Below are 140938 nucleotides of genomic sequence, written 5' to 3'. Positions count from 1 at the left end.
TGATGGGACTGCCACCTGTCCCGATCACAGGAGAAATATTGTTTGTCAAGCTTCAAGTTTAAAAGCCAAGGTTAGGAGCCAGGTTCTCTGTACATCTAGAGTGGGGTGATTGTTTTCTTCTGACTTTGGTCTGCCAGCTGTGCAATTGTTTCTGCAAACTTTTATTATATTTAATCGCTTAGGAAGTTTTAAATAGTTTGCACTTAATTTTTGTTACAATCAATATACTTTAATTAATTTGTATTAGTGTCTGTTACAGGCACACTGCAATCTGTAACAAAATGAAATTAGCTTGTTGCAATGATAATGCAGTTTCATTGCTGTGAATAGAAACAGAATTGACAGAATATGGTATTGTCATTTATCCTCTATAATAATTTACTGTCTTAAATAATAATTTAGCCCTGTGTCATCTAATGGTCAAATGCAAAATATAATATGGAAACTAAAGGTGGGATCTATTTGGCATACGTGGTATATGCAAATGCAGATGTAAATCTACTGCTCGGGTATATTGTTTAAACTCATTTGGTCACGCTCCAATGTCAATACATATTTTTATAGCTCCATTTTCCACTCATTATGACTGATGGTTCAAGAGCTAACTCTAGAATATGTAGTTCCCTGATTTTATGGCATTGTCATGTACAGTAGCTGCAGACAGCTTCAGAGAAGTAACTGTTAATTGATCCTGTGAACCTGTATGTATATGACTATATTAGCATATGCACAAATCAGGTTAAAATAAACTGTTTGGTACAGCAATTTTCATCACAGAATCTCAAGATAATTTACAAACAACCTTTACTAAAGTCTGTTGACCACACAGCCAGACAAACTAGTTGCTATTATTGTCTAGGTGAACAAACCACGGTACAGAATGAAGCAGAAGCAAAACTAGGAATCTGGTCCTTGTCTCTGGTATGCCAGGATCCCCAGCTTGATGCTCTGCAAGAAACCTGCCTGAGTCCTCTCCTGACCCTTCATGTTCAGAAGCCCTAACCCTCATCCTAGCCTGATGCTTAGCAGTGCAGTTGTCAGCGTCCCAGCTCTGAGTATCCTCGTCTGACCTCTGCCACTCCCTAAAAAGTAACTCAGAAGTAAAACATTTGTACATTTGCAATGTATTAATTTATTGAAATATGTAAAGGAAAGGTCATAACAGGTACTGATAAACAGATATGATACGAATGTGAAGCCATTTTTCTGAAATTTTAAATTAAATTCTAACAGGGAGTTTCAAACTATAAAAAGCATCGCAGCTACCTTCACTGAGCTCATGGAGGCAACAAGACCAAATGTGAGATTTTCTGTTATCCTGACAGCTTTTGACAATCACGAAGAGAGAAATACCAGGAGAAGCAGTCCTAAGTAGAAACACGGTGTGCACACGCATACATACATGCAAACAAAGATTAGGTTATCTTAGTTATAAAGCAGTGGACAGCATTTTAGGGCAACTCATTTGTGTGCCTGTCCTGTATAAATTTTTAGCCTTTTACAAGTGCCTACGTTGTGCTGTAACTGGAACATTAATTATACAACTAGAGAAATAACAAGAAACTTTTTCTTAAACACCCAGAGGAAATCAAGCTATTTTTCACTATTCAGTGTTGCTTTCAAAAATGTAAAGAGGCGTGACTGAAAGCACATGGGAAAACCTATCAGGCTTAGAGCGTGGTGAGGGATGAGAAAGTGTGTGCTTCTGGTTCAGTGCCCTGGCCACTTGTCGTCAAAGCTGTTTCTTCTGCTTGCTTGGTGTAACCTCAGTGTTCCAGCTGCTGGAATTGGTTGGAATTGGCTGCAATGAGACCCTCTCAAATATGCAGGAAGCAGATTTATCACTGGAGCACTAATTTTTGTTTTTATATGTGAGAACAAATCCAGGGTCACCTCAGTTAATGAATAACCCAGTCAGTGGTGATAGGCCCTATTTATTCTGATAAATTTGGCTTTAAACAAAAATTGAACTTTTGGTGATACAAGCGTATATACCACAGGGGAATAAAAAAACATTTCCCCTACGAAAAATACTCAGAGTCAACAACACAAAAGACTTACATATTAATATTGTATGTTGAAGAAAATCTGGAACATCATGGCTTTCACTAAAAAACAACACAAAACAAACAAAAACAAACAAACAAACAAAACACCTTTTTAATGCAAAGTTAAAACTTTCCAAAGAAAAATTATACTTTCTGAAGGAAAAAAAAAAAAAGTTTCCTCAGCAAAACAAAACAAAACAGAACAAACAAAACAAAACAACACTATTAGCTTTAATGGAAATCTTCTCCTTACTTACTAGATATTCAGCCTGTAATTCCATTAGAATCAGATGAACTGTTCACAGCAGGCTCAGTGATGCTTACAGCATTGTATTCTCCCTGGAAAGGCATGGATACTGGGGTTTAATAATAAGGGAATTTTTCTTTGCTACAGCAGCTGCATCAGAGCCAACTTCACCTGCAAATACACAGTGCTAATGCAATTTATCTTTGAAACAATCCCTATGGGTACATCGAGGTTTTATAAAAGGCATTCAACAAATAGAGCGGGTTGCAGTGTTATTGCTTCACTGATGCATAAATATTGAATATCCAAACACAACGCTGGTTAATTAAGTTGGGGGTGACTATTGGTCAGAGATAAGGCACACGGTAAGTAAGCATGGATTAAGCCTGCCCTCTTACTGCACATACTGTGGTTGCTCCCTGCATACAATGAGAATGTAGGTTTCCAGGAAATTAAATCCAGCAATAATTTACACCTGGAAGCTAAAAGAAGGTCAACAAATATTAGATGGAGCTTCTTAAATTGCAGTGTGTTGTACAGACCGCATGGAACTGCAAAAACAAGTAAAATAACAGTGAGAACCTTGCATTTAACTGAAAGCATTACTTGGCATATACTAACACCTTCATGGAAAATTGTCTTTGCAAGGCAGGCAGTAAACTAAAATTCACAAAATGATGCTTCAAAACCTGACATACATGCAAACTATGCAGGCACGCACCCCCTGCCGCTAGACCAGAGCCAGCAGCAGGCCCAGCCAGCCAATCTGCCAAAAGCAGAGACATCACAAAACATGTTCTGTTTACACAATTTTATTTTCCAACATGACTTGGTTCACAGCCATTACTGCACTGATGGTAAAACACTCAATCCTCATACCTATGTGCGTGCAGTTGTACCCACCTTGCACAAACTGCTTGCACAGCTGACTCCATGTAAAGAGTTTTGGAGAACTGACCCATCTGAAACCCCTTTTTCCAAAGGTTTTCACAGCCACCCATAGTGGACACACAGGTCCACAGACTTAGCTACAAGAGTCTGTATGCAGGCTCATGCAGCTTGCACTTTTTTTTTTAAAGATAAATTACTACATAAAGCGCTGTTGATGAACTAGAAGGGTCTACACCAAGAAGAGTGGGCAAGTTAAAGAACATGAAAGAAGCTAGGTGATGGGCAGAGCACGCTCCTGCTCCCACTTATCCTGCCTGTGGAACAAAACTGCTGTAAAGAAAACCCAGACTGCCCAAACAGAAAGTTATGCAAGACAGTTGCTTCACATTCAAAAGAATTCTGTCCCAGATGACTTAAAAAAAGCCTATGTTGGTATGTTCATTGACAGGTTAGACTAGCAAAGCAATGCACGTTACTGAACAGTTAGGAAAAACCACCTGGTAGCCCGAAAGAGGTGGGACTGCCCTTCTCTGCGGTACCATTGTTTAAAACAGCCTGCAATTATTGTGAAAACATTTCTTCCGCTGTGCTGGCACAAATCTTTGTGGGGCTGCACAGCCAGCCTGTTATTAACTCAGTTACTCAGCCTATAGCCACAACTGAAGGGGAGAGCAGGAAGCAAGGAGCTGGGAACAAGTGGGCATGGATGAAGAAAGGGGGTCTGGAGCTTCCAAGACTGCCTTCACTGTCAGAGAAAATGCAGAACTGCACCAAAGTCTGCCTTTTCTGTTGTCCTTGATGTGCTTCGGTGATTAGCCAAAGACATTCTGAAGACAAATTAGAAAAATAACAACTGTTTTATTAAAAAGCTCATGAGCGAAGGTGAAATATCCCCTTCATCAGAACCTACGTCCCTAATGGGATGTTAAGTGATCGCAGAGTGAAATAAATAATAATTAAAAAATAGACAGAAACGCTGCATCATTTAACAAATGCTTACCAGGCGACCAGTAGTGGAGGGCAGGAAATTAATACTCATAACTTCTGATTAGGTTTGCCAGAGGAGTCACATGCTGCTGTCCTTTGTGTGATTCTCAGAAAATGAAAGATGCAGAATGAGATTAACACATCCAAACTTCCCAAGCTCACACAAGCCTTTGATTTTCCAGGGAATGTTCTTCCCTCCATCGTCCTCCCCTCACAGGACGTATGTATTTGTTAACTAGACCAAGAAGTGGGGGAATCTGTTTTCCTAACAATTTACCTGATGGCATAAATCAGCCTACATCACTTTCCTGATACAGAATCTTGGGCAGATCCCTTCCCACTTCCTGACCAGGATTTTGGAACAACCAAAGAGAAAACAGTCTGCCCTAATTAGTGTACTCCATCATTAACACTGAGCCCTGCTTGTTAGAAGGTAGGACTTCACCACTTCTACTGAGTGTCACCTTAATGTCCAGGCACGTTGGATCTGTTCTGTAAGGCTGACAGTTAATGTGAGATAAAATACAGCAATAGGAGGATCATAAAAATGCTTATGCAAAAAACAGTGGAAAGTTCCAAAATACTGGAATGCAGTTATGGGTCATTCTGTAATTCAATTAGACAGTATTTTTCAATCTCTTTAGCTATGTGAATTTAAAATATGCAAAAAAAAACCTACTTTATCATGTGTCATGTATATGGTCAGCTTAAGGTATGAACACATGAATGACAGGCACCACAACGGGCTGTTTTTCATACGTTCCTTTGCAAAAACAATACTGCTTTGTTACAAAAGAAGCACTCTTTAACGGTATTTTTCTAAGTAAATGCTTTCCTCCTGAGCTTCATTCAAAATATACATAACTAATACAAATGTAATAATAACATAACTAACTGCCAGCAAATCATGTCATAGCATTATGATATGCTTAACCATTTACAAAAAATGTCGTATAAAGTCAGAATATTTGCTTATGGGAAATATACTATTTTTCTAAGGATTAATAGGATGGCAATTATTAGGGGAATGATTCACTTGTGCTGTATCTTCTCCAAACTGAATGAACTAACCTCTTTTAAGTCAACCAAGTCACACCTAGCTAGGAGAAAAGAGTCCGACCCAAATAATCCATAATTAGATCATCAGCTGCTAACACTATTGATCTCCTGAGATTTGGGGTGGCCTCAGCTGCCCTCATTCTCCAGCTGCAACTCAGACTTCATTCTTGAAAGAAAGGAGAAATTTTAAAAAGACGTGTGGAATAGTAAAATAATGATGTTGACTATCTGCCTTAGAATTGTCTTAATTTGTTAATGTATGATCAGAAATCAGATTATGACCATGTCAAACAGAACAGCAATTATATTATTGCTTACATAACTGGGGGTCTGGTTGCTGCCTTTTATTACAGCTTGCAGGAAAATTCAGGGGCTGTTCAAAGAGATTTAAGTCGATAATATCAGGCTTATACTGTCAAAATCACTGCATAAGGTTAAGCAGCAAAGACAGCCTTTCCACAGTTCCACTTTTACAAAGCCAAACAACTGGATCAACACTGAAGATATAAAACAAAAAATTTCTGTATTCTCACGTATTGAGTATTTTATGCTTAATGCCTTTAAGAACATGATATTCTTGGAATAATTCAAATTGGTATACTGCGTTTCTAGTATTTCTTTTCCAGTGGTCAGTATATGAATGTAGTAGGTTACACTGAACTTTCTTAATGATATATACTAAAGTAAAAATAAACATTTCAAATTTAGTAGCTTATGATGTAATTAAACAAAAAATGTTAAGTGCAACAATTTTACTTTGATTTAGAATATCTGACTCACAGTACAGCTCTGATGACTATTAAATCTGCTTGAAAAAGCAAATCTTATTGGTACCAGGTACAAATAAAACTCACAATCCTTTCCAAAAATATCTGTATTAAATCCTGTCAAGCACAAACATACTGAGACACACAGGATCCTTCAGAAGGATCAGAAGGCCCTCACACTAACTGCAGGGTTTTTTCCTCATTTCTATGGCATATGTTGTATCAAAAATCACAGCAAAAAGAAATTTCATGCTCAAAACTGAAATTTTTTCTCACATTTAACTCAGCCAAAAATCCTGTGATGGCAGAATTAAATTTGGGTTTGTTCTTAAATGGTAAGGAAGCTACAATATGGAACAATTACTGTTTTTTTACTCCCGACTACAAAGACTGTTACTTTCTCTGAACATTTATAATCATTTTAAAGTCATCTGTAGCTGTCAAATAAATCCATTGCCTCTGCCCAGAATTTCTTATGAACTTTGTTAAAGGAACTTGCGTATGTACTGATCTAGAAGAAATAATTAATCTTTTTTATGTAAAATGCAATGAGTAGAGCAGATGGGAAGTGACATTCACTTATAAACACTTAAGCAACATCTTAACCTAAGCTGAGGCTCTCTTCTTCAGATGAAAGATAAAAAGTGGACTGCTACCTTAGGGCCAGATCAGGCAGCACATCTAAAAATTAAATTCTAGACTGGTCAGACTCGGGCTGGGGAGAAAACGGTTTTGGTGATTTCAGTGTCTTTGTCTTCCGCCAATATTTTTATTCTCTTGCGGTATAAATATCCTTAGAGGGAAAGATCTCACTGCATGTAACTCTTTTTTTCTGTTGAGTCATTTGGCTTGTTTATGTATCCTATGTAGAGGTGTAGTTTTACAAAATGCCTGCTGCATGCATGAAGAACTCCTCTCTGAACAGATCCTCTACCTGAGCATCAGGGAAAGAAATAAATGTGTAACCGATGACATTTCAAGGGCAAGGAAAACAACTGTTCAGAGGAGAATTAGCTGATTTGGTTGGTGTTTATTTTTACTTCTATCTAGCAATCTGCTCTCCAACAGAAGATGCTTATTTGCAGCAGAGAAGGCTGTCTCCTGTTTGGACTGGCGCCCGATCTGGAGAAAAGGTGCGACTAAGGACAAGAGGTATGTCTTAAGCATGTATTGGCTAATGGAACAGGGTCCTGGTGTGGGAAGGGATATTGTGTGTGTCATGTATGATAGCTAATGAAGGATAAATTCTGCATTTCTTCCCATCATGCTTCTCATCCACTACCATATATTAAATCTGCCTTACGCTCAGGAGTACTTATTCCAAACTAAGATATTCCACATCTGGAATTTTAGAATTAATTATTCATCAATAACTTATGTAGGGAAGCTCTAAGGTATAGCTTAGTTAATTTATTTTACACATGCTTACTGCCAAGTTGGAGGGCATAACAATTTCACAAGTCTTTTCCTTTCAAGAACTGTTTGGAGAAACTTTTACAGTCCTGGTATCCTGTAATGAAGGTCTGAATAGCTGCAGATTGCAAACTGAAGTAAAACAGATTGCAGCAGAATGGCGAATAGGTTAAGAAGCAGAAAAGAGCTGTTACTTTTTGCTGCAATCCCTAAGAAAAATGTAAAAGGATAAAATCCAATTCCATCTGCCTAAGGCTCAGCCCTTATTTTTAGGTTATTTCTACTGTAATGATTTTGTCTTGCATGCTCTGTCACGTAAGACATTAAACAATGCCGAGTTACTGATGTGCCAGCTATGGTATCCAGTAGTTACCGAATATAAACCCGAGTGTTTGCTTTCTCCAAGTCTTTGCCTCGGTAATATCTTTAAACATAATAGCCTCTGCCTGTTGGCTTGTTTTCTCATGGGGAGGATGACAGAACATTTTGTGTTCTCTTATCTTCAATAGCAATGAAACAGGAGGAGCTCCACAATGCGAAACCAAATCTACTGCTATTAATACAACATCCCAACCACAGAGAAGAGATTTGTTTATTTATCAAAGCTAGAGATGCCTCTCTCTGACCTTTCCAGAGCTTGTGTGCTTTAGCTGGGAATAGATTCCATAGAACTGGATGCTCTTTTTAAAAATATACAGTAAAAAACTTACCCGTCCCTGAAACAGAGCCAAGGCTCTATCCCCAATTACATGAAATGCCCCGTAACTTGGAATATTTGGAGTCTAACCAGGGCAACAGTCCGTATTCAGTTTTGATTGCTTTGCAGCTGCACAGAGACCGGCCAGCTTTCCAAAGCCCACTCGCCCTTCTTGCTGCCACTCAGCGGCATGCTCAGCTGGCTGTAACCATACATGGGCCCACTTCTCTCGGAGGCCTAACATCTGCCTGCAGCCTAAGAAACCTGCCAGCAGAGCTTGTTTTTTCTTTGCAGAATTAAAAAGTGTTTCAGACCGTACAGTTTTGTTCGTTTTTCTTCTTTTTTTTTTTCCTCCTCGGCCATCGAGTTCCCCAGCTCAGCACATCGATTCAAACACCACTCACTTGGTGCCTGCTCCATGACTGCTCGGTATTTCAGCCTACACAGACTGTTAATGAGTTACAGAAGCAAACCTGGGAGTAGGAACTAGAAGCCCTACGTGTCCTGATTCCAAGGCAATAATCATATTATATAAACGAAGAACAATATTTATGCCATCTCCTCCTCCCCCAACAGTTACAAGAAGGCAGCACACAGCCCTAGGAAGCCTCAGTCTTACCTGATAGCTGTGCTTGGAGCGTACCTGCTTAACAGGGCCCTTCCAAAGACCAGGGCCTATGGCTGCCTTTGTGAAATCCCACAGACTGGGTTGGTTCCCCTCTCTTGCCCGCTGTCCCTGTCCCTGGGCAGCTGCAGCATCCCTCAGCTGTGTTGGTCCAGTGCCCATGCAGAATTGCCAGCCCCGTCACCGAGCTGTTCACCTGAAAGGTAACACAGAGAAAAAATCATAAGCAGTCAGTTCAGCGACTAATCTGTCTGTCAGTTGTAGTGATAAAACCGCTTGTGGGGCTGAACAGGGAACCTTTTTTTTTGCTAAGTGACTTTGCAGTGCCTGTACCCGTGGAATGAGGGAAAGTAAAGGGACTGAAGTCAGCACCAAGGTGTAAGATGGGAGCACTGCTGCTTCTTTGGGCAGAAGTACCAGATTTGGGGTAGGGTAAGTTGTTTGTTGACCTGTCTTATGTCAAAGTCTTGTTTTAATTATCACTTACAGTTTTCTAGGCATTACATGCAGGGTCCTGTGGTTTGACAGACCAATTATTAAAGTAGCCTTAGAAATAAAAGGCAAGAATCCAAGATAACTGTCTTCTCTCTCTAACCATTGGGCAATATTATCTATAAATAAAATCTCCCAAATATTATTCTGAACCATATAGCAGCTTGGAAGGCCAAAAATCTGTCTTTCATTACTCTAGAAACTACTTCACACTTTTGAGGGAACTGGTTTAGCAGTGATGCATCCCCTCATGCTCTGACCAACTTCACACTTCATTTTTTATCCAAATCCAAGTAACAGGCTTTGGGGACCTTGTCTGTATTCCTTCCTACTCAAGTCTGTTCCCATCTGCCTGATCCCCTCAGTGACTTTATAATACTTCTTTTGTGTCACCAGAACTACTGCTGCCTCCCAGTCAAACTTCCCACACTGGTCTCTAAATCTGCACTCCCTGCTTTGCCATGTTCAGATTTTGGATCTGCGAGTGCATGAATAAGGGCTTGTTTGGAGGCACAAAATTTACTACGGCCATTTTACATTTTGGGTTCAGACTGAGCTCTGTCTCCGTGGAAAATCGCCAACAGGCATCTGATCCTAGTAATTAGGGGACGGTTATGCGAGGAACCTGTGGAAAGAGGGCCCTCAGCCTGCCCGCTCTGCAGCTGGGGTTTCTCCCTGGCAGTTGAGCCCGGTGATGTGAGAGGTTAGTCAAGAGTGGGAGCAGATTCCTGTGGGGCTTCACCAGCCAAATTCCTATCTAGCAAAAGGTTGCTACAGCAACTCTGAGCCTCCCGAGATACAGAAATTATTGTAATGGCTGCTGAAACGCCTCCCTTCTGCTCTGAGACTGGATAAGGAAAATCCTTTCCTGTGATACAGCCTGGTTGCCCACTACCATGCTGCCACACCAGCTCTGTACAAGCTCCAGGCTTCCCAAACTTGCTCAGGAGCTGTGGCCACCTTTCACCTGAAAGCAAGATGCAGTTACCCATTTGCATGTAATGCAAACATAGGAATAATAAACCCAAACGCTACACAACTAGCACTACGCTCCCAGCACATTTTTCCCATGGAGAGGATATGAGAGAAAAAAAAAAAATCATAGGATAGGAGTGAATATTCTAATGAGTGAGCTGAACAGAATATAGAAACCTGTACGTAGCCAAAATGTGTATAACCAGGGTTTCTCATTTACAAAAAACACATAGATACGAGAAAACATAAACAAAGCAAAAAAAAGGGACAAAACCCCTCATAGCTTCCCAATGACTGTCCAGAAGTTTTTTGGCTGCCTCCAGCCTGAGCATGTTTTCCTCTGGCATTTGGCCCGCTCACAGGTCATTCAGTCCACTGGCGTATGTAATAAATACCAGACAGAGATGATGCTTTGGACAGAATGGGAACACTTGTGACCTAAACAGGACCTGGATCTAGTACGGGGTGGACTAAGGATAACAGGGGCATAGAACCAGCAAGTGTCAGCATACTCCTAAGTGCAAAAACTTTCTCAGAATTGTTCCTGTTTACCTCCCTTTTGCTTTTGAGCTACTTGGTTTGCTCTGGAAGCCAAAGATGAAAACAGCCCAATATCCGTTATCTGAAATTGTAAGAATATCTGTTATCTGAAACAGCACCTGTGCTTACCTGAAATAACTGAATGACTTTTAAAATTATTTCTTTAAAAGAGAGGCCGTAGCTTTTTCACAGTTGCTCAGTTTAAACCTGACCATTGCATTTTGGTCACAACAAAAAAGGATCAAATTGCTCTGGGTACAGATCCAGTAAAATTGATACAGTTACCTCCTGGCAGAATTTGGCCCAACACCCTTGGAACATCCTTTGGGATTATTCAATTCAAAATATTGCACTAATCCAATCTTCTAAAGTTGCCAAATGTTGTAATGTCTGGTATCAGCATGTGGCTGATATTTTTTGATGCAAGCTTGGTCTCTAGTTAATAGGGTATTTCTCTGGTTTCTTACTTCCACCAGGTCTGTGAGTTTTTGGGCTAACCCTGAGAAGCCTGAGAACGAACTTTGCTTTCAGTACATCAGAACACCGTGCTCAAGTCAGAGGAAAGTTTTTTTTTTTGCTTCCTTCAGTGTAGTGTCTCCTGTGAAACTGATTCTCACAGATCAAGAAAAGCATAGCATTTTTAAAACAAAACATTTGTTAACTAAGGATTTCCTGGATTTTTCTGCTTTCTTATTTATACTGTGATCTGGATACTGTGAAACCACTGTTTAACTTCCAGTATTATTTATGGAAGCCAGGCTGTTGCTGTTTCCAGCCCTTGCAGAGAACTTTCAGTTTGCAGTTTCAGTACCAGGTGCACAACCCTGGCTTAAATTAATCAGCTGAGAAGTAACACACTGTAAGTACGCAACCCTCTGGCGCCCTGTCTGAAGCTCCACAGGTAGGACCTTTTCTGCAGGCTGTAAGCTACCTCAGTAGTTGGGGTCCCGAATCCTGAAAGCTCCACATCAGTGACATCAGAACTTGGGATTCTCCAACCTTTTCAGTAGGTACAAGTTTGGGAGCATTCCTGTTGTGCACAGAGAGAAATTTGAAGTTTTATCAGCAGACTTCATGCCTAAGCACAGAAACAGATTTTAGGAAACAAACAATTTTTATGAGGCTTTGCATGTTACAACTACTGATCAAAACTCTTCAGTTCACAATAGAAGGAAACGAGCAAGGAAAAATGATTTAAGCAAACTGGATCCAGTTTCTGTGCAGTCAGTGTGACTATTCTGACTTACAACCATGGTGAAAACATCAGTTTGAAGTGTGACTCCCCCAGCACATGGGCCCTGGGTTTGCATGCTGTGGCATTATGTGCTACCATTCACAGCTGCATAAACTAAGTGCAAAGTAGTTTGAAATTGTTAGAAAAACAGAAATCTTGATTTTTAATTATTTTGCATGACTAAAAATGACCATGTATGAGACAGTACAGAACCAGGTCAATGAAGCTCACGTGACTGCTATCTAAGCAAGGTTGTTAATGATTGCACAATAGGGAGCTGTAACGAATACAAGAGGATGAGAGAGAGCAACAATAAGTAACTTATTGCAAACTCTGCTCAGGTGCTCCTTTACCTTACAGTTCTCCTGTCCGACACCTGCAGCTTTCTGTCACCTGGCAGAAGACCTGGCATCATCACACAAACTTCACCATCACACCAACATCAGTTACAGCCGCCAGAAGTCTTCTAGGACAACAGATAAAGGTTACAGCCTGCTGAGGACCCAAGTAGATGTCAGTAGGATGGAATACCATTGTTTTCAAAGGCTTTTTTGAAAACCCGGGGAAACACATCCTCAAAGTCTTTGTTTAAAAGTATTAAGACTACAAAATCAAACGCTTGCTGAAATTAGAAAATGCTGGGTTAGAAAAAGAAGCCCGGAATCACGTAATTAAAGATTACTTTAGGGTACATGCTTGGAAAGGCAACCTTTCTTCTGGCATTTTCTAGCTTCAGTGTGCAGCGAATTATTCATATTTTGGCAAAGATGTTGGATATGTAAAATGTATATATTATATATAGAACCGTATTTATCTCTGGTATATTTTTGTCTCATAAATGCAGTTTCCTGTTTCCATGTTAGAAATTACAACATTAACATATTCAGATGCCAGTTGCTGGATTTATTTGCTTCTCGATAATCCAAATGCTGAGCCTGGATGTGCTCAGCCTCTCCATACTTCAGCCTTATCTAGCACTTTTTCTAAGCCACCCAGATAAATTATCTCAATGTCCTGAGGTAAAGTGATTCTCTTGTCCAGGGTGTCTGGATTGCTCCACTTTTTTTTTTTGCCACACAAGCACAAGGTCTAGTGTTAAGACCGATGAACAGAAGTTTTCTATATTTCACTAATTTAATTTTGTAAAAAATGTGCAATTCTGTACCAAGAATTTTGAAATAAAAGAATTGGCTTTAAAAATACTGCTTTAGCAGGAATGTGGCCAAGTTATTTCAGTGTGCAACAATCCACATAAATAAAAAGCAACATATGAATCTGAAAATAATCTTCATGTAGAATGAGAAAAGCGGAAAAAAGAATAGAGAAGGAGACCCGCTAATTCATCTTCTTTCAAATCATGTAAGAATGAAACATTCATTTGCACTTGAACAGATTTAGTTCTCCAGAAGGAAGCAAAAACAGTTTCCCATGATTTTTTCCCTGTAAATTTTGTAAAAATCCTTTGAGTTACTAAGTTAATATAGAAGCAAAAGGAACATATTTAACTTTTATGGCATTCAAATTCTGAATCACACACCTCACTAGAAGATTTATTTTCATTCACGTCCTCTTTCTGTAATATGGATGTTCTGCAAAAGCAGCAAAACGCTGCTCTTTGTTGCTCTGTTACTGTTCAGTATTTCAAAGTACTTTAAGTGGAAGTAAGTTTCGCAACGTATTGTGCAGACACTTCAGTTTCATTTAGCTCAATGCAAACTGAGGCACTGCTAAATCTGAGAGCAGAGTGCAGTGCCTTCAGTAACCCATCTGCATGCCCATTCCTTAGCCTTCCTCCTTCTTTCCAGCATATGCACACTTCCAGAAAATAAAAGGCAGGCAATGCACTTTGCATCCTCTGGCCTGGTTAGGGAACTAACATGACACAGACCCCAGAAAACATACATGCAAGATGCAGGACACTGAACTTGTTAGTTTCAGGAAACCCTGATTGCCTCCATTCAGAGGTTAATGAAAGATAATTGTGTACATTTGCTGTTTGTTACTCAAATATCACTTCCTTATGACAATACGTGTTACCTAATCTGCAAAGGTCAATGAATTACTCTTTAGTTCCTTCCAAATGCCTGTGCAATGAACTTTGCCATTTCTAATACAGACCTCTCAGTAAAGAACTGGTGGTGCAGGTTTGAGGCTTAGAGCACCTCTCAACCTGAAAGCACCTTTCATGCCAATGTACTTCTAGCACTAACCATAGACCTTTGTAACTCTCAGACCCAAGCAGAGACTTCCCTGTAGAGCTGATTCAGAATTTGCACAGAATCCAGCGCACACTAAGCACATAAGGAGTGTAGTTACGGGTTTTTTTTTTGAATACTCATGTGATATAAATATGATTACCCAACGTATTGGTCCTCAAACACACGTGGAAGGAGATTTAGGAACACTGAGATGCACTATCATCTGAGGTATGATAATAGGTAATAGCTTGGGTGAACAACTTACTCCACATTGTCAATTGGATCACTTGAAAAAAAAAAAAAAAAGAGGAGCAAACATGGAAAAATTGCAGATCCACAGCTGGTTAAAACTGCATAAATACACAGAGGCTGGTACCATTGAAATCAGTCCTAATGCTGCACAGAGCTGCTGACTTTTCACCCCCTGTGGGGCTCCACTGAAATCAGACATGTTTGTAGGGATCCTCAGCACAGCTTACGGGCTTGGGGGCTGTGTTCTGAACCGGTGTGGATAGTTTGAATAGCACCAGAAATCTCCATGTAAAACCAGGACAGCAGGGTTTAACTTAGCAGGTAGTGGAATGCACAAGCATAGCACAGAGACAAGGCTGGGGAATTAGGCTGCTGGCAAGGAGCAGCTGAAAGCTGATTGAACACAACAGATTGGGCTTTCATACTGGACAGATAGGCAGCAGCTATTTAAATGGAGCATTAACAGTTTTGCTCTTAATTATTTCCAAACCTTCCAGCTAATGCAAACTCAGTATGACATGTATCCTGGCCTCATTTACTTGCTGTTTCTGTAGGAATCCAGTTAAAGGAGAGTTGAATGGCTTGTTGAGAATTTCTGTTTAAAATCATTCTCCTGTAACTACTGGGCTTCTTTCTTCAAGCAGCTCTCATGTAAGTAATCAAATATATACCTCACAAAAACGCTTACTTTCTCCGTTTGAATTAGGATTTTTTTCTGAAATGACGCTGCCCTGCAAGGCAAGGAATGGTCGTCATTCTGAGCTGGCAGCAGGTGGAAGGCCAGGAAACTCCAGAGCAAAAGAGAAACTTTATACCTTCACAAAAGGGAGATTCCTGTCCTCACACTTGTGGATCATTTGCTTTTTGGTCTGGGATGACCTGAGATCGTGGCATTTCTATGTATAGCACAGCTTCTTCTAGAAGTTTTAAAAAGTGTATTAGTCACAAGTTTTATCTCAGATAATTGTTCAATTAGACTTGTGAAAGCCACAAGGGCTGGTTTATACCTCAAAGCACAAAACTAAATAACCTCATAAACCTTTACTAATAAAAACGTCAAATTCAACTCAAACATCCCTGAAATAAGAGAATGACCTTCCAGAATCATGTTCCAGCAAACTGTTCTAATGCAATTACTTCCAAAAATGAGCACTTGGAGCCTTGTTTTCAGACTTGTATTTTCTATACATCCTCTGATATACTATCTGCCAAAAAAGATTGGAAACCCTCATCAGTACTAATGTAGTATGGATCCAGGGTAGGTATACAACAGCACTTGTGACAACAAAATGGAACGGAACAGAACAGAAGAGAACAGAATAGAAGTAGAATAGCTCAGTTGGAAGGGACCTTCATAGCTCTTGTAGTCCAACTGCCTTCAGGGCTAACCGAAAGTTAAACCATATCAAAGAGGGCATTATCCAAAGGTCTCTTTAACACTGACAGGCATGGGGCATCAACCACCTCTCTAGGAGGCCTCTTCCTGGCCTTGCCCACCCTCCTGGCATAGAAATTTTTCCTAATATGCAGTCTGAACCTCCCCTGGCACAGCTCTGTGCCATTCCCATGTGTCCTGTCCTCAGTTAGCAGGGAGAAGAGATCGGTGCTTCCCTCGCCATTTCCCCTCCTGAGGAAGTTGTAGAGCAATGAGGTCACCTCTCAGCCTCCTCTCCTCCAGACCAGGCAACCCAGGCATCCTCAGCCTCTCCTCACAGGACATTTCCAGCTTTGTTGCCCTCCTCTGGTCACGTTCAAGGACCTTAACGTCCTTGCTGTATTGTGGAGAGCAGAACTGCATGCAGTACTCAAGGTGAGGCCACACCAACACTAAATATAGTGGGAGGATCACCTCTTTTGACCAGCAGGCTATGCTGTGTTTAATGGATCCTAAAGTGCAGCTTGCCTTTTTGATAATCTGTCATAATGATCTATCATAAAGACTGCTGACTGGCACAAATCCAGCCCATCAGAAATCTGTCACGGTGAATTTACAGCCTGAGATTTGTATATTCCTTTCATTGAAAAAATATGCAACGTCTGCTTTTTATTTCATCGTACTCAGGAAAGGAAGAACGTCCTCTCACCAAAATGAAGTGAGAATGAATTTAACTGAGCCTCTTTCCTAATCAGAGTAATTGAATTCATTCTTCTTTGAGCCAAAATGGCAAAAAAATAAACTACTGGTACTGCCTCAGTTTACCGTGGTCACGAGGTATCTGTTCTGAATGACTGAGAAATTCAGAATGAATGAAAATGCTCAGAAAAAGAAACAGAGCACAATCTCACACGTGTCAGCCAGGATCAAACAGAAGGATTATCTGGAATGTCACAGTTTCAGGTGGCAACCACAGCTTTACATAAAAAGTGCAAATGTAAAGGGGATAAGTATTTCCATCAGAAAGCTGGACATGGCACTTAGCAGCAGTTGTGATCAGTATCCTATATTCTTAGCCACATGGAAAGATAGAGGTTTTTCTCATCAGCCAAGATGTCTGTAGAAAGAAGAAACACAAACAATAGGAGCTAATGGCTCTAGCACTTCTTATTCAGCACAAAAATGATTGCGAAATGCCCACTTCTAGTATTTTGAGGCCTTAACAGGTGTCACGATGTAGCACAACCCCGAATTTGTCTCAACATACAAGAATGCTGACCACGACTCTGTGTTTCCTTAGGGATGGTGAGCATCCACTGGCTTTGACAGAATGCCTGAGGAATTACCACAACTCAGTGAGTGTGGACATTTTGAAAAAAGTCCTTAAAGGTGTTGCCTTTAAAGGTCAGTCTAAAGCAGTAGAGACCTTCCAGCTTTGCAGAGCAGCATAAAGATCTGCACAGCAAATAGGAATTAGCAGATCTGCTCATCCCTTCCTACAGCTGTCATAAACAGGCGCTATAGGCACACAAGCCAGAAAAAATTCATGTCTTTACCACTCTCAATGAGATTTTCATTTGTCTTTCTGCTTGGTCTTTTCTGACACATTTGAACTGTGAAAACTCTTAAATGTGAAAGGTAATCAAGTTCACACTCGGGAATGGTACATGAACTCAACATGCTGCCCCAAGGCTTAGGCCTGAAGGAATTTCAGCTGTGCGGAGATCCGATGGAATAAATGAAGACAGAAATACAAGGCACATGCTGACATCGCTAACTATGAGAACAGACAGGCATTATGGGACTGATAAAAATAGGATGGGGGTAGAGGTGCATGCAAACCAACATGGCTTGCAACGACAGTGACTCACATTCCTTCTGCACATTGTTCTAGCTGCCATGTCCTCCCCAGATGAAGGCAACACCACCCAGCACAGCTGAGCCCATGTGGGACAGCAACAAGGCTTGCTCTGTTCTCAGAGGCTGCTGCAGAAGTTCTGCCACACCTAAATTATTCCTGGAGTACTTGGTCCTCCTCCTCCACTTTCTGCATGGCTGATTGAAGCTGCAACCTGGCCCTAATTTTGCAGCTAGTCTCAACAAGTACAGTTAACAGCCCAAAGCATTCCTGGCACCCTGGAGCAGACATGAGCAAGTCTTTTAGTAGCTGATACCCAAAAGAGACAGAATATATTTTCCAATTACGGATTTTGGATAAAAGTTAGGAGTTACGAACTCCAGCTAGACAGTTTGTACTGTACCTTCCAATTCAGCTACGGATGTGAAAGATTCTTGAATTTGCAGTCAGAACAAGGTAGGACAACGTCTGCTAATGCTTTTACTTTCTGTTTGCAGAGACTGGAAGAAAAAAATCTAGTTTCTCCACAATGAAGCAAGTTTTTGTTCCAAGCTTTATTTCGCTACTTCATTGAAGACAACATAGAGTGCTGTATGTTTTTCACATTCCTTGTGCTATAAACAGGAAAAATAGATTGTTTTTTCATATTTAACCATCCTCATACCTCATATTTATCGTTTTTTATATCACTGTATCATCTGTGCTAAATGTCGTTATTTTTCTTGTACAAATAGGGCACTGAGACAAAATGCTTACCTACATAAGCCAGAGGCAGAGTTGGAAATAGAATTGTGGTGTTGTGATTTTTTTTTTTTAAATTCCAATTCAATATTCATCAACAGAAAATTCAGAATCTTCATTGACAATGCACTTGGATTTAAAACATTATTCTGCCCAGTTTTAAGATACTGTATTATGTCTCCAGATGGCTTTTTCTTAGAGCTATACAGCTGGAGTACAAGTGTTCTGAAATGTCCCAACTGAATTTCAAATGAATATCAAAAATAGGCAAGGATATACATGATACATGCAGAATATGTATCTAGGGAAATCACAGAAGATCTAGTTTCCACTAGTTGGTTATACATAAATTATTTAGGCAATCTTAGTAAGCCTGTTGATTAGCTGGAGGCAAAGATTTCTATTTTAGTTGTACCTAGGGTCAGGATTAACTCACAAAACGTGGATGGCATTGCCAATAAAACAGCTAGAATCATTTCAGCAACCTCATTAAAAAATGAAGTAGTCTCCTTTTATCCCTTAAAAAAAATCTTTTAAGCTTTCCTTAACAAAGATGAGATTTTTGAAAATCATGTGATAAATGTCTTCTAAAGCTATACTAGAAACTATTTAGGGTGACTGGAGAAGGAACAGGACTGAGAGCCAGGAGACTATTTCTATTTCTAGTTCTGCCATCGACTGTGTGACTTTGAACCTCAGCGCCTGTTTTTGTGAAATGGGGATGATAATATTTACTGTTCTCTCAGGGATACTGTATAATATAATTTTCATCAAGGCTTATGGAATGCCTAACATCTTAGATTAGAAGAAGTTTCAAATTATTAATAAAATAATAGAAACTGCAATATCAGCACTACTATTGAAAATAATGTTTGTTAATGCTATTCATAATAAATTATAAGCTTGATAGCACAGTTCTCAAGAAAAACCCAACCTGGTCATAGCAGGAATATCATTCTAACACACTTCTAGGAACAAGAAAGCTGCCAGCATAGCTTCAACATGGGAGTGGAAAAGAATTGATGAAGTTCTCTGAGCAATTGTAGGTGGTAGAAATGAATATCTTTTCAATAATGCTTTGTGACACAGGAGCAGAAGCAGCTTTAAGAGCTGAGCAGTATTTTTAAAATATGACTCAGGAGAGGTTTTCTTTTGCTAACAGAATTGGGAAAAAAAATGCAAAAAACCACCCAGGAGTCAAACAATCTTTTAGAAACCAGGAACCTTGAAATAGAACAAGTATTGTAGGTCAGGATAATTTGAGTTCACATGTAACATCATTGGCACAGAAGAAATCTATGCATAATAAACAGAGAAAAGCAGACCTGATCTACTGGAGGCCTTGAGCTCTGAGAGATTAATCATAAGATTTTTTATTTTCTGAGTGACCAAAAACTACCACAAGTAATTTGGGAGGTTAAAACCCCCTTCAACAACCTATCATTTTCATGAAATACCTAGATAGATTGTATTGAACAGCAGAAATGAGATAAGGAAGCAGAAACACGAAAGATCAATACAGCAGTTATTCCACTAAAGCAAAATGCATTCAGATTTGGTTAGAGTCACATTAAGAGAAAATGAAGGCAGTCCTGCAGCTTCTCTTTTCTTCCTGGACAGCCCACATTAGGAAGCTGATGTGAAGACCTTAAGAAAGGTAGGGGAAGGTGACAGACACAGTTTAATTGCATCCATTAATTGCACACTGAAATATTGCCTTTTTAAAATAAAACCCACACAGACTGTGGGTTACACAGACTTCTGATGGTTCAGACTGGAAGAATGTAACTGGTAAACCAAAGAGAGCATTTGGGTTTCATCTCCATTTTTTTCCTACATCGTGGGAAAGGAAAAATATCCAACATAAAAGAATTTTAAGTATTTTGGAAATTCTATATAATATATCACATGACTCACAAAAGGGCTTTGTTTGATGGTATAGCAGAATTTTATCAATGTCTGCAAACTGAAGTGTGCTCCTTCAGTACGTTGATAGTAACTGAAAATGAAGTAATCTCCATGACTAAGGTGCTACTCACCTACATGGAGCACATAAGGATGTCGTGCTTTCAGTCTTGAAAAGTCATAGAGAGTGTGACTTCACTGTGATTCAGCGAATATATTAAATGATAGATATGCGTTGCACAGGGGAACTGATCATGGCACAGTACTGTAACACCGGAAAACACCCAAAATATACTGTTTACATACCACCCTGATTACAGCCTCTGATAGTGTCAAGAGATGCAAACCAGAAAGTTTTAAAAATAAGTAGTTCAGATAGTTCACTTCAACCTAAGGCTCTTACTATACAAAGCTTAATTAAATAGAAGGTGAAAAGACAAAAAAAAATGGCACCTATGAGCTACATTCTGGCTGTCATTGCTGCTCACAGACTTATATGAACATATGAAAAGCATGTACTTTTCTCAGCCATCCTTCTTTCTTTCTTCCATCCTATCACAGGCAGGACCATGCAAAGCACTGTGTCTGAGTAATTTCCATTCTCTTTTCCTTTCAGTGTACAAGACTGGTTCTGTCCCCATAAATATCTACAAAGCAGGAAAGGAATTTGAATTTATAGTGCCCCTAGAGACGGATACAATGGTACTATTAATCTACAGTAATTATTGCCCTACCTTGTAGCTGGTAGTTTCTAGGACTTGTCATTAGCCTGCTAAGCACCAGACTAACTCACTTATACCTGATTAGTATAGAAACAATGTGCGTTACACGTTCAAGAGAGCACACAATAAAATCTGAATGCCATGGTAGCATTTCTAATACACTTAATAATCACACAAAGAAAACCATCCAAAATAATTATCTTAAGTTTTAATACTGTGAGAAACCAGGCTGTGTTGTGTGTTTGTGTGTCCAACTTGGAGCTGGCACCGTTCTGAATGCTGGAGGCTGACTGATGGCTTCAAACCTGAAGCAATTTCCTTGCTCTGAAAGTGGTGGCCTGCTAAATTCTACAGGTAAGTAATATGTAGTGTGACCATCCCAGTTAGCCATCAGCTTGTTCCAGACATAAAATATAGGGCAATTTTATAACGCCTCCCAAACAGCAAACTCTACCATTCAATCAATATTGTGGCTGACCCCACATCCTTACAAGCTTGGCAGTATCCCTAGCCACTTCTACAGATAGCAAAATTGAGCTCCAGAAGCACACAAGGGATATTTACAAAGGAGAAAAATGGCAGCTAGCTGCCAAATTAATCAGAATTAGACCTTAATTAGATGGAAAATTCAGGTCAGGATGAGAACATAATTCAAATCTCATGGGCACCAACCAGTGCTTTATTTCTAAAGTTGTTGTGCATTTTTAAGACAGCAGTCAAGCTGGTTTCCCTTTAAGAGAAATGACTCGGCCAACAAATAAAGATAAAATTATTTTTTCAGATATGATGGATCTTGGTTCTGATGCTCTCTCCCATACTCCTAGATCTCCTATTGACGTCAGTATTAGGATAGGCAGATTTTTCCAAACAGGGAAATGGAGATGATCGTGGTAAATACTCTAATGGATACTTCAGTGAGAAACTAAGTGACTATCAATAGGACGCAGAAATCAGAGAGGAAATCTACCAACACAAACTGTGATCTCTTATTGATATTGGCACCAAGATCAGAATCTGTCTCGCTGTCTCTTTTACACTACTGAGGCAGCAAGCAGCTGCTCTGTGCAGGAGCAGTGATCCAGCTCTAGAAATCTCCCAGCAGCAACCCTACCCTTTGTGTTCACGCTCTCTCAGGTCTCTATGGTAGTCACATTCTACCTGCTGCTGATACAGGAATGCACGTTGCCTAAGCAGAAAACAGATAAAGAGTAAACTCAGATTATTTTAATTGTCAAATTTCAAACTCATATTTAATCCCTTATTTTTCTACTGTTTCTGTGTAACTGTTTCATCGCAATATTTTTTGCATTTTGCTGTTTAAGCCATAAGCTTCTTAAAGGGAGAGAGGGGAAAAAAAACCCTTGACATAATACCATGAAATCAAAGAGCAAGCTGACTGGAAAAAAAAGAGTTACTATATTTAAACTGCATTATCCTATCACAGATTTGCAGTTTTTAAACCTTTCCACTTTGATCCAGCATTTTTGCAGTATTTTAATACGTTTTGGTAGATTTCAAGTGGCTGAAACATTTTAATAACTGTAATTTAAGAGGAATAAAATAGTACCGTGGGAGGAAGAAACAATGCCCCCGTTTGTCACTCATGGAGATGTGTGTTTGAAATCATCTGGGGTAATAAGAGCGAGTCTGGTGGTCTCAACCTAAGTCTCATTAGGCAATTAGCCGATCTGCAAAAATTATTACACATTTTGGCACAGTTAAGCAGTATAACTTTATCTGTGTCCGCTGAAAGAGATCCAGGCCTGGAATAAAAGGCTATTGCTGGTCAGCACAACAAACTGCCATTTTGTGTGGGGCGCGCCTCTCTCTGCTGCTGGTAGATCCAGTTAAAACTATTAATCTTTGAAACTTGAGCTTGAACTTGATGTTTTTGTGTACAACAAGAGACAACTCACGTTACAACCAGTAACTCTGCTGTGAAGCTGCTTTGCAGCAATATGGATGAGTTAATGTTACTGCAATTTGAAGGAAGGCATCCTGCAGTCCTCTCTCGGGCCAAATTCCCATTTACTTCAATTAGTAAGCATTACAGGAACAGTTTTAATACTGCTGCCTGAAGTGTTGGCTTCTTCTTCTAATATATTACACTGAAAAAAAAAAAAGATAGCAGGCCAAATGCATGAATGGTGTACTTCCATTATGTGAATGGAATTTCATCAAGGCTAAAGCTTGTTGTGCTCCTTTCCAAGGTAACACTAAAAACAAACTGCAACTTTATTTTGTAACAGCAAAATAAATCGGTTTCCTTCTTCCTTACAGATGGAGAACGTAAAGCTATCTCCACATGCTGGAAATACTTGTCTCTTGGAAGCTTTCATCGGGCTTGGACAGCTTAGGCACGCTGAGGTGCCTTCCTTCTGATTGGGGTGAAGATAACCATATTCTTTAAGAGACAAGACAAATTTCTTAGGAAACTTTGTGAATCCCTTGATAACAAAAGATGGGACATAAGACTGTCTTCAATTCACACTTTTAAGTTTATACGATATCAATTGATGCCAAAATTATCAGGTGCTGATTCTGCTGCAGCATCTGCATGGGTATTTGTAGTTCATTCTGCACTATGTTGTGTAGGCCAAGCACTGTGTCTGCAAATATTTTTCAAATTTGCAGCTGACAAATGATCTTTAAGGATTTGAAAGGTATCACTTGTGTAGAAATCCTCAGTGATCAGCTAGCATCAATCTTGCACATCTATGGAAAGGCAGGGAAACAATTCTAAAGGAAATGTAGATCTTTATCGTGCTCTGGAAGAGAAAGTCCTAGAGCAGTCTTTGATTCAGCCATTCTTCTCCTGATGTTCACTGAGCTGTAACAGCACCCAGAGTCAGAAAAAACACAGGCAGAGAACTGTACTTTCAGGTTCTTTCCACATTTTATGTAGGGTCTGTGTTCAAAAGATGCAAAAGAATGGGAAGGATCAAGTCCTCTGTTCTCAATGGAAGAGACAGAAACAAAGGAAGTGGAGTTGTCAAGCTGTAGCTGGACTACTGAATCCTAGAGAATGCCAAGAGTTCACCAGGATTTGGTAGAATGCAAACTCTACTCTCCTAGCCACATTTCTGCCTGCGAACAAGTTGAAAGGACACCATATCTACTTTTTTTTACACACTCTGCCAAGTTCTAATTGCACATGCCATTGTTTTGGTATGCTTAAATAATTTTCCGTAAGCCTTTTTGGAGGCAGGCACAAAAAGGAAAACAATAATGACATACAAAATATATAACAAAGGGAAATGATTATGAAATAAGACCTTTTTTTTTTTTCCTAATACCAGTTTGTTTTGAAAATTGTTACTGATACTTAATTATATTGCTTTTTCTATAACATTTAAAAATAATACTTCAAAGTAGTAAGAAAACGAAGCGCATGACTTTCAAGTGCTTTACAGAGGTTCTTGTATACAAAGTCTAGTAAAATATGTTTGTGGGGAAAAATGTTGGTGTGGTAAATGTATTTTTACATAATGTTACATATAATGTAAACTGTGTTAATATGGTAGACGATTGGAAGCTACCCAGGCATACCATACTGCCAGTCAGTGAAATATATTAATTGAAGTAGCTGGGCTTACTGTGTATATATCCATTTGGGAAATTACATGTCCCTTAACGTTGCACATACACATGCTATGGGGACTGACACTGAGTCTATCATTTGGAGGTGCTTGATGACAGAGGTACATATGCACTTGTGTGTTGGAAAACTGAAAACTTAGGTGTGGCTTAATTGGGCCTGTGACAGGCATTCGTTGGTTGTTCTGTTGGCACTGGGTGTTTTTTTTTCTAGGACATTGTTTTGTAAGAATATGAATTTCAGATGCATGTGTGCCCTCTGATTTCAGTTATGTTTTTGGGATGATGGAATCATGTATTCATAGAGCACCATGAAAAATATCAAAACAGCAACAAAAATATACAGTAAACTGTATATAAACTATATAGACTCTCATGTTAACATTCTTGCCTCTGTCACAGGGTATGTGTACGTATAGGCAGGGTGACGCAGTGATACACGAAGCAACATAACTGTATTCAAGCAACATTTGGCCATGCAGATTAATCCTGTTGATAAGCAAGATAAAATTAATACGAGCATGGAATAACTAATTCTCATACTTGAACTAGGTCATCTGATTGTAACTCATGAATTTTGTACAGAACTGCCCTGTGAAGTATAGACATGCAGACACTAAATCCTTATCTGGACATTGGCTGGTTACACAGGAATCTCTTCTAGGACAGCTGTACTTTTGCTAGAAAGGATAGAGGGCAACACACAGCTTATAATGTCATCATTTAATATTGGCTGTCCCCTCTCCTCACTTCTCGTGCCAATACAGAGGTAAGATTAAGAGATTTTCCTTCCAGATCAGCCAGTTCCTCATAGCACGATATTGTGGGTGGTTTTTAATACTGGTGGATATGCAGATTGTATGTAGGATCTGCATTTATGTAAGCCAGGACACATGTACAGATCAGCTTTTGTGGTTGCACACGCATACACAGGAGCATTGGTTGGAACTGAGTGCTTTTAAGGGAAGGTATTTATATTGTGTCCTGTATTGTTTGCGGCATGTTATGTATAGCTGGTGTCACTAGTGGCGGTCAGTGCTGATCCCTCTAACAGCTTGTGTTGTGTTCCCTGAAGTTTCTGTGAATTGTTGGGGAGGATGGCTAAATCAGTCAGTTTTCTGTATTCTATATTAGTTTTTCAGTCTGTGTCACTTACCGAGATACTGCGCTGCGGAAGACTGGTATCTCACACCACACACGCTGCTGAAATCACACCGTGCAGTTTCTACCTCCTCATGTTATCTCGGTGCAAGCCGGGGCTGAGTGTGCGTGTTACGGTTATGCTGGCGGGGCAGGGTGCGACGGCTGGAATGGGAACTGGGGAAGGCTGGAATGGGAACTGGGGAAGACTCGTGGGAGGCACTGCTCTGTCAGCACAGGCCCCGTCACAGCCGGGGCACGATCTTTGGGGCACAAACCCCTCAGTGCATGCACGTTGGCACACAACTCGTGATTTTTTCCCTCCTCGGGTGGATTCAAGGCTGGACGAGGCTCCTGTCACCACAGAAGCGGAGACAATCCCACTCCCCCCTTTGGGTACTTGACGATCCTGTCACGACACAAACAGAGGCAACCCCACACGCGGCTCCAGTCACGACAGGCCGCTGCGCTGAGACACCCATCACCTCATCCCTCCTGACGGGGCTGCACCCCCGCGTCCCCTCAACCACCATATCGAGACCGCACCATGAGGCTGCTGCCACCGGGAGCCGGACCAGCTCGCCCCCCACCCTCGGGCCTCATCCCCCGGCAGGGCGGAAGCTCTCCCGCCGCCGCATGAAGCCTGCAGCGCCCGCCTCCTCCTCCTCCTCCTCCTCCTCCTTCTCCTCCTCCTCCTCCCCCGGGCGGAGGGCGGCCGCCCCGCGTTGCGCAGGACCGCGCCAGGCACCGCCACCGCCACCGCCATCGCCTCAGCGGCCCCCGGGCGGGGCCGCTCCATCCCCCGCCCCGCTCCGCTCGCCCCGCCAATGAGCGGCGTCCACATGCCGCGGCGGCGAGTGGGGCCCCGGGCGGCCCAGCTCCCGTAAGTTACATTAGAGCAGCCGCCGCCGCCGCCGCCGGTGCGCCACCGGAGCCACGGAACCTCGCGGGGGGGAGGGAAGGAGGGGGTTGAACGAGCCCGCAGCCCTGACGGCGGCCTTGGGAGTGTGTGTGTGAGGGGGGCGTAGCGACCCTCACCCGGCTGAGAGGGAGGCAGCGGGGCGGCTGCGCCTTTTTTTTTTTTTTTTTATTTTTTTTTATTTTTTGTGTGTGTGTCTCCCCTCCCCTCTCCTTCCCCGCCTCTCCGAGCCGTTATCGCCGGCCGCGGGGGCGGCTCGGAGCTCGGCGAGGCGAAAGGCGAGGCCAACCGGCCGCGCTCTGCCCCGCGCCCCTCAGGCCGCAGCGGCTCTCCTCAGCCAGGCTTCGGGGGTGCCCGAAGCCCCGCTCGGCTCCCTCAGAGGGCGTGTGGGGTGGGAGGGGGGGCGGGGGCTTTTTTTTTTTTTCATCGGGTTTTTCCCCCCCCTCTCCTTTTTTAATTTTTTTTTTTTTTTAACGTCCCCTCCTGCCTCCTTCGGGAAGAGAGAGGCGGTGAGGTGGGCTCGGGGGCTCTCCTGTGGTGCGGGAGGGGGTCTATGGTGATAGCACGGGGGCGGTGGGGGACAGAGCCAGGCGCTGAGGGGGCTGAAGAGGGGGCTCGCCGCTGCGCCCGCCGCTGACGAGGAGGAGGAGGGAGAAGAAGAAGAAGAAGAAGCAGAAAAAGCCAGGCACCATTTGCTGCTCCTTGCCCCAGCCATGGAGAACGCGCACACAAAGACTGTGGAGGAAGTTTTGGCTTATTTCGGGGTCAACGAAAGCACCGGGCTCAGCCTGGAGCAAGTCAAGAAGCTGAAGGAGAAATGGGGCTCCAACGGTAGGTGAACCGGCCCCCTCAGCCGCGGGGATGCTGTCGCTGGCATTCGTCTTCTTTTCTCCCTCCGCTCCCTTTTTTTTTTTTTTTCTCTCCACTCTTCTCTTCCGCTCATCGTTCTCGGGGCCCGGCTTCAAGGCCTGACGTGTATGTATTTGCAAAGCCGGCATCTCTTACAGGACCCGGAATAGGAGCGAGGGAGAGAAGATGGCTGACTTGAACTCCACCTCGTGGGTTTCTTTCATACCCCGAGCTCGCAGGGCTGCTTTGGGAAGGAGGATGTCACCTCCGTTTCCTTTCACCTTAACGGTGGGAAATCTTCTTCCATTCTGAAATGAAACACCGTGGGGTTTTTTGTCCGTCTTGACCTTCATTTTTCTATGCTTTCCGATACCTTTCTGTCCCTCATTTTACATTCTTCTCCGGAGTCGGGACACAAAATTCGTCAGATAGGGCGATTTAAAAAAAAATCTTCATTATTTGTCCTTACTAGTCCCTTTTGAACTATGATGGCATTGTGTAAAAATGAAAAGCTGTGAGAAAATTATGTGTATTTCTTTTTATTAGCTTTAACTCCCCTTTTATGCCTCTCATATTGCTAAATGTAGTTGTGGGGAAATAAAGAGAGAGCAGAAATGAGAAAATCCTGAAATGAAGAAAAGCACTTGAAATATTTTGAACCAAGTTCCTTCTTTTATTTTTTTAAGTGGTTGTGGAGGAAAATCCTTGTCAGAAAGCATTTGGAAAGCATTTTAAGCCTTTGACCCTTTGTATGCAGCAACAGCAGAAGTCACACAGCTGGCTGGAGTGATGACTTGGCTGAATTTACAACCCTTAGCAGCTTCCAGCTAACCTGTATGTGTCTTAAAATGCAAGACTAGCAGGCCTATTCAGTTCTTACAATGAAAAGAGCTGCTTTAATGGCTCTTAAGGTATGGCTCTCAAACCCAACTGAGTTGAGTGTACAATGCAGAAGCAGTATGTGGTGGATGCCTTATAATGCTCTAATGTTTCTTCAATGATTTCTTCTCTTTGACATGCTTCCTGAAAAAATCTGACCGACAGAATTACCAGCTGAGGAAGGTAAGCATTTTTTCTTGAAATTTTCTAGTTCTTGTCAATAGTTCATCCTTTTTTTATATTCATGACTAAATGTCATCTTTACACATTGCAGGAAAAACCTTACTCGAGCTTGTGATTGAACAATTTGAAGACTTACTAGTTAGAATTTTGTTGCTGGCAGCTTGCATATCTTTCGTAAGTATGAATTGTTCTTATTTCATTGGCTTGTATATTGCAGACTCAGAAATGACGTATGTTCCAACATATAGGAGCTGTACACCCTTCTCTTTCTTCAAGAGGTAGAAGTATAAGATGCTTAGTCAATCGCTCTCTCTTAAATTGGTTGCCTTGTGAATGGATTTTTTTCCTATGCTAAAGAAGAAAGTTTTGGGGAGTCTTTCACTGCATGAGTCAGAAGTACGTAACTATGCTAGGCAGGTATTTTAAAAGTACTTCTTATTCAACCCCGCTTGCTTATTTGAAGTGGGATTTCCCAATGCTTTTGTTGGCTTTGAAAACTAACCTTGAGTAAGTGTTTAACTGGTCATCCTTCTTGCCTTTGAGTTAATTGTTATCAAGCTCAATGTATAATCACCGCAAGACATTTTTGGACGCAGTGCAGACTGTAAATAGAATTTACATGGCGAATATTCCAGTTGCCTTCCCTTCCTGATAATAGCAAGGTGACAGTTGTTGCTTTTGACAGTGACAAGAATGATGACGGCTGTGATGGCACCATTGTTGACCAAATTTGGTAACTGACCTTTGGATAGTCTAGTCATAAAATGAACATCTTGCTTTGCGTACAGGATTAAAAGAACAAGAATGAAATTTAATTTTTTTTAAAAAGCACATTTAGTTGGTCATCTTATGCAATATGTAAAGTGTATGCGTTTACAGAAAAAATAGAAATCTGAACAAAGTTTTAAGTCTAGAAGGAAGATGAGAGCTATGCATCTTAGGGAGCTGGATGACAGGGAAAAAAAGTGCAGAATATTAAATTGTTTCAGTAGAGGTAAAAGTTTATAGTAGACTTTGCCCTCCAGTTGTAATTAACTACTTGGGAAAAAAAAAGCTGCAGCTGTTAGGGGGTGTGGAAATTGTGACTCTAGCTAAGGGCAAGGTAATTAGATGGGCAGAGGAGAAACTGTTCTGTAATGGGGGAGGATGTGGAGTTGGGGGAAGGGTTGACCTGTTGTGGCTGCTGCCGCATGCTGTGGTGCTGATCCTTGACCAAGGGAAGTTTTATCTATCCCCACACCAACACCTTTCAAAATGCGCTGGGTTTTGGTATGTATATACTGTTACCAGCTGAGCAGTGGTTGGTGGCATTGATCTTGGCTGTGGACACAGAGGTGCTTTACTCACTCCTCTGTTTCCTGGGGAGGAAATTGGGCTGCCCATAGCAATTTGAATAAACAGGTCATTCAGAAGCCTTTTTTCCTCTTCTCTTTCTCATTTTCTTTCCCCAGAGGATGGAAAGGGGATGAAATAAATGACAGTACAGAATATTGTTAGCCTTTCCTTCCAACATATATTTTGTTTTTATTGTAACCAAGTGACAAAACCAACTTTACCAAACTTAAAAGATTTAATTGCCGAATGAGTATTCAGTACATTACTAGACTGACAGCAGTCATATAATATGCACTGCCAAGCACGCTTTGCAAACTTTATTAGTAACTGGGTTCAATTTCTCTTTTTCAGTATGCTTAATTTTCCTGCCTAATTAAGGGGAGACTGTAGTCGAAAGGAGCATAGGGTAGATCTGGGTTCTCTGCTTTTGTGCAACTGGCATGGTGTATGACCTTGGGCTGCTGCTTTGCCTTTTCTCTGTCTCCTATTTAAGAGTTATGGCTACCTGCTGTAGGATTATTTTGGGAATAGCAGGGATTTTCCGTTTAATGAAATGTAAAGGAAAAAACTTGATACATTTTATTTCTGCACTTTAAAAGCACTCCTCCTTTGTGTTAGTTTCTGGCTTTTTCCCTGTTCAGAATGTGATCGTGCATTGTCTGATTTTATTTTGTTTTGACACTTCTTCTTGATGAAAGCATATTAGAGACTTTGGTAGTAGCTGCAAGGAACTGTTGAATGTGTTCATAGATTGTATTGCTGTAAAATTGGGTGGAATTAACATCAACTAAATTCTAGTGCTCCTGAAAACGTTTGAAGAGTGTGTGTAGCTGTGTTAAGCATGTGGACAGTAGTTTTTCCATGAGAGAACTTGAAAATACTACATTAAATACTGGAGTCGTACGTGAAGTTGAGACTAATAAATTATGCTAAGTCATTCTTATGGTAGAACAACTTAATAATGGAAGTTAACTTAAATGCATGTATTATGCTGTCTTTTGCAAGCCTTAAGAATTCAGTCTTGCCATTTGTACTGTTGGAAAGCATGCAAAACTTCCTGTACCTTAGTGATCTTGAAATGGATAATTAAACTTAAAATGGAGTCAACTAAATTTGTGTTGCTTTAGGATATTGAGTAATACCACTGAGAACTGCTCTTCCATCTAATAAGACTTTGCCTTTCTTGGAGGCAGTGTCAGACCCCTCAGACATATGTGTGGGACGGATGTGCGCATTCACACTTCAGTTCAGTGACTACTTCTTCCTATATTTTATTGTTTGATAGACACTACAGTACTCAGGTAGGGTGTTAGATAGTGTACCAGCAGAAGGAAGACTGGATAATGGCTCTGGGTTGAAATAACTTCCAGCTGAAGACTTACAGACCTGGTGTACTTATAGACCTGGTGTATATCCAAAAGGGAGTTTCTGTGGAAACTCAGACAGACCCAACACAGATGCTTAAATGAATTGTTTACTTTGCATGACAATGGGGGAAAATGGCTTAACGAGCTTGGGTTTAAGAATGAATGACCCCCAGATCTTGCTAAGTCTTTGAATTACTAGTGAGAGGGCCAACAATTGAAATTAGGCATGAGTATAGGATTGACTTTATTTTTAAGCTTTGCGTGTGTCACTAAAACTTGCTAGAATTTGAGCTGTTGAGTTTACTGAAGATCAGATGGAGAATGTACTTCACCATGCTAGTGGCAGCCAGTTGGCACTGTGTGCTTGCAGGAAAGGCATGGGTGCTGTTAGGGCAGTGAAAGTAGTGGAGGTCTTCATTGTCAGTTTGAAGAAACCATTGAACTTGAAGGTTCAGGTCTAAGAGATGGAACCTCAAGGTATGTTAGGGTACTAGTTTGTATCACGGAAGCTTCTCTGGTAATTGTGTTGTGATCTTAAATCGTATTAGATTTTTACTATTATGATTGATGGCACAGAAAAAAGTCTTTAACATTGAGATCTGCATTCAGCTACATTTTTGTGTAGCAACATCACCTATTACATACCATAATATTCTGTGTTCAGAGTGCCTTTTGTGTCCTCTACTCCCACAAGCCCTGTCAGGTATGTGTCAGTAAAATAAATCAGACTAACAGCTGAATCCTTGTCACCCTAGCTGATCGCGGGGGTCATATGCTGCCTGTTGCCTTGGCTGTAGATACCGTGTGCTACATTCCAAGTCGGAACTGCTGTTACAGATGTGCCAAGTTAGTAACAGCTTCAATTCTTACACTGTTGTTTCTCCAATATTTTTACTGGCCTTAAGTATGGTTTTTGAAGAGAAACAATGTCATTTCTGATTTGAAGTAAATGGATCTACATGCGCACTCGGATCTTGTCTCAGTATTTTGTCGGACACGGTGAAGCTTTTACAGAGGTAACTAGTGAAATGCATCTCAGTGGTTCAGGGGCTTTGGTAGCTTGATTTTCTAGGTGTAAGTAAGAGGATGGTCAATTTACCATGAAATCCAGCTTTTAATCCTTGCTACGTCGATAACACGCACTAAAATCTACAGTATTTACGTTAAAAATAAGCTTGCTTTGCTGTATAAATCACTTCAACAAGTTGTAAAATGTTACTTGTGCCCCAGATTGGGAATAATGCTTTGAAGAATGTGATGTGTGCTTAACTGTACAGTCCTATCTTTGCATCACATTTCTACTGAGTTTTCTTCTACAAGATGAAGTATGTGCTTGTAAAAGCTTGTATTTTAAAGTTAAAACTTCAGCATCCTGAGAGCACTCCTCTTTGGTTCAATTACTTCTGTAATGCGTGGACTAACTTAAAAGTGAATGTTCTGGGTCTCTTTCTGCTAGTGGATGTGTGTGTTTAGAGGAAAACAATATATTGTGATTTAGGCTGGAGATGTTGGTTATATCCTGGAAATTAGCATTAAAATATAGGCTCATCTGTGTTAAAAGGTGAACAAAGCCGCTGGTGAAGGGAGTTAGATGTGCCAGTAAAATGTTGCAGGCTTTGCCCTGGTATCACCCCAGAGCTACCTGGTAAGGTCAGGAGCTGTATGTGACATGAGATAAGGGCTGCTGAAGTACATTACATTGGCATGCTTTTAGCCAAACTCAGATTACTCAATAGGACCCGAGACACCAAATGATAGGTGGGGTGACAAAGGAGTAGGAAGCAATTGTGATTCCATTTTAATTTGTATAAATTAAACTATAAGTACTATGTATCTTTATTGTCCCTGGTTTTGCTACAGTAATCACAGGAATGTTCTTGATTTAGAAGTATGGAGTAGCAAAACTATTGGATATTTATGATCTGCTAACCCAATAAAATTCTTGATTCCTTACCAATAATTCTGGCCAAGATTTTTTTTTTTCTTGTGTAGCAATTAAAAATAAAATCTGTTAGCAAATTGGGGATTATTTCCTGGTCTTCAGGGTAACTGTCAAGTAACTAGAACAAGTATCAGGACTGCTAAAAAAGCTTGTATCTGCTTAAAATTAAGCAAATTTGTATTGAGAAGAAAAATAATTTAAAAGATTTGTGAGCAATAGTAGCTAGTACTCTGTCCAAAACATTCTGAATCCTAACTTAGTGTCCTGTGAGAAGAGGGCTCTCTTAAAGGCTTGCTGTAGTTCTACATGACTAGCTTTAATTAGTCTAAAACTTTTTTCGTCAGGATGAGGTCTTAATCTGCCTGCTTGCTTCAAAGTTTCCATTGTCAAAATGAAAAACAAACAAAAAAAAGCCTTGTTAGGTTGCTGACAACAAACTGTTTGCTTTTCCTCTGGTAGTAGGTACAGCCTGCCGGGCAACAGAATTTTATCTTGAAACTTTCATTCTTCATTTTATTCTTTCTGTTACTTAATGACAAATGGACACCTGAGGCAGTTTGCCACCATAACTTAACTTCACAATCCACAGATATTAATTTGTAGAAATGCAAAAGGCTGTAAGGACGCTTCTGTTCTTGCAGCTGTATTGATCAGTAGTCTGCCTCATTGTTGGCTGACTTCTACATTGTACTTCTGACCCCCTTTCTTTAAATAACCACAAAAACTAAGTGCAGTTTGCCTGTTGTTGCATGTTTTTGGACTTAGTATCCTGCAGGTCCACCCCATTATGCTCTGGATAAAGTAGGCTTCTGTAAGCCATGTATAGCAACGCTAAATCAGATGTGCTGAATGAAAGTTGTCCTCAAAGCTGCTTGTGTGGGCTGTTGGTATGGGACTGGTAGGTCTTGCTAGTGATTTCCCTTATGCTGTCAGGCTTCTGTTTCCCCTGAGCAATTATTTTATCTTTTTCTTGCTTTTTAAAACTTAAATGATAGTTTTTCCTACTGACCTGAACAGTACATTGGGGACCAATGATGTGGTAATTAAGCTTCTCTATGTGTGAGTTGAAGTGGTTAAAATATAGTGGGGCCCTTCTGAGTAGTAGCCAAAGATCTTTCATGGAAAACCGCTTTAGGGTTTTAAAGTGTGCAAATGGAAGCTTTTTTGACATAGACTCAATGCCTTGGGCAAGAATTAGTCTCTACTAGGCTTTGATTTACAATCTGTTATCAAAAATGCATAATGAAATGGTCCTAAACTTACATGTATTCCTTGCTCTACCTTTTGAGCTTGCTGTGTTTGTTAACTTTAGGCTACTACCAAAGAATAACCCTCGTTTGTTAGTACAGCATGTCTTGTCGGTCACAAATGTCCTCAGTGGAGTGCTAATGTAGCCGTAGTTTGCTATAGCAAAACCAAGGACTCACATTCAGGTGTTCTGTTATTTACATGCCTATGTTTGCCCTCTAGGACTACACAGCGTAGGTTCTGTTACACAGTTCATGATTGTGTGGAAATTTTGCGGGTGAGATGTGTGCTGCTTGCCTCCAGGATTAACTGTGTTTCATTTCAATCTAGTCACAGATCGGTAACTTTACCAAACAAGCAACAGTGAAGATCTAAAGCAACTTGATAGATTTGTACTGTTAGGATTTGAGTTCATCTGCTCTTTTTGAAATAATGGTATATTGAAAGAAAGATCTCAAACTTAATTTTTGCTCTCCTTGATGCGTGTGGATCATGCTGTTCTTGTAGCTACTTTCCTTCCCTCTTGAAGTTGCAGGCTTTCTCGATGTTGCTTTACAACCCACATGGTCTTCAATCTGCAAAGATTATGGTTTAGTATTATGTAAAGCAGATGTTTTACTTCGGTTAACCTTGCAGTTGTCTGCTCTGTTAAGAATGCTACAAAATGATTGGATTTCCTTACTTTTTTGGAAGCAGCATTGGCTTTGTGGAATCCCAATAAAGAAAGGGAAGGAAGAAACAGATACTAAGCAGCTTTTCTGATGGTGTGTGGCTTTGTATATGCCAAGGAAACTGGGACATGCTGTTAGCCATTTCTATAACTCTGCTAGAGGCAACAGTGCTGGTGAAGAATAAAAGCTGCCCATGATGTAAGGAGTAATGTGTTGAGTGAAAACTACCGTGTAGGCTGCGCTTCAGCAGGTCAAATGGCAGAAGCTGTTACTGGGAATTGAAGATGTGTGGTGTGGGAGGAGGGAAGAGGCATTGAGATGTGAAGAGCAGAAGAATTCCTAAGTAAATCTCTCTCCAGAGGGATTACACAGACCCTCCAAATTACGCATTGCCAGTTGGGGTGGTTCAGTCTTTCTAATCATAACCTGGGTCTTACAAGTTTATTCTTTTGTAATAAAATTTGTTGTTGCATTGGGTTTGCTTGACAGTCTGCTTTCTGCTTGAGGCTTTCATGCTGCTGCTCCTTCTTCCTTTTAACGTCCTGGAGTGTTTCACAATTGAGCAATAGCTCTGAGCAGCATGTCAGTGGAATTATGGTGCTTGCTTTAGTAACGGTTTGCTCACTGCAGTCAGTGATTCAGACTGCTGCTGTTGCCTGACTACCAGTCCTAATTATCTCAACACGTTGTTCCTATTTACTGTCACTTTCCAGGCTTCCTGTTGCTCAATATGTTGACGAAAAAGCTCTTCCTCTCTGGTCACGTTAGCTTGACTTTTCTTTGGTAGCTACAGAAGTCTGCAGAGGCCCTGATGCTTACCCATTCTCCTGAAGCCAAATGAATGGCAGAAGCCTAAAACTAGAACATGATTTGAAAGCAAATGGATTAAAATCTTCTTGGAGTCCTTTATGCAAGTTTTTCTGTTGATTTACTTTAAAAAAAAAAAAAGTTTAATTTTTATCAGATCCTTGGCTCTGAATTCAACTTCAGATGTAATTGTGTCGTTCACTTAAATGCTTCAATAGGACATTAATTGTATTTTAATTAGCAGATATTTATTTTCATATGCACTCAGTGAAAATTTGTAAAGCTATTTTCATTTGTGTAAGTTACTGATAAAGACCAATTTAGTTAAAATTCAGAATCTAGCTATGCATAAACGTTAATCCTGTGAAGCTTTAGTGCTCTGAGTAGTCAAGCTAATCAGTCTGCATCTTGTTTTAGACAGTAATGAAAAATTTTTGCAACTTTTCAGTGCTGGAGCCGTTGTCACAACTTCTGCTTTCGTTTTTGAAGCAAGAGTAGCCGTATGGTTCCCAAAAAAATAGCTTTCTCCTTTAAAAGAAGAGCAGGTTTCAGAATGAACTTCGTACTACTTCAGTAAAGATTCTTTTTCTCCTTTTCCATTGCATATTGCCAACTCCTTCAGGAGCTACAGCTTGGAAGATTTGAGGGTTCTTCAAAATTGCTAAAGTCTGAGGAGTTGAACCTCAAGCTGAAATTCACTGTGTCTTAGGTTTGCAAGGTGTCAATGTAAATCACTTGATTTAAATCAGTGTTTCTCTCTTTCAGGTCCTGGCCTGGTTTGAAGAAGGTGAAGAAACAATCACAGCATTTGTAGAGCCTTTTGTAATCTTACTTATATTAGTAGCCAACGCGATTGTGGGAGTGTGGCAGGTATGCAGATATTTTACAATACCAAATCACAAATGTTTTGGAGTTTCTTGGTTTAAGAGGAACTGCACACTGTAGTGTCAGGTGCTTCATACAATGCAAGCAATATGTATGGCTACATTTAGATTCCTAAGAGCCTATGTATCATAAATTCCAGACAAAGTATTGACTAAAGGTGAAATGAAAGCTTCAGAAGTATTGCCAACAAGGCAAAGTGCCTGTCAGTTTGTTTAGCCATACACTGATCAACACATCAACTCAACTGTCCAGAATGAAGTCCTGAATTCAGGAAATAAACATTGCAAAGCTAAGAAGCAGTCATTTGTATAGGCTTACAAAATGTGGCTTTGTTCCAGCTGAGGAACAAAGGATGGGACATCTTGTAATTTTGTTTCTTGTCTGTTTCCTTTTGAGAACAAATACTAGTTTTAGTGCATTTGTTGAGGGAATTAACACAGTATTCTTCCTCTTCAATTACTACGGTTCTTAGTTATAAAATGGTATTGGCAATAACGCATACTGACACTTCTTAAAATAGTCAGAATGATATGAACAATTTTGACTTGCCAAATTTGATCACTTTCAATAGAACATTTTATTAGAATTTTTTTCTGCAGATAGAAAGTATTACGGGGTTTTAGGGTAACTGAAGTCCCTTGCAGATTTTTTTTAAAGGGGTAGTGTTAATGTAACATAAGTACTTGCTATCCTAGCAAGTCAGGCTTCAGTCTTTTTTAGAAAAAAACAAGCAAAGCAAAACACAACAAACAACACAACAAACCAAACAAATAATGCTCTCCGAAATAACAATGAAAACTAAGGGAGAGACCTCTTAGCATGTTAAAACACGTAGGAGTCGAGCCTAAACACTGTTAACCACCAGAAGTGTCTTTCCGTGGCATTGCTATGTGTTTCTACTCTTTGCTTTGTTCAAACACAAGTAGCAGATTGATTTTTCTAGCAGAATCCTGCTTGCTGCACAACAGCTAGAGCTGGTAATGGGTGCAGAGGTTACGTAGAGTGAAGAACGAAAGCAGTGCATGCTTAAGTGTCACTTGTATAAAGCAGTTGTGGAAGAACTAATTTTTAATAACTTGAAACTGTGTGTTACAATTCTGCACACAATCTGAAGCCTGAAATCTAAGGTAAAGTTATAGTTTGGGAACTTGCTTGTGTAGTCAGATAAACTCTTGTAGGGAATAACCAATTTTTTCAGATGTGCTAAGTGTGCAGAGAGTATCTGTACATCTACATGCAGCGAACTTAATTGTGAAACAGAATTGCTGCACAGATTAAATGACTCATTCCCTTGTTTTAATGGGCATGGAAAAAAGTCACAGTACGTAGTCTCCACCCATAACTGTATCTGTTTCTACAGGTACCGTGAGCAACTGAGTCATTGCCTTAGCTCTGTCCTTTTCAACCTTTCTTTCCATGTGCACATTTCCCAAAGCGCCATCTGCTAGTACTTAAGTGGTTGACAGGACAGCGTACCTCTACCCTTCAAATCAAGCAAACTGGGAGCAAAAAGATATGGTCAAAGATGCTGAGATGTTAACTCTTAGTTAATGCTGACATTACTTTTCCGTGCATTATGTTGTTGAGGAGCAGAATCAATTTTCCTAGTGGAATATGAGGCTAGTATTACAGCTTTTGGGACCTGCACTGGTACCTCTTCACGGCCTGGCACAGAGCTGTACCATGTAAACAGAAGTCCTTCGAGGTAGCTTTGGTGAGCTGCTTTGTTGTATGGAAACACTTCATACCTCAACCTTGGACTTTCTGAGGATTAAGTGTCTGTTTTGATACATGCTGGGTCAAGTTTTTATCGTCTAGAAAGGCCGGTATGTATTTGAAGTGAAGACTTTCTAAAAACTAGGTGTACTAGCTGTACCCTTTGCATTTTCAGGACTGTATGATGTTTGTACTTGAAAATTGAGTGGGAAAATGAGAAATAAGTTATTCCTCCTTGAGACAGAGCAGCAGTAATGATAGGCTGCTGGTTTTTATGTTGCCCTATCTCTGGGTAGCATCACTGCATTGACAGCAATCTCTGGTAGTGTTAAGCTGAGGAAACTGCGATTGAGATAGAAAAGTTATTGTGCTAGTGTTTGTGGAAATAAAAACTTGTGTTTGGGGATTCATCTAAGTTTGTAAGCTGCTAGAGAATCTGGGGAAGCTTCTTGTCAGTGTGCCTAAATTTCACTGTAGCATGACTTAATTTGCTGAAATGAAACTGATGATAATGCTGTTGGGGAAACTTTGAGCATCTTAACTTGACTCTTGACTTCTATTAGTAAATCAAACTCAGTATTGCTAGCCCACTCCAGTTTGAATGTAAGCTGGTACAGCTGAGACAAGACTAGGATTACAACTCGTGGATATACTTACAGATGCTTTTTGACATGAAAAAAAAATCACTGCTACATAGAACAGTTTGTGCAGCCTCCCTGTAACAAGACATAAAGGATTTTCTTGATAGGAAATACTGCTGAGTTTGAATAAACAGCATCAAGCTTCTAAAAGTCAGCTAATATCTGAATTACATTGTAATGATTTCCAGTCAGCAACCTCATAAGGGGATGGGTCACACAATTTTCGTTGTGAATAAATGTAGCTGAGCTGAGTCAGTAGTATTCGTGTGATACTGCATTCGAAAAGTTGGGTCTGACATACTTATCTTTCCTTACCTTGAAGGCTCTTTAAACTGCATGTTTTTTTTTTTCTGTCTTTTAGGAAAGAAATGCTGAAAATGCTATTGAAGCTCTTAAAGAATATGAACCAGAAATGGGTAAAGTATATCGACAAGACCGAAAGAGTGTTCAAAGGATTAAAGCAAGGGACATCGTCCCGGGTGATATTGTAGAAGTGGCAGGTAAGGCTCATTTATGTGATACATACATGTATTAGTTTGTATTGTAAAACTGTTGTGGGGGCCTTGTCTTAATGATTTGAGGCCCTGGGGGGAGTTCTTAGAGAAATCTTAAGTATATGCTTCACATAAAGAACATCCTTGCTCCTGTTCATCTGTAATTACTTTAAATGTGCATTTGCACTGAGGGGATTGTTTTTCAAATTGGCACTTAGTTTAATTAGCAGGTCTAAAAGCAAAGCATCTTAATTGGAGTACAGGTTTTAAAACCCTTGTCACTACTCTAAAACTGCATTTTCGGCAGTCTGGGTTCAGACTATCATGTAACTTGTCTGTTTTCTATCACAATTTTTTTTCCTTGCTCTTAAATGTGATGACTGAAATTTTGGAATGCAGAGATTTTTTTGTTTAGTCACACTCTGTCCTTTAGATAAAGAAAGCTGTAATTTAATTTGAATTTTTTTCCAACTCTTACACTTGCAGCGGCAGTCCTTTTTCAATTTCTTGTTACAAATGTCTTCCTCTGTCCTCAGCTAATATGTGCCTGGCATGTGACATCATTGGTTTCTCATCTTTGATAATGCCTTAGCACGTCTTTCTTTTATGTATTGCTGTACAGGAGGCTGCAAATAGAATAATTATTAAATAAAGTAGAGCATCCTGTTCTCTACTGTGAGCATTTGAACCCCATGCCTTCATTGCTGCTTTTTAAAATAGATAAATAAAGTCCTAGATCAAAAGATTTGATTCTTGCATCAATATTTTCAATAGACTTGTCCTAAAAGATGTATCTTTGTCTGGAAAGAGTACAAAAATGAAAGTATGAACTGAATATGTAAAACCCTTTCACTTTGGTGATAATGCCACAGCAATATCTCTTTCACTAAATTGGAGTGGTCAGTGACTTTGTTTCTGATTTCTTCCCGGATAAAAGTGGGTGGTTCTTGTTAAATGTCAGGAGTAATTGCATACTCATATTTCGTAGGTCATTATCAACTGTTAGCTGAGTGATTGCTCCTTTGGGAGCAATTTAGGGTGTACATCAAACTACTTCTTTTCCCCTAGCCTTCCTTTGCTTTTAGAAGTGGTAGCTGTCGAAGGTGGAGATAAATATATACCCTTAAAATTGACTATCCTGCTGTTTTAATTAGTAGGCAGAGAGAGTATGCACTCAAAATGAAGTTGGTGTTGGCTGGCTTCCCAGCTTTCATTCCTTGAGAAACTTTAATGTTTGCTAAGCCCTGTCCAGAGTCTCAGTCCTGTGCACAGGATGATTCAGCTACGACAGCTCTGGCTGAGGTGACTGCGAGTGAGTGAGAATCGCATCAAGACTGAAGCTAGTTTGCTCTTAGTGTCTGTGGGTGAAGAACAAGTACAAATACAAAGTGCTGATAGCTGAAATAAAGGGTGAATTATGATACCTTGTCACTTACTCTGCTGTTTTACCTCACCATTACCGTATTCTACAGTTTAAATCCATGAGTTCTGCAGTGAGATGTTGTTTAAGCAGCTGAAGTTTTCTTTCTCCCAATTTTAAGTGCTTGCAATAGACTGGTAGTTCTGGAAGCAGTTTATCATGGGAGTATATTGATTTTTGTGGGGTACTTAAATGAGTATTGGTAGAACAGCAAACTGATGACTGTATTTTATACAGGTTTGGGGTATCCAGCTAAGGAAAAATGCTAGATTTTGTTGCTCTGACAGGTGTCTAGAGCACAGAAATTTCCCAACTGATTCTTTGTTATTTCAGAAGCGGCAGAGAAATCCCATTTTCATCTTGCAGGAAAAGACAAAGCTCAGGTTGTATGTAAAACAGCTGGGGGATGTGCAGGCTTTACTTACATTGCTGTGTGTTGTCAGTATCAATAAAATCAATTGCTTGTGACTTTAGACATCTCTTTGGAAAATCTTTGTCTGAAGGAGAAAAACGAATTGAAAATAAATTGCTGACTAGAATGTCTATATTGCTAGGCCGTCTTTATCAAGCATGGTACCCTATTTTTCACAGGGGAACTATTGCATTATTTTAAAATCTGATTGTAGATCAGTGTCTGATAGTTTGCGTGTGGAACGGATTTAAAAAAAAAAAAACACAAAACACTAGTATGCTTAGTAGGAAAACAAAATTGCCCAACTTTTGTGATTGTCCTTTAACATAAATAGTCTAGCCTGTTGACTGACTGTAGAAGTACTTACTAATTAAAACACTTGCTTAATCTGGTGGGTCAAATAGTCCTGAGCATGTTTTAAGCACTCATTTTTCTTACATTGGTAAGTAGTCAGTTGCATCTTCAATGAAAGTGACTATATGTGTTATATTAAGTATGTCATGTGGTTGTTTTATACAGAAAATTAGTGCTTCAGTGTAATATGAACAATGATACTGAAACAGTATAAATTCTAACTTGTAGTCAGACAATGATGAAATTTTAATCATATCAAACTCAGAAAAGCTCCCAAGCAAGTTGAGAAGAGCAATACACTATGTACCAGCTTTAGTGTCAAGACCTGGAGGTGAGGGAGAGTGTGTGCATGCCTGTCTCTCAAGCGCAAGAGTATTGTGATGGCCTTTGACATGGTGTTTGCAAAAAGATGACCATGTAGGGAAGTGACGGAGCACTTCATACTAGGATACATATCTGGGTATGGAATTCTAGGCAAAGTGCCAATGACATTTGTGTGTCCAGGCGAATATCTCTCAACCGAGTGGTGTAAATAACCAGGTGATAGGTTTCTCCCCTGTGTTGATACCTAATTTTAAAGAACTTTCTAAAGGTCTTCTAATACAGAACAGTTAATGCTATAACAACTTTCTTAATTTGATGTGGTTACATTGGGGTCTGATGCAGAGAGAACTTGCTGTAGGAATTGGTGGATTGGTATTGCAATTCATGCAGAAGTATACATTTTTATATTTGCTTCTTTACACCGCAAGAGTTCTCTGAGAATAAGTAGCATTGAACCATTTCCAAAATCATTTGGTCTGTCTTGTAGTTTTGAAGCCATTAAAGGTAACCTGTGCAGTTAAACATAACCAAAAGACAATACAATAATGGCTAATAGATTACTCTTTATTTTGGCTCCTTAGGCTGTTCCATGGAGCTTGACTGTGTTCATTACATAGACAACTATGCCTCTTGGCCTTCTAAAATAAAGCTATGTGAAGATACTTCCTTTAATTGTTCTGTCAGCTGGGGAGATGAATGCTGGGGTATTTGACTTGAAGTAGTAGGGAGAAACTGCAGGTCTGCATTGTCACTGTGCAGTAAATGTGGAGTACCTTGAAATAGATTAGGCCATCTATCTCTTGAGGGGCACTGTCTTATGCTTATCTTGGGAATCAGTGTGCACGCAGGCACTGTGGAGCACTTGATGAGCAATTACTGGTTATTATGCCTGGCAGCTAACATTCGACATAAGTGCCACGCTATAATTTTGCAGGTGTACCAGCAGACAGTTGATGGTTTGAATGCTTGGAGACTATGCAGACATGAATTGCTTAACTGTATATGTTCAGAAACTTTTCTTCCATGTCTGCCTCAGCAGAGCCAGTGGAAAAGATACTGTATAATCATCAGGAAATCTGTGGGATGGAGTTGGAGTTTAGGGGTTTGGGATATATGCCTTAAATTGGCTTGCAGAGCTCTAGGGGGCATAGTTCTCAGAACTGTAGTGTTTGAGGGTTACTAAGCTACGCTGTTTGTTTCTTAGAATTGATGAACTGAAAAAAAAAGTCCAGATGCTGTCCTCAAATGGCTTCTCTGTGTGCCTGTCTTAAATGGATTACCACTCTGCTCTAAAACCTTAAGTTTATTGGAGGATGCACTCTAAATTGGTAACTAGCAGCTGCCTTAATAGATTAAAGATGCCCTTTGATGTTTTGAGTGTTTGCCTTGGTTAAAGTAATATTTTAAAGAGAAAACAGCAGGGCTTTAGTTCTTAAAATTTTATATGAAGCCCAGTCTGACAAGTTGGGATAAACTGGTTGCAAATTGCTTAATTATAAAAGAAGCACAGTAATGAATTTTGTTCTCTTTTTTGCATTATCCTGTCTAAAGTGTTCTGGCTTAGATGGTGTATCTAATTAGATTTCTGTGATTTAATAAATGGATGTTCACTAGTCGTAATTTGTAAGTGACCAAGCTGGAGTCATAGTAGTCCCTTTTTCCCTGAAATGCTGAATAGTGGTTTCTGTCATCTACTGTTACATCTGTAAGTACTCAACAGCTTAAAAATACACAGACTTCCCAGAAATTGATGCTTATTTAATTGGTGGATATGCTTGAATACTCACTTTTAAGTTTATACCTGGCATAAAGTATGCAAGTGTTGCTTTCCAAGGCTTTTAATTCCAACTGCAGAATATTTCAAGATACTTTCTAAAGCATAAATACTTTATAATTAAGGGAAGATGAATTTTGGCATTAAAGTTGGGAAGGAATATTCTTGAACTGAATTACGTCAGACTCCAATGTGGTTATGAAGGAGCTACAGGTTATCCGTGTAGTATGAACAGCAGACATTGATTTTTGCAGAATTTATTCTAAAGCAACTTGCTCTCTGCATTTAACTTTTTTAATGACTAGAATTGATCTTCAGTGCTAAAGATACAGGTTTATTTTCTGTGGAGAAGTAGTTGGAACGGGTGAGGGTGGCATACCAAACAGCTACAACACAATGGAGTGAGAGTTCAGTCCAAAGTGTTGACCTTCTGGTGACTGTCCTAAAAGCATACTGCTGAAAGCAGCTCTTGATATGGGGGGAAAAATCAACTGTAGGTATTTCTTCTTGCCTAGTGCAAGTTGTTGGGTTTGCTTTGTAAAAATGAAGCACCAGCTGTTTTGCTTTTTCCATAAAGTACTGCTTTTGCACCAGAAAAAAAAACACACATGGAAATAAAAACAGAGGTTAATTAATACATGTATGCACAGTACATAAATCTGTGGGCTGCGGTGAACATTTTGGCTGTCGGACTCTTCTAACACATCAGAGGCAGTTCTGAGATAAGAGTGCAGTCCAAACTTCACTCGGTACTCCACTGACATCATTACCACGTTGGTGGTTATGCATGAGGTTCAACTCAGGGCACAGCCTAAACCCGTGTCACTCACTGCATGCATTTGTAAGTTTAACAGACTACTCTCTTGTTTTTTCCTGTTTCTTACAGCAGTTTCCTCTGGAGTTGCTGAACTGTTAGTGAAAAACAGTGACCGTAATTCTATTTTAATTGTTGGTATTCGTAGTATATCTGGTGTTCTATATTCTGAATAGAACTGATACTGCAGTGGGGTTTTAATACAAGTAGTACTGAACAAAATACTTGATCATCAAGATAATGTTCTGCTAATACCGTAATCACCCTTGCAAAGCAAGCCTTTCCTTTTTTAAGACTAAGGAAAACTTGCCCTTTGGTGCTGTGCTGCACTTCCAGAATGCTTACTGGTTGTTCTTGGATTGCCCAAATGCAGTCAGATTTGGAAATGGGATTTCAGCTTTGGTGGGGAAATGTCACCTGCTGCTCTACCTGATCTGGCAAAAGTGGAAGCTTAATGTAACGGTTTCTTCTTTCTGCTATTAGATATTTTAATAGGCTGATCACAAGAGTTTCCATCTAGAAGGTGGTGTTATAAATAAATCCACTGATTAAAAGCTGAAGCTAGACCAAGTCAGATTAGAAAAAAGTGCAGACTTACAGGCTGGGTATCACGTTGGCACAACTTACTAAATGTTCTGGTGCCCTCTTCAGAAAGACTGACATTCAAATATGATTTTCCAAAATGGAAGCATTAGAATAGGAATGATTTGTCTTATGTATTGCTCAATACACTATATACTTCTAAATAAAAACCTTAGTTCTGGCTTTGAAATATTTTGCTCCCAGAAAGCTGAGTTTTTTCCTGTTTTTTCCTGTCTCCTTGGTTGTCATTGATGAGAATGCAACATGAATAACTTATGTATGATGTTTTTCTTCTACCTCTAACAGTTCTTAGGTTTGGATGTTTAGACCTCTGCATGTGCTGTGCAGTAAGCTCCAAGGATAATTTCTGTCTGTCCAGAATGGAGAACAGCATGTGGTAGAGAGGGCTGTTTTGTGAATGCTCTCTAATCTGTAGCATGTGTCATCAATGCAAAAAATTGACTCAGAATATGTTGTTTTGCTGTCTTGGCAGTAAAACCAAATGCTGTTTTACTAGTATGGTTAAAACTGAAGGGACCACTATTTTAGTCTACATCTTCTTGAAAAGAAATCCATCTTAACTGTCCTTGGGTGTAAATTCAGGTTTACAGTGTATTTTACGGTCACTCCTCGTTTTGATAACTTGGCACTTCTGACCTTGTATGAAAGAGTAGGTGGACTTCTTGTTTTGAAGAGCTTCTGATTTTTCATAGCATTTTTTATTATGCCCTATATAGGAAATGTTAAATTTTATTCCTGTAACAACAGGTTAAATTTGTGGTCAAACACAATAGGAAGACTGGGCTGTATGTGAGAGGAAGACTAGTATGTGAAGAGGGAAGAAGATGAGCTAAGCTGAGTTCGTTAAAGAAGTTTAGTATCAAAATCACGCTGCAACAAATAAACTTCCAGATAGAAGCAGTTCATTATGTTCAGATGTAATTGCAATTGTTACTGTCTGTCCAGCAGAAACAATACTCAGCTCTGTCTAGGGTCCCATATTGTGTTACTTAAGCCTGCTCATTTCAGTTCTTAAATCTTGTGGTGGTATCTCTACTGTAGGGATTTTTTGATTGCTTGTTTCAATTACCTCAGTTTCATAGGCAGTTTATTAGTAAATACTCCCCACTGGTATGTATTCTAATTTAGAAGATAAACTCTATTTTTGGGCAAGAGTGGACTTTGAAATAACAGATTCTTTAAGAGGCTAAAGATCTCATTAGGAAAAGTGGCCTAAGTAACTGTACCCATAATAGCATGTAATGTTGGAACAGATAAAGAAAACGGTTGTTAACCCTTAATGTTTTGGCAAAAAAAATAATACTCATCTTTTTTTGATGGCTTTAGTTTTTTTTCCTCTAACTTCATGATTTATAGAACATGTCTCATCACTTCATAGCTTCCTGGGCTGTTGGAACCATAGGCTTCAGCATGCTAAGTGCATTTCTGCTGTAGGAGTCTTCCAGTAACTGTCTCTGTGTTCTGACAGTTCTGAAAATAAATGTTTAGTGTTACTGCTATCTTGGAAAGTGGTAAAGGGGTATTGGTTCTCAAGTTAAACATTTTGATAATGAATTGATCGTTCCAGGACATGGTCACAGCGAGGTGTTAGATTAGGACTCAATGCATTCTACGCTTGAAGTCAGTCTGAAGACTTGAATCATTCAGGGTCACTTCCCAAGTCCAGCTGGGCAGCCTGCATGCTGGTTTTTCATTTAGGTTTTTGTTCATGAGGAAGCCCTCCTTAGGGAACTGCAGTCACATCTGCAAATGGCACCTGTTTTACTTGAAGTGTGCTCCTTTGCCAAGTAGGCTTTAAATTGAACACATGTAAATGATTGCACACACAAAGAGTGGAAATTGACCCATAATGCTGCCATGGCACTGGGAGGAGTCAGATAAGTGGGGAGCTTTGAACTCCAGAAGAAAGGCTAGGGGTTGAGGTGTAATCAAGATAACATTGCCAGGTAGTTGTAAGTAGCTGAAAAACTCAGGTATTAATTGTCCATATTTTCAGTGAGGCAATGTGGCTTGTTTAAAATACCTTTAACTTGTATCGCAACTAAATGTGAGTCCGGTTTCTATCAAGGAGAAGAAACTGTAAATCATATGCTACAGTATATACTCACATGCAGTTAAATAAGTGGCTTTCTTTGGCCTCTTCACGTGGACTAGGCTTTTTTTTTAAGATTTCTTTGTGGGATAAAGCTCAGTATTATAATGCTAAAATGCTATTTTGTGCATGAACAAAAGGATTGTGAGGAAAGCTGTAATGATTTGAACCAAGCCCTGCTAAAACCGTTCCAAGTTTAATTTGTTAAAAATAATTGATGAAAATACTTCTGTAACTGACTTGTGCTTTTAGGCTTAAAGCTATGAGATTATCTAAAGTTAGACTATCTAGACTGTAGCAGCTCTGTATTAAGCAACGCAAATACACATTCTCCTAATTTCTTGTTGTCTTCTAAGTAATGGCTTTGGGTAATACTTGTAGTTGTTCTGTGGTCTAAAATAGTTTATTATCACAAAACAACATGAGATTGATTTGAGTTAAAGTATATGGAAAAAAAGCCTTCTACTTATAGATGAGATCTGCATTAGTCTGCTCACCAAAGAATTTCCTGTCTATCATAGGATAAATTCCTATCTATAGTAAGTTTCACTTATGCTCATTAAAGTGTATTTGAGACCATAAATGCCTTAGTGTCGTAGCTGTTTTTGCAGAGAGCTGCTCAAAATAGTTCTGTAATAGATCCTGATATAAAGTTGTTTTTTTACATATTGGAAATACTTTGAATGTTTTACTCCAGCCTTCTCAAATGGAGATGGTGAGGGAATATAACGCATCTTACCTTAAATTGTTGAGATAAACTTAAAAGCAGCAGTATTGTAACATTAAATGCTTCAGTTCTGATGATAGAGGCAATAATAATAGTGAGTAGCTCTTGTGGCAATATTGTTGCTTGAATATCAATCTACAAGAGCAGGAGTCTCTCCTGGCACATCAAATTTTTAGGAATATTGTGTTTGAGTTTGAACAATTTAGAGCTATTCAGAAGTAGTGCACTGGGAGATAACTCGTGCACTCTTCTGTCCAGTTACTTGAAGGTACTTGTTTACAGCTGCTTTTTGTATTAAGAAGCAATGAAGACTTGAGCATAGTCTTGGCAAATGTGGTAGTGTGTTGGAGTGGGCCGTAGCTCTCCAGCTGCTGTAAGAACTACAAAAATGTGTACGTGGATTGACAGGCATTATGCCCCATCGCACTGAGGCATTAGCCTGTTGTTCAGTGATATCTGAAAACCAGCTGCAATTACATGTCTGCATATGAACTTCCCCACGATGTCAGGAGAGCATATTGAATACTTTTGCCATTTTTGGCTGAGGTCACTGTTCGTCTAATGCTATTTTCTCTTGCTGCTCAAGGGCACGGTGGCTTAAATTAGTTTTCACATGCTATAAAGATACAAAAAGACAATTTGTGGCTATTTATGGGATCCCTTCTTATACACATGCTTCTAAAAAGATGGGCAAATCCTCAAGCTAAACTGCTCGATCTCTGCTGGTTTTAATGGTGGTTGGGGCTTTTTTGATGTTATAAAAAGTCACGTGGTGCAAATTTACTCAATGTTCAAAGTAGCGCTTAATTCTCTTCAGCATTTTGTTCCTTAGCTTTCCTGTCTGAGTGATTGTATGTTCGAAGGCTGTAACACCATTGCTGACTTTCTCATGGCATTATTTGTTAACGTGCATTATTGCTGTTAGTTGCATAAGCAGTTCCTGCAGGAATTGCAGCTTGTTTTAATTTTACTGCAGGGACACAGTCCATTTACTGAGAAAATCATCTCTTATTAGCTAGTTATTGAAGTATTCTCCCTTGTCTCTATGCATTCTTTTATAATAAAAATGAACGTAACACTTGAATAACTGCATTGCTAAAATCACGTTAGGAATAAACGTGATTATATGCATTTGTTAGAAATGCTGATGTGTGAATGTAGACCCCTCAAACATCAGTCAGAAATGTGGCAAGTTAAGTTGCTTGCATGCAACAATTTATTTGAAGTAGTAACAAAATAGTGAGGCTTAGTTCTTTTACTTTCCTTACAAAAATAGGAAAAGCTCTAGATAAGAGAAAGTAGAAAGATGGAAGAATTAATTGTGGGATGATAAAGATGCAGGAGCAAAACTGGCCATGCAGCTCTGGCAGCTGACTTCATCACTCTGCCATCTTTAGGAGTGTGCTGTTAACTGTTCTACCATCTGCTGCCTTGGTATCTCAAACACTTGATAGAGGAGGTGGTTCTTTATTATTATTATTATTTTCATCCAGTGTTGTGCTCTAGAAAATAGAAATGTATGACAAACACAGCATAGAGTTCTGCCAAAATTTTATGGGGATTTGGACTGTGGTATATTTCATACAGTAGCATTAATGAGAAGTAAAGCTAGTTCATGATCTGAATTTAGCTTTCAATTCTTAAATATCTGGCAGTATTCAAAGGAAAACATTTAAAAGAGCAGATCTGCATAAGCAGTTTCTAAATAAACATGGATAATGTTCTGATCTCTGGAGAACAGAAAACTGACTTTGTGCATAAAGAAAACAACCAGAAAACTGGCCAGGACAGTTTCTGAAAAGGAAACTTGATTCAACTTATAAATAACCAAAATTTGTAGCTATGTATTCTGAAATTGGTTATCTTTCTCCTGAGAATGTTCTCCCTTCTCTGTAATGTAGTCATGTGATTAGAAATACAAAATAGTGATTTTCAAAAATGTTTCTTTGATGGGGTAGAGATCTTGAAGACAAACATACAATTTCCAAAGTATATATTGGATACTCATAAAATGAGAGTATTGAGAACCACAAAATATTTAAGAAGCTGTTAATAATCTTAATCACCTAAACATTTACTGGAAAATTCATTTTCCTGGCTGATAAAGCTAATAGTAATTTGGTTAGAAATCTCACCAAAAAACAAATGCTAACTTTGTCTTATTAATTTCTTTGTAGTTGGAGACAAGGTCCCTGCTGATATAAGGATTACGTCTATCAAATCTACAACTCTAAGGGTAGACCAGTCAATTCTCACAGGTATGAGTTCTGTGACTTTTGGAGAACTACGCGTACATTTGGAAGTGACTTTTTACTGTTCTAGAATACTAGAGACTATTTCCCTATGGACGAGCCAGAAGCTAGAGAAGTACAATGTTGCACTTAAGTGCAGTATATTTCAGATCTAGTTACTTAAATTTTAGTGGTTGAATGCGTTAACATTGTCACTTGTGTTCACATTTGTGGGGTGAATATTTTTCTGAGGTTTATAATACCTTTTTGATATTTTTAGTTGAGAAGCACAGGAATCTTGTGGGGAATAATTTCTTTCCTAGTTTATGCATTCTTCTAGGTCTGAACATCCTGTCACTGCTTGAATATGAAAGTATGGAAATCTTGCTAAATGTCTTCTGTAACACCAATTTTCTCTCACAAGAGCTTCTAAAATACAGGCAGCTGTTAAATTGCTGTTACTAAAGCCTTATTTGCTGAAATTCTGTCCATGCACATTCATGTGTTTTCTGATACTAGCTCTCAAGCGCAGGAGCTATATTTAGAGCGCTTGCAGATTAGTTGAAAACAAAACAAAGTAACGGTACTTCTGAATATAGGAAAGAAGCTAGGAATCAACCAAGCATGTTATAAGAGTTTTCTCAGCTGGAACATGAAGATCTATCTGCCTGTTTTGGTAGTATAAATAACAAATGTCAACTAGCTCTGAATTTTGAAACAGTAAATTATTCATCAAAAATTTATTTTTGATCCTTAAATTCGTCTTGAAAAACAGGCTGCAAATTTTCTTAGTACATATCCTGAATAGCACAAGACTGGTCAAGCTTACTTATGTTTAGCATAAGAAAATGTAAGCACTCTGTGTTTGTAAAGCTATCAGAACTGGAAGAAGTAGAAGTAGTCAACTGGAAGCTTGCATAAGGGGAATAATGAATTCCCTGCCATTATTTAAATAACTGAAAATATTTACTTTTTTAAAAGAAAACACTTTTTGAGCCTATTTTAAATTGATGTTTGAGTCTTCTAATTAGTAAAACAGGACTACAGTCTAAGATGCTCATCAAACCTTTTAAAAGTAGGAAGCTTTGGCTCTCTTGGGCTTACAAAAAGTAGTATGCTTAAGTAGTATGCTTCTAGCATCAGTCACTGAGTTACCACTCTTTTTGAAATCTGATGTAGTAATTAACATCTCTTCTTACTGAGAAGAAGCTTTGTATTCTGGTGTGATGTTTATGGAAATTGAGACATTGAAGGTTTTTATGGAAGAGATTTCAGAAGGCTTCCAGCTAAAGGAGTTAACTGACAGATGGCTGCATAGCGTTAAAAAGAGAAAATCAAGGTTTGCCAATAGATGCATAACTGGTAACATGTAATTATTTAAATGAGAATGTAAATCTTCCAATGCATAGAGAACAAACTCATGAATGCATGAGAAGCACAAAACAACACTGAAGTAGAAACTTCCTGGTGAAATAATGAGAGGTCATCCTTGATGCAGTAGATCTTGATAGGTTAAAATAAGGAGTGGTGTGACTACCTATGTGACCACTTTAATGTCTCTTAAAAGACATGGTTTATGCTTCATTGATTTCTAACTCTATAAAATGTTTACTTAAATCTTACCTTATTTTCATTAAAAGCCAGCCGTTCAGTTCTTTGGTCAGTTGAATTATTTCCTGTTTTACTTAAGCAATTAATTTAAAGAAAGCAGTTTCACACAGTCTTTTTAGGACTGAAGATTATAACTTTTGATTCCCTACAGGACTCAAGATGATACATGTATAATCTCTTCTTAAGGCTATTATCTTCATTTTAGGTGAATCTGTCTCTGTTATTAAGCACACTGACCCTGTACCTGATCCTCGTGCTGTAAACCAAGACAAAAAGAACATGCTATTTTCTGTAAGTTGTTTTGAAAGTTTTAAAACATACAAAACAATACAGATAAGCTGATAAACGAAAGTGAGGAGAATTTAAAGCCTGAATCTAAAGGCCATATGACTTTGCTATATTCTCTGTGCCATATGTATGTAGTCTCCATGTGCATCAAATGGAATGAAATAAAAGTTAGAAGTAACTTTTAATGAAAGCTGTCCTTAGGGAAGATGCTTGTTGAAACCAGTTTATGCGAGGAAATTCATTTTTGTCCTTTACAAGAAAGTTTTGAAGGTTGGAGCACGTGCACTTTTAAAGTGCGCCTAAATGACTGCTCTTTCTAAAGTAATTGTTCTCAAGACTGATAAGAATGTGTACCTGAATTGTGCTATTGTGTTGCTAAAACTGAGAACTAGCTTGATAAAACAGAAATACGGAGTTGATTTGAAATTTGTTTCATGGAAGTGTTGAATGCCTTTCAGACACTGAAATAACTCTTACTGTTGGTGAACTCCCTGTAGAAAACCTAACTTCTTGCTCACGTTAAACATGTTCACACAATCCCACAGAACGTGTCTATTACTCACAGTAAATAACATAATTAGGATTGGTTCTTGCCAGGCTAAAACAAAAGAAACCCACTTGAGATGTCTGTAGACATAGGTACTGAATGTATAGCAGCTGGGTTGGATTTTGATGCTTATAGTACACCAGTATGGGTTCATATTGGGCCTAAATTGTAAATGTAAATTATTCTGTGCTAGAACATTCTCTTGCATATATTGGGGGAATGTCATTCTTCCTCTCTTCTCCCTTTTCCATATCCTAACTCAAACATGTTCTCTAGTCTGGCCTTGTATAAGTGTGTGTTGTTTTTTGTTTTCTTTATTAAAGGAAACTGTTTACAGTTTGAATGCAAGTTGTTTTCTCTTCCCTTTATGTACATTAGGGTACTAACATTGCTGCTGGTAAAGCTATGGGAGTGGTTATTGCAACAGGAGTAAACACTGAAATTGGCAAAATTCGTGATGAGATGGTGGCTACTGAACAAGAGAGAACCCCTCTCCAACAGAAGCTGGATGAGTTTGGAGAGCAGCTGTCTAAAGTCATCTCACTTATCTGCATCGCTGTTTGGATAATAAACATTGGTCACTTCAATGATCCGGTTCATGGTGGCTCCTGGATTCGAGGTGCTATCTATTACTTTAAAATTGCCGTTGCTCTTGCTGTTGCTGCTATTCCCGAGGGTCTGCCTGCTGTCATTACCACCTGCTTGGCTCTTGGAACCCGCCGAATGGCCAAGAAGAATGCTATTGTTAGAAGTCTTCCCTCCGTAGAAACCTTGGGGTGCACCTCAGTTATTTGTTCTGACAAGACTGGTACCCTGACCACGAATCAGATGTCAGTCTGCAGGGTATGTTGAATTGGCTTGCTCTGTTTTTCTTTCTCTCCTCAGCCATTCAGTTTGAATAGTCAGCGTTGTTTGAATTCTTTTGATCAGGATTTTTTTGGTTCTCATATCATGAAAATCTTGCTTTATTTTCCCAAGATAAACTTCTACTTTTAATTCAGTTTTCCAGTGTGTAGTGTTTAAAGGCTTTTATCTCTTCCCTTATTTAGTCATGGCCAAAAATAGCTGTACCCGCATTTGATGGAAGGAAAGGTTGTTTGCAAGCAGCTTCCTATGGGCATTCTGCAAGCATGTCAGAATACTGGTGATTAGTTAGTATGATTTGTCCAGTTTCAGAAAGTGGTAGGATGTGTAGAAGTATAAAAACATTCACTTCGTAGGAAGATTACGATGGTGGAGAAGCTTAGCAATGAGAAAAAGGTAGAAGGTTTACTAGCAGTAGCTTGGATGGTTTGAGTTATCTTCTCTACTGTTTCCACCTTTTTTTGGTTATCATTGCTAGCTGCTGTTGCTCTGATGTAGATCCCTGTATTGATTTCAATGTGCGTGACTAATCTGGCAACTTGAGGTGCTGTTGACCCTGTCACCTGCATTGCCAGGGTCCTCTTCAACGTATGGTGTGCTTTTATGTAAGCATAAGTGATGTGTGCACCTCCCTTTCTGCTAGTATTCATTCTTGTGCTGATTGAGATTTTTATAGCTAGTCACCTAATACAACACATGTTGTGTTGCCAGTTTTCCGTGCTTCCCATGTACTTGATATTCTGAGTAGGAATTTTATGGAGAAAACACTAAGTTCTTTTCACAATTGTAAATGTTCAGCAGCATAGCAAATTTATGATATCAAATGTTTGTTCAGTCATTACATCGGGTTAGAATTCCAAATGTGTAAATGTTGCGCACTACAGACTGGTATTTTTGGCAGAAGTTTTTAAGTCTTAACCACTTTATTCTCATGTGATTGATTTTTCTTTTTAATCGGTGGTTGACTTATGCTACATGCTTCAGTATTGTAGTATTTATACCTAAGAGACACAAAGCAGCTGCTCATCAGTATTCCAGAGGAGGTTACTTGCAGTAGAGTTGCATAACTGCCCTAGTCTTTGCAGAGATTTTTCATCACCAAATGCAAGCTGCCAAAAATGAAGATGCCAAAAGCAGAAGGCTTCATGGTTAACTCATTTAAGAACCTTCAGATGTATTTACGTAAAAACCCAAATGCTCTACTCCTTGGATTCAGAGGGCTAAATATTCTACATCTCTAGCAGTACAACTTACCGGGTCAGGCAGCTACAGAAAAACCTTAATTGCTTGACTCTGCGAAGCACAGCAAAATCCTAATATCTGTAACCAGTATGTGTATTCAGCTTCACTTGAAGCAGAGAGATTATCCAGCTTTTTAAGAAGCATTTTTACAATAGTAATTCCCTTTTGCAGTTAACAGTTTTCATAATGTTTAGTAATTCCTGAGTGTCCAAAGGAAACCTTTCCTAAATATTTCAGTCAAAAGCAACACTTCTTTAGGAGAAGATTTTAAGTCTTGTTTTAATGTCCTCCTGTCCTGTTATCTCAGACAAGAACACGTTTACTCTGTTTTATCATGTTCATTTATCTGCTTGTTTAGCTTTTTAGTTTTTTAAAATTACTTTGAAGATTACAGACACTTGAGACATTGCAGACCTAGATATTAGGCTGTATTGTGTGAATGCTTGCCTAAAACATAAGGCAGCGGAGTGAGGGGAAATGAAGATATTAAAATGAGGTATAGCAAAATGGCTCATAGTAACCAACTTCTAAGAAGTTGTATTAAAATACATTACCAATCAATGAGAACTTTCTCCTCTACTACCAGCTAGTCCTGGTAGAGTGTGACAACTTGAGGTGCCACGTTTTTATCTCCACTTTCACTGATTTGAATCTGCTTGCAGCTCTCCTAGAACGAAAACGGAAACAAAGGACAGATGAACGGATGCATGTGTCTTAGAGCACAAATGCATCCTTCAAATTAGTGTATTCATTTGAAAATAACTTCAGTCTGTGCTGTAGGGACACTTGAGCTGTCTGAATGGTTCTAATCAACCAGTGTAGACTGACTGTAGATTAAGTCATTGCAAATGACTTAGAGAAACAGGAGAGGAAATGCTTTGACTGATTTTAAGGGGAACTTGTAGTCTGCCTCTTGCCTCAAACCTTACCTGCTGCATAGAAAAGCTTCTGTTATTTGTAGATGCTTTGTATTTTTGCTTTGGTAAGAATTATCAGTGTACAAGCTGTCCTGTGCTGCTTTTGATTGGAACTGCTACTTCAAACATACACAGGAGAATTAATTTGAGTCTGAAGCCAAGGAAGAACTTAGGCACAGTCAGGACTGGGAGCTAGCCTAGTCCTAATAGCTGAAGTTAAGTGTACGCTCTATAGGATTTTTTTCATCTCTTTGATCTACTTGTGCCACACTTGAGTTTTCAAATAAGATCTGAACTGAAATGCTGTGTTCTGTACTTCATGCTTCAGTACAAGGAGCTGTTCAAACATGTATGGGAGTGAAGTTCAAAGTATTGTCTGGTTTTGTCTAGTTTGTTTACTGAACATGGACTTGCTTCTTGTACCTGCATACTTAAGGTTTAAATCTCATGCATTAATTACTTTTCAAAGGCACTTCTAACACTTCTAACTCTAATTTCAGATGTTTGTCCTGGACAGAGTAGATGGAGATAACTGTTCTCTGAATGAATTTACTGTAACTGGTTCAACATATGCTCCAATGGGAGAAGTGTAAGTGTTAAATATTTGTCTATTTACTCACTGACTGTTACTGTAGACTTGCAAAGTGATGTGTAAAATACTCAGTAATTGAAAACTCAACCAGTGAGAGTGTAAACTGCCTCAGAGAAGACTTTGTTAAAGTATCTTATGAATGTGCTGAAGTTTTCTTGAATTTACTGTAAATTCCTCTGTCCTGCCCTCAGCAGTTTGTGGGGCTTGATGCTTCTGTACTTGGGTAGTGTATGTGTTTGTCTCAGCCTGTGGCATCTGAGTTGGTACTAAGCCACTGGCTTTGAAAAGGCATGATCCATTTATGTTTTACTTCAGCAGTTTCAGGTCTCTCCTAGTGGGATAGATGGTTCATCCTGAGAGCGTCTAGAATCTTAGGGTTCTGATTCTAGAGGGAGAGAGCCTCCTTCTATCAGGTTGTTCCTGCTCCTTTTATTTGGCCAGTCTTTCACGTATTTTTATCACTTCAGTTTTACAGAATTAGAATTCTGTGTGTAAAGTAGAACTAGATTCAATTATTTTAAACATCTCGACCTTATGGAGTTTCACATACAGGCCTGAGACTTCATGCAGTCTTCACCAATCTCAGTAGCAATTATCCCTCTTTATGGTCTTAACTGCTATGAAAATTAATGTTCTCAGCAGCTGGAAATCTTAATTCCCCAAGTCTCTTTTTGTTTCAAAGCTAATTGCTGTCAAAAGCTTATGCTTCTGTTTCAGCAGACAGAATTAGACAAGGTGACACTCTAGATCCTGAAAAGCATCTAGCTATTATGCTTTTGCTGGTCTCTCAAGAACTAGAGATAAATGAAATAATAAAACTCAGTGAGGTGACAAATGCGAGTATAAGAAGTGTCATCAATGTATGTTAATGTTCTGTTTTTACTTGCTGAAACTGGGGAAATGTGAACAAGTGTGTGAGTAGCACTGCATTCATGTACATAGCATTTTGTAGTGACTGAAACTTTTCTAGTGACTGATTTCTCAGTTACGAGACTGTGTCCTGAGGCCTGACAAAACGCTCTAAACTGTTTGACAATGTGCGTGCTGGTTTGCAAAATGAGACCACAAAAGTAACAGTGATTGGTAAGAACTGCAGCAAAAGCTAGTAGAGTGCATTTTTTCATTTTTAGCTAATCAAAAAACCTGAAGCTTAAGAAAAAGCTTCACCTAGAACTGACCCCACAACTTTGACTCCATGTGTAGTTGTGTTACTTCAGACATTGTGATTGCTGATAAGGTACAGGCAGGGGAAAGCTGGTATAACAAGTTAGGAATATTCAAATATGCTGGTTGTCTGCAGGGTTCAGAACAGGTGAAAGCAGGATGTACCAGCTGTGACAGATGATGGGACAAACTGAGAGCTGCCGAGAACTTTAAAGAGTTAAGAGCTTAGAGCTGCTAAATTTTGCTTATGACTGTAGGATTATATGCAAAATGGAACTTTAAAGCATACTTATTTTTAAGATGCGTTTTGTTCATACGCTATTATGCAACGCTGGATTTCTTTTGCAGTACTACAAGAGGCTGAACAAAAAGCTTACATAATCAGACGTCATAGGCAGTGTTAAGCATTCTTATGGAGCAGTGATCCATTTCTTTCTATCAGACATTTTTCTCCTTGAGGGCTTTAATAAGAGATGGTACAAGAGAATTGTCTTGCTGATTCTGGTAAAAATAACAGCATTGAGCACTTTTTATGGTTCCTTTATGTTTACTCTAGAAGTGTGCTGATGCTACAGAAAATGAGTTCATTTATTATCTATTTCTAAATGTGGAAACAAAGAAGTTCCTTTTATTTGTGATGCCTGAAGGGTATGTTACTTCGGGAAAATGTACCTTTGCTTTCCTAAAGAGCTCAGATATTCATCATTAAGTATATATAAATACAAAAAAGAGTATTTTTTTTTTTTTTTTTGCTAGTGGAATTTGTGTTGTGAAATGACCTAGCTTTTTATTGGTTTAGGAGATTCGCCTACAGCACAGATTAATTTTTAAGAAATAACAAAGACCAAATCTACTGCCTGTCCAGTTCATGCATAGCAGTAAATCTGCAGAATGTGCAGTGAGACTAAGGAAGTTAAGCTCCTAATGTGTCCAGCAATATCCTTTTCCTTGGAACTCCCCTCCAAGTCATACATGCTGTAATACTGATTTCAGATTCTTCTTTCACTGAGCTCTTTATTTCTGTTCTGTGTTGCTGTATGACTGTCACCGGAGGAGATAAGGTTCTGTAATTCAGGTAGTAATTTCATCGGTAATGTTGTGCTGTTCATTTGTCTGATCTAAAATTCAGATTTCACCTTTATCAAATTTATATGATAAACTTAAATTTATTTTTATTGTCTAATAACTGCATATCTATTTAAAGGTATCCGGATTCTCTGGTGAACTCTGTAGTTCCAAGTCATTAATAAGCATTGTATTAAATGGCAATACAGTAGTGGGTTTAAAGAAGGGAAACTTGAAATGCTAATTCTAAATAACTAATGTAAATTTCCCCCTTTTTCATCTTCTGGGAAGGCATAAAGATGACAAACTTATTAAATGTAGCCAGTACGATGGCCTTGTGGAACTTGCAACAATCTGTGCGCTCTGCAATGATTCTTCTTTGGACTACAATGAAGTAAGTACATATCCTGGAAATATCCTGGAACAGAGGGGAGTGTGAGAATGAGGATAAATGTTTGTTCTCATCTGTCTATGTAATACCTTTCAGTGGTAAATCCCCTTCTATTCAAGGAAGAGTATTTAGGTCTTCTTAAGCATTAATTCTGGGAATGACTTGTTTGTTGAACACTGAGGAAACTTAAGCCAGGCAGTAAGTGTAATCTGGAACTTGGAGATCTCTTGCTGTGTAGAATGCACTGCTGCTTTCTTGCTTTGCCTTGCCTCCTTAAGGTTGCTACATCTCAAAATGACTTGACTACATGATAAAATACTGACGTCATTCTCTGCTGGTATTGAGAGGAAAGGCTTGAAATTTTCTACAAATTAAACTCCTCAAAGTTGCTTTTTAAAAATAGTTTTGCGTGTTTCATAAGCCATATTAAGATTTGTTAAGCATTTTTTTTTCCATTGTGAAACTTGAACTTTGTCTCCAGTAGGTTCCAGCTGAGGGTTAAAGTAAACTCTTGTGTTTGTTTGCTTTGTGTTAACTAAAGGCTAAGGGAGTATATGAAAAAGTGGGTGAAGCTACAGAAACGGCACTTACCTGTCTGGTTGAAAAGATGAATGTATTTGACACAGACTTGAAAGGACTTTCTCGAATTGAACGTGCGAATGCTTGCAATTCGGTCAGTACTCTTTTATCTGGAATTCACTGGGGAGTAAGTTTTGGTACGTATATTATCTAAAACGTATTGTTACGCTGTTGTCTTAAAAGGTGATAAAACAACTTATGAAGAAAGAATTCACTCTGGAATTCTCAAGAGACAGAAAGTCTATGTCTGTCTATTGTACACCGAACAAACCAAGCCGCACGTCCATGAGTAAGATGTTTGTTAAGGTAGGTTCCATGCTAGAGAAGTGCAGTTATGGAATGGCTGCAAAGACACAGTAACATTAGAAACTGTGGCCAAACTGCTTGGACATGAAGAACTTTGTTAGTGTAAGCAAATGCTGTGTTGGAAAGGAATTTTTTAACTAAGATTTCTTCTTTTTTTGCCTCTGCAAGGGTGCTCCTGAAGGTGTAATTGACAGATGTACGCATGTCCGTGTTGGAAATGCTAAAGTAGCATTGACCCCAGGAATTAAGCAGAAAATAATGTCTGTTATTAGAGAGTGGGGAACTGGTAGAGACACATTGCGTTGCTTGGCTCTGGCAACCCATGACAATCCACCTAGAAAAGAAGAAATGAATCTTGAGGACTCCTCAAACTTCATTAACTACGAGGTAATTTTAGTTAAATGTCCTTTTAACATTTCTTCCTCTCCCAAACTGGGGAATGGTGACTCCTTATGTTTGACCCTTTTCTTGAGGTAGTTAATGCTGAGAATGTCTTACTGGGTGTTTTTGATGTCAGACACAATTAGCCACATCTATGGAGGGAATTATCAGTTTATAGAACAGATTGTATGTAGCTTTGAAGAAATTCAAAGGATACTGTCTGGTAATTCTGTGGTTTCTGGTAACTGTCTACCTTTTTCTTTCACCAGTTAATTTTGGGTTTAAAAGCAAAATGTGCATTTGTTCTTGATGGCTGGTTATACATGCTGTCACTTGGCTAAAAGCAGGAGAAATCAGCTAGAAAGCCACCTACAAGTTATACTGTTTTGCATATATGCATACAGTCCTGAAGGTCATAACGGCATAAACTGTTTCAGAGACTGAAAAACCTTCCCAAAAGTGCATTGTGGTTTCGGCTTCAATGATTTTTAGTTTGACGCTGCTCAACTGCGAAGACCTCTGGGGATTTTATGATGAAACCTCACTACCATTTTGTGCTCTGAGGATCGGGTTTACTTCCCCTCCTCCATACTGTTGTCTGCGAAAAATCTGTCCATGATTATCATTTTAGCTACTCTGTAATTTTCCAATGAAATCTGTACCAAGGACTTGGGCTGGGGTGGAGTGTTGGGGGGTGTGATAGCAGTTGGTGAGTTTTGGTTTGCGCACTGTGCTGCTGGCTCTGATCATGAAAAAGAAAAACTTGACTGTAAGTTGAATTTGCAAGGGTAACAATTAGATCACAGATAATGAAATGAACGTATTTGAGGCAGGACTTAAAAATGTAGGATCCCATTTCAGTATATGCTTGTGCTCTCGGAATTAACTATGTCCTCCCATGTGCCTCTCATGCATAGGGTACCACGTAGCAATGTGATTCCGAAAGCACCAAATGCTGTCTCACCTCCTCGTACTTGTCAATATGCGTATAGATGTGTGACACTTTGGTTCTCCCACTCTCTGAATTAAGTGTCAGACCTAAAGTGCTGTGAAAATTTAGCATAACAAAACAAGTAATCCTTCCAGAGTGAAAACAACAAGCATATCACGCATAATACACTGGCTTTGGCTAAACATCAAGTTGCCATAGGCTTCAGTGTCCAGTTGCTCAATATAGAATGTTGGGAATGGGAGTAAACACAAAGGTCACTACACTGAGATATGTTTAGCATGCAAATAAAAATGATTGTTTTGCTAATGTCAGATGTCTACAGGTTTTTGTGCTAAAACTCAGTGCTGTATTGTTTCAGACCAATTTGACCTTCGTTGGCTGCGTGGGTATGCTGGATCCCCCAAGAATTGAAGTAGCTTCGTCTATAAAGCTGTGTAAACAAGCTGGTATTAGAGTTATTATGATCACTGGTGATAATAAAGGCACAGCAGTAGCTATTTGCCGACGCATTGGTATCTTTGTGGAAGATGAAGATGTGTCTACAAAAGCCTTTACTGGCCGTGAATTTGATGAGCTCTCACTTGCTGCCCAAAGAGATGCTTGCCACCATGCCCGTTGCTTTGCTCGTGTGGAGCCTTCCCACAAGTCTAAAATTGTGGAGTTTCTTCAGTCTTTTGACGAGATTACAGCTATGGTGAGGAATTGAACTTTTTACTTGATTTGAAAGGCAGATACTGTGTTTAAACCAAAATTATGCCCTGTCAGACTGATGCCTTGTTCAGGACTTCAGCTTTTTCCTGAACTCCATCTCATAATAGCTCTGTGCTTAAGTGATTTGATCTAAAATACCAGACACGATGTGAAATTCTTTTCTTGTCCTATATAAAAGTGTCTGCTCTTCTTCAACTTTAAATTCTTGTTTTAGACTGGTGATGGTGTCAATGATGCCCCTGCGTTGAAGAAAGCAGAAATTGGAATTGCTATGGGTTCTGGTACTGCAGTGGCTAAAACTGCTTCTGAAATGGTTTTAGCAGATGATAACTTCTCAACTATCGTAGCTGCTGTGGAAGAAGGACGTGCAATTTATAACAACATGAAGCAGTTCATCCGTTACTTGATCTCTTCCAATGTTGGAGAAGTTGTGTGGTAAGTTTCAGGTGTTTTCTTTGGGCTAGAGTAGTGATGATGGAGTCTATTATTTATTTACTTCCAGTATTTCTCACTAAAACCAGAGAAACAGGTTCCGTTCTCCAGGTAGTAGCTCATTGTGACTGTGTGGAATGAGGTCTGTATACTTCCAGGGTCAGTAGCATTTACTGGAGAACTTTAGCATAGCACAAAAGCTGAGCGTTGCATTGCATATAATACTCTAACTCAGTAGGTGGCTAAGATTCTTTAGTTACTTCTGTGTTTGGAATGCTTCTCTGTGGAACTTAATTGTAAAAATTAGAAGACAAAATCTTATAAGATCTGTTATTTCAGATAACATAGCCATAGATCCAATTTAAATGTTTCTGTAACTTAAACCTCAAGTTACAGAAGAAAGTCTCTTACATGTCCTGGGGAGAAATGTTGCCCCAGTGCCACAGAATGTAAGTATTGATCTCCTAACTGTTGCTTACATCAAAGCATACTTTCTCCCTGAGCAGAATATAATACAGCATTTGTCTTGCCCTTTTTTTTTTTTTTTTATATTTTAAAGCATTAAGAACTTCAATGCTGTTTGTGATACAAAATGGATAACTCCATGTGAGAGAACAGAAAGGATGCTTTAAGCTTAAGCATTAAAAAACTTATTTGTGTTCACAAAAATAAGCTTATAATTGGTGGGTTTTCTTATAGTATCTTCTTGACTGCTGCCCTGGGTTTTCCTGAAGCTCTAATTCCTGTCCAACTGTTATGGGTAAACCTTGTGACGGATGGTCTCCCTGCTACTGCTCTGGGCTTTAATCCTCCTGATCTTGATATCATGAATAAGCCACCCCGCAACCCTAAAGAGCCACTGATCAGTGGATGGCTATTCTTCCGTTACCTAGCTATTGGATGTAAGTAGTAAGAGCTTTCTTATTTCTCTTAACTACAGATTTTTTTAACTGCAGATTTTTTGAGGCCCACTTTGAAATCAATGTCTAACTTTTGCTCAAGTTCTGAAAACTAGCAATAGATGATCTGTAGAATTGGTATTCTATTTTGAGATTCACTGTTCTGTGTATTTGCAGGCAATGCCATGATAGAATGGTAAAGCAGTAACTTTTTCTTTTCATTGCTAATAACAGAGGCAGAAGAAGTTATAGTTGCATAACATCAGTAAGACATCTACCACTTCATCGGAAACTTTTAATTAGATTCTAGCTGTATCTTTTATCTAAATTTTAGATAAATTAGAGGTTTCGAAGTAGAAGTTCGGGTGTGACAAGTGAGATCTTCTCTTGCATAAAGTTCACAACACTGAAAAAAGTTTTGTTTTCCTCAAGGTTATGTTGGTGCTGCCACAGTGGGTGCTGCTGCTTGGTGGTTTATTGCTGCTGATGGTGGTCCAAGAGTTACCTTTTATCAGCTGGTATGTGCTCTGTTTAGTTTCTCGGGGAAAGGGGCACATTCCTTTTATACATTTTTTTTTTTCTTGAAATGACTGTAGAAAAACAGTAGCTTATTTTTAAAAAGATTTATGTAATGAGATATTCTTTCGGATTTGTTAAAGTAAAACTTATTTTAAAGACTAATCAATTGTGATCAAGCTCAAAGGTGGCATACCTGAGCTGCTAAACAATTCGGGGGACTGAGGGGTGTCTTGTAAATAAAAGACTAACAGAAATTTTTCTGAAGCTGGCAAAAGCTTTTTGGTTTTTTGGTGCTTGTAGTGTCATATTAGACACTTGTCTCTCCTGTAGTGTGGTGCTTGTAGGATTCATATTTGAAGTTTTTTATGATACTACTTACTTCCTAATAGCCTACTTTACATTTTAAAAGTTAACGAGCTGTAGAAATGAGTTCACATTTTTCTGTTCTAGAGCCATTTTCTGCAGTGCAAAGAGGACAACCCTGACTTCTCTGGTGTCGACTGTGTGGTGTTTGAGTCTCCGTATCCAATGACGATGGCTCTTTCTGTACTTGTCACCATAGAGATGTGCAATGCTCTCAACAGGTTCGTATCTCCACATCAGAAAGCAAAGCTTTTGCGTAGCTTATCCAAAATCCCACCTTCTATGCAGCTTGGTTCAGAGTGTGTGGACAGCTCAACGAATAATGAGTCATACTTCCTTTCCAAATCCTGGCAGTGCAAACAAAATGACTCTCAGATAACAATTCAGATCCCTTATCATAAGGTGTATTTTTAATTCTGTCAGTTCATTCTGGCACTTTACTAAGCATAAGCAACTGACATATTTTCCGTTACTTTTAATCTGAGCTTAATTAATCAGATTATCCTTCCCATGTGATATCAAGGAGAACTAAAATGAGAATGTTGAAGATATGGAAAATAATTTTTCCTGCCCGAAGGGAGTGTGGGTTTAGCCAATTAAAGTTATTATAAATGGAAACCACTAAGTAGCACAATGTCAAGGGTATTTTCTTCAAATAGCTTAGAGGTCACTTTAAAGTTGTTTTTTAAAATTAAGTGTGCTGTGGTAGTCCTACATAGTAAGGTACTGCTCTACATTTGGTGTTCTGTATCGCAGACTCCTCTGCAGATTGAATCTGGAGTGGATTTAAAGAATAAGCATGAAGAAGGTACAAGTACATGACCTCCTCTATATTTCCAGTCTATAACTGACCTTTGGAGGAAATGGAGAGGGAGAAATAGGGCCCCAGCAGCTGACAGACAGGAGTATTCTGTCTCACGCTGTTGTACGGAATGGGCAGAATGCACAAAAGTTTTCAAAAACAAACGTGAGACTGAACTGTGGTCACTCTGTGAAGCAGTCTTGCAGGGTAATCTAAAGTTGTAACTTACTTAAACCATGCTTTGGTGTCCTTTCCTTCATGACTGGGATAACTGGGGCTTGCCTTGCTGCTCTTTCCAGCTCTTTTCTGATTTACTGAATTTCCTATTGGTATCTTGTACATACACACACGTACTGTGTTTCTGTTGCAGTCTGTCAGAAAACCAGTCCTTAATGAGGATGCCCCCGTGGGAGAATATCTGGCTGGTGGGCGCTATCTGCTTGTCCATGTCACTCCACTTCCTTATCCTTTACGTGGAACCGCTGCCAGTAAGTGTTCTATATCCCCATCCCTGAGCTTGGAGATGGAGTAAAAACTTGTTGGGAGCTTGAGGCAAGTGGTGGAGGAGGAGCAGAGGTGTAATACTTGGCTTTTCTTTCAGATTATCTTCCAGATCACACCTCTGAATGTGACGCAATGGCTGATGGTATTGAAAATCTCACTACCTGTCATTCTGCTGGATGAAACACTTAAATACGTGGCCCGTAACTACCTGGAACCTGGTAAAGATAGTGTGCGGCCTGCCACCAAACCGTGTTCTTTGTCAGCATGCACCGAAGGAGTTTCCTGGCCGTTTGTGTTCATTACTATGCCCTTGGTTATCTGGCTTTACAGCACAGACACTAACTTTAGTGATATGTTCTGGTCTTGACTGACATGGTGACAGTTTTACATTGAAAGAAAAAGTTTAACTTAATCAATTTTTTTATTGTTTAGAGCAACTGTCTATTTCTGCTGAATTTTCACATGAACATATTTGCCGGTGATGGAGGTTTCATACTCTAGATTTTGGTTTTTTGCTTTTTCTGACTTCAGTGGGGGCAATATATTCCTCTTTTATACACAGTTAAAGTGTCCATTGACATGTACAGAGAACTAACACTATTTTATGCAATTTTTTTGTAGATGAAAAGCATGTACAGTGTTCTGTTCAATAGTCTATTCATCATGTAAAAAAAAAAAAGTAAATTTTTTTGAGCCAGCGGACACTATCAAACTAAATTGGCAGCAGATTTTAGGGAATGAATGTGTGTTGTCTGAAACTAAAAAAAAAAAAAAAAAAAAAAAGAAAAAAAGCATGTAACTGTTTGTCTTCTGCATGATCATCCCAACTTAATTTGTCATACAGTCAGGTTTTATTTTTTTCATAAGCCGAACTTTCTGCACTGGGTAGAGAGTACTGCTACCTTGGTCAGGATTTCTTCTGTATCCCCTCTTCCTGCTCCCTTGCTCTTGGTTCTTGACTGTCCTTGTTTACACCAGTTTCTGTATGAGGTATGCCTAATCTTGCTCGTGCAGAAAATATCATTCCAGGTGCAGCCTCCTGGGGTTCTTCCATATTCTCAACACACAGTTTTTTTTAAAGATTATTTATTTAAGTGTCTATTGTATTTTTATTGTAACAGACCTTATTTTGCCAGTGTTGCCCATGATGCAGGAATAGGGAGGTTTTCTTCTGTCTACTTAAATCTAAACCAAGCCTTTTTAACCAACACAGTCTGTTTTAATTCCGAAAGAGAGTTTAAGTTGAGTTTTAATACCTTACTTACATGTGTCAGATCGTTTTTTTTTCTTCCCCCTTTAAGATCAAAACTTGTAATGAGACCTGGAAAAATAACTTGCACTGCATAGCTAGAAATTGGATTTCCTACACTTAGGGCACTAATGCTAAGTTGTATACATGGAGTTACTCTGCTGGCCTGTTGTTAGCCTGACTTGAAGTAACAAGCTCGTGTGTGTGTTTTGTAAAATCTGTAAATAGCACATGACCAAATTGAACATATTGTATAGAACTATTTTTATTTTAATGTGGCACTAACCACCTTCATTATTACGGTAAATGTTAAAGCATGTTTTCAAATTCAGTCCTGTATCAACAACGTGTAAGTCATTAACAGTCCTAACTGTGGTGTTTTTCTCCAATGCCTTCCAACTTTCATCGACTAAAGTGAGTATTTCTCTTCCATTTCACCATGCCAGTGGTGACTTGCTGTAAAATAGCGTATGCTGTATACATGTTGAAGAATAAATAGTAATTTCCTTCATTCCCATGCTGTGTTTTGTCAAATTCTGCTGTGCTACATTATTATCACCACTTTAGACTCTCATTCTATGGTGTGAAGCTGAAATTACTGATTCTGAAGGTAAAGCGCTTGCTTTTGTTTTAGTGCATTTTAGAGCTTGTTTTAGAGCAGCCAGGAGCCTTAGTGTACCCCAAGATCCTACAGCTTTGTCTTAAGTCCAAGATAAAATTGGATAAATCTGTAACTTAAGACAATGACAGGTGTTTATATGAATGTTTAGTGTGCAGAACACTAGTACTCATGGTCAGGTGCTGGTTTACTCTGAGGTTTTGTCCTCCTCTGAGCACACCAGCCCTTCTCTAGGAATAATCCACACAGTGCTTAATGTGCAGGTGCTTCTCTGCTCCTCTTTGCAAAAGCAGCTTATTGTTTCCAATGAATGGAAACACTTTGAACAGTGGTCATACAAAAAGACAAAAGAACAGTCTTGGCTTCACAGGATAGTCTTTGAAAATTGTACGAGGGTCATAATGCCTTTGTTGAGTAGCAGGTGCTGTGTTATCTTGTGTTGGCTCGAAATCTGCTTTAATAACCAAATTCAAACAGCTTTCTTACTCCTCGTAGCTTTTAACTACCATTTTCCTCTCTGCTCTTTTAGAGCCGGCTGGAATCCAGTGAGCACAGATTAATCCTTTAGGTTTCAAGCTTTCAGATATACATGCCAGCCTCAGAATACAGACCTGATTTGAAAGTCCACTGCATTGCGAATACTCCCTGTTTATGTAAACACTGATATACTTTAACTGATGCAGAAGTGACTCAGGTAGGGGGAGATAGAAATGATGTAAGAGGTTTTTTGTAGAACTGTAAGCGCTGAACTCACTTGAATGCCCTCTATGTAAGAAGGAACCTGTCTTTGCCAACCTGGATGTTTTGCATACCACAAAACTGATGGCCAGCACCAGTCAGATGCTGTCTGAATACTAACTGAGCATTTTAAGGCTTGCTCCTGTTCCTTCAAACAGGAAACTTACAGGTCATGTAATTTAGAATTCCTTGAGATCAAAATATATCCAAGTCCATTGACATTTGTTGGAAACAATAGAATTGTGGCCAGATTTTTTTCAAGGGGGCAGGAATAGCCACTGAATCTTTGAGCAATGGCCCTGTGTAAACCTCCAGAGCACCGATGTTGCTGTGCTTTTCTCAGCCATGTATGTGGCAGTAGTTGAGAGGAATTCTTGTACAGTTCTTTTCCTGTCTATTACACAAAATAATTCTTGTATACAACACCTTTCTCCCCATCTCTAAGACACTGAAGGGGAAAATGGATGAATTAAAATTCAGTCTTTTGACACGTTCTGTTGAATCTTTGTCTGGCACACTCAGTTGTGCATGTTGAAGACAAATCTTGCTGAGGGCTCACTTGTATCAGTTATCTCAGGGTCTCACTTGCAGTAGGAGCCTTCTGTTTCTTGGAGTTTACCTTTGAAAGCTAGGCTGTTGGTGGGTGAATGGAGTGGCATTTATCCCTCCTGACTGCTTCTGCAACCTCAGGAGCCTGGTTTTGTAGGGTATGCTTAAAGAGCCCAAGCAATCTTAACCTACCTTGCTTTTCTTTATTATTTTTAGATGTCTCCTGGTCTTGCTGTCTAGACCTCTTTGCAGAAATGGAGCAGTAGGGTTCCCTATGATCAGTACTTCATTATTGCTGGTTCAGTGGCAACTTCTGTTATACTTCAGTACTTCTGTTCTCCAGGTGTTGCCACTATAAGATGCAGGCTAGCCTGGTGTGGTCTGGACTGGCCAAACGTTAAGACTTACCATGTGCTTCTTCCCCTGTGGTCAAGCACCCAGCACTAAAATTGCTCTGCTGTGGGCTTTCAGGTTTTATTTCCCATCTCAACTTTAGAAGATAACTTCATACCTTTTGTTTCCCTTTGCTCTCATCTCACTGAGCTTCATCTCTCTGGTCTTCTGAATTCCTCACACCTTGCTTGTTTTCTAGCATGTGAGGGGTGTGTAAGATTAACGTTGATTGTGACTGATGGTACCATATGTGAGAAACACCAGGAGGGATCCCAGCTTATGCTGGGAAACCAGTGGGTTTTGCTATGACAGCAGTGCCTCCTGAATTCAGTGTTCTGTGGGCTGGTCCAAAGCAGAGCAAAGAGGATGGTCAGGCAGCTGCAGTCATATGCCAGCAACATGGAAACAAGGGCTTTTATCTTTGTCATGCCCCAGGTGCTCTCAGCTTTCAAATGGCAGTGATTCAAAGTACTGGTTTTGAGCTGCACAACTCAAGCTGCTCCTTCTTGCCTGTATCCAGGCACTAAAATTAGTCCATGGTTGGTTTTTCAAAGCATTACCGCAAATAAATCAGTATGAAAGAAGCTGCAGAAAAATACATCCCAGTCTCTCACAGTGCTGCAAAGCTGATGGTTGTAGAGAGGCCGTTCTGGAGAAAGCTCATGGTAAGAAAATGAGTTCTTAATCTGATGATAAAATGCAGTACAGCAGTCCTCTGTCACTGTTCGAAGAACACAGCTGATGCACAGAATATATGTGGTAAACTGCTTAAAGATGGTTAAATTTGCTGAGATGAAGGGAGGTAAAAACTGATACAAAATTGTCTGTCTCTTGCACCTGTCTTGTTTACCTTCTTGCACTTCTAACCATTATCTGTTTCCCTAATCTCTGCTAATTACATCCTTAATTACATTAATATTATGCATTCTCAAATCCTAGCAGGAGAGCCTAAATTTTAGTGTTAAGCAGTGTTTTGAAGAGCCACCCTTTAGTTCTAGGCAATCAGAGTACACTTTTTCCAGACCCAAGGCTAACCTTACGCTGTATTTTAGGGGTAAAGTCCAGTAGTTATACTGTACTCTACCCTTTGCCTACGCATTAATCTGTGTAGTTTAACGACTTCTTCGGAGCTTTCCTACTGCTTCCCAGAATAAGCTGCGTAACTTAAAAAAGGGACATTGTTAGGTCACTTCAGGGCCAAACTTGCACTATAATGCCTCGATTAAAAGAACACTCTTCAAGATTATTTATTTTAAAGGGGAAAAAAATAGCTCAAACTGGGTACTATAAGAAGCTGAAAGACAGACGAGTCTCCCTTTACTTTTTACTATTACCACTAGTCAGGCAAAGAAATGCAAACGCTATCCAAACATACCTCAATTCATCTTCATTTATGGTCTTCTGGAGAAGGTGCTGACTTTGATGATAAAGGGAGCTCTGCTGAATTCAGAAGAGCTGAGACATAATCCAGAGTGTCCTGGGCTTCAAGAACAAAGTAACCTGAGAGTGTCCCTTCAATGACAGAGCAGTTGTTATCAGACTTAACATTCTTTCTTCTGTCACTGTTGATCTTAGTCTTGCTTTTACAATGATACTTTGCATTCATCCTTTTATTAACTGTTTCCTTTTCTTTCTTTCCTTTTCAGCAATACTGGAGTAATCGCTTCCTAAACAATTTTGCAGAAATGTAAGGTTGTTTTGTTGCGTGCATGTGTTTTTAGCAACACATCTACCAAAACTTCTGCATGTATCATGTGTAAAGATTCTTTGCTTTCCCTAAAAACAAAACTCATTGTGTTCTCTGTGGAAGAAATGTGTGGTACCATTAGGACTTCAGATGTACAAATGTGCAATATAGTTACAGAATTGGAAACTCTCTCCAGAGAAGTTTGGGTTCTGTGCAGCATGGAGAAGAGTTTGTTTATCTTTGAACAAGAATCGCCGAGCTGTCAGCCAATTTTCCATATTCCTGTATGTAAAATGTCAGTTTATAAAATGTACAATATCAAAACTGCATGCCTTCGGTTGTAGACAAATCTCTGTATTGTATCATCCAAACATACTACTCTATAACAGCTTATGTACAATGCTATCCTATTTATAAAACTCATTGAAAAGATTACAGATGAATGTTAAACTGTAAGCCTCCAATTCATACCTTTGGATTTTTTTATCATGTGTGCAAATCAACCTGTTTTGCACTGTAATGTAACTTATTTAAATCTAAGGCAGTAAGACAGATGTTGGTGCAATACAAAATATTGTGATGCATTTATTTAGAAAGCAGCAAATGATTTAGCCAGTTACCACAACTGCATGTATGACCTTTAGAAGTTGTAAATAAGATCAGTTGTCTATTTACATGCTGACAGTAAGAAGCATCACACCTAGTTTCATTTGTATCAGGTAAATAAATTTATTCTACAATACATACTTTGTGTGTTATTTTATGCACTTTGTTTTCCGCAGGTACATGCGTACATACTTCAGCGTGCTCTTATATTAATGCCAGGATGACACATATTTGCACCAACAGCATTGCAATCTTTCCTTCTAGAACTATGCAGATGCCAGCTGCTCTTCCAGCAGTATTGACCTCCTCGCTGGTGTGACTTCCTCTGTCCAGGGGCTTGTGTGTGTGTTTAAGGGACACTGTCAAGTACTTTGATCACTCAATTTTTTTTAAAATGCTCCATTGTTTGTAAATCCCTCTGAGAAACTTAAAATAAACATTTCTTTCCCAACTACATCTCTATTTTTTGTCCTTTTCTATTTCCTAAATTGCCCCAGCCCTCAGTAGCTGCTGGCCCCTTCCACCTTCCATAGGCAGAAGGAAGATTAACCAAGAGTTACATTTGCTACAAGCCACGACCAGCCTGCTTACAGCTGCTTTTGTTAGTCATGGCTTATTCCCTTCCTCAAGACTTAGGCAATTCTGCCAGTAAGCGTGCTGCAGCAGTGCAGGTCCCACCAGGTCACAGCATCAGAGCCCTCGTTACAGCGTTAGGCAAGGCTAAAGCACTCCGAAGGGTAAAAGCTGGGTTAGCCAAGTGTCCTGTAATGCTCTGCTCTGACTCCCATAAACTACGTTTTGTTTGGAGTAAGAGGAGGGAAGTAAGGGCACAAGCAGAGCCTCTCTAACTCTGCAACTTCAGCCAACTTCAAAGGGGAGTAATGCGTTTTAAATTAACTGTAATGCCTCTCCAACTAGCCCATGATACCAGCACAGCGCCAGCAAACAGTGTTACCCAAATTAGGTGACATGTCTGAGCCCCTTCAAACACAACAGCACGAGGTTTAAAAATACTAGAGCCGAATTCCATGGCTGAGCTCCGCTATATGATGGTCGGCGCTGCATTAATACATAGGGCTGCAGGAGAAGGCTGCTTCCTACTATGGTAGTGTTGTTCCCAGCAAGCTGAGCTCTGCTCCTAACCTCTGGGCCAAGGCTGTCAGAACCGAGTTCAGCACAGCTTTTATCTGCAGCTGCAGCTCTTCCCTCCACCTTATTTATAGACCAACTCCTGCGCACACCAACAGCACTGTCACCAAATAACCTCCCGGAGCTGCTCCCAGCACAGGCCAACAAACAGCAGCTGTCCATTACACTGCGCAGACACCTGAGCTAAACAATTAAAATCATTTGTTCAGCCCGTTAGGGAAGAAACTGCCCCATTAGCAAACATCTTTAGGCTGGTGTTCAGGAAGTGGTGAGAAAAACAAAGCTGTCTTTATCGACTACAGGCAGCTGAAGTCCAGTTTCTCAGGAGAACACACACACACAGTGTAGCAACAGCTTGTAAAAGTTACTCCTGCTGCCCAGCTGAGCTGATGCCCTCTTTTCTACTTTTATGAATACTTGCCAGTCTGTACATTTGGTATCGGTGCTGTTGACAATTAATTCATTGTTCAGAAAACAGCTTCAGCTTCCACTCCGTACTGCTGCCATGGTGCGAGGATGGTTTCGGCATTTCTGCGTTGACAGCACAGCACTGGGGAGTGAACTGAGACCAAACCCTTAACTTAGCTTTAAACATTTTTTTTTTTTTAGTTATGATCTGCAAGCATAACTAGTCCCCAAATGAACTGCAAGCAGCACTTCTGGAGTACAGCCACATAGAGAAAACTTTGCGAAGCTCAGTGGGTTGCTAGGTACTCAAGTGCGAGAGCATGTGGGGTAAGAGATGCTGAGATAAACAGCTTCATCGCCCCCCTCCTCCTCCTCACCTCGCTGCACAGCCCTGCCTCCAAAGCACCGCATGGATGGGCCCCACTCTGACAGCTGTGGAAGGAAGAGAAATGGTTCCTGGCACCCTCAGGAATTACGGGCAAATTACATCAAGCTCCAGGACGGGGCAGAAAACAGCCCCAGCTCCCAGCCAGGTGAATGTGACTGCGTAAGATCCGAACCCACGGCCACCCCCAGGCTGGTGGGTGAGAAATGAGGAAAGCACTTGGTAGAGGAGAAAGCTCATTTGTTTCACAACCTCAGCTCTGAAAAAGAGCCTCAGGAAAATCTACGGGCCGAGCCCACAGAAGCCACAGAATGAAGAAGAGCATCCCACCCTCTGCTCAGCCTGCAGAGCCCTGAGCACCTGAAGACAGTTTTAGAACATTTCATCCCCAACGATTCAGCTGCTCTAAACCAAACTCCACCAGAGCACCACACACCTTCCCCACCACCGGCTGACTTCTGTCCCCAGCAATCTAACACAAGCCCGCTGCTGTCATTCGATGCCCAAACCAAAGATGCACAATCAATACCAAAGGGAACCAATCTAACTGCAGTCATGGCCTCAGGTTCTGCTATCAGCCACGGACACCTCAGAAGCAGTTAACTGCAGCCCAGAGCTTAGGCTCTGCAAAGCCCGTGGGACGCTGCACAGAAAGCTCTAAGCTAAGTGGGGCAGCATCGAGAGCGGCGACCAGGGGCTGAGGTGGAAAATGTAGGTCAGCTCTACTGCTACTGAAGAAACCCTGCAAGATCAGTAGTCACCAAGCTCAGAGTGCTCAGAAGCCTTCTGACATGGGTTTAGCAGGCTCAGCTGTCTGCCTAACAAGGTCAAGGCCCCTGCTGTGTGTTTAAATAGAGAGAGAGGGACCTGAATTCATATGGTAAGAGTTATCTTCATCAGCCTCCTGGAGCAGCTTGAAGGGAATGCGCAAAATCATGAGAGCACCCAGAAACTTCCCTTTTAATTAGATCTTTTGGAGGCAGTACGAACTCCCACTTGCACATAATCCTAGGAATAACACAGGATTTTGCTGACATCACCAGCTTTAAGAGAAGTAAAACTCTCTACTCTTGCTCTTCAGCAATGGCCAGCCTCCAAGAGCTGCTTGGCGTGTCCAGCTCAGTGTTTCTCTGAGACTGAGCTGCCATAATCAACTGAAATAGACTTCAGAAACAACAACAAAATCCCCAGACCTGATAAGCCTGGGCTGCTATAAACCCATGCTATTTTTGCAGGTGGCAGAGTCAATTTTTCCTACCGAGGCAGGCAAAGAACACTGCTTTACTATTGGGGTGAGATAACATCAGAGGCTAACAATCAAGCTGCAACCAGCTCATGCATCCAGAACCAAGTCACACAGCTCCAGCGCATTGTGATTGCAAAACAGCGACGCTTTGGTCTCGCGCCTGTTCCTGCCCTGCCCTGCATTCAGTGAGGCACGACACCCCAGACAGAATTTGTAACTTAAAAGTCAGTTTCTCTTATCATCGCCCTCCTGCAGGACTCGAGCACTAGCAGAGACCTTCAGTCGAGGTTTGAGACCAACCTTCACCAAGCAAAAGAGGGGCACAAAAGAAAAAGCTCCCACCACCCCTGAGCTCACCCCAATGTGCGTCCTTTCCGCTCCTGGAAGAACAAACTCGCTGTTTCTCAGGACATCCACCACGAGGCTTTGTACTTTTGCTGAACTGCTAACACGAGAATCCACCCCCCCGTGCTCACAAACAACCGGCAGGTGCTGGAAATCTCAGCCTCTGCCAGGCAGCACTGACTGGGTGCGGACTGCTTGCCAAAACCGTGCTGCTCTTCAACACAGCTCCCAGGCGTTTCATGGACCAAAAAGAAAACCAGAAGGAAATGGCTGCAGCATTGACTCAGTCTCCAGCCCATCAGACGATGCCTGCAAACCACAGCTGGCCTCTCAGAAAACAAGGCCAAGCTCCCAAAGCACCCCGAGCCTGCTTTAACAAGTTCTCTGCCTTGCGGAATTACGGAATCTCCCAGAGCGACACTGCAGACATTTCCACCAACATCCCAGCGTTGTGTCAATCAGATTCCGCAATAAAACAGCAAAAAGCTGCACGTAACGTGCCAAAACTAGCCCAAAGAATGACTGTGTACACTGCGCAGCACTAGATCTGTATCAGCGCATGGAACAAACAGAGGAAGGCGAGTGCTGCTGGTGGCTGCCCACAGCAGTGGGGAACGAGATGTTCCCTTAGTTTGGGTTGAGGGGCAGAGATAATAAAAGTGCTGAAGTAAAATTCAAGCACCTAAAGTCCTGGAAAATTCCTTTCTCCAGTTGACGCTGACCCCGGAGCACACAGACTCCCTGGGACACTTCTCTTTTCTTCCTGGAACTGCTCTGACACCTTACGCTGCCTTTCTGCGTGCGCTCGGAGCTGCACTGGTAAGACCAGTTCAGCATTTAGCTCTTCCTATGCTAATCAGGTTCCACACGCTCATTAGGCAGTCCTCAGCCCATGCGAAGCACGAGGGCTTTTTTTCTGACAGATGTACGCTGAAAGACTTAACACCATCCGGCCTTTCACAAAATGGAGTTGCTGTTGCCCTGCTTTTACAGTATAATGGGATTAAGAGCTCGCCTCCTCCCCTCACCAGCTGCCATTTGTCTTTGAAGTCCTCATCAGGACACTTCCATCTCAGTGAAAGCCCCACTGGCAACGTCCCACAGAACCACTCAATTCCTCTCGCTAGCATCCTAGTGAAAATGCAGCCATCACGGGGCTGGCACTAGGGCTAATCCAGGGTTAGAAATAGGACACACGCTTTTCCCTTCCCTCAGGGCAGGGGAGATGAAGAGCAGCCTCACCCGCAGCAGGCAACATTTCCCTTCAGGCCATGCCCAGGAGCTTTGGGAGTTTCCTTCCCAAGGCCAAGAGCCCAGCAGCAAGTGAGGTTAGCCCCTGTGTGTGTCTCGACACCCATGTAAGGCCAGATGGTGCACGTTCTTCTTTCTGCCATGTAAAACCTCTGGATTGATGGCACGGATGGCAGATCACAGCACAAAGGGAGATCAAACCAACCTGCTTCCTATTTGCTCTTTTCAGACAATAGAGGCAGCAAGAACAAAGCTGAAATCAAAGCACAGCACGGGAAGAATTCAGCCCCTTTTGCAAAAACTCAGGTATTTCCAGGGATGGAGTGTTACTGGGTGGAAGGTCCTTAAAACTTCTTAGAGCCCAACATTTTGGTAAGGGAAGTGAACATTCAACAGAATCCTGCAGCCTTATCTAATTGTCTGAGCTGCTGCGTGACATCCTCTGCAGAACAGTGGTTAGCTGGAGCCACCTTCCTGCCTGCCTATTAAAAGCTGTCCTAGCGAGCTGAGGAAACATTAAAGTCCACCTCCATACACAGCTTCTCCTCTTGCAACAATCAGCAGCAGCACCAGAATCCAGCAGTTATCCAGGTCAGCTTGAATTTACACTAACATAGGAAGGACTATTTTTCAGAATAATGCCTGATGTTCCCCTCATTAAACAGATATTTCAGCAGATGAGACAACTGAACTTACAGAAGGCACGAACTGCATGACCTGGGCCAGTTTGGAAGTCGCCTGCATTCCAGATCACTCAGGTCCACCAGACTGACAGCCCGCTCAGTCCACGCAAACGTTGCCTCCTTCTTGCTTTCACTGTGGACCTAAGGAGGAAAACCAAAACCTGAGGTTAGGCTTTCTGCCAATTTGGTCTGCCTGCAGCATCACTGGCTACCAGCCCATCAAATATTCCAAGGCAAAAAAGCTCCTCAGTCACTGACTGCAGATACTTGCCGGCTTCCCAGCAGACAGGCTTTGCAAACATTTATTCCAAGAACCATATGGACTGCAGCTTACCCAGACCAACCAGGGTAAAGAAGATTCATATCTGCATGCTGCTGTTCTTGCTCTACTGATGTCATCATGCTGAAGTTTCCTGGAAAACCGCTCAGTATCCAACAAGATGAAGCCAAGTTACCAGCTTCAGCTCTTCAAACCATACTACACATCGAGGGAGAACACAATATATTAGATAATAAACATTAGGCAAAAAGCAGAACAACAGAAATCTGATAAATATTTCGGGGAAAGAGCTGGCATCTTAGTGACCTTTACAGCAATGCACAAGCAGTGTGCTGTCTCTCCAGCCAACACAGGAATGGAGTCTTTTGTGCCGCCAGATTGACCCAAGCTCTTGGATCAGATGCCAGCGTACAGATCTCACCTCTGCCAACTGCTAAACCCTCCCAGCCCAGGGAGCCCAACCGGGAGATGTTCCAAGCCACCAAAACCCCTCGTTAGCTGAGCATCGTGTGCTGCTGCCTGCCCATCAGGCGACTTTGATGTAATTGGATTTTCTGTTCTCTGTAAATATTTTAGAAATTGTCAAGTCCAAGTCTCAGGATGTGGGCTTTTTTCCCCTCTTTTTCCTCTAGACAAGCATTCTGAGGCTCACTGTGCTCTAAAACAGACAGCTGACAGCTAAAAAGAAGCAAGTTGAAGTGATCAAAGGTAAAATTTCAGAATGCGAGGTCACTGTTTCCTGCCAGGCCACGCACTGGTTAAACATAATGTAGCCAGGACACAAGCAGGACAGCCAGTTCAGCAGATGTCATCTATTGTCCTTTAAGAAACGGTACTGCCTGTGAAGGGACAGATGTACAAAACCCAATCCTTTTTAAAACCTGTCTGTCAGGAATTATACTGCTGTTGGTAGATCCCCAAACCATCTGCATGCATCAACGTTTTGATAAGCAGACAGAGAAAGAAGGAAGAGGAAACTGATCTCCAAACTTACGAAGCCCTTTGCCTCTCCCGGGAGCTGGTTGGGAGCAGGGAAGCTGTTTGAAATGGAGGCTTTTACAATGTAAACATCTGTCAGTGACCCGCCATGGTGAAAGCTTCCCCTGCACATTCCATATAGAGTATTAAACAGCCATTAGCATTAATGTTAGCTAAGTATGCGCAAGGCTCGAGACGGCAAGTGAAAACATAGATCATTCCTTCTGTTTTGCTGTCATCAACAGCAATCGATGTGGACTAGCCAAATAGTCTTGCTTAATACAAAGATATTGGACATTGTTACAGTGAAATCCCCCACATGAACAGTTTATTTTTCACCGAGCTGTGTGTGCACCAGAATACACCCTTCTTTTTCTGCACCCAAACACCCAGCTCTGTGTACTCTCTGCCTCCTCCTGACCAGCTTCCAAATGACATCTTAACCAGTCTGCCAGTTCTGAAAACAAGCAGAACTGCAGGAGCAGCAGCAGCTGCCCAGTTCTCTCCCTTTCCACACCACCACACCATTATTCTTCCTATCTTGTCATCCTTCCCTCCAAGATCTGGTCACTGGACCGTCACAAACCTGTTAATTATCAGCAGGGCCTTAGGCAAAGCTCCTACACAGCAATTCAACAGCAACACAGTTCCCAGCCCCCTCCTCCTCAATATCCTTGAACCAAGCAGCCTTTTGTGGGGCCACAAAGCAAGCAGATAAAAAGTAAAATTTAAAAAAAAAAAACAAAAACCAAAAAAACAGGATGGGAGAGGAGTGTGAATATTTCTGAGGGAATTTCAGGAATCTTGTTACAGGATTACTTTTCAAACCACTACCCAGGCAAAACGGGCAGTACAGGAACACGACTGGTAAGGGAGTAATTCCTTAAGCTCACACTGAATCCTTTCTATGAAGAAACTACTGCAAAAGTGACTGCAGTGTAATTGCTTTTTACTGGGTACTACATAAAGTTGTACCAATGTACTAAATTTAATCCCACCTAAGGCCACTAAATTTAAAACCCCTGGAGTCTGCATTAATTTAGATTATTTATTTATTTATTTATTTATATTTGGCTACAATATACCTGTGTAACTTGAAACCACAACAGTACAACGTAGCCTTTGAGATTTCCTTACAGCTGAGGTCTGAATGAAGAAATAGGGTTTGCTGGATAAAAAATATTCCTTGCCTCTATCTTCGACAGATCAGTTTCCACATCACTGAGCTTCTGAAAAGTAAGGATAGAAGAAAAGAATCACTACAAAAATAAAACAAAACAAAAAAAACAGGCCTAATAAGACAGTTATTGAAGAAAAAAAATCCCTAGTTAATCAAAAATCTCTCCATAATCAGCAGTAACAGAAAAGGAAAAAGCACCTCAATTAGAGAAAAACATTTATATTGGCCAGCAGTCCTCAGTTCTTTTCATTATCTCTGCTTCACAGTTCTTAGATTCTCAAGATCTGGAAATCAGAATTCTAAATACTGCCAGTATTTTAGTTGTTATTAGCACATCATAGAAAGCACTGGCAAGTCGCTTGCTACAGAACATATATTATTTAGATAATTCCTAGCCACATCATTGATGCATGATACTTTTTGATTCCAGTAAATTAAGCCTTTTACCTCATTCCCAAGTCTATGTAAAGGCTTTAGATTTGAAGAAATCCCATCCCCTTATATCACTTCTGTATGTTGCCTATCATAAAGCAGGCAGGAATTAAGAACCTGTTAATGACATCTGTGATTTAAACGTCAAACAGCTGTCAGGATTTCAAGCAATCACTCTGTCCTTACCCAACCCAGAGACTAGCACTGGCAGATGTGTCAGTGCTGTAAAATACAACTGGATGGCAACAGCTTCTTGCCTCCCCTAAGAATTGCTTCACTTCTGGGAGCTTACATCACAGATTTGACACAGCCTGAACTTCAGGTTTTGGCTTTGTGATTTTTACTTCTAGCGTGCAGAGTACATGATTAATGGACAGAATGAGATCAACTACATAGAATTAGCTAATTGTTGCAGTCTCTAAACTAGAATACCAGTAACTAAATTTGAGTACAAGATTTCTGCAAAACCCGAGATCGCATTCTAAAAGTAGAGCACTAATGAAGGCTCATTAATAGGCAAGAAAAACCCCTTTAGAATTCTCAAGCTAGTGCTAAGTACATCTATCTACATAATCTCAAATGCTTTGGCACATATGACATTTTAAAGTTCCTTATTCTCTACAATTAGAGACTACAAAAATAGTACAATTACTAGCAAAGACTACAAACAAGTGATATAATCCTAAGACACCAGGTCCTTGCAGAAGCATTATTTACAGGTATCTTTTCACTGGAATTTTCACCTTCAATAAGGAGTAAAATTCTCAGAAAAATAAATCAGCAAGGATTTCATTCCATTTTGACAGCTATCTTAAGGTGTTCTTTGGTGTACCTAGACACTGTTTGCTTCACAGCATGCTCATTTATCTTGTAGTTTCACCTCTATCCTACAAGAGGTTATCAGGTTATCTACAAAAACACTACAGAATGATTTAGTAAAACTGTGGTTCTCAGCCTTCCTGTTCTATGCAAATGTTGTTTCACAAAAATGTGTAAGAGTAGTGGTTTCCACCTGTGATTAATGACTTATTTCAAGGAATCATTACAACAAAAAGGCCAAGCAGCTCACAAAATCTACATCATGTACCTCATATGCTTCTTTCATCAAAAATTAAATTTGCCTGTTCTTCAGTTTAATAACATTAAAAACTATATTCTTTCATCTACAATGGATGTTTGAAATAACAAAGCTAATGAACCTTCCTACTTTTCAGACATGGAATACGATTTGATGAAACCTTGAGTGTGAAGAAAACACAAGGGACGTGAAAAAAGAAAAAATGCTTTGAATTTGCTTGTACATGTATACTTTTTCCATCAGACAGCAATAGTATAAACACTTAGGTTCTTCATTAAAGAAAAAAAAGGGTTTCAGGCCTCTCATACACCAGAATGCAATTAACTAAGTGTTCACTAACTGAAACACAGCCATTTGGTGAATTTATTTAATTAAGGAGCAGTCACAGTTTATGCCAATTCAATCACCAAGATAGCAGCGTTCTGTTCTTTTCTGTTCTTCCCATATATTCTTCAATTAAGCATAACTCAGCTTGATATTTTGGAAAGTCTAAAGCCCCTAGAATTCCAGAGAGAACACATACCCAGACGTTTGTTGTTTTTTTTTTTAATGGATAAACTATTAGACTCCCTTTATGTGACATAAAAAAGCATTTTCAAAATAGACTACGATAGGAGTAACTGCCTAGTCTCTTTGTTGTGCATTTTTCTAATTCATGTAGTGCATATTACAGAGGAAAAGAAATTTTACCCTTATCTGCATTGTACTTCTACGATTAGGGGGAAGCTTGTTTTCCATCTCATGTATTTGTAGCAAACAGGCATTTTTCCTCCAGCTGATACTCAGAACTACTTTTTAGTCTTGTAATAAAGTCTGTCTGCTCCAGCATGGCTGTGGTAACAGAATAAATACAAAAGGAATTAAATTGTCAAGATAAAAAGATGTTTTCGTAAGACTACGGAAATCAGAGCTATAAGAAAAGTAAGAGCACAAAGTAATTCCTCCTCCCACACACCAAGCCCACAGAATTGAGTTTCTGGATTACACGACAAAGCTCACCCTGGAAAAGATGATGCTGAGGAGAGAAAGTTGAGAATCTGTAATCAAAGCAATGTAACTTGGCTTCAAAAGGTGATGGAAAACACAAGAATTCAAACATTATCTCCCAAGAACAGGAAGTATCTAAACATGGCAAAAGCAAGACAATACATACTTGTATAATTTAAACATTTTTACAGTAATGCATGTGGAAAGGGATGAATTCTTTTTATATCATTTTAATTGTCATTGCTGTATGCTGAATGTGAAGTGCTTTGAGTCACTGATGAAAAACCATTTAGTAACATTCTGAAATAAAACTAAAGAGCATTTAAAAATAAATGTTAATGTACAGACTTTATGTGATTACAGAGTTCAGTAAGGATTGGGCAAACTGCCGCAATTCTCCACCATTGGTACAATTCCGTACACACAGAAATCGGTCAACTACAAAAATGTCCTCTAAGACAAAGCCGAGTGGCGTATCAAACGTCTCCTTTACAGCACACAGAAGATAAAAAGACATGCCTTATAAAAAGACAAATTAATTCAACAAAGACAGCAAGAGAAAAGTGCTGCTTTCAGCCACACCAAAGCAACTCCTCCAGACTTCAACAGGAGTGTGAGCCCAAAAGGTAGCATACAAACAAGGGAACATACAAACCTTTTTCACAAAGGAATACAAACCGCTGTATTTACAAATCAATCAAGCACACTTAGCCCTGAACACAATTTAGACAGTTCTCATCATAACCAATAGGCTTATTATGCACTTTAGATTCTATAATGCTTCTAGTTTTAGCAGGGATTTTTTGAAATTAAAAGTTGCAAATAACCTTCAGTACAGTTAATCCCTTATACTTAATAAATAAGAAGCATTAAGAATCTTCATGGCATTGAGATGCATAGAACTATAAATGGTTTCAGAGTCTATAAAAAAAAAAAAAAAAAGTCTTCTGTTACTGCAAAAAAAATAGCTGAAGTTCTTCAAAGAAGAATGGCCCCGGTGGTATGTTCATGTGCCAAAACACGCCTCAGTAAGAGAGGCCATCACTGCATGCCAAACCACTGTTCTTGATCTGCCCACTGGGCTGCTTCACTGTCACTGCCTTCCAAGTCCCCCTCTTCTCCACTTCCCTCCATATCGTCCACATCTTCTTCCTGGGTTGCATCTGTTGGGCTTTCCTCTTTTTCCATTTTCTGCATTCCTTCTAGTGACTTCTGATCATTTGGATCCAAACTGAGGGAAAAGAAAGGAAAAGAAAGCATTGACTTAAAACTTAGTATTTTTTTTGTATTTTTAATGCTATCATAAAAAAAAAAATTCATCTTGTTTTGTGCACTTTCTGTTTAGCACCACCAAGAATTTCAAATTAGTAGATGCAGCTTCACCTCAGGCTGACAATAACACCAAGTATTACATCTCTATACAAAACCATTTTGAGCCTCACGAATGCACTTCTCTAAACATCACACTCTTTAAGGAAACTTAGTCAACTCCTTCAGACAACACTAATTATAAGAACGTGGAAGTAATAAAAATTTAAATGACTATGACTAAACGCATCATTTACAAGACAAAAATAGCTGATCCATTTACGCAACATGAGTTTATTGTGGATGTAATGTGCTAGATTTAAGGTAAGTTTAACTTTTTGAAATCGAAATATGTAACATTTAACATAACTTTATAAGATAACATTTAGGTTCTTTATTGAATCACCTATTTAAATTTACATAATAGCTCATGCTCATAGAGCACCTCCGATTCTAAAGGAACAGATCCTAAAGTTGCCAATTTAATAATAAATACAAAAATCCACGCCTTAATCTTTTCATCAGTAAAGGAGCTGTATGCCTGGTGACATGTTTACCATTAATACCATCCCTAAATTTTGCACTTCTCAGTTCAAAGCCTTATGAGCAACTAATTCATTATCAGGTCATGTTGTGTTACGTTTCTGTTTTAAAGGAGAATGAGGTAGAGCTACCTCTGATGCATGCCCTAACCAATTAGTGACTCAATGCTCAACTTTTTACTTGGAGTTGATTATGGATTCTTGTAAAATACGCTGCAACCTTGGAGTGTCTGGGTTACCTTAGGGCAATACTGTACTGGTCCATCGCTTCCTGGTATTCGTTGACAGCTACAAGAAAGTCTCCAAGTATTCGATGCAGAACACAGTCACTCTGATTAGCCAGCGCGTTCCTCAGCAAAGCAATTCCATCTTCATACTTTTGTTCTCTACCTGTTTATTTGCAAAACTACAGTTTTAATTAATAGTTTAGACGGATCTATAAAAGTCAGAGTGTGCAGTAAAAGCCATCACAACATGAAACTATTTCTTCCCTCAGAAGTGACAGCATGAAGGATAGTAGTAATATACTTTCTGTAAGCAGTAACTGCTACACTCATGACTACATATACTTTGAAATCAAAACATTTTGCCTGCAATTGTTTTAAGTGCTGCAATGTCAGTTGTGAGATGCAATTAATTCTTGTTCTTTTCCCTTCAGAATAGAACTGACAACCCCCTGGGCTGCAGCATCACCATCACATTCCTCGCATTGATGAGGCTGCATAATAATATAAAACATAATTAATGTTGTAAGTAAGTTGACGTGGAAAAAGTGAACTTACTAAGAAGTTCTGCTTTCTTTACCACAGCTTTAATGTAATCAGGTCTTTGTGTCAGTGCTTTGTCCAATAACGTTTTTGCTTTTTCCTGTGTGACTGGGTCTTCAAGACAGACTGTTGCTAACAAAGTGAGGGTCTGCGCATTTGCTCCCAGAGTTTTATACACATTATTTGCCATAACCATAGCTTCTCGGATACTGTTAGATGCTAGGTAACATTCGATGAGACCTGATGATGAAAAAGGAAAACATTTTAACATTACTTTTAACTCTGCAAGAAAATCCATATTCCTCTGAAAATATATCTTTATATCTTTTCTTAACTACTTGCCATATAAACTTGTTCCTATTTAGGAGACAGTATGACAAAATGAAGTTCCCAGTGCAACTAACTACACAGTTCACATCATCATCTGAAACTGATTTTCCCAAAACACCCAAGTCTCTTTATAGCCAGATTAAAGAATTTAAAAACAAACATCTTTTTTGAAAATCATTCTTATAAATACACATGTTCTCTATTATCTCTCATCTAACCACTTTTCATAGAAATGTATAGTTTTGGGGGTAATAATAATGTACTTACTAGAAAGTCAGCCTGAGAAAAAAAAAAAGAATTCCTGTCTATTTTCTTGTTTGATAACAACAATAATCATCACCACCACATCAACGCTATCTTTCAATAGCTTCACTTCACTCACCTTCATAGCAATCCAGCCTGCAAGGTGCAAGACGTATCGCTTCACGGAAGTGTATAATTGCTTCCTGTACCCGGCCCATGTTCCTAAGAGCAGCTCCTTTCAGCAACAGAGCTTGAACGCTATTACTATTAAGCTGGATAGCTTTGGCTCCTAAATATAAGGCACGGGAGTATCGTTTACTATAGAAACTATGACACCTACGGAAAGACAAGATGGATTGTAAACACATACTGCCTGCACTCATTCACTGAGGCTTACAAGAGAGAGGGGAAAAAAAGATTACAAGCAACTGTTGAGCTTCTTGGATTTCAAGTTAAAAATAACATGTTCAGGTAAAAACAAACTTCTTTTCAAAAGCTAAAAAAAAAAAAAAAAAAAAAAAAACAAGCAAAAATCAATATGAATATTAAACATTATAGCTATTTAATATATCATTACTACTGAACAGGTATAGTAACTCAAAGAGGTTTAGACTTACTGAAAACAACCAAAATAGGTATTTATTACTAGCTAGTTACCCCAAAACCAGAACACAAAGGTTAGAAAAGCACCGTCTGTACAAAAAAAGCTGAATCCACTCTATCAGCTGTAATCCACCTCATGCAGCAAATCAAGAGGGTCAGGGTAAGAAAGGAAAGAGAACATCTTACCCAGACACCACCCAAGGTTCTGCATGCTGATCAGAAATATTGAAGAGACGGCAGCCCAAGTTCTCCACATCCTCCAGCCGACCTTCCCGTGCCAATAAATAACCATATACATCCATTCCTGAAGCGAAACGTTTGAAGGTCAGTCATCAAGAAACGGAAAACTCATTCACAACAAGAAATAATAAAAGCAAACTTCTTAATTAAATTATTTTTAATATATGCTTCTTTGGCAAACCACATAAATGGCTATGCTACCTTTTAATTTTTAATGACTGGCAACACAAACACCTACTCTGACCTGTGCAAGTACCAGCAACTGGTCAGTGTACACAGTTTTGGAGTGTAAATTCTGAATTGAAAGCCAGGTAAAGCAATATTCAATATTCTACTGAATGTTTGTTTGCATGTATCTGCCACTCTAATGTTACTCACCAGATCATTACACTAAGTAAACTTTTTTTTTTTTTTTTTTAGGATTTACTCACCTTTTATTAGGTAAGGATCCAGCATTTGTGCTTGTTCAAATTTTAGAATAGAGTTTTTATTATCTCCAGCTCTGAAATACAGGTCTGCTAAGCTCCCCAGTAAATCTACATTATCCCGCAGCAATGACTTTTTCTCTAAAGAGCTTTAAGAGAAAAGAAACAGCTGTTATTTATACAATGTCATTTTAATATAATTATACATAAATATAAAATATAATTTGATTACATCATGCTCTTTCAACTCTTACCAAATGGTATTGATTGCTCTCGTGTTATCTCCAGTATGCACAAAAGCATATGCCTTGATCCACACTGAAAGCCAGTCCAAGTTAGGAATACTCTGAATTACATTCATTGTCATAGAGGCCACTTCCGCACCTTTCACCGACAGTGAGAGCAAACCTATTCAGAAAGATACAAAAATGAATTAATTAAGTCAACATAAACAACATTAAATACAAATTAACTGTCTGAAGACCAGAAACTCCATCCCCTGACAAGCACAAAGAAGCAGTTTGTCACAATGTTCTTTATAATTTCCATAACGCATTCAAATTACAGTGAATTACCTAGTCCTAAATATAATTCAAATTATAACACTTTTTACTGCTGAAGTACTTACAGTATGGAGAAACCTACCTAGTATGGCATCAAGTGCTAACGGGCACTGCCTCAGTACTTCTTTGTAGCTTGTAACGGAGGAGCGTTCTTGACCCGCTTTCTTGTACAGATTTGCCAGCATCATGTTGATCTGCAAGGAACACAAATGGCAGTAGTGTCAGGTACAAGAAAGAAGAAATCCTCACTAAGAAAAGGTCACAACTTTGCCTTCAAACATGCTCCCTCCCTCCTGTTCTGGGCAGAAGTTATAATTGCCAGCTTTTCTTCTGAGATCATTATAACATACTATATACTATAAAATTAAAATCGATTATTCTGAGTCCTAATATAAAATTTATATTCTTCTGTATTGAAATAATACATCTTGAAATCTCAGTATTTTGCACATATGATGTCAAAAAATGGGCAAACATTTACATATGATGTCAAGAAGGACCTGTATATTCTTTGCATTAACTTTCAGTGCACATCTCTGATCAGATTGAGTTGATGCCTTTATCTTTTAGCCTTTATGACATAACAGAGCCAAAAGGCACAGACTCAACATATTTAGCACCTCAGTCCACAATGGGATCTAAATATTTAGCATTATCTAAACTGTTATTAAGAAGGATGGAGTGAACTGGAAAGACGGAGCATTGGCACTCCTTTTATTTGCCAAAGTCTTCATCCTTTCAAGCATCTTGTGTTGCTCAAACTCTACAATAAGAAATGATGTGCAACTCCTTATACATTCTGGGCTCAGGAACATATTAAAACACTTGCTGAACTTTAATAATCATAGTTTAGCAAGTTCAACTGACTGCCTAGGCTACAAGTGTCTTCCCTTCAGCTCCAGCTGGTGACAGCACACCTTTCCTGTTCAGTGATATACAGCTTTTCCATGGAGGTTAGGACTCTGCCCAGCTACATCCACAAAATAAAGTACGGTACATTAAACCTGTACTTGGCTCTCACTTTTCGAGCCCCACCTCAAAACCAGAGCAAATTATTTGGGTATCTCGCACTCACTCGCTAACTTGCTGTAACTCAACAGTTTACAATCATATGAACTTTTTTCCTGGTAGAAGTGACACGTGTTTGTTGAGAGTAACCACGCTTTCCCCTATGAATACTACTCATGACTACATCCAAGAAAGAATGGACAATGGATGGATAATACAGATTTCAAGCTCTATTGTAGTCAAAGACTACACTGCTTTACTGGCCCAAGGATTAGAAATACACCGACCAAGGACTTGTGACAAACATCTGCCAGAACAAACCTTTGGGGTTCTCTGTCTGGAAGGAATCCCATCCAGAATAGCAATGGCATCTTTATCTTGCTTCAGCATTGTATAGCATTCAGCCATTTTATATTTCACTTCAATTTCAGACGGTAAACACTGAAATAAAACACAAACATTAAAGCACATTAGAGTCACATAAAAAACGTAAGTAACATCTCCTCATTAAACGTTTACAGCATGTTAGAAAAGTCTAGTGCAATAAAGTTGAAAATGCAACTGACTGTTGGTTCTCATGTCTTCAAAAAATATGAATTGCATGTATAAAAAACTCATGTTCCAAGACCATATTAAGGTTTTCATTAGAAAATAGATTTATTTGACATGATAAATCCACAGTCTAACACTACATCATTAAATCAGCAATATTAACTGAACAGAGTGGGACTGATCATTGCATGCAGCACGTTAGTCAGTTTTTAAATACCTGGCTTTGGGGGGTTGATGCAGCATTCCCAGTAGAAGGTCTTACTTTTGAAGTTTTACTTAAAGCCTTTTTCTGCTGCAAGGCCATCGTGTACTTACTGACAGCATTTCTATACTCCTTATCATGGAAAAGAGAATCCGCGTGATATACAAGGAGTTGGTATTTCTGAGATGGTGAAAACAGTTCCCTAGGAAAAAACGCAAACAGACTGAGTTCAGCTAAGAGCCAAAGGGATTCCAAAGCATGTGAAGCTTGCTTTGCCTGCCTTCAACTCCCAGCTGTTGCTGCTCCCTTGCTGCACTGGGAGGGCCCCTGGGTAACAGGTACAACCCCTCACGACGATGAACTGTGAGGATTTCAGAAGGGGATTCCGGCGTTAATTACTACCTCAAACAACTCTTTGGAGAGTTAGGGAGAGCCCTAACACTGAGCCCTCCTCCTCCTCGCCTGCTGCCCCCAGGCTCCCCGCGGGCCTCCCCCTCAGCCGCCGGCGGGAGGGCCACTCACGGGTTGTTGCCGCTCATCGTCAGGAGAAGCCCGCTGAGGAGCCGCACGTTCGAGTGGAGCCCAGCGGAGGCCATCTCCCGGACGTGCTCCACCACGCTCATGACGGCGGCGGCGGGAGGGCACGGCAAGGAGAAACGGGGCCGGGAAGGGACCGAAAAGGGACCGAAAAGAGACCGGGAGGGGACTCGGAGGGAACCGGGGCCGCCGCCGCCGCTCCAAAATGGCGCCGTCGCAGGCCCCTCACACGACGCCGCCTCCGCCGCTGCCCTGACAGGCGCTCGGCGGGGCAGCCCGCGGGCGGGGCCAAGGCCCCCCGATAGCTCCGCCCGCGCAGCGCCGCCTTCCCTCAGTCGGCTGAGGGGCGGGCGGGGGACGGGAAGAGGGAGGTTTACCTCAGGCTGGGTACTGTGTTATACGGGGCTGGAAGAGGACTTCCCCAGCTCAGCAGTGTTTTGTGTAAAAAGATTTAGATTCTGTGTTTGCAGAGCTCTTAAACCTAGCTGTTTTTCTCTCAAAACCGAATTTTCTCCCCAAACTTCATTAGCTGTTGGCTGTGGCAGCTAAGTGTGACAGAGGTCTTGGAGGTAGCAGAGGTTCTGCCTTTAAAAATAGACAACTGAGAAGAAAGACCCTTTAAAATCCAGGTTTCTTCTGGGACACAAGCAGAAGAAATGCTTTAACTTGTGCCACCATAAACTACGAGGCATGAACTGCCTCTCACAGGGGTTGACCTCCCACAGCAATAAAATAAAACAGACGTGTTGGGATTTTTTTACCAATCCCTTTTCTACTGTGAAAGGGAGTAAAACGTGTAAAATATAAAACATGAGTATTCCACAAGCATTGCTGCCACCAACAGCAGGAGGAGCTGTCAGCTCAAGGAGCTCTCAGTGACTGCGCCAAGCAGCCCAATGTTAAGGAACACAAAGTGTGTTGGTGCTGTATGGTGGCAATGAAACAAGCATTGCCACAATGTTTTGCCATTTACTGCAATTTTCTGTCTAGAAAATAAAACAAACTTACATTTGCAGATCTTCAGGAAGCCATCAGATTGATCAAAATAATTTTTGCTACTATCATGCTCATTGTTTGTCCAAATCTGCCATCACAAAGGCAGCTTTGGACTAAGTTGTGTGTAATCTGCCTGCATTACTCTTTGAAGATGTTTTAGTACAAGGAAGCACTGCTCTGAAGAAGATGTTAAATAATCAGGACATTGCTGGAGACCACAGCCCCTGCATTAATCCTGTTTACAATACAAATGATTCACTTCTGATTACTTTACCATTACACAATAATGATGGCTTTTTCACCAAAATTTTGATTTTATTTCTTTGAAAGCTATCCATAAGACATAAAGCAGTTATCACATTAATTACAAGCTAAGTTTATTGAAAAAAGGTAAAAATCACTGTACTTTAACACGTGATACTGAGACTCTAGCCAGCAGAGCAATTACATACGCCCCCAGGCACACACATTTCTCCTGTTTAAACAAAAGCCCTGTTTTAAATGCTAGCTGTAGCCACTGATAATAAAGCAGCCTGCATCTGAAACAGCACATTAGAAATCTTTTATTAAGCACCAGCTTAATATTTGCTTACAGTACTCAATGATCTTTTTGCTTTAACTTCCTTTTACCTCTCATTGATTATTTTTTCTTCGTAAGCACTTAATTCTTCCTTGGTACAAAACATACCCCAAAAAAAAAAAAAAAAAAAAAAAAGAGACAAAATCCTTTACACGCGTTCCTGTGGAAATGCTTAATGTTGCTACTTTGCCTCTTCACTGCCCAGGACCTGAGAGACTCTTGTTCATGAATTGTCTCTTCACAAAGCAGATCCACCACTGCAGAAGAAAGTACGAAATAAGAAAATATGCAAAAGCAGTTTCAATGCAATAAATGAAATAGTGACTTCCAAGTACTCTACCACTAACAAATAACAAATGTTAAGGCTCCAATTTTGCATGTACAGTTTTCCCTATTGGTTTCTATTGGAATTTAGGAAAACAAGATGACGGGAGTGGATCCAATGAGTTATAAAACAGGGCTGCAGACTCTGAATTAAGGTAAGACATTCTCCTTTCTACTATTTCAATACTATTTTTGCCATTATTCTGTATATGCTATCTCTTTCAATATATTTAGTCCAGTATAATAATGAACAAAGGGATGCATCAGAAGGCTATGCCTTTGAAACTAAATTAGCCTAACTACTTTCAGTATTAAAAACAGTCATATTTGCACATGAAACATATGACCAAGAGGTAATTCGTGTATTGATAGGCTATTTTTTTAATCTGGGTATGAGGCAAAACGGTTTACTTCAAGGAAGGTATCAGATCAGAACCACCCAGGAAGATAAACAGCATTTCTCATGCCTGTAAATTTCTGAAAACCTGGAATCCTTAGCCGACAGCATGTAATACTTTGAAGAACTGAATGAGACACCACTTATTACTACCCTGCTTTTAAAAGTTGCCAAAATCGTCATTTGCTGTCTTACAATATTACAGATGAAATGTATTGAAAACTTTCAGTCTGATATCCTTATAAAGTCAGGGAAGTCTGCTCCAAAGTTACGCACCCCTGATCTTTTACCCCATCACCTCACTTCTCTGAAAAAACAAGCAAGCCTCTCATTAAATCTGTGTTGATCACAGCAAAGCCTTACCTTACTAGGCTTGTCACTCTGAGGATCAAATACTTTTTCACAAAGCCGAAGACCGGTTTCTTGCCTGAGCTGCTGCAAGTAGGCTCTCATCACCTCTGAAACACAACACAAGCACAAAACAACACCAAGTGAAATTGAATTTATCATGGAAGCATCAGACATCAATGCCTACAGCAGAAACTGTGAGTTTTCACACCTTTCAGCTTGCTGGCTGGCTGAGTTGGTTCGTTCAATGTACAGCCACACTTGGGATTTTTATATTTAATTTTATATAATGTTAATATAATTTTATATAATTATAGAATCAGTAAAAAGGATCATCCAAACCATTTTTTCTCTTTGGTACCTTTGCCCACAACTGGGGACTTCCTCTTTTCTCAGTGCAGAAGTTGTTTTGGGCTCTGTTACAGAATTTATCTAGCAATTATGTTGATGCAAAAGCCTCAGACCCCTATTGCTCTGTTCTGTTGGATTTATGGACCCAGGAAAGTTTTTGAGCCCCTGAGGTCAGAAAATTCAGCTCATGCAGCCCGCAAATGACAGAGCTACAGATTCAGAAGCTTCAGTTTTCAGGGTCACTTTTCTAGTCGTAGTCACAAAAATGCAGCTGGTAAAGTACAGGCCAAAGGAAGCCTTCAGAGTTCTTGGTTTATTCTTACCTTCCTCCTGCTTGTTGGTAGGTTTGGCATAAATGGCATTAAGTGGAAAGCCCGGTTCCCCAGGGATTGGGAAGTTAGTGATTCCTAGCGTGTACATCTCCTTTTCTCCTTGGCCTTTGGAGTTACACTGGAAGAACCAGGCAAACAATTGATTAAAACTTACAAACAAAAGCCTTAGACTCAAATATTTTACCAGTCACTAAAAGACTCATCAAAATTAGCATCACAGCATCTCTTTGGAGATCCACAGCCTCAACTATTTGTGGCTCTGACAACTGGGACTGTGGTGAGCAGTGTTAGTTGTGCCCCTAGGAGGAGAACATCAGCAAATACTCTTGAGTACAATCCCAGAACAGACTGTTTCCCTGCTTACCTTCTGCAGCTTTTTCAAGCACTCAGAAATGTAGAGAGTTATGTAGATCAGTGTTCTGTCGGCCTCATTCTGCAAAATAAGAGCACACAGAGTCCAGACACTGTTAGACTGCAGGATGTTTTATGGAACTGGTAAAAGTTTGAAACAGGAATTAATTCAAACCATTTGTGGTAACTTCCTCATCAAAAAGGAGCTTGTAATTCATGACATTTATCCAATTAAAAAAAAAATAAGTGGGAGGAAGGGGAGGTTTTGTTATCTAATAGAACTATTTAACATGAAAAGAAATGTATATCTGTACCACCAAATATCCAAGTCTTACTGTATACACAGTATCACAAAAAAAATTACCTTAATTTCATAATTTTTGAAGAAAACATTGGCTTTGAAGTAGTAGATGGCTTCGTCTATAATATCTACATCCTTAGCTTAAAAAGAAAAAAGAAAACCAAAGTTAAACGGTGTACCAGTGCACCACATTTGATCATAACTTTTATTCACTGAAGTAGATAAACAATGATTCTTCCAAAAGCAAAATAAGTTAAAAAATGCAGAAAACAGGGCTACGCTATAGTCTTTACTACATGGAAGACTGGTGAACTCAGACCATAATATTTAAGTTTCCTACTCTAACAAGAGTTTTAATTCCTTTTTCTTTCTTCCACCATGACTTCTCACTTCACAAAGAGCAGCAGTTCAGCAGTTCCCCAGTTTCCTACCCGCTGAGTAACTTGAGTGTTCAGTGTTGGGATGCCCCAGACTAAAGTTTTGGTTTTTAGCTACCCTACAGTGCTGCCTTTCTTCCTCATCATCATTCGGCTTCTGAGCAGCCAAGCATCCTCAGCCTCTGCCCCAAAGTGCGAGTTCTCTGCAGTTAAACCTCTGCTTCCTCTGACATCAGAGGGTTTGCACCACCACGTCCTCCTCAGAGCCTGCTGACAAGCACACTGAGACACTGGAGGAAGTGTAAAGATAGTAACGGTAGGCTTCATTTCAATTACTAAAGTAACCAAATTACCCAGAGCTGTTCCAGATAACTACTATATGATAATTTTCTATGGCTTGTAACACTTCAGTATCTGAAAACATCACCTACAAAGCAGTCCATTTCTAAGCCACAACTCCTCACTGTTACTAGGTCTGGTCTGGGACAAACTGAAATGACTACGAACAATATGCAAAGGGGCTTTCAGACATAAACTTACTTTCCCGGGGTGCTGGGCCTTTGAACTGGCTTCTGATGGGTAACAGCGCCATGTTCCCAACTAGCTTGGTATCAGAGTCCATTAAAGTTGAGTGGTAAGCCTACAGACAGGGGAGAAGACTTGTTAATGCCACTGAAAATGGGCATTTCAGTATCCACTTGGCAGCACAGACTGATCACAGCTTTCTCCTGTATCCTCACCGAAGTCAGTTTTGTTGGTTAGCTGTGCTTCCAGCAACCTTTCCTTGCAGAAACAAATTATTTTTTTCTAACTGGGCCCATATCTTAGCACCATTCCGGTGACGACCACCACCCTAACCACCACTTATGTGGCAGTGATGGAAGAGAGGACAAAATCAGTCCGGCCAACCTGTGTGTGCTGCTCCAGCCCTGGGCTGCCTGAACCCAAGTCGCAGGGGGAGCAGCCCTGCACTGGGGCATGGCACAGGTCACGAAATTGGTCATTAAACGAGTTAGTTCTCCATCATTAGAAAGGGATTTTGTTCCACGTCTAGCTAATAATAGATGATAATTACTAAAATTAGGCTTATCGCATACATGCTCAAGAAGATTTCTGTGTGCTACAACAGGTGTAAGCGGGGTAAAAAAAAACAACCCTCTGAATATGCCACTTCCTACAAAATTAGCTTTGACCAGGTGACCATTTAAGAAGCCTTCCCCACCCCACAGCCCTGCCTTTGCGGGGCCGTGGCAGGCTGCTGCCCTCTACGTGGGGGGGAGGAAGAAGAAAGAGGAAGATGAAGGCTCGGGCCTTGCAGCAGCCTCCCACCGACACCAACCCCCTCCAAAGCGCCAGCCTCCAGCGGCTACGGCCCCGTTCCCCCCCCCAACCCCAACCCCGGTCCCGTTCCCTTTTCACCCCCGGCCCCACAGCCGAGCCCCGGCCCCACAGCGCCCGCCCGCGCCCGGCCTCCCGGGCCCCTCACCGGCATCTCGGAGGGCAGGGGGCGGCTCGGCGGGGCCGAGCGGGTGGATGGCAAGGATGGGTTCCCAGCAAAAACCTTCCTCTTCCTCTTCCTCGGCCTCCGGGGCTGCAGGAAATGAGGCAGCAGGGCGGTGCGAGCAGGGGAAGCCGCAGCCTGCGCCGCCCCGAGAGGCGCCGCTCCCGGCCGGGGAAGGAGCTGAGCTGGGGAGAGGGGTGAGGCAGGACGGAGCCAGACCCAGCGGGGTGGGTTTTGGGGTGAGGTGTTTGAAAAGCCCTAGGTTCGTCTGGTACTAGCGACCCACAGCCCTCCCTGGGAGCCAAGGTGTCTAATTTCCCCCCCTAAATGACTCGTTGTGTGATTCAGGCAGGAAAAACGATGGGAATTTGAAGCTGAAGGGCTTGGACTTCTTTCCATGCTCCATGAGCAGGACACGGTCAGAAGGATGCCCCAGCCCCGCTGCATGGGGCTGGGGGCAGCCTTGGGACTGTGAGGATCCTTTCTGCCCAGACCACTCCCTGACTCTATGACTCAGCCCTAGGATGTGCCAGGCTGGAGGTGAGCTAAATCAGCAAAATTTAATTCAGCCACATCAGGCCCCGACGTGATGGGGTTAAGGATTAACCCCAGACAGGCATCAAGACACATGACGTTAACCTACCCTGTAACTATTAAAAAATGACTTGTTTTTTTTGGCTCCATGTTTCAAAGTTCTGAAGAACTATTACTTGGCTGATGTTCATGTTTTGTGGGAACAGACTTAATTTTTAATACACAAACCATATATCCCATATAGTGAGAGGTGTCATGCCTATACAGAGGCATCCACTGAATTTAAGCATTACATAACCATGAGACCTTTATGGAAAATATTTTAATTCAAGGACTCCATGAGCAAAACTCATTCCTTAGGCTTAAGGAAAAGGCAAGGTTGAAAGATACTTGGACATGAGCAGCAGAAAAACATCCTCCAATTCAGCTGAAAGTAGCTTAATAAATAATAAATTGGACTAATACATTTTGGGAGAAGAAATAAAAACAAAATAAAATTGAAACATTTAAGAGAATCCAGGAACTTTCTGTACTTATAAAAGAATTAAAACCAACAATATAGTTCATAATATTCTGTCATATAAACTGACATATAGCCCACTTCTCAGTAGAAATGTTAGTTATCTTACAGATAAAACATCAAATATATTTGTACAGCAGTGGATTTTTCGTTGTTTTAAACACACAGGCAAGGTATTTTCTTCCTCTTTCTGAGCATCTATTTTTCACTCATTTACATGATCTTGAAAATACTCATCCACAAGAGCAGATTTATCTTCTTCATTTTCCTGCCAGAAAGAAAACAAAAAAGGTAAAACCTGACTTTTTCCTAGTGGCTGTTTTACATTGTCTGTTCTGTGATGCTTTATTTTAGAAACCACAACAGGAACAATGTCTAATACTGTTCCATAAAACAAATTGCAAAACTTTCTGAAAAGCTGTTTCTAGAGGTAGGAAAATGTATAGATCAAAATCTAAATGCAGGTATTTTGCATGTTCAGAGAGTACAAAACCAAATTAAAAGCATTATAGAAGCACTGGACTTGTTCCTTATGAGTTTTGAGCTGAGTAATAAAATTAGACAAACCCTGGAACTGATTTTAACCCAGTGGTCTTCTATCATGTATTTTACATGATAGATGTATGAGAGACACAGATGAGGAATAGCTTTGCAACATGAGATACTGATGCAGCAGTTTTTAGGGGAGTTTGAACAAACATGCAGGAAAAGATCTTGGTGATCTTAATGTCCCTTTCTGACCTTTAAAGGTTAAAATTCTATTATTTTTGAAATTAAAGCATTACTTTCAACACAACCATTTGAACGGTACTTGCACAAGCAAGACAGTATTAAAGAATCTCATTTTTGTAACTGTAAACGAAGATGATATAAGCATTGTCACTAAAAGATTAAACATGGCTTCCTTTGAACCATACGAAGGCAATCATTTATTAACAAGGCAAAGAACACATTTACATTATGACTTGTATTAAGGAGCCCTTTTAGTTTTCATCTTATCATCAGAAGCACCTTACCTTTGGTTCTTTAAATTCAAGATCCTCTCCATACTGAATGGTAAGGTCTATGTGCTGCAGAACTATGTTTATACTTTCCTCATCAGAGCGATCAAAAGGTAGAAATCGAACCATACCATAATCATCGATCTAAAGAAAGGATTCAAAAGACATGAGAAGGAATATGCACTAAGTCTCCTCACAGCACTCTAAACCACCGCCTTAAACTACGCTTGTATTTTTGTAGTCCAGAGTGCTAAAGCCATTTGAAGAAAAACTGCAAACCAATGGTAGTTCCCAAATCAGAATATACGTACCAATCCACATATGGATTTAGTCAGTTTTTTGAACATTTTGCTTTTCAATAGGTTTGTAGAATCTTCAATCATAGAATACATATCCGGATCTAAGTACCTGGCAGAAACAAACTCATCATTAGCACTGACCTACTGAATATGTGAATCACTATGCTTTTAGACAGCTACCACAGTCAGCTATGATTGTGTGATCTGAATGAACCAACTTAATATCTATCATGGCAACTTACAACCCCTGTTAAATATAGTTTTTGTAAATATTTTAAAATTTCAGATTATGATTGCTAGTAGAAAAAAGTGTTGGCGTTTTTACTTTTCTTTTTGCTACTATACTTCAATACTTAAGAAAGCTTTGAGAAAGACCACAGGGAATAATATTTTTTCGAATTGTAGTACAAATGTAAAAGTAACACCAAGGTAATTCAGTATGTTCAATACCAAAACAAGTTAGGATCACCTTTAGTTTAGGTTTTCAAGGAAGTGCAGTACCCCGGAATGTCATTTAGAATGATGCAAGTTATTCAAGATATTTTTTTACAGAAAAATCTAGATACGTACACACATGGAGCTAACCTTTTGACTTTGACTAAACAGTAAACATCCTATTCAGGCATTTAAAGACCACATTTGATGCAGAACAAATTCATCTTTTGCCATTCCAAAAAGAGCATATTTTAAATGGGGGAAAGATTGGACTGAATTCTGAGTGAAATATACCTCAACGTATCACACTACAGAGCAAGTAATGTTTTGGAACTTACTTTTCTATTTCCTTCTTAGCTTTCTTGCTCAACAAATCCATTTTAGTCATGATGTTAATCTGTGGAATCTCTAAAGAGATCATTGCACTGAGTGCTGCCAGAATTCCAGAAATAAACTGAAGAAATATAAAAAATAACATGGTTAAGTACCGAAAAACACAAAACCATCAAGCAGGACACAATCTACCATACAGCAAGTCCAGCTAATGAATACATGAAACATGGGCATGAGGCCAAGTGGGAAAGTCATTATCTCTGTTGGAAAAGGGAGGTGACAAGGCTCCTGTCTGCCAGCTGTTTCCAGAGCTTTAAATCTGGATCTGTCACAGAAAAAGACATTAACAAAACTCAAAGCCCTTCTCGGGATTCTTATTGCTGGCTTAGGGAAGGGTCATGCTCTCTCTCCAGATCTGAGAAGGCTCTCATAGAATCACAGGACAATTTAGGCTGGAAGGAACTTTTAGAGGTTATCTGGGCCCTACCAACACTCAAAGCAGAGCTAACTTCTCAGTCAGATTAGGTCGCTCAGGGCTTTTGTCCACCCAAGTTTTGAACAACTCCACAACCTTCCATTACACAGCCTCTCTATGCTCCTGCTCCCACCTGACCATTCTCACAGTGCAGGTTATTTCCTTTACATCCAGCTGGAACTTTCCTTTCTACAACCTTTATCTGACACAGCTAATGACAGAAATCAGATCTCCCTTTTTAGTATTCTTTCCTTCAGCCTAAACTCAGCTCCCTAAATCAATCAGATTCCTTGTTCTACATCAATATGAACTTCTACAATTGTTTACAAGATTTCAAATGGGTACCTTAAAAGATTCCACCATAAATTGAGAGTCAACGAGAAACACTCCACAGACACGGAATTCCCACTGCTGAAGCTGCTCCACCAGCTGTTTCATCACTGGCAAATGTGTATAGAGTTCGATCTGACCTAAGACACATTTGGAATATTAATATGCAGAAATGTAAAGATAACAGAAACATTTCAAAGTTATTGGTTATAGAAACATGGGCATTATACTTAGTATGAATGACAGCTGATAAAGAAAGCCCAGTCTTCCAGACAACTGTGCCTGTATTTGGAAGGAATTGTACTGGCAAAGTGGAAATGAATTACGAACTTTGTTTTCCTTCCTTAACCTCCACTTAGCATTAGCATTGCCATAGTCTTCTCATGCTACATGCTGCTAGCAAAAGTCAGTGCTGTCACCCAAATTAGAATGGAGACAAGTTAACTTCTGAAGCATCTGGAAGCGACTCTGACAACTGTTAATAATACAAAAATACGTGAAAAGGAGGCTGAAGGAAGACCTTATCAATCTCTACAACTATCTGAAAAGGTGGCAGTGAGGAGGGTGTCAGTGTCTTTTCTCAGGTGACAAGCAATAGGACACAAGTTGCAGCAGGGGAGGTTTAGATTAGATGTCAGGAAGAATTTCTTCATGGAAAGGGTGGTTAGGCATTGGCCAAGGGAAGCAGTGGAGGTATTTAAGAGATGTGTGGATGTGCTGCTTAGGGACATGGTTTAGTCATGGACTTGTCAGTGTTAGATGATGGTTAGACTTGATGATCTTATGGGTCTTCTCCAACCTAAACGATTCTGTGATTCCATGACCAGCACAGAAATCATCTTGAAAACATTATGCTGCGCACAAAGCACGACACCAACACAGGAATTGTTCACCTGGGCAGTCAAACAGTATGTAGTCATCCTCCACGTGCCCCAGGCTCTCCTCCAGCCAGTTGAAGTTGTTGGCGAAGTACTCCATGCAGAACACCAGACCCCCGTTGGGGCCAAACCGCAGGGAATCGTCCTCCATAACATCATCCACCTCGATCAGCTCGCGGATATCTGCAACGACATCAGGTACACACGGCGCGTCTGTGGGGGGGGGTTCCCCGGCCCACCACCCCTCCGGTCCCCTCAGGAACCCCCCCAGTCCCCTCAGCAACCCAGTTTTCCCCTCAGGAACCCCTCCTTTCCCCTCACCTGCCATCACGGGGTACCCGAACAGCTCCGCCGCCGGGTCCAGGTTGACCACCTGCACGGCTCTGCCCAGCGCCTCGCAGTGCTGCACCATGGCGGCGCAGTAGGTGCTCTGCAAGGCACAGGCGAGCCGTCAGCGCCCTCCTCACGCTTCCCATCCCGTCACCACACCGACCCTCGCCCCCCCCCCCCCACCTCTCCCCATTACCCCCCCCGTCCCTCCTCACCTTCCCGCTGCCCGCCGGGCCCATCACCAGCTGCGCGTAGCGCGGCATGGCGGCGGCCCGGAGCTAGCGGGAGGATGGGGGGGGGGGAGAAAAAAGCTCCGCGAAGCGGCCCCGCTCGGTCTCTCCGCCTCCCCGTAGCCGGCTCCGGTCGCCTCACGGAGCGGCTCCGCCCCGAGGCTCTCGCGAGAGGGCGGCGGCGGGGCCGGGGGAGGCGCGCGGGGCTCGGGGCCTGCAGCCGCCGCCGCTGGTGCTGGAGGAGGAGGAGGAGAAGGAGGAGGAGGAGGAGAAGGGGGAGCCGCGGCCTGAGGGGGCCGCCCGGTAACGGTGCGTGCTGCCCGGCTTTACCTCAGCCCCCCTCCCGGTCCCCGGGGTCCCTCTCCTTGTTCCCGGAGCCTCATCCCCGCACCCCACGTTCCTCCTTCTCCTCCTCCTCTTCCTCCTCCCGCGCCCTCCCGGCCCTTCAGGTGCCCCCGCCGGCCCCCAGCCCCTCACAGCCCCCGAGCCCCATCGCCCCCCGGCCCCCTTCCCTCAGCACGTTCCCTTAACATAATCCCTCACGTTTCGCTTAAAACAGCGTGTTCCGTAATCCCACGTGCTCTCCTTGCACATTTTTCTTCATTTTAAACTACATTTCCTGCCACTTTTCCTCCTCCCTTGCGTCCTACAGTTCCAGACTGCTTGGAAGCTTTTGCAGCCATTTTCCCCTTATGGTTACTCCCGGATTTCTCCTGCTGTTCCTGTGATCGCATGTCTTTTCTCTGGGCCTTGCACTTCCCTCAGTCTCCGAGGCTTTTGCTGAGCACAGGAAGATGTGAATAACCTAAAACTGAAGCCCTGACTGTTTCGTTCTGTGACCCACAGGCTGGTGACATGGCCACAGACGTAGCCGATCCTGTGGTCCCTGACTGCAAAGGAGACGTAAGGAGCGGTGCCAGGTCAGATGCTGACTATCCTCTTCGGGTTCTCTACTGCGGAGGCAAGTGCTGAAGGGGCAGTGGGCCGCGATTCTTCCAGTGTGCTGTTTGTGAGGGCAGCCTAGCAGAAAGAGTGAGAGAATCAGAGGTTTTCTTCTGGTCAGCATTTGTTGAAAAGATAGGCCGTGGTCAGCGTGACCTTCCTGAGCTTCTTTCTGAAGTAGTTTGTGTGGTGGATTTTATCCAAAGTGTTTTTGGTGAAATGTGGGGGGCTTGTGTAAAAGTTACATTAGCGGGAATGGTGCTCAGGCTACAAACTTCTGAGCAGATTTGTTCCTGCAGAAGGCTAGTAAAAAGCTAGAACCTTTAGCACAGATAAGGTCTCTGAGTATAAGTATGATAATAAATAAAGTTAGAATTAAAGTGATCGTTGCACTGTGTTTAGAATTCTGTTCTACTCATTACATTTTTAATTATATAGATGAATTTTTAGACAAGTATGTTATTTCATTTTAAAACATATCCCTCAAGATTATTTATTTCGCATTGTGCTTGAACACAGTTGCAGGGGATTAGAAAAGAATCCCTGCTGTGCATGAGTCTGCACAGTTGGTTTGGGTGTGTTTTAGAGTCAAGCCCATCCAACAAGTTACCCGTCTTCTTTGATGGGCTTGGGCCTAGATTTTCTTGGATCTTTGGGACATAGGTAGCTCTTGGAAAATAGAGAGCTATCCAAATCTGTATCTTTTCTCCAAATTGTATGCATCTCCTACTCTTCCTTCACTGACTGATTGCTCTTGTTGTGATAGTTTTATTCTAACACACAGTATGTGATCAAATGACTAATGGGAGGAAAAACTGGGGGGTGGTAGCAATAAAGAAATGTTTTGAGTCAGCGTGAGGTTATAACCAGAAGTTGCAATGTAAGAAGTCATTCCTAGCTTTAAAGTACCAATTTGAATGAACACCAAGGTTGTAAGTTGAATGTTTTTGTAATTTCTTTTTTTTTCCCTCCCTTCTCTCTCCAGTCTGTTCACTGCCAACAGAGGTGAGTTATTTTTTTGTTTCGTTTCTTTCTGACCTACGATTTCTATGATGATTCTTTCTGACCTTTTCTGGCTTTTAATTGTGGTAGTTCTGTGCTTCAGTCGCTCTCATCTTTAGGATGCCACGAGGCTCCTTATGTGCTGCTAGAATGTTGGTATTGAGTCAGTCTAAGGAGAAATGGCTGAGCTAAGTAGAAAACTTATTTTGCTCTATTTGTTTGTGACAACATTCATGTGTCCTTTCTTCTCTAGTACTGCGAATACATGCCTGATGTGACTAAATGCAGACAATGGTTAGAAAAGAATTTTCCAGATGAGTTTGCAAAACTTACAGTAGGTAAGAATCTTTCTCTGTGTTCTGGCTTATATGTGTACTTAAATGTACTCAGAAATCTTTGAGCTTGTCCATTTCTCAACTTTTCTATCTTGCAGTTGTCTGAAAGTTAAACCATTTTCTCAAAAGTCTAGCGTGCTTTTGAATGCTGTGAATATAAGTTTGTCAGAAAACCTCAGAAACGATATTTGATCTTGATTAAGGTTTCTGCTGTAACCAGGCATCTGTGCATTTGTTTCCTGTCAAAGTTAATGTATCCAATTCTATGTCTTCCCAGTCAACTGGATTGCTGGAGGAAAGGTCATTAGTAGTAGGGAGCTTGTTGATTAGAATTTGAATGTTGTTAATTTCTGTCCCTTTTTGGAAATTATGCGGAGACTGTATTGGAACTAACTGCATCCTTGAGCTGAATGTCACAGGTCTAATTTGTCCCAGTGCTAGAATGAGTTTGTAACGTGCATCAGTCAGGGAACCATGGCACTAAAGCCAGCTGCTTAGGGATCTAGCAAAACGTCACTATGCCTTACTTCCCATTTCTGTAAGGGCATGTGGTAATCTGACCACTAATTTTGTTCTCTTTCTTCTCACCACTCCGTTCTGATGTACGTAAGAAAATTCACCCAAACAGGAAGCTGGGGTTGGAGAAGGCCAAGGAACTGCAGGAGAAGAGGAAGAGAAGAAGAAGCAAAAGAGAGGCAAGGTCTAAATAGTTGTTTGTGGAATTGATTCATGAACAGTTTGGGACATCTTTTTCTCATCTGTAGGCCTGGACGAGGCACGGCTTTCTTGTGTTTTGGTTGTGTTAGCTACCCTTCGACTCCACGCAAAAGATATCCACTGGAAGAAGCGTATATGGTAGCAGAGTTGGTACAGCGATGTGTGTGGTGTTAGTGAAGAGACCTGGGTTGTGTATCTGATTGTCCCATGATTGCAATGGCGCTTATTTGGGGAGTAATACTTTAATCCCCAAATCAGCTGGCATACCTCCCCAAATGCCTGTTTCTGCCCTGTTTAACATGAGCTTATAGGTTGCTTGCAGAGTAGAGCAAAGATTGTTTGCCTCTAGAAATGCCTCATGGTGCTGCTTTTGCTTTTTTTCCTTCCATCCTTTCCCAGTATTGTTAGTTATTTCTGTTTAATTAACACATGTCCCATCATAAATCAGAATGCTGCGGTTATTAATATGTATTTGCCTGCTTATTGTCAGCTTTCTATAGTGCTTCATAAATGATGGTTAATAGCCCAGTAGGATTCAGATTTTAAGCCACATATCGCTGCAGATGTTTTATTTTTGTGTCTTGGTAACCAGTTATGTTTACTTTGTCAGTGGGATATGTGTAGTGACAACAGTAACTTAGAATCTCTAGTTTGGATGCTTCTTCCAGAGACTTCAGAACATTTTCTTTCAACATTATTTTATTGTGTGGGATACTGTGGCTAGTATGGGTTTAGTTATAAAATAAGTATTTAAAATCATTGGAGATTTTATCCTAGAATCTCAAGTTTCTTGTAACCTAGGGTGTGGTGTTAAGTGTGATAGTACAAGATACTCTGGAAGAGAGGGTGAAGAAAATGAGCAAAAACTTAGTGCAGATGTTGACTCAAAAAACTTTGAGATAGCTGATAATTTAAGAAAATAAATTGATATCAATTTATAGTAATGTAGAACTGAGAGTGCTGCACATTAAGGAAAAAAAATATTTGCAAGGGGTTAGTTTGCTTGTCATAAATTCTTGGTGAATTCTTGGCTTTCCTGGTGAGAAGGCTCTAGAACAAAACTTCACTTACCCTGGGGTAACTTGAGTTTATACAAAGTCAACTACTGTGGCTGGCTTCTGTTTGAGGCATGTTTTTTTCTACTAACCCATATACATAAAACGTTTCATACATGTCCTGCATGAATATCTAGAATTTAACGTGCTGTTTAACCCAGCAGTCCAAGCAGGCAGGTTCTCCTGGCCTTAGTAAATGAACATGAGTAAGTTGCTTTGCATCAGACCCAAACCGTAGGGATTTTAAACTCATGAAAAACATTAAAGTAACAATTCATTCCTAAGATTACTATCAAAAAAACGGGCTACATGTAGACCAGAGTAAAGTGTTGAGAACCCCCCGTTTTCATCATTCTAATAGGGGTCTGATGTGTGTGCTGTGCTTTAATGCGTATTTGACATGCATAGGTCATTTTTTGTAATACAGAGCTTTCTTGTGCAATGTATTTCTGTTTGCATACATAGATGGGGAGATAGGTTTCATTGTTTACAGGGTTGAAATCTGACAGTCTTTTGTCTTTAAGTGTTATGTCATTTAACTGTGTAATCTTACCTTCTGTTTTAAAGGTGGAAGAGGTCAGATAAAACAGAAAAAGAAGACTGTACCACAAAAAGTTACAATAGCTAAAATTCCTAGAGCAAAGAAAAAATACGTCACAAGAGTATGTGGCCTTGCAACCTTTGGTGAGTTTTGTTAGGTGTATTTTGTTGCCTTTAGATGTGCCTTTAACCTAAGATGTGCTTGCCTTTAACCTAATATTACCTAGAGTCTTGGCTTGTTTCCTGTGAGAAAAAAGGTTTCAATTCTGAAACTTTATTCCCCCCACTGTAGGTATCTGGTTCTCTCTTCTGTTATCTCCTTCACTTCTTCTTCTTCACAAACTTTTTTTTTTTTTTTTTAAGTTAACTGAATGCTGGATACTGTCTTTTATTCTCTGCTGGTACACCTTGTCTGAAATATTTAACCAGTTCTTCATTCTCATTTAGCAATCATCAAATAATAAGTCACTTAGAATTGATTTTTTTTAATCAGTTCTGCATTTGTGTTTTTGGTGAGTGCATGCAGCCTAGACCTGCAAAAGCAGAACGTATAGATGACTTTTAGTGATTTTGGCTTGAAGAGTGCCAAATTTGTTAAGTCAGTTGTTTTGTATATAAATATCAGACTTTTGGTTTCCATGGAAATCGTATTAAAGTTTTAACTATAAAATACCACTAGTCTTTCAATATAAATTTCAAAATAAATTTTGGTTGTAAACTTGAGGAAAAACTGGTATGACAATGACTGTACTTACACTGTCAATTTTCCCTTAAACAGAAATCGATCTTAAGGAAGCGCAAAGGTTTTTTGCTCAGAAATTTTCCTGCGGTGCCTCAGTAACAGGAGAAGATGAAATAATCATTCAGGGGGATTTCACAGATGACATTATCGACGTAATACAAGAGAAGTGGCCTGAGGTAATAAACAATTTCTTCTGTAAGACCTCTAGTTTTCCACAGTAGCCTGTGACTTTTCCAGTGATTTTCAAAAATGGGTGTCACCTTCGGTAGCACAGACTGTTGTTCGAAAGTAAGACCAGTTGTTGCCCTTCCTCCTCCATGTGAACAATTAGGTTAAGGAGTGATTAAAGTTGAAGCTGAATGTTGCTTCCATTGTCCAAGAAACATTAAATCCTTAAAGATATAGTGTAGGGAGGAAGGTGTATCAGAGTAAGAGCTGTCAAATATCTACAGCTTCTCCCTGACCATTTCTTAATGGTGAATGCTTAAGTGTTCTTGTGCTGCCATTCTATTTTTCAAAGTGTCTTAAAATATCGAAAAAAGTTGTTCTTTAGAAGAAGTGGTGAACTCATTTTGAGTCGAGCTGAAGTGTAGATGGTTGAGAATTTTGGTTGCACTGCTCTAAGTGCAGACAGTTTCTTTGACTCTCCCTTGTTCTGGTATTTCCTGGTTTGAATTCCTTCTGAATAACTCCGTAGGCTTGTCCTTGGTCAGAGCTTCATAGGCTCAGCTGTGTGATATAGGCATGTGTCACTCCCTTGGCATTTACAGCAGGGAGTCTCAGATGGCGATGTGTACTTCTCCTGCACTTCAGTACATGTACAGTGAAGAACATTGAGTGAGATGCATAGCGAGGAAATATGCTTAACCTGTTTTGGCTTTTTTCCCCGTAGGTGGATGATGACAGCATTGAAGATCTTGGAGAAGTCAAGAAGTGATAGCGAAAGACTACCTTTATTTAATTTTATGGTTATTAATGATGTAGCCAAAGTGAGGCTTCTAAATCCATTGACTCTGCAGTGAAACTGTGGAGAACCCGTATCCTTGGCATTTTCACTGTTCTGTATAGGCTGCTTCTTTTTTTTGTTGTGATATTTGCCAAAGCTAAATTGGGGTTCTATCATGCTTACGCATGAAGTAGATTTAAATAAAATTACTGTTCCTCACTAAGTAGTGTTTGTGGTCTGTAGAGCTACTTTCCATCCTAAGCATATAGGAAAATAATAATTTAAGTAATTTAACGTTTATTTTTCATCTGCTGCCCTTTCTGCTGAGCTAAGTATTTAAAGCATGTATCTGGTGTACAGAAACGCGTACCTCTGACTTACCTGCATAAAGTCTGACTGCTTGTTTGCTTCTGCACAGTGTGTTCATGTGGCAGGTACAGTGAAGTCAAAGCTGTGCGGCCTTCCAGGCTTCTAGCGAAGAGCTCTGAGCACAGCTTTGGTGCTTTTTATTTCACTGCCCCATTTAAAGACATTAAATGCTCCCTGCTGGCGTTGTCTTGGAATTGCCACTATAAACTTAATACGACTTCAAACCCACTGTGTACATTATCCTCTGCCAAGTCCTTTTCTTTGCGATTTTTGGTGATAAACCCGTAGATGTAATTAGATTTAATTAGCGAGGCAGCCGCCTCTCTGCAGCTGTTCCACGACAAGCCCGAGGGGGGCACTTGCCCTTCGCTGACAGCGCCTGGCGGGCGCGGGACTCGAACCCGCGGCCCTTCCCCTCCGGGGCGGGGCTTTTGCCTAACGGCCACCGGGGGCGGGGCGCAGCCGTGGCGTCAGGGCCAGGGCGCCGGTGGGTGGGGGGCTGAGGGGAGGGGGTCGCCGCCTCAGGGCTCTGGGGGGGGACTCCCCAAGGAGTTTTGCGTTTTCTTGTGATTATTTTTGGGTGTTTTTCCCCCCTTTTCTCGCAGGGCTGCCGGATGAGAAGGCGGCTGGGTGGCCGTGCGGCGCCTCAGCCAGCGGGAGCCCCCCCCCCCAAGGCTCCATGCCGGCTGCTGCCCGCTCCGGGCTAACGCCTGGCAGCGACCCCGGCCCCTATGAACCCGGCCCGGCCGCGCTCCGCTTCGCCTCAGGTAAAAAAAAACAAAAAAACAAATAAATAAATACATAAAACGAGAACCGGGGCCCTGGGCAGGGGGCTGCTGGAAACGTGAAGCGTTCAGCCTGCTGCTGACGGCTTCGGGCAAAGCCCACAGGTGACACCACAGCCGCAGGCAGCGTTTAGGGGCGGTCTCTGTGCCTAACATACAAAGATTTCAATTGAAACCAACCCGGAGTTTGTTATCAGGAAACTGGGACGCTTGTTCTTCGTGTTGAAGCGTGTTCTCCTTCTTGTGTTTCCTAGAAATTCAGCCCGAGCTTTGAGAGCAGCACCATTGAGAAGCAGAGGCGAGAGCTCCAGGTTTTAATCGCAGAACTGAAGGATCGAGATGAGGAGCTGAATGCCATGGTTGCCGTGCATCAGAGGGAGCGCCTCGCCTGGGAAGATGATCGGCAAAAAATACTGACTCTGGCAGAACGATGCGCCTTATTAAACAGTAAGCGTTGTCTGTAAAGAATAGGATCCTGGTCTTTCAGTACGTTCGGATGCTTTGAGCTCTTACTGACAGCGTTGCATCGTGTATGGAACAATTTCCTACACTTCAGCCTTATGTTTTGTTGTCTTCTTTCTGAGATCAAAACTTCTACAGCGGTACTAAAATGGACTGATCATGTAGGATGTTCATTTGAATTTGTAAATTGGTTCTGTGGACTCTAAAAAATAACTGATGAAGTAAAGATGGGGAGAGAGAACACCTTGTAAGCATGCCAGTGGTCTGCAGAGCCCTGTGCCCTGAGGTTCTGCTGCAGAGCTTTGATATCATCCACGAGGCACCTGTATAAATCACCTGGCGGCTCCAAACAGCCTTGTTTGACAGCTGTACCACAGAAGTCACCATGGAGTTTGTGTTCTGTCTGACCTGGGTAACAGGAATCCTCATTTGGAGTGCACAAAGTGAACATTCATTTCTGAATTACGTGATTTTAATTGAACGCTCATTTAATTAATGGACCCAGGATTAAATTACTGTCCATACATTAGCATAAAATCACTGTCCAGTAATTAAAATTTCAGAAATATCTAGCCTGATGTCTCACAAATATCTTCTCTTTTTTTTTTTTTTCAGATGAACTGAACAAAAGAAATGACATTATAAAATCACTAACCAAAAAGTTAAAGCTCTTAGAATCTCAGCAGAGTGACAGTAAGACAATATGCGAAATTACACAACAGAAGTTTAAAGAGCTGTCTCAAAAACTAACAGACATGACTCTTCACTGTCAGGGTCTGGAGGTAGGAGTTGAGTAATGGTCTGATTTTGCAGTCCAAACATGTGGAATGCCAGTGACACTTGTGAATTTCACTGGTGAATGAATATTTCGGATTATCAGGCTCCTGAGTTGTGTGTCTTTTAGTACAGTAATCTTGGATCAAGGTGTCATCTGAATCATGTGGGGGGAAGAAAAAAAAAAAAAAAGCTTTTCTAAGCTAGGATTTGGAACTTAATGTTTGCTTACTTAGTTTTGGAGAACATTGTTCAGAACCAACTTGCTTCCAAAAATCTCAGGCACCGTGACTTCATGTTAACCCCCAAAACTACTGGTACTTCACTGGGAAGTTCCAGAAAGTCTTACTTATGCTACTGGTTGCTATTACGAACTGTTAATATTCTGTAACTGGTTTAAGGATATGAATTTTTTTTTTTCAAATGACTTGGCAATAATGTGTTTATTGTAATAATCTTTCCCCGTGTCCAATATGGTAAAGCAGTATTCTGTGTTTCCATCTATCTAATAATTTTAAGGCATGCAGGCTATTAAGGCCCTTGATTACTAGCAAGTTTAGATGTAAAAGAACTGGGGAACAATTTTTATTTCAGCCTTCTTTTGTCCAAATCCTCTGTTGCCATTCGTGATTTTTAAATAAAGTTGTCCATACTTTTGCTGGCAAAATAGTAACTTTGAATTAGTGAAGTAAAAATTGACATTGTTATTTCTGTTCACTAGGAGGAAAATCAAATTCTCCGCTGCTCCGTTTTGGAACTGTCTGCTAAGAAAGGCCAGCTGCAAGCTAGAGAACAGGAGCTTCTTAAAAAGCTTGAGCTGAAGGTAACATCTGTCATCTCATCAGGCACTAACTGTGTTCAAAATGCAGTGCATTTATTGGTGACTGACACAGTGTTTTAGTCTGTGTTGTTTTCACATCTGTTTAATTCTTTGGGTTGACTGAGAAGGAAAAAGTGGTCAACAAACAATAAACTCGTTTATTTTCATAAAAAGGCATGTTTCCTGGCTTTTGATTTCTTTTTTCCCCTCAAAAACCCAGAAGGAAATTTGTGAAGTAGCTACACCTACTGCAGTAAGGTGTACTGTTGTTTTGTTGAGATCCATATGTGAAGGTAAAACAATAATCAGGAATATGTTCTATTTCATATTTCAGGGAGAGGCAGTACTTGAAACAACTGATTACATTGCTGAGTTTACATCTAAATTAAAGCTGGAGAGTGCACTGCGTGCAGCAAAGGCAGAAGAATTCAGTCTCAACAAAGAAAAGCAGGACCTCAGACTGAGACTGAGAGAACTAATATTTGAAACAGATAAGCTGAAAGGTAAATGTTTATACTAGGCACCTCATTTAGTATGGACCAGCGTGATTCCTTTTCATGCTGGGAAATTCTATGTTGTGTTTTAAAGATGACCTCTGTGAAAAGATGAAAGAAAATAATAAGCAGCAGGAAGAAATCATTCACCTCAAACAAGAAAATGTCTTCTTGAAGAATGAACTTGCACTTAATGGTAAGTGCGGGCAGTTGGCTTTTCAAGCCTCGGCTTTCAACAGATCAGAACCTTCTAGATGACAGCAGTTCACTGGAATCTGAGGGAGGCAGCTTCCTTGACATTTAATAAAGGTAGATGCCCTTGTGTGTTATTCTGTGAAAGCAGTACCTATGAATTCTGCAGGGACAGTTTATAAAACCTTGTAAAAGCACAGAGTTCACCAATGTGATGATGTGTGGAGGAGTAAATGGTTCAGAGGATTCTCTCTTGAGAATTTTTGAGACTTTCACGTCTCTCATGGTATTAATACAATAAATGGGGGTGGTGTTCTTCCTTCTGAGTTAGGTTGCATAGAAGTTAGTGAAATACTGAAAAGATGCAACATGCAAAGTCTAGAGCTTAGGCCATGTGAAATTAGTAGCCCGTTCACTCCCTCCTGTGGGCAGCAAGCAGGTGTTGCTGTTGAAGCAGCAATATGTTCACAAATTCAGTTTGGTACTTTGGTACTCAGTATTTCCCAGCACTTACCTGCATGTTTTAGAATTAATTGGTAAGCTTCTTTTCCATGAAAGAATGTAAACATGGAAAAGTAAAATGTATCAATCAATGAAGTTGAATATTGCTACTAGTAAAACTAGATGCTGGTTTAGGTGAAAAGCCCGAAGAAAATACCTAATAAATCTGTGAGACAACTTACTATGTTTTTGTTCAGAGGGAAAAGAGATCCTGTTGATCTTAAGAAAGTGCTTTTATTTTGTTTAGGTACTTGTTTCTACTGCTACAGACATGCATAAACAAATGTACTTGATTTGTGTCTATTCACTTAAAGTAAGTAACTTGAAAACTATATAACATGTTTTGAAACAGTTGAGAAAGCAAAGAGAAAAGATCAACTTCTTCAATTTGCCAAGTCTAAACAAGTACGGACTGACACAGAGCTATCAAGTTTGCGACAGGTATGACCCCAATTGTGCTTCTATTCTGAGATTATAAAGACGTTTTTCAGTAACATCAGATTTGCATAGAACAGTGTGAAAGTTAAAACTGTCTGTTCTTAAATAAGAAAGAAAAAAAAAAATCAAATTTGCTGTTGCTCCCTTTTTGAGACACTACCAAATGTTGATTTTTTTTTGTTGTTTAAATTAAAAATCCTTGATACAAATCCTTGTATTTACACAGGCTTTTGGCCTCTATTGTGTAGTTGTATCTACTTAGTTCTGCAATGAGTAAACATCCCCGCAGTGCCCTGGTGAGGTAACAGTTCATCACTGTGTGTATAACCAGAAGGTGCTATGCTCCGAAGTCATCTGAAAGGCAGTGGGAGTTGGGTGTGCTGGCTCACGTGTGCCCAAGGTGAACTCCTGCAGCATAAAGGGCAGGGTGTACCAAAAGAGCTCGCTTCAAGGGAGACTTAAACCCAGTGTGTTCACCTGCACTTATTTGATGTTTCCAAGGCACATTCAATATTCTTTTATTGCAAATAATTGATCAGTGTGTTATCTTTCAAGTTAGCTATACAAAACATTCCGTGCAGTGAAAACCAAAACTGCCGTCATCGTTCCTTGTTCTGTAATTTTGCTTTGAACAACATAATAACAACTTGTGCAGAGTACTGAATAGCAGTAATGATATTTTATTTTTGGTTCATTGTGGTTTGGTTACAGAAGACCACTCCAGTTCTGTAATAAAAATACTGTTTATTTCAGAAAAATGTTTTTGTAAATACATGGAGAGAGAGTCCCTTAGACTTGGATGGCTTTGACAATAAATTGACTACAGATATATAAAAATGGTTTGTTTAAAAACAAACGCACAAAATAACAACAAAAAAACCCTGCACATATATTAAAAAAGCTTATAAAAATATTTTGAGGATCTATTTGGAACACCAGCAGTGTGTTAGTGCCTGACAGCAGCGTTCTCGCATTCCAGAACTTCATTAATGTGCCTTGCTATCTTTAAGCAGATCTATGTAAAACAGCAGCGTGACTTGCAGTTTCTTCATGTCAACTTGGAGAACTCTCAGGAATTAAGACAAAAGCATGAAAAGGTGGCATATGAAAGGAGGTACAGAATTTTTTTTTTTTTTTTTTAATATATATATATGCTAATTTACTCTCCAGTAGACTTCACTGTTGAGCCACAGTTGGCATTCTGAAATAGATGTGTTTTGTATCAAGATGGCTTTGCTGGACTTGACCGGATATCCAGTGCAGTTGTCCGGTAGCTGTTTTACATGGTCAGGACACCATGAGTATCTGGCACAGAATTTAAGCATTGTATGGAGGTCAGACAGTTCTTGATCTTTTTTAAAAAACAGGAATATTCTGGTGGTACGGCTGTTAATCTGGCCCGCTATTCCACGTTTGAAAAACAAAATTCAATTTGCTTTCAGATTAGGAAATTGGTGCACACCCTGAAAGTTCAAACAAAATTATCAGTTGGGTAAAACGTGAGGGAACTCTCAGACTCTCTTTTTACAAAGTAACATGGTCAAATAGGGGCAGGCTTCTGTTGTGTTTGGGCAGGATGCAGCTGCTTCTTAGTATATAAGCCACTGTAGAACCATGGCTACAGCCTCTAGTTAATGTATAGCTTTATCCAGACTAGTTACGTATGTTCTTTAAATACACTGTTTCTGATTATTTCTTTTTCACACCACTGTAGCATAGGTATGGTGTTCCCTGCTCCTGAAAGTAACAGCCAAACAGAGTCGGTTAGGACTGACGGTACCCACAGGGTACGCGAGGATCATGGAACTACACAAGTTCCGAAAAGCAGGGTAGAAAACACCTCTGAGATGTGTGAAGTTGATAATAGACTGTTACTGGATGCATCAGGCTTGGAGAAAACTACATCAGCACGCTTAAATCGGTGTCAAAAAGTTGTGAAAGGCTTGGCAGTGGAAGAAGAAGAAAAGCAGGATGTTGCATCAAGCTCTGATGAGCTAGACAGCAAGCTATTTTATGAGGCAAACAACAGGAGGCTGTTGAGAAACAGGGAAATCTCTGAGAATGAAGTGGAAAGCAGAGACCAGCAAACTTTTGAGTCATCTTCACCTGAATATTGGCTTAACATCACTTCTTGTGTAGATTCGCAAAATACTTTTATCCAGAACGCCACATCTGACAAAGCTGATAATGAAAATAAAATCTGGGAAGAGAGAACTGGAATTTTGTTTGGTCAAAAAAGCAAAGAGACCTCTGTTGCAATTCACACATCTGAATCTGAGTCCTTTAGTAGTAACTGCATTATTAAAAAAGATGCAAGGTGGAAACCCATATCAGATCCAGAATGGCTGAAGATTTTCAAACCCGTAAAAGGGAATGGAAGTAAATTGCAGAGAAAAGATTGCAACTGTCCCAAGACTGCAGAAGAGATGAAATATGCCAGTTCAAAAAGGTTATATACTTGTTACATTTAAGAAGTAGACAGGGACAAACTAAAGTTATGTAGAAACTCGAGTGGACAAGCTCTCAATAATTTGTATTATTTCAGGGGATCTTTAAAGTAACTGCTGTTTTAAAATTAGACCACCAACTTGAAAAGTGGCAAATTTAAAACAAGTTAAAATAGCTGTAAGGTATCATTATTCTATTTTTATGCTGCATAACTCACCAAATAAACCAGTTGAAGAGAAAAATGCAGATTTTCAAAAATCTTTTGATTTTTGGAAATCCCAGATGTTACTTGTAAATCTGGTGGGTTCTGACTCAGTCCAGACGTGGACTTGTACAGTGACATTACTGTAAGGCAAGAAACAAACCCAAATTTTGTGTGATGTTTTACTGACTGTGTTATTTCTGTTGAGAAATCACACAGCGGCTGGGCAAGAATGTAGGACATGGCTCTTCCGTGCAGGCTGCTTTTCCTCACTCAGGGCAAGACTTAAAGGACAGCATCTTTGTTCGTGGGGCTTTCTCCCTGTGTTTATACTGGGGGAGGAAAGTGGGATGTGTGGCTGGGGACAAGCAGAATGAGGTTTCTAATTCTGAGAAGTGTCAGAAAAATACTGAAGTGTCTCAGTGGCACTGGAAGGTGTCTAAAATATAAATGCTGCTTTGCAGTTATAGAAGTTGTTTTTATGCCTGCACAAGCAAGGGCATTCAGAGCTGTGACTGTTTCTATGGATTTTTTGTGCTGGTTCCTCTTCGTCCTTTCGAAAAAGTGACTGGCTTTCCAGTTAACACCTCTGAAGTTTTCTGAAGATTTCTGAAGTTTTACAAAGCAACTTCAGAGCTGCTTTTTAGATGGGCGAAGAAGAGGTAGCTTTCCAGCTAATAGTTTGACATGTACAGTAAATGAACAGCTGTTTAAACCTGAAAAGAGTTTTAACCAGCAAGTCTGGCCCAATACTCAAACAATTTAATGTTATGGAAGGGAAGTATCTGATTGTACCAATGCTTTTATTCTATATTGCTTTTAAAACAAAAATACCATAGAAATCATTACTGCAATGAGACAGACTTCTTCAGAAACAAGGTGAATGAGCAGCTGCTGGAAAAAATAGTGCTGTCCTGGCACATTTCCACGCAGCTTAGCTGAGCTTCATGTTGTGTTATTGACTGTCTTCAGTTTCCACTGTCCACAAGTCATAAAACAAGACTTCCCCTTACGTCTACCCTCACCTCTCTGTATTTACTCTGTCCAGCAGCACAAATGACACATTGTCACCCCTACAAATCTCTTTTGAGGCTGAGTCACTCAAACTGCTTTCATTTTTTGACTCATCCTTAAGGGGATTTTAGGGGAGAAGGAAAAACTCAACCCAGGCAGTGCAGGCAGAATGGATATCAGTCAGTACAGGGGGGCTGCTCCAGCCATTTGGAGTTCGCTGAGCTATCAAGTTTCGATCCTAGGAGCTATGCTAGGAGAGACTGGAGATGGATTGACTCCAGTGCCTGTTCTCCAGCCATTGCTGATTCTGATTTCCCACCAAATACATTCTCACCCTGTAAATGGGAGGGAGACTGTGGTATTGCAGTCCTCAGCATGGGCATCTTGTTTGGCTACTGCCATTAATGCCTTAACACAACATTCCTCCTAGGACTTGAATCTGGATCCTCCAGTTTCCCGTTGCTGGCCTCATAATGCTGATGATGTATTCTGTGTGTAGGGAAGGGTGCTGGCACCTCCCTGTCAGCCCAGCAAATATTTTTGACATGAGTTCTTGAATTCTGGACAAGCCAACAAGCAGCCTATTAACTCTGCCAAATACCATAGCCAGCTGCAGGAGCGATCGTGAAGTGCTGTAAGGCAGGAATCCTGTCTGTGTGCTCTGGCTTAAGTGACTCCATTTACGTTGGACCAACATTTACTGGCTTGGGATGTTTATCTCAGTTCTGTTTTTAAAGACAGCAGTTACTTGTTTGGTGTGCCCCCGCAGGAATAAGCCACCCGTGCCTTGAGCCAGCTCCCTGCCTCAAAATCCAACCCATTTCTCCCCGCTCCCTCCCAGCCTGTGCAGTCCTTCAAACCTGGCTGTGCTCATTGCCTTACCTCTGTGTCCTGCTGCGAGGCTGCTGCAGCTTGTTTTGTCACAGCTCTCCAGAGCCTGCTCTTGTCAGAAGCTCACAAACACGAGCTCCTCTTTTTTAAGAGCCTATTGTACCCCTGTGTTTTACAAGAGAAGTGGAACGAGACACAGCATACGGTTCTCAGCTGGCATCTCTCACAAGGGCTTTTTCTTAGATTGAGTGGCACTGAAAAATAAACCTTTTTGAGGCAGCCTTGCCAGGTATAGAATGGATTGCACCACCGAAACAAGTATCTAAAGAATACTTAACCAAACATTGGGAATTTGAAAAGTCTTTTATTTAATGGATGTGTATTTAACTAACTGATGCAGGCAGTGCTAGCAGTCATGTTTTGCTCAGAAGAGTGAGGAATATGGAGATGTTTTATTTGGGGAGGTGGTTGCCATTTTATTTATTTTTTGAAAGCTTTATGAAGTGGAAATAGCAGCTGAAGATGAAATGCGCTGGAGAGCTCAAACCTGCTAGCAGAATCCAGGGCACGTCTTTGAACACGCTGCAGACTGCATTCAGTCTGGGGGCCAGGTGATTTCAGGGAAAGATTTCTTACGTATATTTGGGCTGCTGCTGGGTTCCCGTACTGCTGGAGCAGATGAGCCAAAACAATTCCTAATGTGCTGCAGCCTTTGTTAGTTCTAGGCTTGATTTGTGATCAGTTGTTGCTGGAGCTGGCAGAGGGATGTGGGACGTTCAGATGAAATTCTGATTTAAGCCACTGAAATTGAGAACTGTTTTTTTGAAGGGTAGGCTTCAATAAAGTTAACTTTTCGTAGGAGAAAGTTGTGAGAAAGTTTCAATCCTTATACATGCATGTTAAGGGTTACAGACCCTATCAGGGCAAGCTGGTGGTATTTGTAAGTCAGTGTTTTGACAATAATAATGTTCTGGGCCTGATTTGTTGCTTTAATTGACATTTAAATTGCTTTTCAGATAGTCCTAAATATACTCAGATACACCCAGTGCTAAATTAATATTTTGTTTTGCTTTAAAACCTAGGGGAAGATGCATGCCAATAGCTTGTGTGCGTCAACTCCACTCTGAAATCATAGTCAGGCAACTGAATGTTGGGTTTAATTGCAGTTTACCCAAACTGAACTTTAAATGTACTGTTTCCTTCTGTATTTGTAAATAAATATAAGAAAGCCTCTTTTGGAAAGCTCTCCTGTGATCTCCAAAGTAAGATAGTGGCGTTAAATGTCTGAGATTCTCTTGAAAAAGTTCACCTACAAATATTAATTTGCCTAAGTGGTGATTTCAAAAAAAAAGAAGAAGAAAAAAGGAATAGTTTATGAGAGAAGGAGTACCACCGGAGTAGTGGGAGGAAGTAGATACTGCCTTTTGTATGCTCTTTGGGATATTAAATACATATCCTAGCACATGGCAATATCTTCTTGAAATTGGTTGAATGTCAAACCCTTGTCCTCAGAGACTGAAGCTCATCTAGTGAAGATGTCAAACATGGAACAGCTCTGAGAAACAGAGTGATCTCACATGTTTGGTTTTCTTGGGTCGGGGCCCATAAATATTTATTTATTTCTCTTTACAAGTTTAAAAAGAATTGTGTTGCTGTTTCTGGCAATATCTTATTTTTCTTTTCTTTTTTTTTTTAACAGTGAAGAAAATGTGGATCTGAATTCTTTTCACTCGGATTCTTCCCATTGTTTGACTTCCACCCAGAAAGGAGACAGACCTCAAAGATGTGAGAAGTTCTCCGATGCAAACTCCCCTCTGGACATCGGTAACCTTTCAGTGATTGAGCCAAAAAATAGATGCTGCAATCCTACCGTCAACAAAGTCAGTACTTTATTGCAGAATGTGTTTTATTAATTTTATGGGGAATTATGACTGATTTTGAACTGAGACATTTTTTAATGGGAGAGATGATTCTTGCTGTTATAACTCTCTCATCTATTCTAGAAAGATGATTTCATAACTGCGGCTTGCTTTCTGTCTCCTCCAGGATGCCTGCTACCCCACAAGTAAGCTGCAGCGTGCATTGGCTGAGTCTCAACAGATGGTTGCTGATCTGGAGCTTAGCACTCTCCTCCACATGAGCCCTCACTGCGGTCCAAACAGCAGCAGCATTAATACGGTATTTGTTGCTCTTCTGTGACTAGATTTAGGTGGCTGAGAAGAGTCACTGTGAACACTGTGCTTGACCTGTGCGACAACATTATAAGCAATATCCTCCTCATGCTTTGCTGCAGAACAAACCCCTGCATTCCTTTGCATGAAATGCTTGGATTTTTTTTATAGGATTCTTTATGGCTCCTTAAGGTCATGACAGGATTTGACTTTTGCATGTGTCTAAGCAGATGGAAGGAAGAAGGCATTTTGGAGCAAGCTGTAGGAGGTCTAGAAAAAAGCGAGCACAAGTATGACTTGCACTCAGAACTGGTTTATTATGCTGGCTATATTTGTGGAAAGGAGGACAGTACAGGAAATGGTGATATAGAGGATAGTTTTGTGTAGGAATATAAGCCTGACTCTCAGCGTAAATAACCTTTGAATTTTTGTGGGTTAATAGTTTTAGTTCTTTCATTGCAGGGTCAGAGAGCATACTGAAGGGGCAAAGAACCCGTCTAACAGCTGTCACAGCAATGCATTTTATGAACGTGAACTCTGATAGGAGGTTTCTGTCCTGAGTATGTGAGCTACAGGAGTCATTGGAGAAGGAGGCACTTGTTTGTTTTCATAAATAGCCTTAAGAATTTCTGCTTTGACAAGATTTGTAACAAAGGAGATTGTATCATTTGTCACTAGTGTTGATGTGTATCACAAAGGGAGAATTTGGGCTCCTAATGAGAAGGCTGCATGCTGAAACTTCACCTGTGCTTTTCCTCTGAAAGTATTACCTCTCCCTAAAAATGTTGCACTCCTTGAGGCCTTAGATGAACTTGACCAGAACAATATTACTGTAAGTACCGGACAAACAAAAGTAATTCTGATAACATTGAGAACCAAAAAACCTTAGTTGTGCTGGGACTGGCTGAGAGAGGATAAAGGTTGTGTGCCAGCATTTGCATAAACTGAAAGGATATTTTGTTCAGAAGTTCATCTGCAGGATTTCATTCAGCCTGAAAGACGGCAGCAGTGTAGTCCTTTGCAAAGACTATCTTGTGGGATGGATTCCTGAAAAGCCCTCTGCAGAACAGTAGTTACTTGTGGCTCTTGCCCAGCCCCATCAGATGTCTGGCTCCTGCTCTGATTGGCATGCCACAGCTCGGCTGAACCGGCCATCCTTTAGGCGAGAGCACGACGCTGCTTTACAACCTGACACTGCGTTTTTCAGCTTGGAAATTGGCTTCTCCTTCGGAATGGCTGTTGCTTCGGCGGGTAGAAAATAAAGCACGCTCATATTTTCTGGCAAGGGTAGCTTCTGCACCACATCTGTAGAACTTTGATCTACTTTCGGAGCAGTTCTGGGCAAAAACTTGTCAAGCATGTTCTGGTTAATCTATGCAGGCTAACTAATCTGTGCTTAAAACCAGGTCTACCTGAGGCTGTTTTAAACTGCTCTTTAAAACACGATGCATATAAAAAAATAACCCTTAAAATTTAATCAGTGAGAATTTGTGCCTGATGAATTCTGTGCCCTCTTTAGGGGAGGGGGGAGGAGGGAAATAAAAAGTGTACCATTGCTGCCCGCCAGTTTGAATGTGGGACATCTGTAATTCTTATTGTCCAAGTTCCTTGATTTCCATGTGGTGTTTTTGCATTACAATATAGACATCAGAACTTGCAGAGACTCTTCACAGAACGCAGTTGTCTGGTGCAGAAGAAAGAGGTGCTAAGCTTCCGTTCTTTTCTCTATGATATTTTGTGAGTATGCTTTTTTTTTTCCCCCACTTGATTTATTTTTGTTTGTTCTCATTATAAATGCATCTGCAATATTAATACAAGTCTCTGGGCTTCTGAGATGAGCCTGGCACAAGATTCTAAGTGCACTGCTCTGAATGCATTTCCAATAAAACTCTTGTGAGTACTGTAGCAGCAAACAGATACTAAGGCAGCCAGTAATTCCTTTAGTCAAATAATTAAACTTTTCTCAAGCATGTTTCTAACGCTTCGTGCTCAGAAAAAGTCTGGGCTCTCAGATCTTGCAGGTCCATTCCTGAGCCTGCAGCTTTTCTTGTACCTGCACACAGCTTATTGTAGTTGGAGTCCTTCTGGGTGTTACAGATAACAGGATCAAGGATATGAACATTGTTGAGTAAGAGATTGGGAAGTGTTTTTCAATGCCACGGCCAAGGGCTGTTTTAGCATATTGTTCCAGGGCTCGGAGCTCCAAAAGTAGAATGTATTGAGTAGAGCTGTTTCAGAATATAAAAAAAGCAGCCTTGCCCATACCAGATTGTTCTTCCTTTTCCAAATCAGGAAATTTCTCACTGTCTGATTATTTGTTCTACCAATGTGAGTTGGATGCTTGCAATAGGCACCGTGTCGTCTGGTTCTGAGGACAAAAGGGTAACCAGATATGGTTAAAACACAGAAAACCACATGAAACTGAGTAACAGCTAGCAACAATGGGGGGGGGAAAAAAAAAAAAAAGGAAATCTTCCAGTGCTGACACAACCCCAGAGCATGTCTGCAAAGGGAAATTTTTACTCTGTAAGCTGGAGTGTGAAGCTGTGTGGCAGTGGCTTTCTAGTACTGGTTCTTCATGGGGACACTGGGGGTGCTCTTACGCAATTTTGGGCCAGTGGAGAGCTCAGTTCTTTTCTCGGTATATTCAAACTGCACTCCCTGGTCTGCGTCTCTTCTATGGAGCTGAACCTTTCGTGCCCCTGGGAAGTGGTGTTGGTTTACAGCACCCCGACGTTCTGCTGTTTCGGCAGGTACGCTCTGCATTAAGCGCAGAGACACTGAGTCTTCTCTCAAAGTGAGTTGGGTCTGCTTACTGCACGCTAATGGGGCTCTCAGAGGAAATGGATGCTGAGTAGCTGGAATGCCCGGCCTCACTGTGCTGTAATATTCCTGTGCAGAGATCTCTTCTTTTCCTATAAGGATAAGCCCCAAGCTAAAAGAAGCAGGAGGGTTTGTAGATCGAAACCAGCGCTGTGACTTGCATCCTGAAACCACTGATGTTAAAAAGTTTCAGGAGCAAATCCCCAAAATTGCTGAGCACCGTGCTGATGCAGCAAAGTGGTAAGCACATGCTTAGCCTACAGAAATAATCTCATTTGCTTCAAGTGAGAAAGAACCGATGGAACAAACGTACCCACAATTCACTGTAAATCCATGACCAGGTTTAGTGACTCTGCAAGTCACTGGCTGCTGAATAAATCTTAATTTTTTCTCTTAATAAAAGGCATTGAATCAACTATGATGAGTTAAAAACAAAGCAGCTTTTGCAGGTTCAGAAGTAACTAACATGCTCATGTAATTTCGTATTGAAAAGTGATGGAATTTATTTTTTGTTGATTGCTTTCAAGTCACTTGATGGCAGGTGCTGTGCTAAACATTAGGTTAATTTCCTGCTGACAGTGATTTAGCCGTTTTCATCAGTCAGTCATTTTCTCTTCAGAGAGAAACTGAGCTGGGGAGAGCTGAAGAGCCACACAAAGGAGGAAAGCATTGGGGAAAAAGGATCTGTTTGGTTTTGGACAGCGTACTGTGTGCCACTTCTTGTTAACTGTGACTCAGTGGCAGGCCAAGGGCACAAAGATCACTCCTTTTTGCAAAACAAAATGAAAACATTTTATTTCATAACACGCAAGTGGTATCCCTGAGACTGTTGTCCTTCTGTGAAGCACTTCATTTACAAATCTGTCTCCTCTTTATATTTTTATTGTATTTTTTCGGTCTGTCTTCAGTATGAAAATGTATATAGTAAATTGACGTATATGTGATTGCTTAATATATTTCAGAGGAAATAAAAGCCTTCTGTCTTTTAATACAAATCTTTAATTTTCTGCAGTGGATGAAGACATTTCCATTATAGAATTATTTTTGAGAACTGAAGATCAGCAGCCCATCAGCTACAATGGAAAGTTACCTAACTTTTTTTTCGATAGTTCTATGAGTGTTTGAAAGACTCACAAGTGGCAAAAGATGTGACTACGCTGGAATACATTTCAACTTGAAATAAAACATAGAATGATGCCAAGGTAAACTAAACTATTTTTTATAGCAATGAGGTCAGGTTAAATACTGGCTTGTTTTTCTAGGAATCTTCAATGTGTAATTGTTACCACACAGCAACTATTTTTCTTACCTTTTTTATGGTGGTTCAGAAATAATTTTAGAGCATGACACACCAAGCATTCATTTTTGTTAGTTTATTGTTTTTGTTCTGAACTTCTTGCCGTGTAGAGAGATGAATAATGTTTATAGGAAGTTCCCAATTAGTGTTGTAACCAGGAAATGCCTCCTACATTGTTGAAATTGGACAGCTGTCACCCACAAGGTGGGCAAAACAACTCTTCCCCAGTGAGCAGCTATTTATTCTAACAAAAGCTTACAGCAAGATCAGGTGTTTGTGTGGACTGTTTTAGCACTGTATGGCAATGGCTAACCATAATGTGACTGGCTTTTTAGCGTTTAAACTCTTTTTATCTTTGACTACTGAGCAAGACATTTCATTTTCAGTTTGAACTTTTTTTTTTAATGAAAAGGTCAAATAAGATAATAAAAGAGATTATTTTCATACATCCTTCTTGCATATTTCACACACTGTCCAACACATTCCGTACTTAATTTATGATGATTCTCTGGGACACGCGACACCAACTGCCCAGAACACGAGTGCAGGGCAGGCTCTGGGTGGCCACTCAGCTGTGTGTGGCTTGCAAGCAGCCTGGGGCACCTCTGCCAAGTCCACGTCCTTGTGCACAGTGCCAGCGCTTTCACTGTGTGGGGGTAGCTGAGCAAGGGGCGTCTCTGGCCCCAGCCACTGCTACGAATTAATTGCAGTGAAATAAAACACTTGCACCATGATTTCCCCTTGTTAACTTTCACATAATTCTCTGCTTTCTCTTTAATTACCTAAATGACAGCCTGCTTTCTGTCCTGTACTAATGGCCTCAAAATTAGTTGAACAATTCCGGTCACAGCTGCCGTCCTGCAACCTTTCCCTCCTCTGCCTACAAGCGTTACAATTGGAGGGAGTCTCTTGCTTCTTTTTTCAGGAGACAAAGGCTATTTTCCACAAACCTTTAAAGCACGTTTGATTCCTCTACCTGCAGAGCAAATTTCTAGGCTCTAGCCTCAAAATGTAATGCTATGGGTATGACAATAATTCCCCAGAATTATTGTCATACCCAGAAAAAGTCACTGACAGCAATAGCACGATGCTCACCCTGAAGCTGTCCAGCTGCTACCACCCGACTGGTCAAGTTAAATCAAACCCATGAGAAATTCCTGCAACTTCCTAGCATGAGCTGAGCTTTTTGGCTAAAATGTGTTGTGTTAGCAGGCAACCGTACTGAACCCTCTTGTGAATTTAAAATGCTTTGCTGCTGGCATTAAGATCGGAGTGGAAAAGTGAGCTCAAGTGATATAACAAGGATCAGAAGAGCCAGAGGATTTCTTGTTGGGGCTGCCCTAGATTTCTGTTGCTGTATTTTCCTGTTGAGTTCCTGCCTGTGGAAAGCACAACCCTCCCACAGCACCCGCATGCCCTGGTTTGCAGTTGCTTTTCCAGCGTGCGTGGGGCTTGTTCCGGAAGGGGAAGAAGCAGAATATTGGGGCACACTTAATCAGGCATTAAGTGACTTACAAACCAGCTGTATTATCTACTGCACTCTGCACTCTGGAGCTTGCATTGAAACTCAAGCTGTATCAAACTTGGCCGCCTTATTTCTGGAAGCATTACAAATACTCCAGGGAGCGCCTTTGCTATTGTACTCTCATACTGAATTATTATTAAAGGAAACAAAGCTCCTGTTCAACTGCAGCTTTCCACAGGGGTGGACGAGCTCTGTGCTGCTTGGTCGTTATGAATGGAAGGCCGAGATGTGGGCAGCAATGAAACTGAGTCCCTGAAACGTGTGGTGGGGTTTAGGGAAGGGTAAAGAAGGGCTGCAGAGCTGGTGAAGGGCCTGGAGCACAAGTCCTGTGAGGAGCGGCTGAGGGAACTGAGGGTGTTTGGTCTGGAGAGAGGAAGCTCAGGGGAGACCTCATTGCTCTCTGCAACTACCTGAAAGGAGGTTGTGGGAAGCTGGGGGTTGGCCTCTTGTTGCAGGTTACTTGTGGTAGTGCTAAAGGGAAAGGCCTCATGTTGCGCCAGGGGAGGTTCAGGTTGGAAATGAGGAGACATTTCTTCTCAGAAAGAGCAGGCAGGTGTTGGGACGGGTTGCCCAGGGAGGTGGTGGCGTCACCGTCCCTGGGGGTGTTTGAGGAGAGGTTGGACATGGTACTTAGTGGGTGACATTGGTGGTAGGGAGATGGTTAGACTAGGTGATCTTGAAGGCCTTTTCCAACCTTAGTGATTCTGTGATTCTTCTGTGAAGGGGCTGGATGAAGGAAATAGGAGAACTCAGTCAGGGTGCTCGGGCACAAGCCTCCAACGCCCTGAGGCGAGGACGAGGGGGCCGCGTGAGGCCGTGTGGGACCGCGTGGGGCTGTGTAAGACCGCGTGAGGCCGTGTGGGGCCGTTTGGGACCGTGTGGGGCCGTTTAGGACCGTGTGGGACCGCGTGGGGCCGGGCAAAGGCGTGTGGCGGCCGCCGGGGGCGCCGTGGGGCCGAGCGCAGTGCGCGGCCGGGAGGAGCCGCGGGCGGCGCCGCTCGCTCGGTGCCCGGTGCGCGGTGCGCGGAGCCCGGTGCGCGGAGCGGGGCCCGCCATGAACAGCATCAAGAGCGTCCCGGCGCGGGTGCTGAGCCGCCGAGCGGGGCACAGCCTGGAAGCGGAGCGGGAGCAGTTCGACAAAAACCAGGCAAGGGCAGGCGGAAGGGGTTGTGGTGGTGGTGGTGGTGGGGAGGATCGGGGATCCCGGGGATCCGGTCCCCGTCCCCGCGGCGCCGGCTGTGAGGGGAGCGGTGAGGGCGCTGCGGGACCGGCCCCGCTCCGTGGGGGCTCCGTGGGGGCTCCGTGGGGGCTCCGTGGGGCAGCGGAGCTGCACGAGGGGCCTGGCCGGGGGTGTGTGTGGGGAAATCTGGAGGCCACCGGGCTTTGGGGACCCGCCGTCCGTCTGTCCGTCCTCCCCGGTGCAGCAGCACGGGGTTGTTCTCCCCTTTCTCCCCTCACATCGCCCACCCTGCCCCGGTCCCCGGGCTGGTTTGGTCCCGGAGAGCTCCCCCCACGAAGAGCAGGTGCTGGTTTCGGGTGTTGTGCTCGGCTATGCTGGGTGGGAAGCGGCGATTGTTGGGGTTGGGGAGCGACACGGGAAAACCGGCGAGTCCTGCTCCTGCCGGACCCGTCTCCTTCAACCGCCCCACCGGGCAGCGCTGAGAAATCACCACAGCGTGAGCACAGCCTCGTGCACCCAAGGGCAGCCTGCGCCTGCTGGGCAGGAGCACGTCCCTCCACCTCCTTCCATCCCTTTCGGCTTTTCCTTCCCTTGGCCCAAGCCACAAGAGAGAAGTCGCATTGTACGAGCACGTCGTGGCCCCACACGGATGCGACTTCGCTCGCACGTCTTCACTCGCTGCAAGGCGTCCTACAAAAGCTTCATCCTAAGCAGGGCGTTTCCAACATCGTTACAGGGGTATCGATCTGCCTTCTCCATCTAATTATAGCTGCGGGGATGGCCACTGGGCGGTTGAGGCTGGTGGTGGGGTGGATTTCATGCCCCCACTGTGCTGCGGCAGCGGGAGGCTGAAACCGAGCACTGCCCCATCGCCTCTGCCCCGTGCCGCTGGTGCAGGTGGGGATGCTGGGCCTGGTGTGAGCCTGGTGCTCGTGGGCAGTTTGGAGGCCGCTCAATTTTCCTGGAAGTTCTTTTTGAGGTCTTGGTGCAGGCATCCCCCTCGGAGAGGCTGCGTGTGGGACGTGGGAGCCTGCTGTCCCCGCTGGGTGCTCACATTGCAATGTCATCAGAAGCAAAACTCATGTTTTTCTGTGCCCAAGTTCTTTCTTCTCTTAGACATGTGCCAGAAGGTAAAAATCCAACCAGCTAAGCATCCACATACGGCTTCTGAGCAGTACTTTTCTGGTATGATTTGGGAAGAAGAAGCGTTAGGAAAGGAGATCTGGAGAGGATCTGCAGCTCAGCTGATCCAGCAGCCCCCGGGTCACCCCAGGGGAAGTTTCCAGCCTGACATCCTGCTGCCAAAAATCATCCTGCTGCCAAAAATCGCTCCCCGCCGTGGTGTGGGGACCTGGCATCCACCTGCCGGGTGGGGATTGTGGCACCGCAGGATGCCGGGGCTCGGGGGAGCCGTGGGCGGAGAGGTTCACGCTGTAATTAAAAGCAGCCTGGAAAGAAAGGGTGGATGTAAACCATTCTCCTTCATTTGGGCGCTTTGATCCCGGCTTTAGTCACCAGCTTGGTACGTGAGGGCTGTGAGTAAGGTGTTCGGGCTGTGCCCATGTGGGTTCCCGGGGCCCGCAGGCAGGCAGGTTTCGGGGTCTGACCCCCCCCAGCTGTCAGAGCTGGGGTGGCGATGGGGAAATCGTCAGCAGGTTGCATAAAGGTTTCGGCCAGGCTCTTTGTGCACCCACGCTCACAACCAGGATGTGTCCATCTCCAGATGTCTCTGTTTTGAACCACTTTTTTGGGAACTTCCTGGCCAGCCCGGGATTTGGAGGCAGCAGAAGCACATCCAAGTCGCTGTCCCTGGGCAGGGGCATCGTTTTGGTGCTACCTTGGTTTATTTGGGACCAAGCTGGACGCGGCATCTCCCATCTCAGCAGTGGTGAAGGTGGCCTGGGGGCTGCTCACCTGCTCCGGATATAAATCAGCTCAGTTCAGCCCTCAGCACCAAATCACTGAGTAAGAAACCAGCCCCTCCAGCAGCCCCCAGGCTCATGGGCAACAAGGCAATAAAGCCACCAGCACCAATGGGGACTGTAGGCTGGTTTTGGGACAGGCAGGTTGGTCCCAGCCCATCCTGTTGGGTAGACACGAGTGGACGAGTTCCCATCCCCTGGGATGGATCATCCCCTGGTGGTATTTCCCTTGTCCCGACCCTGTGGGGATCAAGGCTGAGCCCGGCTCCTGCTGATGATTTGAGCTGAGCTTGCTGTCACTCCTTGCAGGGCAGGAGACAGCTTTGCCCTGCTGCCCCCTGAGCAAAGCGCCCCGATAAGATGCAATAAAACACCCTTTGGGGCTCGTTAGGAGCCTTGGGGCTCGTTAACCTTCGGGGTTAAGAGGATTGCATCAAGTTGCCAGCTTAACTCTGCTGCTGCTTTACTGACCCACATGGCAGGGGAATGCCAGGGCTTCCCTGAGCACAACCAAAGCGAAATCGCTGCGGGCACAGCAGTTTTGGGCTCACTTTGGGCAATTTGGGGCATTAACGCCTTCAGCATCACCCCTGCGGCTGGGCGGTGGTGATGCAAACCCCGGAGCCTGCACCTGTGTCCTGAGGGCTGCTCGGCCCCAAAATGCTGAGATGAGGAGCGCTGATAATGCCCGTGGGGGGATCAGCTCTGTGAGTTTCTGGTCCCGGCTGATGTTTGACGGGACGGCAGCGTGCTGGAGCTCAGGGCACCGAGTTCCTTGAGCATGATCTCCTCTCACCATGCAGAATACCAGGTGACACAAACCCAGGGCTGGTGTCGGGAAACCTGCGTGCTGCTGGGAGGTAAGGCTGGAGCAGGTTTTATGGCCTGTGCACAGGGAGGGACTGCGTTTCCCTTCCGGCACAAGCGCCAACGGCGCGCTTGCTTCCTGCCTTCCTGGCCACTTGGTTTTTCCTCCGCGAAGGCACCGGTGACAAAGGGCTCTCAGACGCAGGCACGGCCCCAGCGCTCGTGCCAGGGCGGAGCAGCCCAGCTCAGCTGAGCCTGGGACGGAGAAAAATCCTCGTGGTTCCCAGCAGCTCGGTTTTGGAGCCCGGCGTGAGCTGAGCGATGCGTCTGGCTCCTATTTTTGGGACTAAACCATAATTTGAAGTGTGATTAAATCCATTAACGTACAGATAACCATCCTGATAAGGGCGGCATGTGGCACTTCTCTCCATTAACCTCACTGCTCCAGATCGTGGCATCACAGCCCTGCTCCCTCCTTGCTTGGGGGCTGCATTTTCCCGGAGCTGCTCGCCCGCGGGGCTGCCATCAAAGCCGTGGAAAAACACCCGGTTCAAAGGCTTCTTGTGATTACACAAACAACCCGAGAATTTGGCATCTCGCAGTCGTGCTTTACCGCTCGCCGGCGCTGAGTTCAGGCTCCAAAAATGCCGTGTGTTTACCGGGCCAGCCGAGGGTACCAGCGGCTCTTGTCGAGCCGCCAGCCATGCGCCGACGGGGAACGGGGAGGGCTTCCAACAGGCCGCTTTGTTCAGGGACAAAAAAGCCTGGGTTTGCGTGTCACGAAGGGTTTCGAAGTGACAAACGTGGTATTAAATTCAGAGTAGTCCCAAAGAGCCCCGGGTGGTTGGGCTGCTCCCAGCTGGCAGCACACCCGGCTCTTTGGTTGGGGGGGATGCGGGTTGGGGACGGGGTGGCCCTGAGGTTTGCTGCTGACTGCCCATCTCTCCTTCTCCTGCAGGCCATCAGCATCAGCAAGGCCATAAATACTCAAGAGGCACCGGTGAAGGAGAAACATGTGCGCCGTATCCTTTTCCTCAGCTGCTTGGTGATGTGGGAGCTCTGTTCTTCTCCATTCAGGAGATCTGCTGCCTCTGAGCAGCGCAGTGCCAGGGCAGGAGGGTTTTGGCCTCCTGCAGGAGGTTTGGGGTGTGGGACAGCTTGGCTGGGGTGGCATCTCGGAGGTTCATCCATCAGTGAAAATGCAAAGGAAGGAAATGCTCCACGGGATGATTTGAAATGCTTGTGGCAGGAAAACGTGGGAGTCCCTGGTGCACCCTGCAGCCAGGAGAAATAAACGGGGTCTTGTCTGTGGGCACAGCTCTGTGCTGGTGGCCTCTGAGCCCACGGTGAGCTCTGAGCCCACAACGCGTCCCCCCTGTGTGTGTCTGCTTGGCCTTGACTGCCGGGAAGGGATCATCCTGGGGACGCACCATGAGAAAGGGGCCTTCACCTTCTGGTCCTACGCCATCGGGCTGCCCCTGCCCAGCAGCTCCATCCTCAGCTGGAAGTTCTGCCACGTCCTGCACAAAGTCCTGCGCGACGGCCACCCCAACGTGAGTGTCCCCTCCCAAACATCCCTCCCACCAGCTCGGTCTTTTTGGGGGGAAGCACGTTACGTCCCTCGGCAAAGCACCCCGTTAGCTCCCAGCCCTGAAACCTCCCCAGCCTCTGACGTTTGGGGTTGAGCTTTGAGTTTTGCTGTGAGGGGCTGGATCCTGAAGCTGGATCCCTGTTCCATTGCTCCCATTTCTGCCCCTAGGTCCTCCAGGACTGCCAGCGGTACCGCAGCAACATCCGCGAGGTGGGAGACCTGTGGGTAAGTGGCAAAGCTGGGGAGATTAGAGGTTGGTGCCTTGCTGGAGGCTTGGGAGTGGGTGCTGGGGCTTCCCTGGGGAGGGGATTTGGGCAGGGGCTGATCCCCGAGCACCTGCAGGGGATGGAAGGGCCAAAAAGCATCACGTGCATGGGGAAAGCAAACCAGCAGCAGAAATAACCTGCTGGGCAGTGGGTGTGGGTGAAGCGAGGGGCAGGTGGGAGAGGGCGAGAGCTGTGGGGCTGCTGTGGGTGGCAGGTGGTTTTCTGCATTGCTCCAGATACCCCAATTTTCCCTTTGTGTCTTCATCAGGGCCATTTGCACGACCGGTACGGGCAGCTGGTGAGCATCTACACGCGGCTTCTCCTCACCAAGATCTCCTTCCACGCCAAGGTGAGACCCTCCACAGCGTCTGCACCCCCAGAGCTCCCTCCTTGCTGCTGCACCCGGCGGGGTTTTCAGGGGCACGTGCTACACCAGCAAATTTACCAGCTGCAACAGCTGTTTTCTTTTTCCTTTTACAAAGCACCACGAGTTCCCCCCGGGCCTCGAAGTGTCAGATGAGGTGCTGGAAAAGACGGCGGGGACGGACGTGAATAACATGTGAGTGTCCTCGTGGGAGCAGTGTCCCCCCGGGTGGGTGCATCGTGCTAACCAAACGGCCTCATGAAAGGCAGCCGGCGGCGTTTTTAAATCACCCCTTGTCTGTCAGGGTTCAACGGTGCCTGGTTTCTCCCAGAGCAGTGAAACACAGTGTAAACACAGGGAGCAAACACACCAAAGTCTTGTAGATCAGAGGGAGGTGGGGGAAAAAAAGGACTCGGCAGGAGGAAATGCAGCCTGGAAAAGTGGCGTCCTGCAGGAGCACCTGTAGCAAGCATAAACAGCTGGAGCAACGATATCCGTGCTGCACAGTGACCCGTTTGTTTCTTTTGGCAGTTTCCAGCTGACAGTGGAGCTGTTTGACTACCTGGACTGCGAGCTGAAGCTGTCAGAGTCGGGTGAGGAGGAGGCAGGTCCTTCCCGGCTGCCCCGGGGCTCTTGAGCAATAGTTTCGCTCTTTGGTCAGGAAGCAAGTTCCAGTTTGGGTCCTTTCTCCTCCTCCTCCTCCTCTTCCTGGAGTCTTTGGAGAGAGTGTCTCAGCTGGTTTCCCTGTCAGTGTTCTGTAGAGGCAGTTGTAGGAAAATATTTCAGAAATGTGGTTATTTTTAGCACACCTGAGCAGTGCAAAGCGTTGTACAGCGCTGCTCTGAAATGCCTTTTTGTGCCTTTTCAGCGCAACGATGTTAATTGTATGCATTACCCAAATCCTTTCCACCCCCCAAAGCAGAGCACGGAGGCTGTGTTCCTTTATAAATATTAATTTCCTCGTGTTGAAATACCTCCAGCAGGGCTGGTGGCCCCTGCCCGTGTTTGCTTCCTTTGCCTCATTCTCCAGGAATTTTGAGATGGCTTAAAAATAAGGCAGTTTCTTCCCCTTCGTCAGACATCAGGAGCACGATGCTGCCCTGGAGAACGGGGCGCAGCGGTGAGGCCGTGCTCCCGGCTTCGTTAGCCATCCGCATCTCCTCCTGACCCAGTTATACGGAGAATTTATATTCATAAATATTTCAATGCTGAGCGGGGAAGAAGTCAATCGATGCGCTGCCTGGATTTCTGCCAGGGGAAGGGATCCATTTCTGTGCCGTCCCCTGCCCTCGCATCCTGCCCCAGCTCTTTGCAGGGCAAAAAACATCGCCTCTCCCGGCCACCCCTTGTGGTGGCAATTACCAATGGCAGCTGTCCTGCCCATTTATCATCCCGGGTTAAATTCCTCCTATTTGGGATCGGGGATATCCGTGGCAGAGCTGAGCCCCCATTGCTTCTGCCACCAAGGTCCCTGTGGGTGTTTTTCTTGCACAGAGCGGGGTTGTTCCCTGCTCAGCAGCACAGGATGGTGGTTGGCAAAGCCACAGCTGTCATGGTTAATGATCAAGCCGAGCTGGCTGGAGCCTGGTGGCTCTGCAAACATGTCCCCGGCGCCTCACCGTGCTCTCCCCTCCAGTTTTCCGGCAGCTCAACACCTCCATGGCGCTCTCGCAGATGTCGGCGGTGCAGTGCCGCCTGGCCCCCCTCATCCAGGTGATCCAGGACTGCAGCCACCTCTACCACTACGCTGTCAAGCTCATGTTCAAGCTGCACTCCTGTGAGTCCCCACACCCCGCGCTTCCCCTCGCTGCATCCCCCGTCCCCGCCGCTGCAGTCACCCGGGGATGCCCCGTGTCCCTCCCGGTCCCACCTGGCCTTTGTAGCCAGAGGGACATGGGCATGTGGGAATAAATTCACAGCTGGAGTGGGGCAGAATTTGCAGCCACTGCTGTCCCCTTCCCATTGCCACAGGTCTGCCAGCTGACACCCTGCAAGGCCACCGTGACCGCTTCCACGAGCAGTTTCGCAGGTACCTGGGGCTGACACAGGGCACTGGGGTCCCTCCAAGCCTCCCCGCATCCCCTTCAAGCCATTTTTCTTTCCTTCCCCCTTCCAGCCTCAAAAGCTTCTTTAAGAAAGCCTCCGACATGCTGTATTTCAAGCGGCTCATCCAGATCCCCCGGCTGCCAGAGGTACGGCGGGGTTTCGGCATGCGATGGTTTGAGAGGGTTTTTAGGGTGCACAGGGGTGTCCCCACAGCCAGGGGGCCTGAGGATGCTGCAGAGGGACACGCCAGCACCTCGTGGCAGTGTGGGGTCGCCTCCCTCCCCGTGGCTCTCCCGAAAATCCATGGAGGTGTCACCGTGACTTCTTGTCCCCACAGAACCCCCCAAACTTCTTGCGGGCGTCTGCGCTGGCAGAGCACGTGAAGCCGGTGGTCGTCATCCCCGAGGAAGCCCCTGAGGACGAGGAGCCAGAGAGCCTCATCGAGATTAGCACAGCTTCCACCACAGAGCCCCAGGTGGGGGCACGAGGAGGGGCAGAGACCCGTGGAGGGGGGGGCAAGGACTCAGCCTGACGCCCTCTGTCCTCCCCAGGTCACCTCGGATTTATTTCAGCAAGCCTTCGGGCCGCCCAACGGCATTCGGGATGACAGGGACGCGCAGATCGAGAGCCTGAAGAAGGAGGTGGACACGCTCCGCGCGGAGATGGAGAAAATTAAGCTGGAGGTAAAATTGGGTGGGGGAGCAGCTGCTTTTCCACGCTGTAGTGGGAAAACCCAGATGGGATCTGGCAGGACTGGGGCACGGGGTCCTGGCGCCCTGTTTTGGGACCTCTCCCAGTGCCAGCAGCCAGCTCGCAGGGAAGCAGACGGGACAGAGGACAACCTTGGGTGCTAAGGGGAGACTTTCCTGGGGCATCTTGCAGCTGCTTTGCCCAAAACTACAGCTGGGCACTTGGAAGGAGTTTTTTTGGGGTAAAGGGGGTGCTGGCACCCCCATGGGGCAGCACCTGAGCACTGTTTTACCCCACAGGCGCAGCGGTACATCACGCAGCTCAAGGCGCAGGTGAACAGCCTGGAGGGCGAGGTGGAGGAGCAGCGCAAGCAGAAGCAGAAGGCGCTGGTGGACAACGAGCAGCTCCGGGACGAGCTGGAGAGGCTGCAGCAGGTGAAGCAGGACAGCGACCGGTCCCTGCGGCTCTGCGCCGAGGCAGAAAGTAGGTGCAGGGCAGCTGCTTCGCCCAGCAGCACCCGTGGGCTGCGGGAAGCCACTGGAGCGGGCGCTGATGTGTTCTCACCCCCTCCAGAGAAAGCCAACGCCACTGAGATTCGCTACACGAAGCTGAAGGAGAAGCACAGCGAGCTCATCAACACCCACGCCGAGCTCCTGAGGAAGGTAACGCCACTGTCTGCAAGGACCGGATGCTGCCTTTGTCCCCCTGTCACTGTGTCCCCCCAGCCCAACCCTGTGTCGATCCCATCCTCCTGCACTCAGAGCCCCCCGAGCACCCCTTAAATTCATGTCCGCCACCAGCCAACATATTGGATGCCACGAAAAAGGCATCGCCCCTATTGCCCCAGCCACGATTTGGGCAGAGGGAGGGTGGAGGTGGTTTTGTGGCGAGGGTCACCTCTCTGAAAGAGCCCCGTGTCCCTGCACAGAACGCTGACACGGCCAAGCAGCTGACGGTGACGCAGCAGAGCCAGGAGGAGGTGGCGCGAGTCAAGGAGCAGCTGGAGTTTCAGGTTGAGCAGGTCAAGCGGGAAGCAGAGATGAAGGTGAGCAAGCCATGGGGCCACAAGTCATGCCCCGGCCCCGCATGGAGCCCATCCCAGCCCGGGGCACGTGGCCCATGGGGGGTGGCTGGGGACAGTGCCTGGTCCAGGAAGGAAGGAGCTGCCCTGGCTCTTCATTGTGGTGTTATTTGATGTGTGCTTTGTTCGTTTCTTGCCCAAATCTGCCATTTCTTCCCCCAAGAAAATGCTGCACTCCAAACTGCTGGGTTCGGATGCTTTCATTCCAGCAACTTGGGGGTTGCTCCCCAAACTCCAGCCCTTTCAGCCCCCCTGTTCCAAGACCCCCAGACACCATCCTGCTCCCACAAACCGCCACCAGGCTGGTTTCCACTGAGCCCCGGCGTGGGTTTTTTGATTGCAGCTGGAGGACCAGAGCGTGCAGATGGAGCAGCTGCGGCGGGAGCTGGATGCTCGGCGGGACGAGCTGGACCAGGCGCAGAGCTCGCTCAGCCACGCCAAGCAGGTACCCAGGGAGCACCCAAATCCCCGCTGAGCCCAAGAGCAAACTCACCAGGGTCCCTCAGTGTGGGTCCAGCCCATCGGTGTTGCGAGCTGAGCACGTTCTCAGCCCCTTCTGTAACTGTGGGGTGATGACCCGTGGGTGACAGGGGTCTCCTGGCCCTCCTGACAGGCAGGCACGGAGCTCAGCGCCCAGCTGGAGACCCTGCAGGCTGAGAAGGAGCAGCTGAGGCGCTCAGTGAGCGAGAAGGAGCGCGAGCTGCTCTCCACGCGCAGCCTTGTCCAGGAGAAGGAGCTGCAGCTGAGCCAGGAGGCTGACAAGGCCAGCAGGGAGATCTGTGAGCTGCAGGGCAAGCTCCTGGAGAAGGTACGGTGCTGCACCCCTCGCTCGGTTTTGGGGAGGGTGCTGAGCATTTGGGGGGCTCTGCCAATCTGCTGCCGATGCAGCCATCTGGATGGGACTTGCAGCATGGGATGCTGGCCTCTAATCCTACAAAAGGGACTCTTGGTGATGGGGTTGCTGTGCCCTGGCTGCGTGCCCACACCTCCCTCCCACCCCACAGAGCAACCAGGAGCAGAGCCTGCAGCAGAAGCTGCTGGACGAGCAGTTTGGCATCCTGCAAGAGGCAGTGCGGGAGGCTGAGGGCATCCTCCGCGACGCGGTGGCCAAGCTGGACGACCCCCTGCACGTCCGCTGCACCAGCTCCCCAGGTATGTCCTGCAGCCCCCTGTCCCCCTGAGACAGGTAACGTGGCACCTCCGCTTCCCCCAGGCATCTTCTCCCACCACACATTGAACCTGAGGAGTTTGGGGTCTGACTTCCAGAGTGGGGATTTTTTAGCTCTTCCTGAACTGGTCTTTAAGGGTTCCTTCCAACCCAAACCATTCCGTGATCCTAACGAAGCTGAATTCCTTGCAGATTACCTGCTCAGCCGTGCAGAGGCGGCGCTGGAGTCCACGGATGCGCTGGAGAGCGGGCACGCGCAGTACGTGGCCTCCATGGCAGGTACCTGGGGCTCGGGACTGGCAGCGTTGCTTGAATGTTGCTGTGATTTTATATTTATCCAGCAGCCTCTGGCCGTTTTGGGGCTGTCAGCAAGCATTCACTGCCTGTGGCGGGGGGAGGACACAGGGGCTGGAGCTGGTGGGTCCCCACGTGCTTGTTTGAGGAGTCACCTGCAAGCTGGAGGGGTCAACGCCAACCTCTCCAAGCCCTTGTGCTGCCTTTGAGGGGGTGACAGTGCCCTGGGCTGGCTGTCCCTGACCTTATTCTCCTGCTGGCAGATGCTGCAGCGCTGGTGGGGGCTCTGTCTCTCTTCGCCCACCTAACAGCCGACACCATCGTGAATGGCAGCGCCACGTCCCACCTGGCTCCCACCGACCACGCTGACCGTGAGTGGATGCAGAAGATGCTCTGGGTGGGGTTGTGCTCACGGGGATTTGTTTTTGGTGCTGTTTTTGGTGCCGGACCCTCCGTTGGGTGGATGAGGGACATCCCTGCACAGTGAGGGGACCGCCACCAACCTGTCCTTTCACCAGGGCTGACGGAGACGTGCCGGGACTGCGGGCAGCGGAGCCTGGACTACCTTGGCCAGCTGAAGGACAAGCAGACGCTGGGGTGTGCTGAGCTGGGGGACGTGCGGCGGGCGCTGCAGGGTGTCCTGGGGCTGGCCCAGGTAGATGATGGAGAGCTGGTTTTTACTTTAAAAAAAAAAAAAAAAAAAAAGGAAATGTGGCTTTTCCTGTTGCCCAGAGCTGAAATTGGAGATGCTGGCTTGGAGTCAGCACTTTGGGGTAGTTTGTCCCGGTGACCTGCAGGTTCTGGTACATTTTCTGAGCACTGAGACACTTCCTGATGCATGGGGATGGTCACCCTCAGATCAGCTGATGTCTTTCAGCTCAGTACCCCTGTGGTATACTCCTGAGAAATCAAATTTCCCAGCTTTCAGATGTTTCTTGAAGCCTCCTGTTAGTCTTTTCCATTAAAATACTGCAAATTTCAAAGGCCATCAGCTCTCTAGAGCTCTGCCATGTTAGCTCTGCCAAACTGCACCTGTATTTGTGTTTTGCCAACTTGGTTTGGGACATTTCCTACCTCTGAGGTCCTTGTGTTGTGTTTGCTGCAAGGTGCTGACCTAAGGGACTCTGCCCTTGCTGCCTGCAGAGTGCTGCTCTTGCAGCTTTATTTATTTAGGGGAGAAGAAAAAACAAATTCAATGCCTTCTGTGGTTTTATTCCTTACAAATATTTTCTTCTCTTCCTCTGCTGAAAACCTCCTGGCTGTTGCTGCCTCCTCTGGCAGGAGCTGAGACCGAAAAGCTTGGACATCAAGCAGGAAGAGCTAGGGGACATGGTTGAGAAGGAGATGGCTTCCACCTCCGCGGCAATTGAAGATGCTGTCAGGAGGATAGAGGTGAGACAAAGCCATGAGATGGGCCGTTGGGCAGCAAAATGTCCACTCCTCCCTGGTGTCTCCCCTCCTCCTGAGCCCTGCTTGCAGCAGCGTGGTGTCCCACCTTCCTTTTCCCATTTCCCAACAGGAGATGATGAGCCGAGCCAGGAACGAAAGCTCTGGCATCAAACTCGAAGTGAACGAGCGGTGAGTGTTGGGGGATTGCCATTTCGGTCCTGCAGCGGCTCTAACAGTGGGGCTGGGTGGTGTTCTGAAGCCTCACATGCACTCTGGACCTGCATTTTTCTAATGCTAAGCATAAAATTGCCTTACGAAGGGTGGGCCTTCATATTGCACATCTAAGTTAATATTTGATAGCTTCTCTGTGGGCTGCTTAAAGGTAACCTTCAGCAGGCTGGTCTCTGAAAAAACTAATTCGTTAACTCAGGCCAAAGAGGGCTCTCCTGGATGCTCAACCCTTTTTCTTGTTTCCCTACAGGATTCTGAACTCCTGCACGGACCTCATGAAGGTCAGTACTGCAGGAGCTGAGCTTCTCGGGGGGTCACAAACTGCACAAAACTTTCACTTCCCACCACTGGCAAAATTGATCCTTCTGTATAAAATCCGCATCAAACACCAAAACCTGTTCTTCCTCGTTCCAGGCCATCAGACTTCTTGTAATGACATCCACGAACTTACAGAAGGAAATAGTAGAGAGTGGCCGGGTAAGTCCTCCCCTACGTTCATCCCCGTGCACTGACGTGAAATACCCACAATTTCCCCCAATTTGCAGAAACAATTGCAGAATTTCCCACAATTTGCAGAAACACCAGCTGAATTTCTCACTTTCTCCCATTAGTGGCACATTTGCAGCCCTGCTGGTTGGAGATGGGCTGCTCAGCCCCGTGCTCTTTGCAGACCTTACAAAGCTTTGTCCATCTAAAGATGATGGCCCAGAAGTGTCCTAAACCCAAACCAAATTCACAGTCTCGAGGTTCCAAAGTTAGTTTTCTTGGTCCATATTTAAGTAGGCCAATAAGAGCAACCTGAAGGGCACAGAAATGCTGCTCATCCCTTGATTTATGGCTTTATATATGGCTTAAAATACGGCTTTATTTATGGCTTTATACATTGTTATATCGTATGAGGATTTTTTGGTGGATTTTAATGATTTATGGATTTATTATACATTTATATGGTAGAAAGAAGCTAATGCAGGCCATAATATTCTTATAACAACAGGGGGCAGCAACAACTCAGGAGTTTTACGCCAAGAACTCGCGCTGGACTGAAGGGCTGATCTCTGCCTCCAAGGCGGTGGGCTGGGGAGCCACACAGCTTGTGTAGGTGTCCAGCTGCAGAACGCAGCCGTTACCCCACTCGGATACTCCCTGGCTGTTGGGGTGGTCGTGTGTGGGTGGTTGGGGTCAGGGCACCACGTCCTGAGCTGTGCTAGTGTGGAAAATGTAGGGGCTTGTTTGGAAAAAGCCCCTACAAGATTTAAATATCTTGTCCACTCTATTGCAGGGGCACAATCCTGCCTCCTGTGGTGTTTTATCCCCGTCCAGAACTTCTGGATCTGGGGTTTGAGCAGTTTGCTTTGTAAATGAGCTTTAAATAACCAGACAAAGCTGTGGTTTCAACATCTGATGCTGATTTCTGAGGGTATAGTGGGAGGCAAATAGCCCCCACTAGTGCTGCAGTGCGAGGCGAGTGTCTCTAACACGCTTTCTCTTCCGACTGCAGAGAGTCAGCAGACAGAGTTGTCCTGCACACAGGCAAATACGAAGAACTGATCGTCTGCTCCCATGAAATCGCTGCCAGCACGGCCCAGCTGGTAGCTGCCTCCAAGGTGAGCGTCCCAGCATGGCTGGCTGCACACCACGTGGCAGGTTTTGTCCTTTTGTTCCCATCGTTTTGTTCCAGGGCTGTTCTCAGGCACTGGTGCATGGCAGTCCTGCCCATGGCCTCCTTCCCAGGGAAGGGAAGCTCTTAATTGGAAGGGGATTATTAAAATTGGAAGGGGATTATTATTTTCAAGTTGGTTTCTGCTTTTAATATGTGTCTTCACCTGCATGAATGCTCCCACACCTCACAGGGCTTGCCTCTGATGAGAGGTGTAAAACCTCCCATCTTCCTCCTGCCCAGCTGATTATGTAAAGAAAATGTTAATAACTAGTGAGGAACCCAGGGAGAGCTACTGCAGGAGGCAGCATAGAGAGGGATGAATTTTGGTCCTTACCACCTTTCTTCTTCATGGTGACGGAGATGTGTTGAGGTTTCAGTGAGCAGAGAGTTGGAGGGAGGTGGGCCGAGACTGCTTTTTGTGGCAGATGATGTTAAAATGAAGAACGGGGTTGTAAAAAAATTATCCGTGCACCAGTGCTGCTTGTTCGTGTGTCCTTGGCTCACGTGGGAGCAGAGGTGGCTTAGTGTCTCCAGGCTGAAGGAGGTCACCTTGTCCCTGATGGGATCAGCAAGTCCATCTGTCCTTTTCACATCTAGGTTGTCATTCCCAGTTAGACCACTCCAACGTGGTGTGGTTGGTGTCCCTGCTCCCGTGCAGGATTTGGCTGCCTCACTGTGCACCCGTGTCCCCGAGCTGCAGGCTTTGGGGCCACACTGGGGAGCCGCGGCCATCTGTGTGTTCGTTGCAGGTGAAAGCTGAGAAGAGCAGCAGGAACTTGAGCAAGCTCCAGGAGTGCTCACGCAACGTCAACGAGATGGCGGCCAACGTGGTGGCTTCCACCAGGACGGGGCAGGAGCAGATCGAGGACAAAGGTGAGGTTTGGTAAAGCAGGAAGGGAAAGCTAAAATATGAAGTCCTCGGTTCTTTCCTGGCCTAGTAAACACCCCCCCGCTTTTCTCTCCAGACACCATGGACTTCTCAGGCATGTCCCTCATCAAGCTGAAGAAGGAAGAAATGGAGACACAGGTAAAGCCTCCGCACCGGGAGGAAATGAGGGCTAATTCGGTGCTGCCATCCCCTCTGGAGGGGGCAGTACAACATTTTGGGGGGTTATTGCATCTCCGTGGCTACTGTTGCTGGGCACATGAGGACCAAGCGTGCTCTTGTGGTGCAGGTGAAGGTGCTGGAGTTGGAGAAGTGTCTGGAGGGCGAGCGGGTGCGCCTGGGCGAGCTGAGGAAGCAGCACTACGCCTTGGCTGGTGGCTACGATGCGACGGAGGATGGGGAGGCCCGGCCAGCACCAGCCCCCAGGAGAGGCATCCTCAAGAAGCCAGCCCTGGCCCAGAAACCCGGCCACGTCCCGGGGCCGGACAGAGAGGTAGGGACATCAGAAGAGAGGGGACGGGGGCTGGGGACACGTTTGTGCCCTGATCTTTGGCTTTGTCCCCTCTCGTTGCAGCCTGAGCAAGACGCCAGCCTGCACCAGGCACACGCCGTCAACTTCTAGTGGGACCGAGGGGACGGAGCTGGGGCCCAGCCCCGGGGTGGGGGCAGCCACAGCAACGCTCTTATGTCTGTGTTTTAAACAGATCGCCTTGCCTCTGCACTGGTGTGCCTTCGTGCGCGGGGGTCTCCTCCCTGCCTGGCCTGAGAAACTGGATTTTTTTTTTTTAAAGTGACTTTGATTTTTTTTCACTCAGTTCCTATCAGTAGAGTTGTTGGGGTCCTGCAGCTCCCCAAGCAGTGCAGGATGCCCTCCTCGTGGCCTGCTGAGCAGCTCGCCCAGTTTAACTTAATTTGGGATTCTTTTGGGTTGATTTTTATTTTATTTTTTATCAGCTCTAGACATTTGCAGTAAATGTAGCTCTCTACTGTACTGCTTAGACCCTTTCAAAGAACTGTGAAATGTTTTTGAAGTAGGAAACTGCTGGGCTTTTCTTGCAACTGTTTTTTTAAATTCCCCTTTTTCAGGAATAATTTGACTTTGTTTTAGCTTGGGATCAGCTCTCAGCAGAGAAGGGGAATTTAGCTTTAACAGGCGTGAGGAACGTTTTGTAAGGGAAAAAGCAGGTATTGACACACTGGCAATAAGGATATAAACATTTTTATTTCCTTTTCTATTTTGTATTACTACAGCAACAGCAGGGGATCAGTTGCATTATGTTTTATATGTAAGATAATTAGCAGAATTAAACCTACCCGTGGCCTGCAGGAGCCAGGGGACGTTAAACGTGGCGAAGTCTGCAGCAATAAGGGAACGCTGATGGGAAGAGACGGGGGGCAGAGGAAACGTAATCAGCTGTATCTTCTCTTTGAACTACTACCATGATGTAGATTATTAAAGCAGCAATATTTAAACGAGGTGTGGTGCTTGGGCAGCGGTGGGGTTGGCACTAAAGGGGTGCTCCAGCAGGTGCTGAGTTGCCCCCTGGTGGGGAAGTGCCTTGGGGGAGTTCAG

General features: G+C 42.4%; 7 protein-coding genes across 8 annotated transcripts; 4 read left to right on the top strand and 3 right to left on the bottom strand.

Annotated features, from left to right (window-relative positions):
* Window positions 1–27291: 27291 nt before the first annotated feature.
* On the top strand, window positions 27292–71979 carry ATP2A2 (ATPase sarcoplasmic/endoplasmic reticulum Ca2+ transporting 2). 2 transcript variants are annotated; one of them, XM_084297217.1, is made up of 21 exons: window positions 27292–27513; window positions 28576–28593; window positions 28685–28767; window positions 36729–36833; window positions 39567–39705; window positions 50397–50477; window positions 52267–52352; window positions 53275–53739; window positions 56420–56508; window positions 59032–59134; window positions 59673–59804; window positions 59894–60016; window positions 60185–60403; window positions 61708–62043; window positions 62275–62495; window positions 63192–63394; window positions 63824–63909; window positions 64361–64494; window positions 65446–65563; window positions 65677–65797; window positions 70774–71979. In XM_084297217.1, the coding sequence occupies exons 1-21, from the start codon at window positions 27396–27398 to the stop codon at window positions 70785–70787; spliced, it is 2994 nt and encodes a 997-aa protein (XP_084153343.1). In that variant the 5' UTR covers window positions 27292–27395; the 3' UTR covers window positions 70788–71979. The 2 variants fall into 2 exon arrangements, with proteins under 2 accessions (XP_084153343.1, XP_084153342.1); XM_084297216.1 differs by lacking the exon at window positions 70774–71979 and having other exon boundaries at window positions 65677–70764.
* A 9483-nt stretch (window positions 71980–81462) lies between these two features.
* ANAPC7 (anaphase promoting complex subunit 7) lies at window positions 81463–89376 on the bottom strand. Its single transcript, XM_084297585.1, has 11 exons — window positions 89128–89376; window positions 88621–88807; window positions 88173–88292; window positions 86926–87037; window positions 86535–86688; window positions 86287–86429; window positions 85802–85919; window positions 85152–85348; window positions 84455–84679; window positions 83912–84062; window positions 81463–83053 (listed from the first exon to the last, which is right to left on the bottom strand). The coding sequence occupies exons 1-11, from the start codon at window positions 89226–89228 to the stop codon at window positions 82864–82866; spliced, it is 1698 nt and encodes a 565-aa protein (XP_084153711.1). The 5' UTR covers window positions 89229–89376; the 3' UTR covers window positions 81463–82863.
* Window positions 89377–90685: 1309 nt separating this feature from the next.
* On the bottom strand, window positions 90686–95143 carry ARPC3 (actin related protein 2/3 complex subunit 3). The gene is made up of 7 exons (XM_084296999.1): window positions 94986–95143; window positions 94040–94139; window positions 93186–93262; window positions 92835–92903; window positions 92462–92588; window positions 91803–91897; window positions 90686–90975 (listed from the first exon to the last, which is right to left on the bottom strand). The coding sequence occupies exons 1-7, from the start codon at window positions 94989–94991 to the stop codon at window positions 90913–90915; spliced, it is 537 nt and encodes a 178-aa protein (XP_084153125.1). The 5' UTR covers window positions 94992–95143; the 3' UTR covers window positions 90686–90912.
* Window positions 95144–95843: 700 nt separating this feature from the next.
* On the bottom strand, window positions 95844–100503 carry GPN3 (GPN-loop GTPase 3). The gene is made up of 8 exons (XM_084296960.1): window positions 100351–100503; window positions 100127–100235; window positions 99821–99988; window positions 98943–99067; window positions 98128–98243; window positions 97367–97463; window positions 97071–97199; window positions 95844–96322 (listed from the first exon to the last, which is right to left on the bottom strand). Exons 1-8 carry the CDS (start codon window positions 100396–100398, stop codon window positions 96260–96262), a joined length of 855 nt encoding a protein of 284 aa, XP_084153086.1. The 5' UTR covers window positions 100399–100503; the 3' UTR covers window positions 95844–96259.
* A 48-nt stretch (window positions 100504–100551) lies between these two features.
* On the top strand, window positions 100552–106863 carry DENR (density regulated re-initiation and release factor). The gene is made up of 8 exons (XM_084296961.1): window positions 100552–100674; window positions 101212–101326; window positions 102293–102312; window positions 102563–102647; window positions 103256–103339; window positions 104984–105100; window positions 105735–105874; window positions 106591–106863. The coding sequence occupies exons 2-8, from the start codon at window positions 101221–101223 to the stop codon at window positions 106633–106635; spliced, it is 597 nt and encodes a 198-aa protein (XP_084153087.1). The 5' UTR covers window positions 100552–100674; window positions 101212–101220; the 3' UTR covers window positions 106636–106863.
* Window positions 106864–107629: 766 nt separating this feature from the next.
* On the top strand, window positions 107630–122109 carry CCDC62 (coiled-coil domain containing 62). Its single transcript, XM_084297183.1, has 12 exons — window positions 107630–107780; window positions 108053–108245; window positions 108876–109042; window positions 109756–109857; window positions 110189–110357; window positions 110443–110544; window positions 111394–111482; window positions 112493–112593; window positions 117674–117854; window positions 118021–118152; window positions 119790–119882; window positions 121981–122109. Exons 1-11 carry the CDS (start codon window positions 107745–107747, stop codon window positions 119874–119876), a joined length of 1359 nt encoding a protein of 452 aa, XP_084153309.1. The 5' UTR covers window positions 107630–107744; the 3' UTR covers window positions 119877–119882; window positions 121981–122109.
* A 2728-nt stretch (window positions 122110–124837) lies between these two features.
* Window positions 124838–140710, top strand: HIP1R (huntingtin interacting protein 1 related). The gene is made up of 31 exons (XM_084297348.1): window positions 124838–124937; window positions 128658–128721; window positions 129110–129252; window positions 129459–129515; window positions 129825–129905; window positions 130039–130115; window positions 130452–130513; window positions 131557–131697; window positions 131892–131949; window positions 132037–132112; window positions 132304–132441; window positions 132518–132649; window positions 132956–133139; window positions 133230–133318; window positions 133585–133701; window positions 134081–134182; window positions 134351–134545; window positions 134742–134889; window positions 135098–135184; window positions 135463–135570; window positions 135718–135854; window positions 136481–136591; window positions 136719–136777; window positions 137070–137100; window positions 137234–137296; window positions 137814–137914; window positions 138318–138423; window positions 139229–139352; window positions 139445–139506; window positions 139655–139858; window positions 139940–140710. Exons 1-31 carry the CDS (start codon window positions 124845–124847, stop codon window positions 139985–139987), a joined length of 3198 nt encoding a protein of 1065 aa, XP_084153474.1. The 5' UTR covers window positions 124838–124844; the 3' UTR covers window positions 139988–140710.
* Window positions 140711–140938: the final 228 nt, after the last annotated feature.

This window comes from Netta rufina (assembly GCF_964035555.1).
Source record: "Netta rufina genome assembly, chromosome: 17".
Taxonomy (NCBI): Eukaryota; Metazoa; Chordata; class Aves; order Anseriformes; family Anatidae; genus Netta; species Netta rufina.
This window is presented reverse-complemented; position numbering and strand designations above follow the sequence as displayed.

Coding starts and splice junctions, on each gene's coding strand:
- ATP2A2 (XM_084297216.1), top strand. CDS start 27,396: ATGGAGAACGCGCACACAAAGACTGTGGAGGAAGTTTTGGCTTATTTC. Junction 28,768..36,728: donor TGGCAGCTTGCATATCTTTC/GTAAGTATGAAT, acceptor TCTCTCTTTCAG/GTCCTGGCCTGGTTTGAAGA. Junction 63,395..63,823: donor CCGTTACCTAGCTATTGGAT/GTAAGTAGTAAG, acceptor GTTTTCCTCAAG/GTTATGTTGGTGCTGCCACA.
- ANAPC7 (XM_084297585.1), bottom strand. CDS start 89,228: ATGAGCGTGGTGGAGCACGTCCGGGAGATGGCCTCCGCTGGGCTCCAC. Junction 85,349..85,801: donor GAACCTTGGGTGGTGTCTGG/GTAAGATGTTCT, acceptor GTCTTTCCGTAG/GTGTCATAGTTTCTATAGTA. Junction 84,680..85,151: donor CAGGCTGGATTGCTATGAAG/GTGAGTGAAGTG, acceptor TTTCATCATCAG/GTCTCATCGAATGTTACCTA.
- ARPC3 (XM_084296999.1), bottom strand. Junction 93,263..94,039: donor AGGCCCAGCACCCCGGGAAA/GTAAGTTTATGT, acceptor TTTCTTTTTAAG/CTAAGGATGTAGATATTATA. Junction 90,976..91,802: donor AGAGTGACAAGCCTAGTAAG/GTAAGGCTTTGC, acceptor TTTCTTCTGCAG/TGGTGGATCTGCTTTGTGAA.
- GPN3 (XM_084296960.1), bottom strand. CDS start 100,398: ATGCCGCGCTACGCGCAGCTGGTGATGGGCCCGGCGGGCAGCGGGAAG. Junction 98,244..98,942: donor TTATGGTGGAATCTTTTAAG/GTACCCATTTGA, acceptor ATATTTCTTCAG/TTTATTTCTGGAATTCTGGC. Junction 97,464..98,127: donor GCTAAGAAGGAAATAGAAAA/GTAAGTTCCAAA, acceptor TGTTTCTGCCAG/GTACTTAGATCCGGATATGT.
- DENR (XM_084296961.1), top strand. CDS start 101,221: ATGGCCACAGACGTAGCCGATCCTGTGGTCCCTGACTGCAAAGGAGAC. Junction 102,648..103,255: donor GTTTGCAAAACTTACAGTAG/GTAAGAATCTTT, acceptor GATGTACGTAAG/AAAATTCACCCAAACAGGAA. Junction 105,101..105,734: donor ATGTGGCCTTGCAACCTTTG/GTGAGTTTTGTT, acceptor TCCCTTAAACAG/AAATCGATCTTAAGGAAGCG.
- CCDC62 (XM_084297183.1), top strand. CDS start 107,745: ATGAACCCGGCCCGGCCGCGCTCCGCTTCGCCTCAG. Junction 117,855..118,020: donor GCAATCCTACCGTCAACAAA/GTCAGTACTTTA, acceptor TGTCTCCTCCAG/GATGCCTGCTACCCCACAAG. Junction 118,153..119,789: donor ACAGCAGCAGCATTAATACG/GTATTTGTTGCT, acceptor ATTACAATATAG/ACATCAGAACTTGCAGAGAC.
- HIP1R (XM_084297348.1), top strand. CDS start 124,845: ATGAACAGCATCAAGAGCGTCCCGGCGCGGGTGCTGAGCCGCCGAGCG. Junction 128,722..129,109: donor GAAGGAGAAACATGTGCGCC/GTATCCTTTTCC, acceptor ACTGCCGGGAAG/GGATCATCCTGGGGACGCAC. Junction 136,592..136,718: donor ATGCTGTCAGGAGGATAGAG/GTGAGACAAAGC, acceptor ATTTCCCAACAG/GAGATGATGAGCCGAGCCAG.